Genomic DNA, 141,923 nt, shown 5'->3' with positions numbered 1-141,923 from the left:
GGACTCTTGCTGGGCATGCCCTCCTAGCCTCTCTGATTCTTCATTCTGTGCGGGAAGGACCAGTAGAAAAGGGCTAAGGTGACCTTTTGGAGTATTGAGGCCCCATGTCCTTGATTGCCTGGACTTCAGGGTGGTAGCAGTTAAGAATAAATCAGAAGCCAGGGTTACACAAAGAAACTGTGTCTCTAAAAACAAACAAAAAAAAAACCCAAACAGCTGGGGCAGTGGTGTCCTGCACATATCTTTAATCCCAGCAATTGGGAGGCAGAGACGGGTGGATCTTTGTGAATTGGAGCTCAGCCTGGTCTACAGAGCTAGTTCTAGGACAGCCAACAATATACAAAGAAACCCTGTCTCAAAACAAAAAAAAAAAAAAAAAAAGAATAAATCAGGGCTGGAGAGATGGCTCAGACTGCTCTTCCAGAAGACCCAGGTTCAATTCCCAATACCCACATGATGGCTCACAAGCATCTGCAATTCCAGTTACAGGAGCTGCAACTATCTCTCTTGAACTTGTGGCACCAGGCACACATGTAGTACACATACACATGAAGGCAAAACATCCACACACATACAAATTAATAAACCTAAAATTTTTGTTTAGAGAAGTCAACGGCAAGGCTGGAAAGGTGGCTCAGCAGTGGAGAGCTTGCACAGCTCTTGTGGAGGACCTGAGTTCAGTTCCCAGGACCCATGTCAGGAGGCTCACAACTTCCCTGTAGCTTCAGCCCCAGGCAATCTGATGCCCTCTCCCAGCCTCCATGAGTACCTGCGCTCACAGATGCACATGCCCACGCAAGGACACACATAAACACACACAGTTAAACAAATGAAAGGAAATAAGCTGGGCATGGTGCCCCACCCATTTCATGTCAACACGAAGGGTCTCCAGCCCCGTCACCATGGAACACATCTATAGAGTCTCCCGAAAAGCAGCCAATAAGCATCAGCTGTCCACTGTTCTGCACACATAACTCCAATTTGTATGAAGGCAGAGAGGAGAACTTATTGGGTAGGAGAACTAGGGTGTGGAAGGCTTCCTGGAGGAGAAACATCCATGTTGGATCTTTAGGGGTGAGTGAGAGAGGGTATTTTGGGAGACAAAGGAAATGCCCTGTTTGGGTGTGGTTGGCTGGGAGGAGCAAGTAGAAAATCAGCTGGAAGAGCCTTTGGGGTGCTTCAAGGACCATGTTGCCAGTGCTTGAACTGTGGATGCAGAGCAGGACTCTGGCTGTTTTAGAGAGACCCTGCTAACTGTGGTGTGGAGAGGGAACCGGAAGGGAGAGGCTGGAGGTCATGCTGGGGAGGAGATCTGAGCATACTCCCGCTGGGAGGCCCCCCTCACCTCTGGTTCAGCTCTGACCTCTCCTACTTCCTGCCTTTCCAAGTGTGTACTTGTTCCTCTGCCTGGAACATCTTTCTCCTCCCTTTGCCTGGCTCACTCCTCGCCCTTCAGGTCCCAGCAGCTGGTCCTCCTGGAATGCTGCTAGACACCGCCATCTAGGTTAGGTCCTCCGCACGCACTTATAGACCTGTGGCCTTCCTGACTGGACTCCGACCTAGGGCAAGGACTATGCCCTTGCCCTTTGTTGTATCCACAAGGTGTGCTGTGGCTCAGTGCCTGGCACCCAGAGTACCCTGTCTACGGTTCAAGAAATGAGCGGTTTGAGCCTGTTGGGACAGGTGTGATAGTGGGAGTGTACTTGAGGGGGTCAGCAGTGACAGTGAAAAGAGATGGGGTAGGATGGACAGGAGCAAGGGCTGAGGAGAGGCGAGCACAGTGAGGATAAGAGTGGATGATGACTCAGAGCTTTGGGTTGTCTCCGTAGTCCCGTAGTCTCCAGGCACACTCATTTGGATAAGCCCTGCCTTTAACCAAGATAGGAAGCATGAAGGAAGAGCTGGCAACAGGGAGAGGGAACAGAGGAGGTCAGGGAGGGAGGCTGGGGCCCTGGCATGTGCTCCCTCGAATGGAACCATGTCAGGACCTGTCACTCTATGAGAATGTCTTCCGCATTATGGATATAGTCAATTGGTGGCATGCTTCCCTAGCAAATGTGAAGCCCTGGATTTGATCCCCAGCACCTCATTAAATTGAGTGTAGTGGTGTACACCTATAATTCTGACACTTAAGAGATGGAAGCAGGAGGATGAGAAGTTGAAGGGCAGCCTCAGCTACATGTGCAGTTAAAGGCCAAAAGGGAACACACAGCACCAGTGGTTAAGAGCTGCCCTGTACTCTTCCAGAGGACTTGAGTGCAGTTCCTAGCACTCATATCATGCATCACCCAACTGAATGTAACTTCAGTTCCAGGGGAATCTGATATCTTTTTCTGTTCTCCCTGGGTACCTGCACAGGTGTGACCCCTCCCCACACACACACACACAAAATAAATTTAAGACAAGCAAACAAAAAACTTGCCAAGCCAGACATGGTGTTGTGCCCCTTTAGCCCCATTACTGAGGAGGCAGAGGCAGGTGGATCTGTGAGTTCAAGGCCAGCCTGGTCTATACCCCGTCTCAAATAAGTAAATAAAAGAAAAGAAAGCCATGACAGATGTGGTAGCATACACCTTTAATTCCAGTGTCTGGGAGGCAGAGGCAAGGCGGATGTCTGCATCTGAGGCAACCAGGCAGTAGTAGGCCAGCCAGGGCTACGTAGTGAGAATATGTCTAAATAAATTAACAGGTAGGAACACTTAGTGATCTTGCAAAGGTCCCAGTTCAGTTCCCAGCATACACTTCACAACTTATTCTATCTCTAGCTACAAGGGCTCTGATGCCCTCCACCCTCCTCTGGCCTCTGTGGGCACCTCTGTTCATGTGCTGCACATAAACTCACACAGACACACACACACACATAGATAAAGAATTTAAAAATGGGATGTGAGGAGATGGCTCAGTTGATAAAATGCTTGCCACACAAGGATCAACAGGAATCTATAATCCCAGGGGAACAAAGACAGGAGAACTGGTAAACTCCAGACTCTGAGAAACCCTGTGTCAAAAAATAAGGTGGTGTTAGCTTCAGCAGCACACTAAAAATTGGAATGATAAGGAGATTAGCATGGCCCCTGGGAAAGGTTGACACTCATGTTCTCTCGAAGCACCCCATAAGGGGGGAAAATGATAAGGTGGAGAGTGATTGAGAAAGACACTTAAAGATCAAGCTCTGGCCTCCACACATGTGGATGTATGCATGACTACACATATGATATGCATACACTCAAATACAGATCTGCCTCCTTAATGTTGGTCTCCTGACACAGGCTGACTTGTTATTTTCTTTTGTTCCGGGGAAGATCTCACTATATAACCCAGACTAGTCTTAAATTCATAATCCTTCTGCCCCAGCTTCCCAAATGTTGAGATTATAGGCTTGTGCCACCTTGCCTAAAGCTCTCTCTTTGGAGGGCCTGGGAGAGGAAGATTTCAAGACAGGGTGTCTCTGTGTAGCCTTGGCTGTCCTGGAACTTACTCTGTAGACCAGGCTGGCCTCAAACTCATGGGGATCGGCCTGGTAAAATGCTCTTGATTTGTATTTTATTTATAATTGATTTATTCTTTATTTTCATGAGCATTGGTGGTTTTGCTGTGTGTATGTCTAAGTGAGGGTGTTGGATCCTGGAGTTACAGACAGTTGTGAGCTGCCAGTGGGTGCTGGGGATTGAACCTGGGGTCCTTTGGAAGAGCTCTTAATCACCTAGCTATCTCTCCAGCCCTGTATTTTATTTATAATGTAACTTCCTCACAAGATTAGCAGGTTGCCTTCTTCCACGAAAGCAGAGAACTTGCTTGCCCCGTGACCTTGTACACCTGGCAGGCTCCAGACTGTTTGTTGGTGATTTGTAGCTCAGTTAATAGAGGCCCGCTGCCATGCACAAGCCCTGAATTCAGTCCCGGGAACGGCATAAACCAGGAGTGCTTGCGCACTAGACTCTAGGCACAGGGGAGGTGGAGGAAAGAGGATCAGCTCAGTATCATCATGGGATACTCTGGGACATGTGAGAGACCCTGCTTTTGAGAAAAAGAAAGAGGGGTTGGGGGAGGCACTGTACTCAGCCTCCAGGGTGTCAGGAGCCATGGAATGCTCTTAAGCAAGACAGTGTCAGGATTCAGCTCGTGTTTTAGAAAACTCACCCTGGTGGCTGTGTGTAAGATGGATTATGGATTGCGGAGGGGAGGCAGGCGACAAGAGGAGGGGGAACTGAGGAGCCACTGGGGGGGACAAAGACACAGCACCTGAGGCTGGGCCTGAATGCCCCCTGCCTGTGAAGCTCTGAACCCCCCTCCCAGTCCTCCCCTCAACCCTCCCCTCCACCCCCCAGGCCTGTTGTCTTGAGCAGCAGTGGGAAGGACAGGGCTGGCAAAACTGACACTCACTAATCACGGCCCTCACCCCAGAGCCGCACTGACTGTCTGGTCTCCATGGAGACACGGCAACCTCCGGCCACTTGTTAATGGCAACTCAACAAGGCTGCAGCAATGGGGACGGGCCTGACCAGTGTGCCCAGCTCCGCACCATTCATCCCAGCTTGGGCCTCTGCAGAAGACCCCAGGGGTGCCGGAGTTGGGGCACAGGAAGGAGGTCTGGTGTCTGGGAGATGCTGCACCCCTCTGCGGCCCCGCCTCCCTTGGCACTGCCAAGCAGCGAGGGCAGAGGCAGTCTCTGCCCTGGCTGACTCCTCCGCAGGGCTGCTGGGAAGCTGAGCTCATGCAGGTCACCCAGGCAAGGCCAAAGGGCTGGCGGGGGATGGTGAGGAGTCCGGAGGGGATCTGCCTGCATCCCACACACAGCAGAACGGAGGGGGATGAGCTTTTCCTGCACCAACAACCCTCTCTGCTCTGCTAGCCTGAGGCAGGGGCCCAATTGGGAACCATCTGTCCAGAGCCTCTTCCCAGAGCACTGTTGCTACAACGGAAATGCCACCATTAGCAATTCGTTCCATCAGGAGGCAGCATGGCTTAGCACACAAAACACTGGCTTTGCAGTCAGGCCAGCCCAGCCTGGGTATAAAACCCTGGCTCTGTCCCTACCATTGAACATTGATTTCTCCATCTGTAGGATGGGGACGATAATCTCAGGAAGTGCTACAGATATTCCCTGGAGACCAGGTCTCAATACCTGTGCCTTCTCTCTTCTTCTATGTTTTTGAGACAGGGTGTGTTGCCCAGGCCGATCCTGAACTAGCGAAGAATGACCTTGAACTCATATACTTTATTTCTTAAGTGCTGGGATTGCAGGCATGTGCTGCCACGTCTGGCAACTCCAGGCCTTTCTTTGCCACCACAGACCATCTGGGTCCTCTTCTACACTTCCCAGGACGATCCCACAGATGCTCCACCCTCCTGTAACTGTCCCACATTTGTGGTCCCCATAGACTGGGCTGGGTAGAGTGAGCATCAGGGACAAAACTGGTGAAATAAACAAGGCGGAGGGCTCTCTCTCTGTCTCTCTCTGGTTTTTGGTCTTCCTTTTTCCTGCTAAGCACTCCACGGAGGCCTCTTTTCCCTCTCCCCTTCATACTGCTGTCCATCTGTCTACCCATCCCGCCCACAAACAAGGACCAAACCCCTCCTCTATATGGGGGCCTCAAAGGGGCAGATACCACTTTAGCCTCAGATGATACAAGAGCCAGGTTCCCAGATACCAGGCATCCCACAGTGGGCGGCCGGGGGGGGGGGCTGGGTACAGCTATGTCCTTATTCCCTGGTTCTCCTTGCTCATTCCGAGATGAGAGTCCTGGGAACTCATCTAGTCCTATCTGTGGGAAGCCATGGAGATGATCCCACAGCAGCTCCATTCTGAAGCTGACAATGTGGGCCTGCTTGGGAGGTGACTTGTTTCGCTTTCCCAGTGGCAGCTGGAATGCCGGGGTGAGAGGCCTGTCTGACCTTTGCACCCTGACTCCCCAGGGCAGAACCAGGTGGTTCTGTTGGAGCCCAGGGTGAAGAGGTGGGCTAAGGGGGTGACTGTGAGTGAGGGCATGGGACAGCTGGAAGATAAGGGACACAGTGTTGATCCTGAAGACCGAGTCGGGCTCTGAGATCCTATCTCAGCTCTGCCGAGCGCTGGCAGGATAAACTTGGTTTTCCTCCCTTTTTTCTTTAAACCCCCTTTTAAAAAAAGATTTATATTATGTGTATAAGTTTTTCCTACATGTATGTCTGTGCACCATGTGCATGCCTTGTGCTCCCCCAGAGGTTAGGAGAGAGCATGGGGTGCCCAGGAACTGGAGTTATAGATGATTGTGAACTGCCATATCAGTGCCAGGAACTGAATGGCAGTCCCCTACAAGGACAGTGGGTACTCTCAACCTCTGAGTCATTTTTCTAGCACCCCTCTTTCGTTCTTATTTGAGATAGAATGGGTCTTAAACTCATGGCAATCCTCCTGCATCAGGCTCTCACGTCCTGGGGATTACAGGTATGAGTTACTGTGCCTGCTTGAACCTGTTTCTTCCTTCCTTCCTTTTTTTTTTTTTTTTTTTTTTTTTTTTTTGTTTTGTTTTTTGAGACAGGGTTTCTGTGTATTGCTTTGGAGCCTGTCCTGAAACTCACTCTGTAGACCAGAGTTTCTTTCTTTTTTCCTTCCTTCCTTTTTTGGTTTTTCCAGACAGGGGTTCTCTTTATAGCCCTGGCTGTCCTGGAACTAGCTTTGTAGACCAGACTGGTCTTGAACTCACAGAGATCCACCTGCCTTGGCCTCCCAAATGCTGGATTTAAAGGCATGTGCCACCACTGCCCAGCCTTGAACCTGTCTTCTTATTAATGAAATGGTATTACCAATGGAGGATGAAAAGGATTTGTCAATGGAGGCAGCCATATGAAGGTAAGGGATTTTTATTTGGGGGCTGAAAGAGCTGGAAGCCACAGAGTGAGCCTGTATCTCTATCCTGTGAGTTGCCTTTGCAGAATTGAAGACAAAGATTTGTCCAGTCCAGACTGTTCATTTGCTAAAGGAGGAAACGAGACCAGAGATGGGGAACAAGTTGCTCAAGGTCACACAGCCATTGTGGGACCAATGTGGGCCTAGAGCCCAAGCTGTGCACAAGGTTCCCTGCCCAGCTGCCTTGCTTGCTCATTCAGCCCCTTGGTTTTGTCTCCCCCAGTGAGTGGGCGCAAAATGGGCCCAGCTTCCTTCCTGCCGCCCTGCCCGCCGTCTGCCACGTTGGCAGCCGCCTGGAGCCTTCTCGCCCCTGCTGCTGCTGCTGCTGCTGCTGATGCGGCATCAGCCGAGACCAACCAGCCGAGAGTTTGCCCAGAGCAGCCAGGGCTGCCTGAGCCTGAGCTGGGGCAGGGCTGGCTGATTCTGCCAGATGGGAGGGAGCTAGGCAGCCAGTGGAGGGAGGGAACTAGAGCTGAGCCCTCTGCTCTCACCGGCCAAGGGAGGGAGGGAGGGAGGGAGAGAAAGACTGCGGTTGGGGACTAGGAGGCTGGAATATCTGACCAAGAGGTTCAGACAGCTGGGTCTGTCCCCTCCGGAGCATGTACACACACACACACACACACACACACACACACACACACACACACACACACACACACACACACACACCACATACACTCAGGCCTGAAAAAGCTGTGGGTGAATTTATTTGCTTCATGTGTGCAAATTCTGCTGCTGCGTGTACATTTGTGCTGCTCAGAGACCCACTGTGTGTTTGTATAAGCGCAAGAAAAAGTCTTGTGTGTCCTGCGTTTGAATTCAGGCTGCGTGCAAAGAAATGCTATGTGTAGCAGTGCATGCACCTCAAAACCAGTGCACAAGACGTCACTGACAAGGAACCCAGACGTACACAAAAGGGTCAGTACATGTGCCTGACTTTACGTATGCCATGTCAAGGTGTGTCAGGCGTTCCTATGAACTCGTTACAGTTGACAAGAGAATAATGAGGCAATTATGAACAAGACATAGTGGGGATGTGAGCCTTCAGAGATGCTGTGTGAGGCTGTGGTTTGGTAATCTGTGTCTGGGAAAATGCTGTGTAGCTGTGTGGGCTGGACCAAATGTCCAGGGGTAGGCATGCAGCATCTCTGTGGCTATTGATGGTGGCATAGGGGAACATTATGCGTCTGTGTATATTTGGTTGTGTGTATGAGAGATCGGGAGATAGGACAGTAGTGATGGCAGTGGTGGCAATGATGGCTGGTGGTTCTGTGCAGGCCAACACTACTCAGGTTTTTGCACTTGTTTCTTTGTATGGCAGGGCCCGTATGTGCCTATGTGTGTGACTCTCTCTGTACTGTGTGATGGAAACCACGTGGGTCTGGAGTGAGCTGAGCTTGGAAAGGGAGGGAGTCCATGCCTGGGTTTGTATTTGTCTGTGCGCCCCAGGTCAGATTCGCTCCTGCCTCCTGTGTGCACAGGTGGCTGCTGTGTCCAACCATGTCTTTGTGTGTTTCAGGTTGCCTGAATGTGCACAGAAGGGGGACATGGTGGGAGGACTTGAGTGTGTGCCTGTGCGGTCCCCTTTAACGTGGCAAGTCTAAGAAATGTCGGCCTTCTTGGCAAGCAGATCTGGGCTTGGTTCCACTGGGGGTGTCTGCAGAGAGGGGCTTAGAAGGGACGTGCTTGAGCGAGAGAGACAGGAAGGGAAGGGGGAGCAGCCCAGCTTGGGGTTTCCAGGAGGGAAAGCCAGACATTGGAACTTGTCAACGCTACCTCCTTCCCTGCCCCCACCTCTTTGCTGCTGCCTCCCCTCCTGGCGCCTGAAGGCTGTTGGCAGACGGACAGACAGACAGACAGTGCACACATAGACTGGCTCCATGGCACAGAGCCCAAACCCGAGCCCCTAAATACACAAGCCTGGATATGGAGGTCCAGGGAGAGCAGAGGAAGTGGCTAAATCTTGGAAGAGTACATATGTTTATGTGTATTGGGGAACAGGGGGTGCTGTTGGCCTGTGGTGCTTTAACCTAAACCAGCAGGCCTGGGGGGGGGGTGGCTGCTAGGGAAAGCCTCTGGGGAGGGGGCTTTTATGGCTCAAGCTCCCAGCCCTGCCCCCTGCTTATACAACTGCTGCAGTGTCTCAGAACACCAGAGCCTCAGGAATCAGTCTGGTACTGTCTGTTTTACTGAAGCAGAAGAGGACTAGGGAAGGTCAACAACTGATCTCAGGTCACATGACAGGAGCAGGATTGGCCCCGGGCCAGTCGTCTGGCTCGTCTCATGGTTCATTTAGTTCTTTCTCCTACTCAGGTCTTCAGGTTATGACAATGGCTTTGTTGTTGTTGTCTCAAGTGATGAGTCTGTTTATCTGCTGTAAGTCCATCGGCTGATTTCAGGGGCTCTAACACTCTGGAGCAGAGAGCTTGGGTTCTGTACCAAGGTTGGGGGGGGGTGTGGAATAAGGAGATGGAGTAATTCAAGGAGAGGGAGGAGGGTAGAATAGAGGAGCAGGGGCCTGACCTGAGCAGCAGGGTCTCCCACTCTGCCATCAGCCACCAGATCACACTGTATTTGCAAAGTATCCTGTTTGGTGAGGAGGGGTTGGTTCCCCTAGGCCCAATCCCTAAGTCCTAGGGGCTGAAGGTCTGGAATCTTAGGGCAGCACTCCAGGTATACACCTATGCAGTATGTTGACCACACTTGCCCTGAGAAAAGGGTAGGGCTGTGGTGGGCATGTGCTGATTAGGGGTGTGGCCTTTTGGAATCTGGTCGTAGGTATGTGAGGTGGTGACTTTGAAAGGACTCTGTGCTTGTGTGTGAGCATGTGACAAACAGGTTGGGATTGCAAAGGAGGGAGGAAGACTTTGGGAATGTCTGTGACAGGCAAGAAATTGCTGTGTGTGGAGGGTTGTGAATCTTTGTTTTCGAGCTGTACATTGTGTGTAGATGAGTAATTTGGAACGCTATCTACAAAGGTGTGTGCATGGCTGGGTCTACATGTCTTCTGAGTACATAGAGTACATGTGAAGTGTGCAGTTGTGCATGGTGGTGTACATGAGTCTGAGGTACATATGTGCTGTCTATGTGAGTCATTACATATTTTTCAAGTATGTTATTTATTATTGTGTGTGTTGGGGCTGTGCCTATGCCACTGCGTACCATATGGAGGTCAGAGGATAACTTTGGGAGCTGCTTCTCCCCTCCTTCCCTGGGATATGATGGTCCCACTCAGGTATTCAGACTTTTCAGAAGTGCTTTTACCCACTAGTCCTCTATAATTCCTGACTATGGCTTATGAATGTATCATACACATTTGTGGGGTACTGAATAGGAAGGTGTTGTTTACACACCTGGCTGTATATTTTGGAGGTCTGAGTCATATGTGACTATGTGGACCTTCCTTTCTTTTGGAGTTCTGTGGATTCACTATAGCACTATGGACATTCTAAGCAAGCACTCGATCACTGAGTCACTGAGTATACCATGGCAGGCTTTCTTTTATTAATGTAGCCAGGGCATGGTGGCCCACCCCTTTAATCCCAACACTCAGGAGGCAGAGGTAAGAGATCTGTGTGAGTCTGAGGCCAGCCTGGTCCACAAGAGCAAGTTCCAGGACAACCAGGGCTACCTGTCTGGGAAAGTAAAGTGAGTGTGTGTGTGGGTGTGTGTGTGCATGCTTGCATGCATGTGTGTGTGCATATGCTCTTGGACATCAGGGGAGGTCAGAGGACAATTTTGGGCGTCAGTTCTCTCCTTTCACTATGTGGGTTCTGGGAATCCGATTCAGTCATCAGACTTGGTGGTAAGAGCCTTTACCTGCTGAGTCATCTCACTAGCTCCCCAGCACTCTGTGGCTTTTATTTTGAGACAAGGTCTCACTAAATTGCCTAGGCTACTGGGGAGCACATTCTGTAGCCTAGGCAGGCCTTCAGCTTGCAATCTTCTTGCCTCAGGTTTCCAAGGAGCTGGGGTTACGGCTCTGAATTGCTAGGTCAGACATATGTATGGCTCTTTGTTTTTGTTCTCTGAGACAGGATTTCTCTGTGTAACAGTCTTGGCTGTCCTAGAACTCACTTTACAGACCAGGCTGGCCTCGAATTCACAGAGATCCACCTGCCTTTGCCTCCCAAGTGCTGGGATTAAAGGTGTGCACCACTACCGTCCACCTTATTTATTTATTTTTTATTGTCAACCTCCCACTATCTTGGACTCAGACTATGAGGACTGCAATTTTAATGTTTCACTCAGTCTCTTCAATGAATCTAATAAATAGAACCCAGTTCATAGTAGGCACTGAGGACATACTTCTTGAATGGATGATGATTGAGCACGTGCTTGGCTAGGCATGAGAAATAGATTCTCACTGTGTGTCTGGGTGTGTGAGTTGACACTTCATTGTATGTGTCCAGATATGTGAGGTTTCTGACATGTGTGATGTGTGAACCAAATCTGTGCTCAGATGCATGTGTGTGTGTGTGTGTGTGTGTGTGTGTGAAAATGGGACTGTATACCTGAGGCTGGGCCACGATGTGAGCATTGCTAGTGTTGGGGATGTGGCTGTGTGTGCACAGTTCTGTGTGCATGTGTGTGGGGGCGGGAACTCGCTGTCGGCTTCTCCCAGCCTTCAGCACTCACTCAGCTTCACCCCAGGTCGCCTGCTGCGAAATGTCAGTGGCAGAGAAGCTAAAAATATCCTCTCTCCTCCTTCTGCTCACTGCTTGGGCTGATGGGACTGTGGGGCCCCAGCCGGCCCCTTGGGCCCTGGGGGGGGGGGGAGGAACTGCTGGATGAGGGGTTGGGGCATGGAAGGAAAGGAGGTTCTTTTCAATACAATACTCATCCTTCCCTTCTCTTCCTAGGCTCCAAAGCCAGACCCCCAAGATTACTTCTTTCAGGAAGCCCTCCTGGGTCCCCAGTACTGATCATGTGTGTGTGGTGTGTGTGTGTGTGTGTGTGTGTGTGTGTGTGTGTGTGTGTGTGGTATCCCAAGCTATGCAGGAGGGAGATATGGTTCCATCAGACTCCAGGTTTCCGGGGCAGGACCTTGTCTTCTTTGTCAGTCCTGGGACTTCAGATGATAGGGTTGTGCCTCCTCATCCAGATAGGGGGTCCCCAAGGGAACTGATGACACTGTCTGCTCCCTGAGGCCAAGGATTAGGGGCCATGAGTTCATTCAGCCCTGTTCCTGGGACCAGAACCTTCTGCCTTTGAGGCAGATGTGCTGTTACAGAGAGCTAGGGACAAGGAGGGGCCTCAACTTTGTCCACACCACACCCTATGCTGGCACATGTTCGTGCCTTGAGTACTTGTGTGGGTGCAGGTGGGACATGTAAAGACCTGTGGTCCTTTGGGAACCATGTCTTTTCATATGTTGGGCCCCTGGGTGTGTCTTCCTGTGTCAGTGGTATCAGCCACTGTCTGTCTTGGGTACTGTGGACAATCAGTAAAAGTTTGGTGGGCTGTGTTTGCCTGGGTGCTAGTGTGTGCATGTGGGTGATCACATATACGGGCTTTTGTCTTTCATCACACAGGACCTGCAAACACTATGAGCTTTGTGCATGTGGAAGCTGCTGGTATTAGCATGAGATAGCTTCTATTTGTGTGTCCCTGGCTTTTGTGTGTCACCTGGATGGTCAGTGCCCATTATCTTTGGTGTCAAGATATCTGCAGGTGCCAGGTAGTGGTGATGGCGCATGCCTTTAATCCCAGCACTTGGGAGGCAGAGGCAGGCAGAGCTCTCTGAGTTCGAAGCCAACCTGGTCTACAATGCTAGTTCTAGGACAGCTAGGGGCTGATACATAGAGAAACCCTGTCAAAAAAAAAAAAAAAAAAAAAAAAAAGATATTTGCAGGCATATCTGTGTCCATGTCTCAATCACTTGATGTGTTCCTGTATTTGTGTGTTTGTCTTCATGCCTATGGGCATCTCTGTGAAGGGCTGTAATCCTCTGTTACTCTTTTTTCATTTTGTTTTGTGACAGGGTCTCATGTAGTTCAGGCTGGCCTTGAATCCTCATATAGCAAAGGCTGACCATGGACTCCTGATCTGACACCCTCCACCTCCTCAATGCCAGGATTTACAGGCATACAGCTCCTCTTGGCATATGCCTGTATCACTTTGGTTTGGAGAGGCTGTGACCAGGTGTCCCTGTGTATGTTGGTGTTCTCTGTGGCGCTGGCATGTGGCTTCCTTCTGTTTTTCTAAAGATACATGTTTTTAAATGTGTGTGTGTGTGTTTCCTGCTTGTGCGTATGTGCACCATGTGCATATCTGTACAGTGTGTGTACACTTGCATTTATTAGTTCTGTCACGAGAAAACATACCAGAAGAGGGCGTCAGATCTCCTGGAACCGAAATTACGGGCAGTAGTGAGCTACCGCGTGGGGTGCTGGCAACCATACCTCCTGGGTCCGCTGGGAGAGCACCACGTACTCTTTGCCACTGCTGCTAATACCTCAAGCCCCAGTCTGTTTTTCTTAGTCTCCTTGTTCTGGGTTGAAGGCTGCAGGGTTGTGAGTGTGCACTACCTCTGCCCTGTGCTTCCCGCCCTGAGATTTCTTCGGCTCTTTCTCTGTGTGTCTTGAGACCTGAGATGGGAGAGAAGCAAACAGGCAGGCAGCCATGGAGCCCACGACAGGCAGGGTTGGGGCCAGGCTGCCACGAGGGCCCTGCCTCAGCTTTGCTCCAAGTAAGCGCTAAGCCAGAGAGCCTCGGTTACATGTAAACACCAGCTGTGTCAAGACAGCACAGCTTCTTCTAGGTCAACAGACAGCTGTGTGGTTGCTAGGCAACCGCCTGGCTCCTCACCCCCCTCCACCCCCCAGCCCCAATCAGCCCCTCTCACTGCCTCTACCTGCAAACTCTTTGCTGGCACTCACCCCACAGCGCCTCTGGTCATCCCCAGAGCAGTTAACACGTGGTACAGAGAGTCAGGGACTGGAATCCAGCAGGAGGTGTGACTCCTTCCAGGTGCTTTCTACCTCAGCACACTTCAGTTCCCACCTCACCCTGTTAGGGCTTAGCAGGAGGGCCGGGAGGGCCAAGGAGCAGGTTCTGAGAGATGGAAGATCTACCTAGGTGTGGTGGTAACCAACTACCCCCAACCCCAAAGTCCTGTGTGACCTGGAGAGCAGCTAGAAGCAGGGGAAGGGTGTCACTATGTTTGTTGGCCTTTGACTAGGTCGCATGGGAAGACAGACTGCAGGGCCTGGGTCTCCCTTTCTTTTACCCTGTCCTGCCTTCCCTAAAGGTGGTCGCTTTATTTCCAAGGCCGACCTGCGCTTCCTCCTGTTGCAAAGTCTGCTTGGTGCCTACACCAGCCCAGGCAGGTAAACCTACAGGGCCAGCCGTAGCCCGTGGGCCTGGCTGGACTCAATGACGGAGAGATGAGGCGATAGTGGCTTGGGACCAAGGACTCAGGATCCGTGTGGAGCGCGTGGGCCGAGGGCCTGAGTGACAGCGGAAGCTGGAGGAAGGAGTGGGAGGAGAGAGCGGCCAGTGGGGGGGCAGCTGTGGGGGCCGTGCCCGCGGCCGCCCATTAGTATGCGGCCGCGCTCGGCGCGCCATGGCAACCGCTCCCCCCACCGCAGCCTGGGGCGCAGTGAGCACCTCTCCTCCCACAGGTGGTGGCGCGCACGGGCGCGCACTCACGCAGATGCACGGGCACGCACGCTCGGGTCGCCCGGCGCCTGGGGGCGCGCCGAGGGCGCCAGGTGCGCTTGGGCCCTTGTCACCCAGTCACCTATGGGCGTGTCCCCAAGTACTCCAAAGTGAGCCCTGAGGGAGGAGTGTGTAGCTGAGACTGTTCTGTCTGGGCCCCTCGTGGGTCCCTCTGTCTCTGATTGCCCTTGAGGGTTTATGCCTCTGTGATTTTCCCTCCTTATTCCTGAATGTGTGATTCTGAGTGTGTTGAGTGAACCCATGTGCCTCTATCTTCTCTATTTGTGTCTTTGTGTCTGTTTGTGTCCCTGTGCATGTCGGTGGCGCTGGGGTTTTCTGTCTGGATGAGGATTTGTCTGAGGATTTTTCACGAAGTATGTCTGTTCTGTGTGAGCCGTTGATGTCTGCATGTGACCCACTGTGTCTGGCATCCCTGTGTGCTTCGGGAAGTGACTGTTTAGTTTTGTACCTGTGTGCGTTCCTGTGAAAGTCCTCAGCAACCATCCTTGTACTTACAGGTCATTGTGTGTACCCCGTGAGCGCTCAGATTGTGTATCCTGGAGTGTGCTTGTGTCCAGGGGCTGCTGGCTCTCGGCCCTCCTGGGCTTCACTCCCTGCTGCCTGAGTGAGCCCACACCTGCTCTCTGAGTACTGGGCCCCTCCCCCCACCTGGCAAGGACAAGGAAGGACAGAGGCAGACGTGGAGGCAGAGACAGAGACATAGAGAGGGACACAGAGCCAAGTAGACTGGAGAGGTGGAGACCCAGGGTCACGTGGTCAGCCTCTTAGCCCAAGACCCAGAAGAGAAACAGATGCCAAGATCCTGACATTATAGAGAGGGACACCAGAGCCACACCAGAGACCCAGAGCACCAAGTCCAGAACTACTGAAACAGAACAAAGATCAAGGCTGTGGCTCCCCTCCTTCCCTCCCGTCCTCCCACTCTCCAGTTTCCAGCCCCGGCTATGCCTCCCCCGCATACCCAAAGCTTAGCTTTCCTGGTTCTCACTGGAACCCAGCCTCCTTACAGCTCACATCTCTCTCTCTCTCTGTGTGTGTGAGACCTGTGGTACTCTGGGCTGGTGCTTGCCTTGTGCATAGCCCTTTCCTATCACCACTCCTCCCTCTGCACTATCCACATTTTACAGGGTCCCGATTATATACACCTTCACCTTCACACACCAGGCACACACTATGAGAGTGCCTCTCTCTATCATATCTGTTGTTTGCTTTGTGACAGGGTCTTACTTTGTAGCATTGGGTGGCCTGGAGCTCGCTATATAGAACAGGTTGGCCTCCAACTCACAGAGATAGACCCACCTGCTTCTGTACAACATCCTGCTCTTCACATCTGTACAATAGGCCGGACACAGCCACAAGAGCATATCTCTCATGGGGTTCAAAACCCATCATTCATAGGAAGAGACAGCACCAAATATGATTCCATCAGATTGTATGTTTAAAGGGGAAAACTCCATTTGTCTCATTGGCTGTTGCACATTGAGTTCCCAAGTGCTGGCCTGGGCCAGCATCTGGGAACTCAAGAGTGAAGGATGCTCTGGACCACTGCAGTGTACACACAGGAAAGCACCGTAGATACACATAGGAATACATTTTAAGTATGGGTGTATGTGCACAGATGGATGGATGCTTGTGCAAATGTTAATACAATACCCAGATAAGAGGCTATCAACTCTGGCTGCACACTGAAAATACTGGAGGAGCTTATTTAAAAAAGAAAACCCATGCCCAGACCCCACCCTGGGCAAATAAATCGAGTGTCCTTAGTTTTGACCACCACCCACATTTTTTGTTATTTATTAAAAAAAAAAAAAAAAACAAGACATAAAATCAGGGTCTCACACACAGCCCAGGGCAGGCTTGAACTTGATATCATCCTGCCTTTGACTTCCTCAGTGCTAGTGTTACAAACCAGCCCCAACAGCAAGGAGCACAGGCATTAGCATTCTGATGTTCTCTAGGTGGCTGATCTGAGTGAGTAAACTGGAGAACTGTGGTACAGGCTCCAGAGGTCCGATTGGAGCAGTTTGGGGGCCTCTTCTTCAGTGCTGGAAACTGAACTCAGGGCCTGTTTATGTTAGGCAAGCACTCTTCTAATGAGTAAGACCCCAGCTTCTGGGTTTTCACTTTTAACAGTACAGTGAGTTGTAGACTCCTGAACCCCGGATTGCTCAATTCTGGTGTCTCCGTTTACTGGTTGGCCTTGGCAAACTACATCTCTGCACTTGAGGGTTTCTTGTATATGTAAGTTCTTTGCCAAGGTGTTAGAGGACAACTTGCAGGCGTCAGCTTTCCTTCCTCCATGTGCATCCTGGGGACCAAGCGTAGGCTGTCAGCCTTGGCGGCAGAAGCCTCTACACACAGCCATCTCCCTGGCTTGGGTTTGTTTTTTCCTTTCCATGACCACATTGCCTGGGCTGACCTCGAACTCCCTATGCAGCTAAGGATCATCTCGGGATCATTGCCTCAGCCTTCTGACTGCTGACATTTCAAGCTTGTGCCACCACACCTTGCTTATGTGGTGTTGGCAATTGTTCTAGGGCTCCGTTGTGCAAGTGAAGTACTATGCTGAGATACATGTTTAATCCTAACAGTAGTTCTCAAATGATAGTTATCAAACCCATGGCCTTGTGCAAGCCACTAGGCACTAGGCAAGTGCTCTATGGATCAAGTATACCCCACTCTGTATTTGAGTTTCCTGTAAGATGAATACTGTTACAGTGAAACTTTATGGCACTGTTGTGGAAACTGTGTATATGTGTAAAGTGCTTAGAAAAGCTGGTACACACATACACTTATTTTATCATTATTTTGTGATGGAGAATGAACCCAGGGCCTCGAGCTTGCTAGGCACACTTGCACATCACTGAGCTGTATCTCAGCCTAAAACCTTTTTACTATAGAATGAACTAATTTGTAGGTTTTATAAGTGGATCAACTCCTGACCCTGTCACATGCATGCTAGACGTTGTTTTCCTCCATGTCCCCTGAGCTAAACAGATTTGGTCTTTCATTAAGTCTGTAAAAAATAAATAAAAACAAACAAACAAACAACCCAAAAGGCTTTGAGTCAGTCTGCAGGCTGTCCATTTTCCATATGACCTTGGACAAGTCACTCTGAGAGCAAGTCACTGAGAACCTGTCTTGTCATCTATAAATGATGGATCTTTTCTCTACTACAGGTTCCCTTGAAAAATGGACACCCCAGAGAAGTGTTAGCAATGGTAGCCAAATCCAAACCACCACCTTTATCTTTTTATTTGGTGCTGGTTCCTGAATGCAGGCTGTCTTGCTAGGCACTCTATATATTATATCCCCAACCCTCTTCTAACTTTGTGTGTTTTTGTGGGCACACATTTGTGAATATGCTTCTAGAGGTCAGGTACCAACTTCAGGTCTTTCTCCTCAGGTGCTATCCATCTTGGTTTTTTGAGACAGGATCTCTCAATGGCCAACAAGTCCCAAGAATGTCCTTGTCTCCATCTCCCCAGTGCTAGGATAACAAGCATGTGCCCTTATTCCTAGCTTTCCCTCCCTCTCTAAAATGTGTTCTGGGGAAAAAACTTGGGTCTTCATGCTTATGCGGTAAACATTTTAGACTGAGTTACGTCCCCAGCTCCTATCTATATCATGGTGTGTCTGTGGAAGCCAGAGAACAACTTTTGGGAATAAGTCTCCTTTTACCACATGGGTTCCAGGGACAGAATTCAGTTGGTCACACTTACACCAAACACCTCTTTACCTGCAAAGTCATCTTGCCAGCACCCCACCACCTCCTTCCTTCCAGTATTGCTAAACTGTCCATTTAGCTTTGAATTCACTTTATAGCCTAGGTCTTGGACCTGAGATCCTACTGCCTCATTCTCCCAAGTAGTTGGGATTAAAGGTCTGCACCACTATGTCAAGCAGAAACCATGTGTTTTGATGCATTCTGGAATTGGGCGTGGTACCCTGGCTGTGGTGAAGCCCCGCCCGACCTCTAATAGAAAACAGGGTGACCTCCATCACTGCCTCACTTACCTGGCAGGGTCTCTTGCTGCCCTCTCCTCAGGGATTCTAGGGTCTGAAAAACTTCCCATCCCCAGAGCTACAAAGTCTGGTTTCCAACAACACACCTTGGAGTTGGCATCCCCTGCTATGCAGCGGGACCTACCCAGGCTAGTTATCTCCTTCTTCCTCCCAGACACTTCTTTTTGTTGTACTGGTGACCAGGGCTCATGCACGCCAGGTAAGAGTTCTAGCACTGAGCTACACCCTCAGCCTGACACCTCTTTCCCTCTTGGCATCTTGTCTTCTTTCATCTCTCATGGAGCACCAGGGTCTCACCAAGCCCTTTCCCAGTGCCCCCTTTCCCCAAGCCAAGGAGCCTCCTCTCTGCTCTAAATTCCCATTTCCTTCATGGGTCTCCCACTCCAGTTCCTTTTGTTACTGTATACACACCTTTCACTACCATTTCTTCCCTTGAGATCCAACTTGTGCTGAGCTACAACTCCTTCCACTGCGTAATCCCAACCAGCACCTCCCCTCTGAGCCCCCAGCAGGCCTTACCCTCTAACTGAACCCTGACTGCCAGAGATGCCAGTTCAGCCCAGCCCCCCTCACCTGCCAGCTCCACCTGGCCATTAAATACATGCATTCTCTCTTCAGGCAGCAAACAGGTTTCTTTGGTGTTGGTCTATCCCAGCAGTCCTGGGGTGACTTTATTTTTTTGTTTCGGAGTGGGGAATTGAGCCTGCTAGGCAAGCATTCTGTAACTGGATTTTCTGATGCCCAATACCTTTCTACCATTTTCCTCTCCACTGTAGAGTGACCTTGCCAGGAGCTCCACTGGACTCTCCCAAGCACATGTCCTAGCTACTGAAGTTATGTCTACCTGGGGCTCCTGCCCCCTGCCATCCTCTTCCACCTCTGGCCTTTGCTCATAGTTCTTGCTTCGGAAATCACTCATTTTTCTGTTAGCGCCCTAGGTGTGGCTTTTAAAAAGCTCTCTCCTTTGGAAAGCCCCTTCCCTGACCTGACCTCTCAGCATATCTTACTGCTCCCTGCCCCCACTTCCAGCTCCACAGGGGACTGTCAGCTTGAGAATAGTGTTGTCTCTCCACAGCAGGCAGGAAGGGTCGGCCAAGGTCTGCATCTTGAAGATGTGTGGAGGGGGCTGTGTAGCAGATGGCTTTTACATCCAGCAGAGGATGCAGTTTTCAGACACTGTGACCTGTGAATCCTCCTGCCTCTTCCAGGCATGAGTACCAGGAAGGTGGGGGCATGTTTGCCTCTCAGCAAGTTCCCTGACGACCCCAAGAGATGGGTCTTGCTGCTAGTGTCAGGGAGGCTAAGTCACCAGGAACTTGGCCTGGAATCACTCTGAGTATCACTGAGGAAGAGGGACAGGGAAGTCACACTCAGCAGAGTTTCACGGTCAAGTGGGTCATGGGAAAACATGCTCCTGAAAACCCTAAGGACCAGGCCAAAGTGGACATTGTGGAGTTAAGGAACTGGAGAGCCAGGGATGCCATTGTCAGGGAGGAAGAAGTAATCTGGTTAATAGCTCTGTTAACCAAAGCTGGGAGGAAATACATGGATAGCATTTAGAGTTTAGGATGGAAGAAAGAGGAACATGAAGGGACCTTAGGTAGGTCATAGGAAATGGAGTCAGGAATATGGGGAACTTAGGAACTGGGGTGGATAGAAGATACATAGCAGGGGCTACTCCAGTCATGCAAGAAAGTAACGTACTCTAGGCCTGCAGGGTTGTGGGCTCACTCTAGAGGGTTTTAAAGATTGATATTGCTGGGTAGGGTGGCACATGCCTGCAATCCCAGCCTGGTTCCAGGACAGCTGGGGCTACACAGAGACATTCTACTTCAATATTAGTATCTCGGAACCACCACAGAATCCTGAGGGCCAACAGCCTAGGAGACAGGACCAATGAACAGACTTGGGTACGGCCCTGGGACCTGAGGTGGTATGAGGGAATCTATAGAGGGGTTCCTCAGGGAGAGCAAACCAGGCTTTGGGACAGAAATAGGGGGATATTGAACAATGGATTGAAAGTTAAGAACACTTACTGTTCTTGCAGAGGACCTGGGTTTGAGTCCCAGCACCCACACAGGCAGGTTAGAATTGCCTGTAGCTCTGGATTCCATGCCCTTTTCTGACCTTCAAGGGCACCAAAGACACATGTTGTGCACATACATACATGCAGCCAAACACTCATATACATAAATAAAACAAAAACATCTTTAAAGTTTGGGGGGGGGGTTAGGATGAAGGTGCTTAAGAGGTAGGAGAGGCACAGAGTCCGGGTGGAGTGGGGTGAGCCACACCTAGATATCAGGCGAATGGGAGGACTCAGAGGTAGGAAACACAGGAACACACCTGGTATTTCAACTCCTCTGGGGACCAATGGCTGGAGACAAAGCCCAGCTGTGAACCGTGAACCTTTCCAGTCCATCCACCCTCACATACTGTGTTTTTACAAGACACAAGGTGTGTGTGTTTTTTTTTTTTTTTTTTTTTTGCTTTTTTTCATTTCTTTTTAATACAAACTTGGATCTTTGGGTGTGTCCTGCCAACAGAAAACAACAACAACAACAGAAGATAAAACCCAAAAAAGTGAAAAAGAAAAAAAAAAAAAAAAAAAAAAAAGAAAAAAAAAAAAAAAAAAAAAAAAAAGCTCCCAGAGGTTCTCCCTCCCCCCCATGCGAATTTGCACACCACGGGACCACAGCAGGTTTACAGAATGCAATATACAATCCACAATTTATAATAAAACAGTATATACAATAAATAGGATATTGTTCATTTGTCAAACGACCTGTAGATAAATTTCTCAGTGCACACTTGCAGGGTCTCTGGACACCTCGAAGCCCCTGCTCGCAACCTCTTGCACACGCGCTCTCTCTCTCTCTCTCTCTTTTTTTTGTCTTTTTCTAAAACTGTGTTTTGTTTTTAAGGTTTGTACATTTTAAAAAGTATTTACAATTGCTGGTTTTGTGCAGAAAGGGCTCACCTTCGGCTTCTGCGTGGAGGACATGGGCAGGGAGGGGTGGGAGGTGGGATATGGGGCTGCAGGGGGTGCAAAGGGCAGGTGGGAGGCAGAGGGGCAGGCGCTCCTGCCAGAGGACAATGTGGACGCTGGGAGGGGTCTTGGCATTGGTTTTCTGAAAGCTGTAAAGAAACACAAAAGAAGAGGCAGAAGTCAGCAGCAGACAGATACTGAACTAACTTCCAAGACTAGGGGGATAAAAAACAGGCTTGGCTCAGTTCCCACCAAAATTCTGGAGAAGCTAACATTGTTCCTTCTCCAGGCAGGACCCCATGTGACTTTGGGGCTCTTCTCCTGGCTCAGTTTCCTAATTTGGTGGTGCTCATGTAGTCTAGGTTAGCCTCAAACTCGCTTGTGTGCCAAGGCTAGCTTGAGCTCCTGATTCTGTCTTAGCCTCCTGAGGACTGTAATTACAGGTGCAGTTTGTCCATTTGTAAATGCCCAAGATCATACCAATAGTGAAAGATGGGCCAGAGAAGCAGGTAGATCTCTGTGAGTTCAAGGCTGGCCTGGTCTACAGAATGAGTTCCAGGATAGCCTGAGCTACAGAGGAAAACCTGCCCCCAAACCAAAAACCAAACAAAAAAAGCAAAAGCAAGAGCAAAGAAGGGAGGGAGGGAGAGGGGAAAGGGAAGAGAGAGAGAGAGAGAGAGAGAGAGAGAGAGACAGGCTAGAAGGGTCATCAGGGTCTCAAAGCTGGATTGGAGATAGCTGAGCTTGAATGCCAGTGCCACCATTTAAAAATTACATGACTTTGGGTAGGAGCTGAAGCCTGTTTACTCATTGGAAGGTCTTTGTGTGTGAGAGACAGGACCTCACCATAGAACTGTTGCTGGTCTTGAACTTAGTTCTTGCCTAACATCTATTGAAGCCCTGGGTTTGATTCCCATCATGGTATAAACCAGGTGTGGTTGTAGCCTGTCACCCTACTACTCATGAGGTAGAGGAAGGAGACAGAAGATCCTGTTTTAAAAACATAACAAACGAAAGTCAAAGGGGGGGTAACAGGCCCTGCCGTTCTAGGACTGTTGCTGGACCCAGTGTTTAAGACAGGGAAAGGCTAAACACAATGTGTAATACATTAAAATTAATAATCCCTTTTATTAAGTTCCTGGGCTCTCTAAACCTCAGTTTCCAAATGTTGCAATTATGGCATTGCTTGGTAATACTTTTAACCTCCATGGTTGGAAAGAGGGACCAGGGCAGAGTCTGGGCACAGCACCGCACAGGTGTGAAACACTGCTTCTATTTCCTTTGAATCCACCCCCCTTCACTGCCCCAGTCATCCCTTGTGCTCCTAGGAGAGATGAGGTGATGAGGAAGTCAGCCTCAATGAAGGAATGAAGAAATCACCCAGCACAATACCATCTGTGTTTGGTAGAAACACTGCCTTCCTGAAGCTCGGAAATTCCCAAGTCCCCACAGCCACTAAGGTACCTCCTTTTGCTAGACAGTTTTGATCTTGTGTGGGATCATGTGTGTGGAACTTATCTTCTCTATCCAGACCACCAGCCCACCCCCTCCATCTACAGCTCTGTTGCTGTAAGGGATGAGAGAACCGAGACAAGACAGGTTTGGCTTAGGCCATTCCCAGAACCTTGGGCTATTAGATTGCCTGCCTCTCAGAGGTCTGGGACTCTGGCTCCCCACCCCCAAGTGTGAGACTATTTCCTCCAGAATCAAGGGTGCTAAGCTGCCTCCTAGGTCTCCTCTGCCCAGAGCTACCTGTCCCCCCCCCCCAACAGCCACACGAGCCAGGAAGCCTTCCCTTGTACTTTCTTAGCTTTCCTCTCCAACAGGGCCACATTGGCATTCCACTCAGCCTCAGCTGCTGTCTACTGGGCAATCAGCCCCAGGGATGACTTTTGTCCTCTGGTTGGACTTGCCAGGACACCCTGGAGAGCCAGGGACACCAGGTGGGGTTCCTGCAGGGAAAGGGAAGCACCCACCTTGGTGATTAGGCCAGAAGCATGAGGGAGGGAGGGTGAGGGCTGAGGGAACAGAGCACCAGACCTGTACCACAGGTAAGGGGTACTGGGGGAAGGTAAGCTAGTGTGCTTGTGAGGTGACAGATGTGTCACAATAGGGGTAGTAAGCAGAAAAGGAGTGGGGTGCTGCAAGGAACAATGTCATCTTTCTACGGTTAGGGCGACAAGCAGGAGGACCAATGGCAGAGACGCAGGGAAAGGACTATGATGTGTGGGGTGCCAGCTTTAGCAAGCACTGGAGAAGCCTCAATCCAGAAGCTGGCTTCACTGCAGTTGAAGGACAGTTGCCAAGACGATGAATCTGCTGGGGAACTACTGGAGAGGGAGGGTGGGCTGCTGCAAACTACTTGGCACGCTGACAGTGATGAACCCCAGATTTGCCTGCTCCCCTCAAAGGCCCACAGCACAAATTCTGCATAAATCCCCTTCACTCCCACCCCTACCAGCCCCTAGCCACTGCCAGTGACCCTCTGCAAGCCAGGTCTCCATGGTGATCTCAGCCCAGCAGGCAGTTCCTGCCAGAACCTTCCCATGGTGCCTGAGGCCAGGCAGCAGGAAGGTTTCTCACCCTTGGCTAGGCTGCCCAGAGCACCTTACCCCACCCACCCCCCAGCTTCCGGGCCTTGGCCAGCCAGGGGCTCAGGAAGACTCTGGGGAGGGTGGTGGGTGGGGAAGAATCACAGGCTGGGGGTGTTCTTGGTGAAGGGAGAATGCTATGCTGAATAGAACACAGACCTAGCTAGGCTAAACTCTAGAAAACTGAACCAAATACTAAGGTGCCAGGCAGCCAGCCCAGTTCAGGGACTGGGAACAAGGCAGAGAACGTTTTATCTCTGGATCCGCTCTAAAAGCTTCCTGGAGTGGAGGGAGAGAGCAAGGCAGACAGACCCTAATCAGGCAATCTCCATACAGGTAGATGGTTGTGCCAAGGGAAGTCCTGTAAGGTTCTGGAAAAGGAGGAGCACTCAGTCCAATCTGGGGAGGAAGGCTGCTGCTCTAAATTTACCACTGAGTACAGAGCTCATCCTGTGGGGTTCTGGAAAAGGAGCACTCAGTCCAATCTGGGGAGGAAGGCTGCTGCTCTAAATTTACCACTGAGTACAGAGCTCATCATGCAGGGATGGAGCATGCATGTGGACTGATCTAAGGCTGGTCAGCATGCCAGGGTATCCAGCTCAGCTCTTTCTCTCACACCTCTAGGATGCCTCCTTAGAAGGCCCTGTTACCATAGCTACCTGTGTGCTTCCATTCTACACTATGCTCTTGTAGAGCAGACCTGTGTGTGGCACCTCCGAAGCCAGAGTCCCAGTACGCACCCAACAAAGACTGAACCTTTCGGTGGCTCCACGAGGACCCTCATGCTCCAACAGTTTTAGCAACTGAGCTGCCAGGGGCTTCAATGGTTTTTTGCCTGGGCAGAGATTCAAAGTGCTAGAGATTGTACAGACACCAGGCTGCCCAGAGAGAACCATTCTCCTCATAAACAGAGCATACACTCATGGCTCCACCTAAGCAACCATGTATCACACCCACTTCCTGCTAGGGTGTGTGCTCAGGCTTGACCTCTACTCCCTAGCCTGCCTCCAGCAGAGGATCTCAATGTCAGATAAAGGAGAAGACAGAGGTGGGGCCCTCCTCTCTCTAGGCTTCTTTCTGCAGAGTAAAGGGTTTGAACAGATGGCAAGAGAGCTCTTTAGGTGTCCCAGGTATGAGGGGTCAAAGGACAAATCAACTGCATGAAGACTGTTAGTTCTCTGGCATTTTCAGGTCATCAGGCCTATGAGGTAGGTGCCTCAATGTACAAGTTATTTCTGCGGGGCTTAAAATACACCCGATGGGCAGAAATACCACCAGGGGGTTCATTGAAGGGTCACAGGAAGTTCCCAATTGGGACCAAAGAGGCCAGTGGGACAGCTTCTCCACTTTTCTGGGAGCTTCCTCTGCTGCTGGACTCAGAGACCTATAATACTTGCTAGTGGGACCAGATGGGCTTACCTGCAAACACCCACCAATCTGCTCATACACATATTTGTACACTTTTACACACACACACACACAGCTCTCCACCCTGCAGGCAACGTCCTATGTAAGGACAGGCTTCACTGATGCTGTAGACATGCAACCAAAGTGGACGCCAAAGGCAGGGGTGACGGAGTTGGGTGTTCTGTCACTCCGTGTTTCTGTGGCTCCTGGGAGGAGGCCTCCCTCTGAAAGCCGCCTGCCTGGTCCCGAGAGTTGATAGTTCACTGACACACCCTTCTATGCACTGCTTTTAGGATTACTTCCTGAAGACTCGAGAACCTTCACTCCTCCTCCTGTTCTTTTGTAGACAAGGTTTCTCTAAGTACCCTTGGCTCATTTGGGACTCAGAGTCCACATGCTTCTCCCTCTAGCATACTCAGCTGACCTTTCCTCTCTTAGTTCTTCTAGCATATTATCCTGTTACACACCCACAGGCTGGGGGGGGGGGGAGGAGACGACAAGGTACGACGACCACCGCTAAACCCGATGGCTGAATTTGATTCCCAGAACCCACATGGTGAAAGAAGAGAAAGGATTCCTAATAACTGTCCTCTGACCTCCACACACACCTGAGATACCTGCAGAATGGTGAGACACTGGAGTGGAAGAGACAACGCAAAGATGAGTGACTAGCCTAGAGGAACCGATGGTATGCTGGAGACATTCCCGGAAGGGCTGTCAAGGCTGCATAAAGAGCTGGAGATTAATTGTGCCTGGGAAGGATCATGGAACACTTCTTGGAGGAGGTGATGCTTGAGTGAAAGACTGGCAGTGACAGGTGGGGGACCACAGTGGACAGGAGAGGGCAAAGCAAAGGACACATTCTGTGAGGACCTCTCTGATGCTCCCTCCTGACTCTGCCTGGTGAGGAAGGGTGTGTGTGTGAGAGAGAGAGAGAGAGAGAGATGGGGATGCCGGTGAGGAAGGGTGTGTGTGTTTGTGTGTGTGTGTGTGTGTGTGAGAGAGAGAGAGAAAGAGAGAGAGAGAGAGAGAGAGAGAGAGAGAGAGAGAGAGATGGGGATGCCGGTGAGGAAGGGTGTGTGTGTGTGTGTGTGTGTGTGTGTGTGTGTGTGTGTGTGTGTGTGTGTGAGAGAGAGAGAGAGAGAGAGAGAGAGAGAGAGAGATGGGGATGCCGGGACAGAAGCCGTAATATCTTCTGCACCATGCCGGGCAGTCAGGCTTGTATTCTGTAGACAAGAAGGCTGGAGAGGAAGGACACAATCAAAAGGTGTGAAGCAAGGACTTGTGAGAGCAGATGCACTTTAATCAATTCATCCAATAAATATTTTAGGGGCTCCAGACACCGTGCATCTAAAAATGCTGAACACCAAGCACTTTGGCGGCCACCACGGGCAGAATGGGCTGGGGGGGGGGTGTGGGTGAGCCAGAAACCCAGGTGGCTGAGTAGGGCTCGAGCTGCTGAAGTCTCTAATTTGTTAGGAATGTTTCCAGCTTCAGGAAGGCCCTGCTGCCCTCCTTATGTAGCTCAGAGAGGGCATCGAGGAGCCTCCCTCCTGCTGGAGGAGCTGTGGTACCTCCCCTAGACATGGTACTCAAGTAGATGTGCGAAACAAGCCCTTTGGGCCTGTGGGTCACTGGTGCCTTGGGCATGGGCTACAAGCCAGTGCAGAGCAGGCTGCTAGTTCACATGGACTGGACAGACTTCATCTATGTCCCCAGCCCCCATCACAGGCACTATGGCACCAAAGATGACAGTGACAAGGCAGACCGAGCTATCCAGGGAAAGTTACAACACACTATACAGTTACAAGGAAGGTTCCCTGGATGCTTTGTGTTTGGGGAGGAGACTGGATTGTGAGGACAGGGTTCTAGCTGACCCGGGTGATTTTCCAAAGTCCCTTGGAGTAGAGACTACTTCATCCTGTGTCCAACCCTCTCTGGGAGGACTTGGTCCAGTGGCTAACATAAAGAACACTGTGATTACCCTTTTCCTCATTCCCCCTAGGAATGGCGATAGAATCCAGGGTCTTGTGCACAGCACACAAGCACTCCACACTCTGCTACATCCCCAGCCCCAGAGAAACTTCAAGGTTTCCAAATGTTCCAGGTTCACTGCAGAATACAAGTCCCTTGTAGGAGGGCAGCAGGGAATGATGCAGGGGGGTTACCTTTGGTCAAGCAAAGGTCAGGAACAAGGGTTGGAGATGAGTGACTCACACAGCTTGAACTGGGGACCCAGAATTCAGACTGTGGGAAGGTATTCATCCTTCTGCCTACCAGCCACCAACTAGGTGCTTTTCTGAGGGCCAGGCCAGGGCTAAGGGCTTTACATGCCAGTCCCCTTCATTGGTACAAGACATAGAGACAAGGTGACTCACCAGGTTATGTGAATCACCAGATCACCTAGCTGCTAAGGGACGGAACCACCTCAGGAGCCCACGTGTGACCACAGACATGCACTCCTAGCCACTGCCTGCCAGTTTAGGTGCTCTGTGGGGTGCAGGGAGGAGGAACAGCAGAAGGTATGTTCATAGAGAGATGGAATTTTCAAGAAGCGGGGGCTCTGAACAAGAAGGCCTGGCCTAAATATGGCTACAGGGAAGGCAAGCAGAACTGGAGGACGACCTCAGAAAGGGAGACAACATGGAGCTCAGAGGAAGCAGGGCAGGACTGGCTGAGCCCTGACATGAGGCCTCTTGCTCAGAGCCAGAAGCAAGATCAAGTGACCTCTTCAGGATTCAAGACTCAGAGAGACAAAGCCCAGAGCAGCCGGGCCTGGCCCAGGCCAGGGCATGCCTGCTGACCCTGGCTGGTTGGCGGCCTTGGAAACTGTTCCCGTCAGGCCCCAGCTGGTGTAACCTGGTAGGACCTGTGACATTTCTCTTGGCCTCAGTTTTAGAGCCAAGAGCTAGTAGGGAGCGGGGAAGGATTAGAGATTCCTGAATATATGTGGGCCCTTCCACCTCTACTCCTGGGGTCTGGTGTGGTTGCTTTTTGGTTCAAGGGTCCCAATATGGAGCCAGTTTGTCTGGCTCTGCTTTCATTTAGGGGACCTGAGAAGATGCCTGTATGGGCCCAGGGTCCCCAGCCCTCCTCTGACCCATCCCTATCAGCTATAGCACTCAGGAGAGTAAGGACACACATCCCCGGCTGGCGCCTCTGACCGTGCATCTCCCAGCTCTCACTGGGATGAAGCCTGCCTTTGCCCTTGGTTCCCACTGCCCTTTGCCCCTCCCTGGCTCCACATCTTGTCTCTTTCTTCTTCAAGCCGAAGTGCAGCTTCTTACCGCAAAGCCACAAAATTCATTTAAAATGCTAGACCTTCTGGATCCAGAGGTACATGCCTGTAATTCCAGCACTCAGAGGACTGAGGTGGGAAGAGGCAAGTTCTAGGTCAGCGTGATCTATAGTGAGTTACTTCCAGGTTACCCAGGGGTATAACAGAGCAAGACCTGGTCTCACAAAAACAAACCCCTGAACAACCCTCCCCCCAAAACAAAACTCAGCCCCCATACCTAATGTGACCTATTATTTTGCAGCCAGGGAACCAGGGAGCGGAGGAGCCAAGGAGCCAAGGAGGTGGAGATGCAGTCGCATGGTAAGCTTTGAAAGTCAGGGATGGCTCCATGTTTTACAAACTACAGGTTGCTGGGAAGTCTTGGTTGGGCCTCTTTCCTTACCTCACCAATGAAAGTCAAGATGTTGCGAGGAGTCCCTGGAGCAGTGTCACATAAAGGGACAACACTATGTGCACAGAGGAGTGACTTCTGAACACAGCACCCACTGCCTGGTGTGCATTTTTTGTTCTTCCCTGCTTCTAGGCACCCACGGTTTCCTACCCAGAGCTTCCAGATTCTCTGTGTGATTGTTTTAACTTCCTGGGACACATGCTGATCTCCAGACAGTGGCCATGTCTGCTTTGTCTCCCCAGTCTGTCAGAGTTAGCCTGAAAGGCTTCAAGATGACAAGCTGAGCTACAGTTCTGCTTCCCCAGTGCCCAGCGTTAAAACTGCCCACTACCTGTTGGGTGAGTGTGCATCACTGTCTTCTCTGCTAAAGCCTTCAGTGGACAATGTGACTCTCCTCTCTGTACCCTCCAACCTTTTCTCACTCTAAACACAGGAGGGCTGTCCTACACAGAGGGGCTTGTATGCCATCCTAACTAAGGAAGGGAAACTACCCCAGACCACTTTAGTCCAAGTCACATCACTGCTGGCTAGTCTGGTCTCCTTCCTTTCAGCATTTGCCTGGTTTCAATGTGACTGTCTTCAGTGGCTCCCTGTGTATCTTGGGAAGCCTCGAATTCCTTGCAGTGTCTTACAGGGTCTGGCTCTGCCTGCCTGGCCCGTGCTTAGCTTTACTGCCTTCTCATCCATCAGTACTTCAGAACCAAATCCCTTCTCCTACTCTTCAAGATTGTATACACCACTTGCTGTTCATTCTTCCTCATTACCATCTAGCCCCTGCATCTTGCTGGTAGCAGCTGTAAGTTCTGGGTACCCTATTGCAGGCTCTCACAACCTCCTAGCTGGCCTTTCATCACCCTTCCCTGTGGCTCTAACCACCAAGTGCTCTGTGCTTAGTACCTTTCCCTCTGAACTGGAGGCCCTCTGAGGATCAAGCACCTTGTCTGCAGTGCTTCCAATGCCAGATACATTGGAAGGGCTGCACCGATGTCTCTGGAACTGCACGTGTCCCTGTGAGGACAGTGCTGCTGTCTCCCAGTGCTGGGTGGGGAACAGGCTAGAATGTGGGGCTGGATGGCATCCCAGCTCCTCCTGCCTTCGGGCTTCACTGGGTGGTTCCATTATACACTGCACTGAGCTGTGACCTGCCCAAACACCCAGCCCCCACACATTCATTTTCCATCCCAGAGTCTGGGAGGAACGGTTTTGGGATTATTTCACATTTCTGGATTATCCATGAGACATCTCCCCTCCGGTGAGAAGGATCAAGAGTTTGACATTTTAAACCCTAAGCAGCTTCTCTGTGGCCTGCTACAGATCTGCAGCCCTGTGGCTTGCAGGAAGACCATTTCAATCTTAGCCTGGCTTCATTAGGAAGGAAAAAACACTGTCCCCCACGCCCAAATCGAGCTATTGTCTCTGCCATACAGACCCGTGAAAGCCTAAGAGGTTATTGAAATCAAGTTTCTCAAAAAGATGGGGAACCAAGGTCAGAAAAGGGCAAAAGCTTACATACGTAGCAAACTGTTGGCCAACCAAGGACTGGTGTTCCCAGGGACCTCTTGGCTCTTTGCCACCCTCAGGTACCAGGGCAGCTGGGGTCTAGCAGTGGGGCCATAAGTTCCCACTGACTCTACTTTGGGACCCTGAGTCGCCCTGGGACTGGAACGGCCTCTCCAGAGCAGGGGCCTCTCCAGAGCAGGGACGACAGGCTTGTCCATGAGGAGGCAAAAGACCCAGGAGGCTTTGGGACGGTAAGATGAGTCAAGCTCTCAGCTACTCCACTGGTAATGGCCACATCTGGCCCATTCTGTGACAGACCTCTTGCCCCAAAGTGGGTCTAGTTGTGACTGTATTCAGGAAGATAATTCCTCTAACTCCACTATTCTCTTCAGTTACTGGGACCCTTTTCTTTCTGCCTTTTATTTTCCTGAAAAATATTAAAACAGACTTCAACCATGAAGGCACAGTATCTGAAAGAAATAATGGCAAAGTGCCTGCAAATATTTAGTTGAACTCTGGAAAAGCATTTGGCTTGAGGAAAGGGACTGTTTCCCTCCCTGGACAGACCTATTGGCTGCAGCTTCCTGGGGAAGAGATGGCACTGCTCCTCTTCACGTCTCTGTCTCTGCCCCACAGGGGCCTGACCAACACCAAGCCCAAGATGGTTTTAGAAAGCTTTGAGGGATTGGGCGTGGCGGCCGACACCTTTAATCCCAGCACTCAGGGGGCATGGCAGGTGGCTATCTGTGAGCGCAAGGTCAGTAGGTCCCTGTCTTGATTTTTAAAGAAGCCTTTGAGGACAAGAGCGAGAATCCTAGAGGCCATTTTGTAAAGTTCTTGCGAAGCAGTGCCAAGGCCAATTAGCTACACCAAAGAGGCCTATGGAGCGCTGAGTGGATGACTGGTCCACTCTTTTCTTCATCTGAAGGGAGGCAAATGCCCTCCTTCCTAATCGGTAAGTGGTATTTCTTACCCAGGCAAGTATGAGGGGAATGAATGCTTGGTCTTACACAATTTATGATTCTACCACTCATTGATCAGACCTCTGAATATTCTGTTGGGTTCCCCACAAAGCACCTCAGGCTCTACAATCCTGAGTCCTTCTTTCCTGCTGGCAAGCCCTACCATCCCACCCTCCTCTCCTCAAACAGCCCTCCCCAACCAAGAACCCTCACCCTCCCTCCCTAGCCCTCAGGTTTCCGCCCTTTGCACCCACACCCCCAGACTCACCCAGGAACAAAACCTCGTGGTCCAGTCGGCACTTCAGTTGGTACTACAGGGAGGTGACGGTGAATGTGTCCTCAGGGTGAGGTTCCGCCATGGGCCCCAGGAAGCCACTCTTAGGGCCCCCACCCAGGCCAGGATGTGCCTGTGGCATAAAGCCTGGATACCTGTAGGCAGTGTCCTGCAGGGGCAGCAGCGAGTCCCTTGGCACAGGGGACAGAGTTAAGTCACTAAGGAGTGGGCAGCCATAGCCAGCAGTGGCTGCAGCAGGGCCACGGGGTGGACCCGGCGGCCGGGCCATCTCCAGGGGCTCCTTGTCGGCCTTGGGGGTGGCTGGTGGGCTAGCCAGGTGAGGGGCACTGAGGCATACAGCCTCCGTCCTGCCCAGGAAGTCAGCCAGCAGCCCTGAACCCACCTTGCCTTCATAGGGTGGGCTACGAGCAGCTGAACCCGGTGGGTACCAATAGGCTGTACCCTTGCAACTAGGGGAATCATAATGAGGCTGGCCCAGCGGCAGGTCCCGGCAGCTCAGGTGAGCCTGGGCTGCAGCTGCATGGCTCAGGCTAGCCCCCTGAAGACCATGCTTGAGGGGCTCACAGGCAGTCAGCTTTGTAGGCGGTGGCCGCAGTTCTTCCTTGAAGCCGAGTGTAGGCGAACAGGTGGGTGAATATGCCTTCTGCAGGCCAGCATCGAACACTGTGGGTGGGTGGGCCAGTGGCGGGAAATGTTTGCCATCAAGCTCGGGAGCACCGAGGCTAGGAGAGTCACAGTGGAACCCTTGACCAAATGTGCCATCAGAAGGTGTAGATGGATTCATGGAGTAGGGTCCCATGAAGTCACAGGGGTCACGTTCTCCCACACCAAAGGCTCTTGACTGGGAGGGCAGTGGTGACATGCTGCTGTCCCCGCTATAGTAGTCTAGGCCAAGGTCTGGGCTGTCCTGGAACAGTGGATTAACTGGCTGTGGCTTGGGGATGAACTTGGCCTTAGCAGCTGTACCACCTCGCTCCTTCTTGGCTGAGCAGGCCCCACTACCCCGGCCACCCCGAGGCTGCCGGGGACCGGTGCTCCGTTTGGACGGGTAGCCGGAGGCAGTGGCCGAGGCAGATGTTGAAAAGCCCAGATGTGAGGCCTCAAACAGGTCCACCTTCTTCCGCCGTCCACGGCCAGGCTTGGAGCTACTCTGAAAGAGGACGCTCTGGTTCCAGTTGTAGCCGGGAGCAGATGATGCTTCATTCCAGTCCATCATGAGCTTCTCCAGGCTAGACAAGCTCGACTGGCCCTCACTGCTTGAGGCTTCACTGTTGGCACGACGAAAACCACCACCACCACCAACTGGCTGATTGAACTGGGTGCTGTCAGAGGATGACTCGGAGAAGGTCTCAGAAACGGCAGTCTGCTGCTTTACCTTCTGCGGCGTGTAGTTCGAGATGTCCAAGATCACGTTGGGCTCACTGACATGGCAGTCAAAATTGGGATTGTAGAGCTGACTAAAGGCCTCCGAGGCCCAGTCCAGGCCTCCATACCCCTGCCGGAAAGGCCACTGAGAAGCCCCCACAAACTGCCGACAGTTCTCGGGTGAGGGCTGAAAAGAGGAGGAAGAGGAGGAGGTGGCGGAGGCTGCAGAAGCTGTGGTGCCCTTGGGTACCATATAGCCACCAGGTGAGACAGTGCTGGCTCGACTGTCACAGCGTAAGGGTGTGGGAGCTGACCCAGAGAAGGGACCGCCCTCAGAGCTGTTGAAGAAGGATGTCTTGCTGGGTGGCAGGCAGGGACCCCCAGTAGGTGGTGGAGCATAGCCAGCACTGTGGGCGCTGCTGGGTGAGGCAGGAAGGCTGTTACCGCTGCCATAGGCAAAGCTGCAGTCCTTGCTGTTAGCACAGTCCTGGCCTGAAAAGGGCTTTGCTGGGGCAAAAACACTTTGTCCTGTCCCATAGCCACCATACTGAGGTGGGTAGGTGTTGGCAGGCGGGTGGGTTGTAGGTGAACGGGCCACAGCGGAAGGCGGGGGAGCCAGCTTCGGGAAGGTCTCAGCTGCCCGGCAGTCTGAAGTGGCGGCTGGGGTTATCCCATAGCTTGTTGCCCGTCCTGGTGGGAAGGTCTGACGGGAGGGCAGGACTGGCTGGAAGGAGGGGTCTGCCCCACCTCCACTGCCGCCCACCGCCACTGGGCTAGCCTTGGCTCCCCGGCTCGGGAAGGTGGTAAGCCCCCGCTGAGCAGGCAGCCCACTGGAGGGAGGCCCTGCATAGGTGCCTGATGCCTTCCGGGACTCTGGGCGAGAGGCTGAGAGGGCAAAGTCCAAGAGGTCAGAGGAGTCATCCGAGTCAAGCAGGGAGCGAAAGTAGCCAGTGAAGAGGTTTTGGCGCTCCTGGCTCAGCTCCGTCTGGCCTGAGGGTGCACCAGCATAGTAGCTGCCACGGCCTGAAGCCCCACTCTCCAGTCCAGTGGAAGCAAAAGCCCGGGCCTCAGTCCCTTGGAACCCACAGTTTCGGCCAGCTTGCCCTCCTGGATGCCCATGGTGAGGGGCCCAGCCACCACCCTTATCCCCAGCCCATTCAGCACCTGCCTCCCCAAAGCCTGGGCCACTGGGCACCTGCTCTGGGAACAGAGTCCCGTTCTTTCGGGACCGCCTCTTGCGCTTGGGCTTCCCAGTCACAGCATCTATCTCCCCCCGGCCCCTTTTGCGTGGGTGCCCCAACTCTGTGAGACCAGGACCCACAACCCCAGCAGCTGTCACTGCCACCACTTTCTTTTTCTTGCCAATGCCCTCAAAGAAGTCACTAAAGGAACAGCGGGCTGCCTTGGCTGCATGACCTCCACCCCTGCCTCCAAAGCCCCCTGTCTTGCCTCCTCGCCTCCGGAAGCCCTGTACACGATGCAGGAAGTGGGAGATGCTCTGGGTGTCTGGGGCCTGGTGCACTGACTCAGGCTCACTGGGTGTCCAGCAGCGGGGTGGGGAGCACCTCCCAGCACACTGGCTCTGGCGGTTCAAAAAGGCCAGCTTGGCAAGGACATCGGAGTACTCCGCCTTACTGTCATTGGCGTCTGCTGCGTACGATGGCTGAGGAGATGCCAGTTTTTGTTTTCGCCGCCTCCGTTTCTTTGCCTCGGGCATGGCCAAGGTAGCTGCTGCCACAGTGGCGGCCTCAGCGGCCACCACTGCTGGCTCTTTGGGCTTGCCAGGACCCAGCAACAGGTTCTTGGGAGGGCGGCCACGCTTACGCTTGAGAATAATAGGCATCTCACCTGGCGGGAAGACCACCACCACATTCCGGCCATTATTTTTCATCTTCAGCAATGGGGTGGGCTCTGCGGACACCCGCAAGCCCAGCTCCTTGCCTTCCACACTCAGACTGCTGCTCAAGGATGAAACTTTGTATGTGGTCTTATTCCTCCGCCCCAGTGACACAGGGATCTTGGCCATCTTCACCACCATGCGCCGAACACCCCTGCACTTGCCTTTGCGGGTGGGGACCACTGGGGTCTGAGAAGACTCTGGCTCCAGCTCAGAAACTGGCCCCGGGCCTGACAGAGCAGGAGATGGTGGAGGTGGTGGCAGCGGTGGGGGCTCAGCCAGGGCAGCTGCTAGCCCCGTAGGCATGGGCAGGGGAAGGAGGCGGCCTTCAGGTCCTGAGTCTGCCTTTCGTCCCCTTCCAGCTTTCCTCCGTCGACACAGGATCTTTGGCCTATCGGTACGCCTCAAGGCATACTTGGGGTGGCCCTCGGGCCCAGGGGGACCATGAGGTGAGCACAAGTCAAGGCGTAAGGGCTCAGCCAACTGGCAGTGCCCCAGGGGCTGCTGGGGCTCTAGACGTCGACCAGGGACATCCAGCAACTTGGGCAGGGGGTCGAGGGCTTGGGGGTCAAGGAGCTGGGACTCTAAGGAGTCAGGTAGGGTATCTAGGGCCTGCAGAGTCAGGCTCGGCAGCCCCAGAGGATCAGCAAGAGGCTGCAGGGGTGGTAGCTCCAAACCTTCACCTAAAGGCTCTAGTGCCTGTGGGTCTAGGAAGCGGGGCTGGGTGTCCAGGAGCTGTGGTTCAGGCTGTGGTGATGGCGGCTCAAGGGCCTGAGCCTCCAGGAGCTGGGCCTCAGGGCAAGTAAGGGAGGCCAGTTCACTGAGGATATCGGCATCTGCTAGCTCAGAGTAATCAGGCCCATCTGGCTCAGGCTCTGGGGGCAGACCAGTGGCCGTGGCTGCCGCTCCAGGACCATGGCCTTGGCCAGGCTGGGGACTATCCCTGGGCTCAGGCTCAGGTTCATAGAGGGGGTGGCTGGGCCGCTCTGACTTGGCGTGAGGTGTGACGCGCTCCTCAGGGCTTCGGATGCTGTTGGCCAGGCTAGGTGAGGAGAAGAAACTGTACTGCAAGTCACCGGGTGGTGGAGCGGGTGGGCGGCTCAGTCTCAGCCCACCACAGTCCAGATGCACACCGCTGTGCTGCAGATCCTGCGACAGCCTTGTCAGGTCCTTCATGATGTCAATCAGCTGCACCACTGGACGCAGATTCACACGGCCGTTGTCCCAATGATGGAGGGAATTGCTGTCTGGGGCCGGTGTGGGACAGTGGGCCTGGGAGACAGGCCGGGCTGCCCGAGGGGGTAGCAGGTCGTCTCCCTTGGCAAGGACTGGTGGACGCCGGGTGCTAGGGTCCCGGCGTGGGGGTGGGCGTGGATTCTCAGAGAAAGTGTGGGTAGAAAAGGCCTTGTCAGGTGGGCTGGCAGGAGGCCGGGTAGGAAGCAAGGGCCTGGGGGTTGGGGGACCACCGGGGTAGTACTTGGGCTCTCGGAGGTAGTCAGGAGAGCTGCACACGGCACTGGAAGTCACCACAAGGCCCTGGGGCTTCACACGCATCCTGACCTTGTCCTCCGAGGGCCGCCGGGCGGGGCCAGGGATGACATGAGGGTGCGAGAAGCCGGGACCAGAACCTGCCAGAGAAGGAGAGGTGGGAGGTCTTCAGTTTCTCATGTCCTAATGAGCCCGTGTACCTTTCTCTACGGTTCCACTGTTCCTGTGTTCCAGCCCCTGGCCCAAGCCCAGATTGCTTACAGGTCTTCAATCAGGTATATACAGTGAACCCCTCATCACCCACCCCCTCCTATAGTCTATAGAGGCCCAGAGGATAGCTTCACTGTCTTGGAGAAAGAGGCCCAGCAGCAGGACAAGATGACCACACCACATAAAACTGACTATTTGGCCAAAGCACCTTTCCTTCTCATCCCCATTCCCCAGGGTGCACTCACCCTCGGCTCTGCCGCCTGGGCTGTCACACTGGTTATCTCTGTGGGCAACAAGACATGTAACAGATCCAAACTCTCCACATGATTTAGGGTCCACACTCAACCCCAGCTACTCACCCGCACACAACCCCAGCCCTTTCCAGATGCCACCCCAGGCCCCTCAGTGCTCCCTCGTGCCTGACCTGGTAAACAGAGGGACCCCGTGCTTGGGGACTCTGCCAGTCGCTGGCTGTCAGCTGGGGGTGTTGTGGAGCAACTTCGGCCTGAGCCCAGGCCTTGCAATGCAGACAGCGCCTGGAAAGGACCACCGCAGCTCAGGTTTAGTGAGCACCTACTGCACGCCAGGCACTGGGCTGGAAGCTGTCCAGGCATTGCTTCATTTAATTCTTCATACCAGCCCTGTGAGGTAGGGGCTATTAATAACCCCATTTTGCAGATGAAGAAGTGGTGGCTCAGACATGAAGTAATATTCACCCATCCATCCATTCACATGTTCATTATTTATAAAACATCTACTTTGCACAAGGCCTGGGTGGTCAGACACTGAACAATCATAACTGACTTAGTAATTAGTGGACTAAGAGCTACAAAGAAAAGTGAAGAGAGAACCTAGCATCAAGAGCCCAGCCGCCTCCAGGAAGCTGACAACAAAGGCCTGTACTTTGGGGACACTTTCTCTATTACCAACACTAGGCTAAGCACTTTAATGGATTACCTCCTCTAACCTCCCTACCATACAGAAATCAATTATTATCCTGCCCATTTTTAAAGAAACCATTCAGTAAAGGTTCATCTCCTGACACATGAAGCTCTCCAAGACACAGTTCACAAGTATTACATTAAAAACAAAACAAAAACGTTATTTTTACTTTATATGTTTGTTTTGCCTGCACAGATGTGTGTGTATATACATAAAACATGTGTGTGCCCTGGTCCCCAGGTGAGAAGAGGGCATCAGACCACCAAACTGGAGTTATAGATGGTTGTGAGCCACCATGTGGGTATTGGACCCTGAACCAGGACCTTCTGCAAGCAGCCAATGCTCTTAACTGCTAAGCTATCTCTTCAGCTATTATTTTGTTACATTTTAAGTGTGTGTGAGCGCGCACGCATGTGCACGTACATGCTTGTATATGTATGGAGGTCAAAGGACAACTTGCAGAAGTCAGTTCTCTCCTTGTGGGTCCCATGAACTAAATTCACATTGTTAGGGCAAATGACAAGAGCTTTTAGACACTGAGCCATCTTAGCAGCCCTGTTTTTCAGGACAGAGCAGTGGACAGGGAGTATTACAGATGTGCATTACCATATCTGGCTCTCATGAAGTTTTTTTCTTATTCTTTTCTAAACCCAACAAAGATGCTGAAGGAAGATCAGTGGCAAGAAGGTAGAAAGTAGCCCGGCGGCGGGTGGCGCAAGCCTTTAATCTCAGTGCTTAGGAGGCAGAGGCAGGCAGTCTCTGAGTTCAAGGCTAGCTTGATCTACAGAGTGAGTTCCAGGTCAGCCAGGGCTACACAGAAAAACCCTGTCTTGACCCCCCCCCCAAAAAAGGTAGACCTTCAGAGAGTCTCTGAAGTTCTATGTCACGTGCAGCCTTCAGTCCAGTCCCTGTCTGTCTTCTTGGAGTCTATCTATTTCACCTTCATAGTACTTATCACAAGTGTAATCAACTACTTGTGTGACTGGCTATTTAGTGTGTCTCCCTTGAGACTGTGGGTTCTTTAGGGGCAGGGATCACACAGTCTTGTTTACTGCTGTATCCTCTGACCCCAGAGCCTGAGCTATGGATGCTACATAAATATTTACGGAGTGACTCTGAGCTGGTCAGGGCAGAGCTGGGACTTAGAGCTAGGCCTGTTTGAGTCCCAAAGGAGCCTGAAGACTCAGAGCTGAACAGGAAACAGGACCTCAGCCACATGAGCACTAACTGCTGAATGGTCTCAGAGAGTAGCCTCCGACCCCTGCCTAGTGTTTGGTCCTGGATCATCGGTTTATGCTCTAAGGACAGGTTGCCATATTGCCTAGTGCTGGCCCACAGGGAGAACGTAGGGCTGACTCAGGGAGAGGACACTGTAGGAAAAGACATTCTTGTGAGCCCCTGAGGTAGACAGTGCTATGTAATTCACTGACATTCTAAGTATCACCAGGGTAAGGCTCTCTGTTCCTCTCACTACATCTCTCCACATCTGGAAAGGAATGCAGCCCATAGGAGTAGTGGGCAGAAAGAACTTTGCAATCCATATACATGACCCACCAAGTCCTCACAGCAACCCAAGCGGCATGCATGGCTTATTATCCTGGAGCTACAGAGCAAACAGGCCCAGAGCCCTTGTGAAACTCGCCTGAAGCCTCACAGCTGTTCCGAGGCAGAGTTCCTGAAGCTCTTAAGGCCAAAGTCTCTCTCCCACTCTTAGCTCCTGCAACAACCCTTCAGCCACTTCTAGAAAGGCTCTTTCTCGAGCTGTGGTCTAATTTAAGGCTGGGAGGAACACTGAAATTATCTAAGCCATTGGCTTCCAAACCCTGAGCTGGGGGAGCGAAGGAGCTGTGTAACACTCCAGATACCCAGGCCCTAGTCCAGGAGGGCCTGACTCACACATCTGAGGGACATCTGGGAAGCTGTGTTATGATCTGCTCCCTCAGTGGGTATCCTGTGCGCCAGTGCCATTTTACCCAAGAGGAGACCCAAATGGGAAAAGCTTAGGAGACTTCGCTTGAGGCCACAAATGGGACATGAAGGACCCTTCTGTTGTTCATCCAGGTCAGTCTCCATTTCTGTCCACTGTCCAGGCCTCATCCTTCTGCCTTCCCCGTACCTGCTAACTCAAGGCTCTGATCTCTCCTAGCTATGGACCTGTAACCCCTTTAAGCTCAGGACTGCTTCTCTCTCTCTCACCTCCCCTCTCTCTACACATACCCTCTCACAATGTAACCTGGAACTCTCTATGTACATCACGCTGGCCTAACAGGCAGCTGTGCAACCAAGGAAAACCTCCTGACTCCACCTCCTTAATGAGATCACAGGGTACACCACCACACCCAGTTTCTGTGGGTGCTGGAGATTGAACCCAGGGCTCTGTGCATGGTAGGCAGATACTCTACCAACTTAGCTACATTTTCAAGCCCACCCCACCCCCTTTCTTTCTGGATTGACTTAGAGTCGTGGCTGGCCTAGAAATTACCAAGTAGACATAGCTGACCTCAGACTTGCAGCTACCCTCCTGCTCTGCCAGTGTTGAAAACACAAACGTGTACCACCATGCCCAGTGAGTTTAGCTAGTACTGCTGTTTTTGAAAAGAGAACATCACGCCTTTAGAGTATAGGAAAAGCATGGCAAAGGCACACTTTTAAATTCAGCTCTCAGGAGGCAGAGGCAGGCAGATCTCTGAGTTCAAAACCAGTTCTAGGACAGTTAGGGCTACAGAATAAGACCCTGCCTCAAAGTGTGGAAACAGCTCAGACTCTGTAATCATCAGGTCAATCTTCCATCAATAAGCTTGACCTGGCTTTCAGGGCTACCTACCAGCAGCCACCATTCCTCCCTTGCTGTGGGCAGGGCTCAGCAGCCCTTCCTGCTCTAGAGGCCTCCCACTTGGGGCCTGAGGGTGTGATCTTGGCAGAAGAGACAAACCTCCCCAGTGGTTGCTTCTGCTCCACCCACCCATGAAGACCTTTGGCCACATCCTCCTGACTGTCCACTGCTCTTCTGCAGCCTTCAGGATCTGAGGGAAGCCGTTGGCTCCGTTTCCCACCACACCCCAACAGGCAGCCACTCTCTTGGCCTGTTCTCAAAGGTACCACCTAGCCCAAGTCTGTGAATGAAAAGTCAAAAGGGCCCTCTGTCTGCTCTTCTGCTCCAGGGTCAGTGTCTGAGCTTGCCCACAGGGACACCAGCTGGCTAGAAGGGGGGGCCCCAACCTGCAGAGCACAGTGCCGGGAAGCACCAGCCCACATCCTTGATCCCCAGCCCCACCCTCCCCCGCTGTGGCCGTGACCACCCCACCCCTTCCCCAGCCCTCCTCCCCTCACCCACCCCTAACCTCCCCAGGGGAGCCAAGCTGCCAGCCCCAGCTCTTACTTCCGGCCTCATGACCCTCCCTGCAGCCTGCATGCACCCCCCCATCTCCCTCAGCTGGGAGGCCCAAGGATGGCCCAGGCCTCCTAGCAGTGGGAAACCCTGCTGTTCTGAAACCTTCCTCAGGACCTCTCTTCTCCACTGAGGCTTTACCTCCCAGGATCAGCCATGCTCCCTTCTCAAGAACTCCGTCTTCCCTTCCTTTTAGCATCCAGTCCCACCCAACATACAGATCTTCTAGCAAGCAGATTCCAGCCTCAGGTCACAGCAAAACAATGAACCAGTCACTTATTTTAGATTTAAATGTGAGCAGAGCGGCTTAGTCATACCATTAAGGACACACAGCCATGCCACTCAGTTTTGCTGTTATGTAAATTTGGTTTTGTTGGGAATTCTCTTGCTTCACCACTCAGAGGTTCAGCCTAGCTGGCTTCCCCTAACTATCTCAACTATCAGTTCTCTAACCTTTCTCCTAGCTTCTCACGGGTCATCAAGATGCACTACCTTCCCTAGCCACTAGGTGTCCCCTTGGAGCCACTGATGCCCCAAGGGGAGTTGGTCCTGCCCCGCCCCCGAGGCATCAGCTCCCCTGACCCCAGCACAGTCCAGCACTGCATAACCCACCTTACCCTATCCCCAGCCACACAGAGCTCCTTTGTGCAGCCCCCGCCCACCCTCTTCCTGTCCAGAGTGGGGCACCTGGCAAGCAGGTCTGTCCCTGTACCGCCCCTGCCATCCCCTTGCCCTGGGCACCAGGTGTAGGCACCACTGCCAGCTCTCACTGGACCTGAGGGTCACCCCACTGGCAGCCCTCCCTTCCTCCCTCCGAGGTCACCCAGGGACTGCGCTTCCCGCCCCACTCCACCCCCATCCCCTCCTGCCCTTGGCCCTTCCAGACTCCTGTCCTTGTCTTTCCTTCTGTCTCCCAGAGGACTCCCTCCTCCAGTACCACTAGCACCTCCTCCCACCTCTCTCCCGCCCCCGCCCACGTCCCTCCCCAGAGAAAGCCAGTCCTGCCCCGCCCCTTGCTGCCGACCAGGTCGGAAGAACTCCTCCCCCTGGAAAGTCACTGTAGGAAAGGAAGTGACTTCAGCAATTTGGCCACAAGGCTGGGCACTGCTGAGCCCAGATCAGCCTGCCTGGCCCAGCCCACCTCCAAAGTACGAAGGAAGCCATGTGCACAGGCCACCTTCCCTAGCACCGAAAACCCTAAGTACACACCAACCCACCTGAGAGCGTTTGAGTCTTGACCACACACACCTCTCCAGTAGCACCCTGTGTGGTAGAAACGACCTAGCACACCCACATCTGCACAGGCCACATATTCAGTTCAGTCCCCCCTACAGAGTGCCACATGTGAAGCTCTTACCTATCCTCCCAACCTAGGCCCACTTACATAATAACTCTTGTATACACAACCTTATGCACTAAGGACAGAGAGCCCTCCACACCTGCTTGCACACAAACCCAGTACCAGAACATTTACAGCCTCACATCCTCCCACAGCCCTGCCTCCCCACCCTTCCTATCCCTGGAGGCCCAACCCCCTTACAGACCTCAGGAATGCTCCTTTGGAAGCTGGGTGGGGTTCCCAGCAGGCTAAACTCTAAGGAGCTTCCTGGAGCCTGAGGCTTTCATGTGTCAGTTCAGGGAGTTGCCTCTATAGGGCAGGGCAGCCCCACCTGGCCTCTGTGGCTGGGAGCCTGGGTGGGCTAACCTGGGCCATGAGAAAGATGGAGCCTACTGCTCAGGCCCCTAGCCGGACGCAATCACACCTGGACTACCATACCCTCCCATCTTAGCCTCCAAGCTCTGTGCTTCCAAAGACTTCAGTAAAGAGGTGTCCTGGGGGGGGGGGGTCAGTTGCAACTATCAGGCACTCTTGGTTTCCACCTCTGCCCTGAATCCTGGTTACTGTCATAACCCATTTCTCCTCCCAGTTCTCTGAGGTCATCAAGGAACAGGGACAGTCCTCGGGCTAAGAGGCAGGACTCTAAAGGACTCACTGTCTATCCACAAGTCTCCATTCCCCTTTCTGGATAATGAGAAGGACCAATAAACAAAATGTTTCTTGGCTTAAAGGGTCTCTCTCTGCTAAGCTAAGAGAAGATCCCTGATATGCTGGCCTAGGCCTGGCTGGCTTCCTCAGTTACCTGAGCAGGCTTTGCAGAGGCCTGGCTCAGCAGGACAGGTCTGTCTCCACCAGCATCAGCTTCTCCAAGGTGGTTTCTGCAGAGTCCTGAGCGGTGCCCCTCACCTGGGACCCTCTGCACACACTCAGCTGGGTTGGCTCTGGAGTCCAGGCCGATGAGCAGACGATCAGGCAAGCTCCCATCTGTAGATGCAAACACAGCACACCAAAGATAAGCATGGAAGCAGGCTGAGGCAGGCAGAGGGCAGAGGCCAGCGAACCAGGAGGGAATGCTTCATGAATACCAGTCCAGCTCTGACTTTATCCCACTGCAGAAACGAGTACCTCCCCACCCTCTAATTCTTCAAAGATTTAATTATATTTTGTGTGTCTTGCATGCCTTGTGCCCACAGGTCCAAGAGTAAGCTGGATCCCCTGGAAGTGGAGTTACAGATGGCGGTGAACCACTATATAGGTACTGTGAATGGAACCCAGGTCTTGGCAAGAGCAACAAGTGCTCTTAACCTCTGAGCCATCTCTCCAGCACTGAGTCCCTGTCTCTTACTACCCTGGGCTCCTATCTGGAAGAGGTGTCTTCACATGTCTAGGTATCCAAATGTGTGCACAAACTGCAGACAGGAGAGGCAGAGGAGGGAACCGCGCCTTGGCAAAATTCCCTTATCCAGCATCCTTTATGGTTCTCCATTTTCTCATCCCTAGAATAGGGGTTACATCTTCTGAACCAGAGAGAAAGATAGCTCTAGGGAAGCTGAGGCCTGTTAGTTGTGCAGGTGTGAGATGCTGTTCTGAGTGGTAGGATGCCAGTCTTCATAAAGGTGCATATGCGGCCGGCACTTGCCCATCTCCAGCGTCAACTGGTTATACCTCTTGTTTTCCTTAATAACCATGGCCTTCCTCACCACTCCCCTGCTTCCTGCTTATTGGTTGGTCCCCTGAGGTCTGCACTGAAGCTGGGGAAGGGTGTGTGTGTGTATGTATGTTTGCATGTGTGTTTAAGAAACAAGCCTCAGGAAAGTTTATAGGTTCTGGTTGCCTGGGAATGTGCATATGAGACCCTGCCTGTATAAATGCACAACTATGCCTGTCAGTCCATGAGTACACACACACCTGTGAGAGGTTGCCGGGTTTTACTCTGTCTACCATGCCTCTCTGTATGCCAATGTTGGCACCAGCATGCTTAAGACTATGCATGTGAGAGGGTTCAGGTGTAGCCCAGAGGTAGAGCACTTGCCTAGCAAGACCTGGGTTCTACTCCCAGCACCACAGTAAAGTTCACACCTGGGATCATGTGTTAGATCAGTAATGGCTGGTGTATCAGCTGAGTCTATGTCTAGAGTCTAGAAGCTGAGTCTAGAAGAATCAACTGTCTTCAGTTATACTGGATATGTGCACCATCTAGATTTCTATTCCGTTCAGCTGTGTGTGTGTATTTAGCTGAGCCTGGGACAGGTGTGCCCAGCTGTGAGTGTGCCTGTGTATGTACACACTGTGCCTGGCTTGCTGAATCTCACTGTGTCAGGAGCCAGGCCAGCTCCTGTCTGTCTCAGAGCTCTTTGGGTATGTGTTTGGCAGCAGGGTGGGGGCGGGCGGCTGATCCTCTGCTGTCCCTGCAGGTTTCCAATCTCCAGGCCTGTGACTGCAGGCATTGGTGTCACTGCGGATCAGCAATGCCTACCTCCTACCTCTGCCTCTCCTTCCTGTGGGCTTTCAGGGTCATAGTGTGACAGCGTGACTGGTCACAGTGTCCCCGTGTGTTTGTTTTGCCATGGTCAGTGTGTGCTTGCGGGTGTATCTTCCCATGTGTGGATGTGTATGACCTTATCATTGTGAGTCTGTGCATATTTGTGTGTTGCTGGGTCCCTGTGTTACCCCACTATATATCTGTGCCAGTGCCATCACGTGTGAGAGGGTCTATGTGCCTCTCAGCACAATGGTGCCTCAGCGTTTGTGTGGTACCTTTGTGGGGCTCTGTGTGTGTTCACTGTTTGTTGTATGTGCTGGCTTGCCTCCCTTCTTCCCTATCTCCTGAGTGCCTGAGCCTCTCTCTCTCTCTCTCTCTCTCTCTCTCTCTCTCTCTCTCTCTCTCTCTGTAGGAGCCAGACAACTCCCCAAGCCTGGATTAGGGACAATTTATCCACAGGCAGAGAAGAATTCCAACCTGCCAGAGCCTCCCTCTGATCCGTCCCCCCTTCCTTGTGGTTGGGTGGGCATAGAAATGCAGCCTAGCAGTTCCGAGCCCTCAGGGAGCCCCAACCTCCACAGTTCCCCGGAGGCCCAGGAAGATGGAAATGTGGGACTCTGGGTGGCCTGAGCCCCCTGATCCCATCAACTAACTGGCCCCCACCCAGGCCCCCCCCCATAGCTCAGTTAATCTTGGCCCTCTTCTACATGTGGTGGGTGAGTGAGAGAAGTCTACATGGGGTCTGCTGGCCGAGGGCTGAGGAGACAAGGAGCAACAGTCCTCAAAGCCTCTATATCCTGATATTCCCTAGTTGACAAATGCCACCCCCCCAATAAATAACTAGGGAACACGCAACTGTGCCCATTCAGGCTGGGGGGCGGGTGTGGTGAGGGAATGTGGCAAGGGGGAGCAGGGTTGGGCTGGGACTAAGGCTCCCTTCACGGTGCTCCAGGCGCAAGGCAGAATCACATGTTTCCCATTAGCTGCTTTGGCCTCCTTGTTCGGGGGTGTTGGCTGGGGGAGATTTGTTCTGGTTGCAGACACCAGAAGAGACCACACAAGAGAGAGGAGGGGGGTTCTCTAGCAAGCACCAGAGGCAGCAAGGAAGAGAGGCAAGGACAGAAGACAGAGGCTGGTCATGAGAAAGGTGAACAGAGACAGTGGGGGACAGGGACAAAGAGGCAGGCTGGGCTAGGTCCCAGACAGATACTGAGTTCAGGCCAAGAAGGAGAGAGTCAGAGAGGAAGCAGCCCGAGAGGTGAGAGTGGAGAGACCAGGAGGGGATGGTGGGGTGGACAGAGCAGGAAGGTGAGGTGAGGGCCTCACAGGCAGGGAAGTGGATGCCCAGGCGGGTGGCGGGTGGGCGGGGGCGGCCAGTGCCTGAGCCTCCCGCCTGCTGACCCTCAAGCCTCGGAGATAACAGACCCGAATAGTGCTGACTTGCGGTTCAGAAATCCAATATCCTCCGCAGCGCACTAATCGACTACCTGAGCCCCAGCCCGCGTGAGCTGCCCCGATTAATCCTGCGGCTCCACAGCCTTAATTAGTTTAACAGTTTCAGGGGCAGAAGAGGCAGGCAACAGGGTCCCTAGGCCTATGGGGACACAGCCCTCATGCAAACCCTGTCTAGTGCTCCCTTCTCTGTCCCCAGAGGCCCCTCCCACACCATTTGGAAAACACTGGGTCCTTTCTCCTGGGGCACAGTCCCAAGGGCTGGCGCTTGGGTCAGAAGGTAGGTCATGTGACACAAAGACACCCACCTCATATTGTGCTTACTTAGTTCCTTTTGGGGGCCTTGTGGTCTACATGGGGAAGCCCCACAAACTGCCAGCCCCATGGCACGGGGCAGTATGTTGTCTCTTTAGGGTGAGAGATGAGCTCCTAACTCACCGACCATCCCAACAACATGAGATAATCATACACGCCACTCCCCAAGACAGCCAGAGAGGCAGGTGTACAGTCACCGACAACCTTCCCCACAGGAGCAACTAAGCACATAACCTGTTGCTTCCTTGAAAGTATGAGATGGTCATATCCGACACCCCCAGATGGTACAAGGAAGGTGTCCAGTTGTCACCCTGCACAACAGTGTAATTACCACCTACCTATCCAGGTATTTCTTACCCACTGACTGGATGTGCAATGTACAGAAAACCTATCGCATACCGTGCACCGAAACAGCCTCATCACAGGACACAACTTTGTCCTCTGAGGTCCCCCCTCTCCCCATCTAGATATGACGTACCACTTCTGCCTGCTTTAGACAGGTGACAGCCCACCCACATCCCTCCTCCAGCATTGTCGCCAGCCTGGGTGGTACTGTCTGTCCTCTGCCTGCAGAAGCGTCACAGCTCACAGGGCATGAATGTCACCCCAGCAATGCTAGATTCGGGCACAGCCACACGTTGCCCCAGTGACAAACGCTACTGGCCCCAGGAGGAGGTGGAAGCACACAGGGCTCTGGGTGTGACCTTGCTCCCTGGACAACAGGAGGGGAGGTACTGTGGCCTCCTGCCGGGGTAACCCAGCAGCCAGGCTGCAGGGAGAGGAGCACTGGGGAGGAAGTTGCCTGGGCACGTAGACAACTAGGAAATTTCACCTTCCCAAGCTCCCATTCCATTTCAAATGCACTCAAGGAGGGAGGATAGCAGCTTGAACTCCCTTTGCTATGAAGGTTGTCCCTCTTCCTTATAAAGGCCCCCTCTCCAAACTTCAGGCCACAGAACTAGGGATAGGGACAAGGAAGCCAAAGTCCAGGAGCATGACTCACTTGGGGAACAGGCCCAGCTTGCTGGCCAGAGTGGTGAGGGAGGCCAGAAGCCAAGAGGCCCAGGTTCAAGTCTACGCACCTCCCAAGCCAAGCTGTGTGACCTTGGAGCAGCAGCTCAGCCTTAGGCTTAAAGGAGAGAGAAGGGGCCAAGGAAGTACTGGGGCCAGAAACAGCTGTAGAGAAGGGGAGGGCAGTGGGCTCCTCTCTGCTGCTTCCTCAAGGACCCTCATCTTTGCATCTCACCCAACCCCCATAAAGCTGCCCTAAAAAGATCACATGGTATATGCAGAAGGGGAAGGGAGGGAAATAACTAAGGAGCTGGACACCCCCTAAAGACAGGCTAGACCAGTGTCAGCTGAACCCTGCCTCCATTGCCTGGTCTCCCGCAAGGACTGTTTCTTTAAGGCAACTTGGAGATGTGGGGTGGGAGTGTTGAGGTGTTATTGGATATAGGACAGGTTGCTTTAAGCAACACCAAGGAGTCAGATGTAAGTTTGTCCTACCTCTCACCTTTACCCTCAACTTCACTTGGACTACCTTAGAACCCCGGATTAGGGCAACAGCTCAAAGGAAGGAAGTGGAAAACACCCTATGGCCCTGCTGCCCCCATGACCCACAAGAGCACTTGCTGCACAGGATTAAGGGACCTAAGATGGCAGTGTCCAAGGACCCCTTACAGTACGGAAGTCCAGAGAGGGACAGACCTAGCCTGAGGTCACACAGCTGGACTGCAGCAAAGGCCAGAATTCTCTTCAGCAACATTCTCAGAGAAGAGTCCTTCTAGCCCCTGGGGGGTGGCTAGAGCTAGGGGGCTCTGGGGGACTTAGCAAAAAAAAAAAAAAAAAAAAAAAAACAAAAAAAACGTGGCGACAGATGGCCTGCCGAGGCAGCGGCGATCTGGGCGGCTGGCAGGCATGCTCGCTCCCGCGCAGGGAAGCAGCTAATTTTAGCTGAGGCCTCGATGCCAGCTTTGTTCCCCCACCCACCCACCAAGGGGGCACAGCATGTTTTGCGTGCAACCCGCCCCCCTGGCAAACCCCTACCTGACCCCCTTGGTGAGTAGTGTCCAGACCCAGGGTTCCAGAACTGTCTGCCTGATGAGGCCTCACCATACCAAGAGGCTGGCTCACCACCCTAGGGCCTATTTGCCCATGACTCAAAGCTCACCCCTTGAAGGAGGAGGACAGGAGGAAGGCCAGAGGCCATTGTCTAGACTGAGAGGGATGGACAACAGTGGCTGCCAGTCTTGAGGAGAGGTGGGCACTGCCCTCCACTTGGCACTGAAGGAGACAGGACCCTGATTCCACCAAGATTCTTGGTAAGGGCAGCAGTGCTCCTGGAGCCAGTGAGCAGGGCAGTTACTGGAGCTCTTGTCCCTCATAACCCTGACTTTGTCCCAGAACTCACAGTGCTTTGAAGAACCTGGAGAGTTATCAGGTTTGGAAACTGAGGCATAGCCTGAGATAGTCATCCTATCAGGGGGAAAGGATCAGTGAGGCCTAGGCAGGGCTTTTGTCAAGCTTAGCTCCTGGGAGTGCTCCTTCATACCACTTGGGCTGGCGGAAGGGTGACCAAATAGGGAATGTCCAGCCTCTCAAACTGCAAAGGAGGCCTCAAGTTCTTCATCTAGTGCCCTATTTTCTGAAGGCTCTTTACTTTTAGACTCTGCCCATTACAAGTTCAACCACACATGCCCAGTGGGGCTCTCAGAGCAGAGGACCTACTAGAAAGGGACATTTCTTTGGGGTGACTCTATAGGGCTACCCTCAGCTCCTTGGCCAGTGGTTATAAGGGAGATGGCCAAATAGGGAACAGAGGAGGAGTCTTGAAAGAAATCTGAATTTTAGAGAACCAGTGAGGACAGAAAGAGGAGGGAGAGATCAAGGTAGAGAAAGGAAGATCTTGGGTGCAAGAAAAACAGCCTAAGGAGAAAGGAAGGAGGGGATAGGAAACGGAGCTGGGGAGAGGTAGGGAGAACATGCCAGGAGAAACAGCAAGAAAAAGACTCAGGAAGAGTGTGAAGAGGAGGAAGAAGACAAAGAGAGAGAGAGAGAGAGAGAGAGAGAGAAGCAGGATGATGCACAGACAAAGACACACAGAGGGAGCGCGAGGGAGATGGAGGAGCTTGCCACAGACAGGCCTAGGCACAGCGACCCAGGCAGCAGGAGACAGGGACTGACACACCCAGAGACTAGAGGGTGAGATACACTCAGGGACGGGCGGAGAGAAGGGGGAGCCATTAAGTGATGGATAGAGTGTGGGGGAACAGCAGGAGCAGGCAGGGCTGGAGGGAGGGGCACAAGCAGGAGGGGAGATGTCGCCAGAACTGGGGGGGACGACAGAGGACAGAAACGGAATGTGGGTCTGGGCATGAGGCTCACAGATGCACCGGCTCTGGTTTCAGCTGGGGCAGTTGGCTGCTGGGGGGGGGGGCTTCGAAGGGGGGGCTTGTTGCCATGGCGGCGGGCACTGCAGGGGCATAGTCTGCTGGCACTTGGAGCTCTGGGCATGGTAGGGGGCTGCCTAAGGAGGGAGGGGGATGTGTGATGAAGAAGCTTCGCCCCTGCCCTCAGGGCTCTATCAGGAAGTTTCCAGAGAGCAAATGGAAGATGCTGGAGTGAAACAGGACTCTTGGGCTTCTCCCAACCCCAGGGAGGCACTCTTCCCCAGGTCACATGTGCCCTCCCAGGGTTCCACCTGTGTCTCAGGATGTCCCCTGGGGATTTTCCTCCTCTGCCCCCCTCAGTACCCCACATGCTGCTGCTGCTGCTGCTTCTACTTGCAGCGAAGCAAGATTGTGAATTCAGGATCTGTAATCCTAACGCAGAGCCCAGGCCTACCGGGCTCCAGTTGCCAAGGCGACGGTGGGTCAGAGGGCAGTGCAGGGCGCCCGTTCCTCCAAGTCAGAATCCCAATTGTTAAAGCCCAAGAATAAACAGCTGAAGCGGTTGTGGGGGGGCCCGAGGGGGGGGTGAGGTCTGCTTGGGCTCAGTGTGGTGTTGTCAAGCGAGATGTCACTAATTGTCTGAAGGAACGGGCTGAGGCAGCTCTTAACTGCTTGCGTGCCACCAGAGACACCTTGGCTGCTTGGCCTCATCCCTGGGGCTTCCCAGCATTCCACTAGGCCAGCCTGTGGGTGTGTGTAGGGGGAAGAGTGCTGGGCCAGCATAATCTCTGCCTCCCTTGCACTGAACCCCCACATACTTTGGCTCTCAACACTCCTCTTTGCCCAACTTGGAACCTCCCACCTGCAAGCTAAATCTTTATGTCCCCAGAACCAGTAACCCCCAATCACTGGGCTCACAATACTCCAAGAAGTCCAGAATTGCTTCCTGTGGCTAGTAAATGCCCTTAGCTTCCCCAATCATCTTTATTTCCCCTAAATCAGAGGGTCTAGTACAGATGTGTGGAAGGCAAAGAAAGATACACCTAGTGCTTTGTGTAGCGCGATGGGGCTTTACAGCCTCTCTGCTGAGGAAGGGGAAGGCCTCTAGCAATTCTCCTGTATCTCCCTTCCCAGTCACACCCAGAGCCAAAGGTGTGAGGGGAGCCAAAAGCCTGGCTTCTAGCTTTTCTGTTTTGTTTGCTATGTGGCTTCTGCAGTTTTCCTTCCATATAAGCTTGTCTCCTCCTCTGTCCCAACCTAAATATTTAGTGGTGCCTTTTCTGATTCCTGCCATGTCTGTAACCCTTGTTCAAGAGTTCCCAATCCTGTTGAATCACAAGGAAGGGGTCAGTGTCTAGTACACAGTCAACTGCTTCACAGATAGCTGGGGTTGTTAGTACCTTATTGTCTCTCCCTCTGTAAGCATAGCATTAAGAGTAAATGGGGAGGGGGTGCGTTTACTGGAGGTGAGGATCGATTGTGGGAAGGTTGTCTGCGGAAAGTCGTATCTGGCAAAATGTGGACAGGAACTGGAAAAAATAGAAGCCCCCAGAAGATGTCTTGTTCAGATTTCAAGGGAAGCCAGCCCATGGTCTCAGGATCCCTGTTCAGTCAGGTGAGGCCTTTGATGTCCCTCCACTCCCCCCCACACACAATGTCAGCTCAGCCTGCTCCTGCTGACTCCCCCACCAGCTTCAGAACTCAAGGAGCAGGCAAGGTTGCACCTAGAGTGACACCCAAGGGAGTTAGGGTGGGCACAACTTCAGTCCCTGCCTGAGCCTCTTTGCTGGACTTCAGTGCTAGTCTCCCCCTGCCCAGGAAGGGGGCTCAGAACATCTGCACCCTTTAGATGGATACCTGTGGGCAGAGACAAAGTCTGTGGGCTGGGATCTGGGCTCAGAAACAGGGGATCCCCCAGAGAGAGCCCGGCCCAGTTGGGGGCTGAAAGCAGACAAAAGGCTACTTGTTCTCAGGATGCCTGCGCCTTCTCAAACATACCTACAGCAGCAGTCTGGGGACAGTTACACCCACAGAGCCACACAAAGCCTGCTGGGGTGGAGTGTGGAGGGGGGGGATTGCAGCAGCTAGCCCCAGAGGTCAACAATAGGTGTAGTCCTAAATTAAACCAACCCTTGCCTCACACAGAACACCATTCACCTTGACATACTCTACCCAAGTCAGTTAAAGATAGCCCCACAGCCCAAGATGCCTGACTGAGGACCAGCCAGTCTCAAGCTCTCTCCTTAATACTGTTTAGAGCTTATCAACTTCCCTCTAGAGTTGGCTTGGCAGCTAGTGAGATTTGCTACCACCCTTTTTATTTATTTTTATTGTTGTTAGTGCTTGGACTTGAACCCAGGGCTTCAAGCATGTTGAGTAAGCGCCCTAATCCTGAGCTGCTAATACACCCCCAGCCCTGCTCACATTACTCTTTCCTGAGTACCTGCTCTGTCCTACTCTATAGACATGTAAACATGTTTAGGTTAAAGGCTTGCTTTAGTGTCAGGAGTCTTGATCTCAGCACTGAGACAGAGGCGAAGATCTGAACCAAAGCCAAGCTTGGTTTAAGAGGCCAAGTTCTTGCATGTGTTATCTCTGCTTGCCATCACACCATCTTACACCCCAGCACCCTACCACATATATGACCAGACAGCAGAGACATGTCTGAATGGAGGTATAATTCTCCGTCCCACATCTCAATGCCAGTCTAGCACCAAGCTGGCAATTCTAACTCATCAGTGTCTATGCTGTCCCTCAGATTACAGAGGGCCAGGGTTTGAGTGGGGCCTGAAGAGGTTATCTTTAACTTTTCCAGTAGGGCCACCTCTAATTCCCCTAACCCCAGGATGACAAAACACTCTACACTGGCTGGGGTGCCTGACCCCTTGGGCCCAGACCCTCCCCTAGCCCACAACTCCTGATGAGAACAAGTCTAAACAAACTCCTTCCTGGGGATGTCAAAGAACCTTTCCTAGGGGAGGTGGTGCTGTGATCCTCGAGCCTAGCTAGGGAGAAGGATCAGGTTACCCCCACCCCATCTGTGCCCTGGACGCCTTGGGGTTGACCTTTCACCTCATCCAGGCCTGGACCCAAAGGGGGAGCCCAGGCCTCACCTCCAGTTAACCCTCTGCATTCCTTATTTGATTCCTGGGTTTTTGCCAGGGCCTACTAGATCTGAAGGAGCCTAGCCAGGCATGTCAACCTTTCTCTAGCTTCCCATCCTATCTGGCTTTCCAAGGAGCTTTAAGGAAGGCACATCCCTGCCCCCTGCCCATGCTACCCTGCTGGGATCAGATGCCTTGGCCCAAGCAGCTGAAAATGACCAGGGCTATTTTCGCTACAGTATCATGTTGCAACTCCCCCTTGAGCTGGCTGCTTCCCACACCTCTCCAGACCTTCCTGCCTACCCTCACTCATCTCTCACCCATAATCACTGACTAACAGGACAGGAGGGCTCTTAACTGGCCTAAGCTCTTCATCACTGAGCCCGCGAGGAGCCGGTCATGGGCCTGGGCAGAGTACCAGGCTCCCTGAGTTCCCGCCCAGGTCTCGCTCTAACAGCCTGCTCTGTACCCTAGATGCCAGAGCCTCTGACCCAGCCAACCTCCCCCAAGAACCCGAGAGTCACATTGGAGGCTACCCACAAGCCCCTGGGCCACTCCACATGTCAGAAACTACCTCTGCCATGCTCTTCTCTTTGTTCAGAATTGCCATCAGGTGTGTACACCTATGGCACAGACACGTGGGCCCACCTGGAAGGTTTGCGGGTGTATACTGTGGAAAAGACTGAGCCCTGGAAAATGAGACTTGGATTCAGACAGTCCCAGCCCCTGTCCCAGCTTCTTGGTGGAGTGTCCCCCACCCCCATTCCCATCATCTCAACGCCCTCCAGACCTCTGCCCCTGCCCTCTTTCTGTGGTAAGCTTCAACCCCCCTGGGAAGGAATGTGACTGGTCAGGTCTCAGCTGACCATAAGTGGTTATAAGGTGGCCGACCCCCCCATAGTCTTATCCCCCCCTACCTAGGAGGAGCTCACATACTAAGGTGGGGGACAGTTTAACCCTTTACAGCCTGGTTTTCAAGAAGAAAAGATGGGTACTCTACTTCCTTTGGCCAATCCCATGTATATATATAATGGCTTCATGAAGGGCAGAATGTGTTCATGTACAACCTCCTTTCCCAATAGGATGGGATATCTGCCTGCCTGGCTAGTCTTTACTAAGAAATCCCTCGACACTCTAAATGTTTTATCTCATCTCCCATAACATGGGAAAACAGCCAAGAACTGGTTCGAGGGCAGAGAGGAGGCTTCATGAACCCCAACCTCAGGAGTCCCCAGTCTGATGGGAGAAATACAACCCTGCCCTGGGGAGTCTGGTGGGGGAGACCAGGCACAGAGGCTGGGACAAAGAGCTGAGAGCAACACTGGGCCCTGAGCTGTTACACAAGCAGGAGGAAGCCAGTGCAGAAGAGCAAGCCAGGTGGGGTCAGGCCAGGCAGGGTTCCCGGAGGCCCCTGGCCTTACTCCCCTCCCCCCAGGCTCTGGAATCTCGGGGGTCAGGGCTGAGGGACAGCTCCACCCCCTGCTCCCCTCAGGCTCAGGAATTCCACCAGCAAATGGGGGGGGGGGCTTCGGACTCTGTCCAAGTTGGCTCCCATTGGATTGGGAATTGCAGCTCCTCCTTGCCCCCACCCCCACCCAACCCCTAAGGCTGGCCCCCAGCCCTCTTCTCTCCCCCTGCCTGGGCTGGCATGGTGTGTGCCAGGCGCTGGCAGAAAACAAACCCGCCGGGGTGGGTTTGCAGGGAGCGGGGTAACCTTGACACAGTTGCAGCAGTCGCTAATGGCAGACACACACTCCGCCTGTTCTGGGGGGACTGTTGCCGTTGCTAGGAAACCGGCAGCCGCGTGAATGGAAATGGGTCAGTAAACCTGGGGAGAGATAGTGTGACACTCGAACCACTGCAGCTGCTCCAGCCCACACCGAAATCCCTCCTCTTCAATATTTATCACTCCCGCCTGGGCCCACAGCTCCTGCCAGACCCTGCACCAGCCTGGTCCTCAGGCCCCCCCAAGGCCTGATAAGGGTAGAGGGAGAAAAGGCGATGGATGGGGTTGCTTATCCACTCACTGTTGGGGTGGGAGGTGAGCCGGGATGGAACTGGTTCTGGAGGAGATTGAACAGGAAACAGAATCTAATCCCGTGGTGGGGAAGGGGTTAAAAGGTCAATTCACGCCTGTTCCTGATTTAGGCACCGTGGTAAAATTACCGTGAGTGAGTGGCCTAGCGGGCCCTCTGTTACCTGCACAAGCACTGTAACAGGCAAACTTCCCTCCTCTCTTCACCCAGCTTTGGAGGCTCCCTGTGTGTAGGGGCTAGAAGGGAAGCACCCAAAACATGACCAGTGTTGATTGGCAGCCTGAAAATACCAATCAATAGCTCCATACAGACAGCATCTCAAAACACCAGTAGCTGCCTACTACTACCTTCGGGCACACATCTCCAGTGGCACACCTTCCAGATACTCACTGTTCAGGAAACCTTGACAACGACCCCACCCCACACAGAAACCCTCACAATAGAACATAACAACCGCAATTCAGAACAGAATAGTGCCCTTCAGCTCAACTCCCATCACCAAGTGGACAAACCTAGGCACAGGTTAAGGTCTTCTGCCCTCTAGGCTTATCCTGCACTGACTCAAAGCCAGCTCCTCTAGCTTGTTTTTCCTCCTCCCCACAGCCAGCCTCTCTGTCTAGAGCACACCCCAGTCCACTGCTGGGCACACATCCCACAGTTAGTCCCATGCCCAGCACCCCATCCCCAGAGGCTGACTGGTCCCTGACACACACATTCCTTCCCTCTAGAAGCAGCCTCACAGCCCTGCCTGACACAAGCACTCATTCTTGAGCACAGGCCTCTCTTCAGATAACAGGAACCCTGGGAGTCAGCAACACTGCTCACTTGGGTGACATACCCCCTCCACCCACCAGGATTTTTGTCAGGATCCCTGAAGGGTGTGTTTCAGTAAGGAAGGCGCTCTGGCTTTCTGGGGGGTGGGGGATACCTTGACAGGGATCTCCCAGCCAACTTGATTCTCTGTGTGCTATCTCCTAGGAGACATCAGTCAACACGGGCTTGGAGCCTGTCAGAGCTAGAAGGTGCCTGAGGGAGTCACTAATCCAGCCTCCGTGTCAGGCAGAAGGGAACAGAGACTCAGAGGAGAAATCACCTGCTCGAAGTCACACAGCCTAAATGCTGGTTGCAGCCCCCCCTCCAAGTCCATTACTGTGAGCCCTCTACGGGTATGAGAGAAACTAGCCAGATATCTGTATGCTGCCTTCCAACGAGACCTGTTTTACAACCTTGCTGCTTACTCCTTAACATGGGCTGCAACACTTTCTGCTTCTGTAAAACAGGCTGCTCTGTGTGGTGGTTCAGAGTGGGCTGTGCTGGACTTAGTCTAGCCATCAGGCAACTTCCTGAACTCTGGTTCCGGGAACCCAAAGAAGCTGTCTCTATTCTGTATTCCCTACACCCAGCCTTCAAAGCAAATCCCTTTAGTGCCAGGCTGCCTCTAGGAAGATGCGTGAATACGTAGTGTTCAAGGTAGTCTTATATATCCATATACACTATCTGGTGGTGTTAGGGATTAAAATGCAAGGAAGGCCTTGGGCCTGATAGACCAGCATCTTACACATCCACTCCATCTCTAGCCCCTTCCTAAGTAGTTTATTTCAATTCCATTCTGCAGAAAGGCAAACTAGGGTTCACAGAGGTAGGCCTCAGTTTTACAGTAAAATGGGACTTTTTTTTTTTTTTTTTTTTTTTTTTTGCTGTTCTTAGTTTGAGACAGGGTCTCACTCTGTGTAGCCGAGGCTGGCTTCAAACTTACAGAGAGTCACCCGTCTCTGCCTCCCCAGCGCTAGGATTAAAGTCATACAACATCAAGGCCTACTGAAATGAATCCTCCAGCATACTAGTTTCCTCCCGTGCACAAGGAAGGCCAATCAAACAGAAAACAGAACTAGGGACAGCAGGGGTGGGGAGAGGGTGAGAACAACACAGGCCCAGGTGTACTTCCTGGGCTCAAGTGGAGCCTAGGGGAATTTGAATTTGAATCTGCGCATCTGGCAGCGGCACAGTGGAAAGTGATCGAGGAGCCCCAAAGGAAGAATCCTACTGACCTTAAGCCTGCCTGGGCCGCACACCTGGAGAGGCCAAGCTTTGTGCTCTGCCACCCCACCCCCCAGCGGAACAGTGGGAGCATCCGGAGGAGACCAGCCCCCTCCTAGGGCATCAGCTTCCAGTCCATACTTAGAGCAGGCCCGGGAGGAAGGACTTTAATTTTATGCATTGTGACCTGAGCTGGTTCCCAGCTCCTAGCATTTTAAAGGTCTCTTGCTCCAGTGCAGAGCGAGCTGAGACTAACAATGGCAAGCATGAGTTTAATGAATAAATGAACACTCAATAAAGCCAATGGCTTTCCCTTTCCAACTTTCCCAAGAGGCACTGCTTACCTTGGGAAGCCACATTTCACAGGTCCGGTGGAAGGTAGGATGGGATTAATGCTTTACTCTCCAGAATGGGACTGCATGCTACTCAGGTGTCCTATGGTAGGCATCACACTAACTGCTTTACAAAAGCAACTTTGAAGCTCCTCAAGGCCCAGGCCTGCTTACTATCATCTAGTTTTTCATAAAGGGGGAAGGAAAACTTAGGAGTAAAGAAACTTGTCCACGTTCTCGACAGGGAAGGGACCCAAGCAGGCCTACCACCACTGCTCTGGTTTAACGCGGAGAGCTCGGTGGGGGCGGGCATTATAACTGAACTGGGGCCTTTGGCTGGGAGTGGCCAAACGGTCCATCCGTCTCCATCTGCACGGCTCAACCAAACGGTGCTGGAATTGGGCAAAGTTGTGGGAAAGCGATCTCGGAACACTCCCACCCCCACCCAACAGCGCCAAGAGTGAGCCCTGAGAGGTCACTTACCGACTCCCCTGGATTTCAGAGATCCGAGAAAAGGGAGGCCCTCCCTCCCGGGTCCCGTTTCTGAAGACTCTTTGACCTGCAAGGTGCAGAGTCAGTCGCCCCAAAGCAAGCTGCCGCCGGAGTTGGGGAAATTATCCAGGATTTTTCTAGAGGTCTGCCGCCTGCTGGCTCGGTAGTTGCGAGAAGAGGGGGGCCTGGGTGAGGACTGGCTCGTCTCCCTCCTCCAGAGAAGCCCTTCGACGCCTCAGCTCGAGCAGGAGGCGAGCAGGTCTGCGGGGCCGAAGGAATCCGCTCCCGACTTTTCCCGCCGCCGCCGCCCCTCGAGCTACCTGGCCGCCCCGGTGCCTGCGCCTGCGCCCCCGCCCCCTCCCCAGGAGGCCGCAGGGCTTCTGACTCGCAGAGGTGACGGGCCGAGAGGGAAACCAGGCGGCTGGGGGAGGGGCGTTGCCTGCACCTGGCCCCTGTCCGCCGCCCAGGCCGGGAAGGGCGGGCCTGGACCCCCGCCAGCCCCGAAGGAGCGGCGGGGGAGGGGAGCCGCCCGCCTCGCCCGCCCGCCTCGCCCGCCCGCCCGGGGGAGGTCCGGGACCGGGCGGGGAAACCTCCCACCCCACCGGAGCGGCGGAGACGCGTCCGGGGGTCGGGCGGCTCGGTGCCCCTTCCCGAGCTGCGCTGGGCCGGCTCCCCCGGCCGGCTGCGCTCTCCAGCTGCAGGAAATTCCAGAAGCTCTCCATCATCCCGGCGCAGCGCGCAGCCCAGGCTGCCAAGGCTCCCCGAAGGAGAGCCACATGCCGGCCGGCCGGCCGACCGCGCGGCCCGCCCTCGCCCCCACCCTGTCCCACTCGACCGGGCGGCCACGTAGCCCGGGCCGCCAACCCTTCCCGCGCCCCGGGGGCCGGCGGAATGCGTGGCAGCCCCGGCCGGGGACTATTTTGAGCTAGAGGGGAGCGGCCCAGCCGCGGTGTTTGCAGCTTTTTCCTGGCCCCCGGCCCGCTAGCCCAGGCCCTCGACTGCCCCGCGGAGGAGGGACACGTGGAAGGGGAGGGAAGGACAGCCTCGATCCGGCTCCGGACTGGGGAGGGCCCGGGAGACAACCGGCCTGACTTGCTTGCTGTGCGGCCGAGCGACGGGATTTACTAATAGCGCCTAGCACGGGCGGTGTCTCCAGGGCGCCCGCTACCTGCACGCCCCTCCTCCGGTGAGCGCCGGCGGCCCGGGCACTCCCTCCCCAGCGGCGGACTCAGGCCTCACTGGATAGCGCCACCGAGCACCAGTGGCCAATCACCGGCCTCGATTTCCTTACCTGTAAGTTGGGATGAGCTACCTGGCTTTAATTGGAGAGTACCATATTCCCTTTGCTGTGCGCTTTTCCCTGGGCAAAACAATTATCACTTTTCTTGCGTGGGTGGGGGTGGGAGGCTTAGTTTTAACATTTATAAAGTGAGAGGGATCAAAAAGCCCCCTTTTCAGGGGAAGTTACCCACACCAAAACAATGTATTTTCATACAATACATTTGCATCTAGCGCCTACTCATGTTAGTGGCCAGAGGCATACATACTGGTTTTGCATTCTCAGGATGAATTAACTCCAGTGAGGTCCCAATAAAGATACAGTGTTTTTCCTTCGGAGGAAACTGAGGCTCAGTAGAGTTAAGTGACCTGCTAAAGTTCAGACAGTGGCTCAGCCCAAAGTCAGACAAACTGTCTTCAAAGTATGAGGTAATTTCTGACACAAGACAAACCCTGAAACAGAAGTGGAAACTTAAGGCCTAATGTGTCACTCAAAGTCGCCTTTGACTAGTGGAAGGGTAGGTACCCAAAACAATCTTCCAGCTCTTTAGCACCCTGATACAGCCCTCTGAATCTAGTCAACAACTGGTAAGGGACAGCTAGGGGGTCCTCAGGATAGTGTTTAAAAATGGGTACCAAACTGTCCAACAGCCCAAAGAATACACACTGCTCTCAAATGTGCATGTCAGACTACTAGACCCTCATAGTTGACTAATCTATCAAATTCTAGATTCAACCCAGCCTCAGAGGTAAGGGGTGTAGAGATGTGAAGGGAGATGATACAGGGGGTATCCTGTGGTAGAGTCTAGAGCTGCTTCCTGCTCCCTCCACACACACCCCCGGCAAGGGAACACAAAGGTTGGCAGTCACATAACCCCCCCCTCCGCCCCGGAAACCTGGCAGTTTATTTCTGTCTCCGGGTCCCCAGTTTCCATAGAGTCAGTCCAGGAAGGCTGGCAGCAGCTGGCTTGGAGGGGCAGAGCTTCTGCTCCAAGGGTCCAGCTGCCGCCCTGCCCTCCCCCACCTGCCAGGCCAGACCAGACTCCAGAGTCAGAGGTGACATTGGGATGAACTAAGAACGGTGCTCAGAGGTTGCCAAATGTCCTAAGAGGCCTGGAGCCCCAACAGAGGTTTCCACCTGGGGCCAGCTGGTCAGAATTCTGAGGGAGGGAACCCTTTCTTCTCAACCCACAGCCCAGGTGCTGTCTCCTGCTGGGCCAGTCTATACCAGTTCAAGTTGGTCAAGGGTGTAACCTAGCACTTCAACCCTATTTATTCCAGATTATTCTGGCTCATGACTCCTGGACCCTAGTCCCAAAGAAAAGGCTGCTTCTAAATCCATGCTGCCGTGTTAGCTGCTTGCCACATGTGGCTTCTGGGCATTGAGAACACTGTTAGTCTGAGTGGGAAATGTTAGTAAGTGTAAACACACAGCAGATACTTAAGTCTGACTAAAATAAAAGGGAAAATATCTCAGTAGTTTTATAATGATTATATACTGAGAGGATCCTATCTTTGATATGCTGAGTTAGATAAGATACGAATGCTATTAAATGGATTTTGCTGCTTTTTTTTCTTTGTTGAATGTACTAGCCCCAGCCTGTGGCACATGCCTGTAATTCTAGGATGGGGGAGTCTAAGAAAAGGTCTTGAGTTTGAGATGAGGCAAGCTTGGGCTACATAGTGAGTTCCAAGTCTCCTTTGCCTCAAAGACACCTTGTCTTCAAATAAACAAACAAACAAATAAATAAATAAAATGTGTGTATTAGGTTAGGCATGGTAGCACATGTCTTTAATCCTAACACCAGGGAGGCAGAGGCAGGGGGATCTCTGTTTGTTCCAGACCAACCAGAGCTGTGTAGTAAGACCCTGTCTCAAAATAAATAAAGTAGGTATTAGAAAAATCTTAATTACATACATTACTTCCATTGTGCCTTATTACACCATTCTGCTCCTGATCAGATGGTGCTCTGGCTTACGACCAAAACTCTGCCAACTCCAGATCAGTATCTGTGACTGTCCTCACCCACTTCCCCATATCCAGACCACACAGCTTTACACATGTGTCTAAATCTCAATGCCCCATACTCCCCCACCTCAGCTTTCTGTGAATTTAGGCAAAGCTGGAGACTTTTGTTGTATTTTGTTTTCATGACAGGGTTTTCTCTGTGTAGGCCTAGCTGCCTTGGAACTAGCTCTGTAGCCCAGGCTGGTGTGGAACTATGTAGCCTGGGTTGGCCTCAAACTCAGCATCCTCCTGCCTTGACTTCCCTGGTGCTGGGATGTGCTCACACTTGACTCTAGTCCTTTTTTATTTTTATTTATTATTTGGTGCTTTGAGACAGGGTTTCTCTGTAGCTTTGGAGCCTCTCCTGGCACTCTCTCTGTAGACCAGGCTGGCCTCAAATTCATGGAGATCCACCTGCATCTGCCTCCCAGGCGCTGGGATTAAAGGTGAATGACAGCACTGCCTGGTGGCTCTAGTCCATTTTATACTCACCAATTCCAAATGGTTAGATCACATTCTAAGTCAACCTGCCTAATATACCAAACTTATTTGCCTACAGATCACTAATATTAGTTTAAAATCTGCACACCCTTCAGAAAGAATAAGGCTTTTCACCAGGAGTTGTCAGATTCCAGCCCATGGGCCAAACAAATCCAGCCTGTTGTCTGTTTCATCATTGAAGACTGATTGGAACATAGTCAGGTTGTCTGTTTATGCATTATCTAAGACTACTTTCAAGGTATCACAGCAGAGAATGAAAGGCCTACAAAGCCTTAAAATTGTTTCTAGACAACCAAGTTCAATTTCTCATACATCTAGGTTTCAGCCTGAGCCAGTGGCCTCGTCCAATCCCTGTCACTTCTTGCTGTGCTTCTGGAGGGAACCTGATGAGAACCTAACATGGGTCTCAGGCAGCTTGGGTCCCAGATTCTACTGTAATCTCATCAGATGGAACCCAGGCCTCTTCTCTGGAATGGAAGGACTCTCCATTTTGGCATTCCCCTGGAGAGTTCAAGGCCCATTGGCCCTTCTCTGTGGCCTTGGGACAGGGAGGGAGGACAGATTCCAGTGACAGCTGAGTCAAAGGGTCAGAGATAAGCCCTTCTGTGCCAGGCACTAAACATAATCAGGTCATGAAGTTAGAGTAGCCTACACACCACCCTTTTCCGGCAGACTCCAGAGCAGGTCCATCAGATCCTATAAGGCAGATTCTGGAAGCCAGGCCAGGGAGCTCTAAATGAAATCCTCATTCTCTGCCCTCACCTTGGATTACCTGATGCCTTGCACACCTCAGGGCTAAGCAGGCCCTTTTCCCTATCTCTAGTTTCTACTTCTTCGTGGCTTTCTTTAAAAATCCTCCCAGGCCTGTCCCCTTGATCTTAGAATGCTGGGCTGGCCTTAAGGTCCCAGCTGACAAACAGCCTTTCAAGCTGTGACTCTGAGCCAGTCAGTCAGTCATTCTAGACCTCCTAGGTCTCCTCACCTGTAACACTGAACAAATACAATGGTATCCATTTCTTGATACTTTAGCAAGTATACTTGATGCTTTAGCAAGACTGTAGGATAGACCCCTTCATGCAGCACCTGGTCCAGAGTGAGCATTTAGTGCTAGTTACACTGGCCCTCCAGTGAATGGATTTTGTCAGCCTAACAAACTGTTAACCAAATCTTTTTTTTTTTTTTTTTGAGACAGGGTTTCTCTGTGTAGCTTTGGAGCCTGTCCTGGAACTCATTCTGTAGACCAGGCTGGCCTCGAACTCACCTGCTTCTGCCTCTCCAGTGCTGTGATCAAAGGTGTGTGTCACCACCGCCCAACTGACCAAATCATTCTTATATTTATCTGGAGAGAAGACCCTAGCTCTGTCATCTTCTCAGAATGGATCCTTAGCCCCAAAAGTTAAAAATCTAAATGAGAAAACAGAGGTACATAGAAGGAAAGAAGTGGCCAGCACTAGGAAGGACCCAAGGCCAATGTCCAAGAGTATCAAATCTCAGGTCTCGTTCCTTCTACCAATCTGCTTGCCTGGCCTGACCTCATCACTCCTCACGTGTGATCAGTTTCCTCAGCGGGCATCCCATCCCATCACCTTCAAGGAACCACCTCTACCTCATTCCAGATATCTTACTCAGATCCCATCAAGACCAGTGTCTCCAGGCTGACATTCAGTGGCCTTCACAGCCTGCTGGGCCCCACTGGTCACCCTTCCCTCTCATCTGGTCAGTGGGCTGATCTCTTCCTCTCCAACTGTCTGAATACCACCCACAGGCCCACTCAGTTCAGGACAGACAGATCCTGCCCTGCTGGCCTATCACCCAGTGCCTCTGGCCTAGCCGGTTGCCCCCATTCTGCCCTTGGGGTTAGTCCTGGGTCCAGCCACTCTCAAATCACCCTGAGCAGACCAGGCCGAGGCGTACTGACCACACTGTTGGCTCCAGGAAGTAGGCCACTGTCCTAACTATGCAGCTTGGCTCCAAGTCTGGATACTGGCTTACTTTAGATTTCACATGTCCTTTCCACTCACTCTCACTCTGTCCCCTTGCCACAGGAACTCTAAGGGAGTCAAGGGCACAGCACTACCCTAAAAGGCAGAACTAATTCTGTAAGTCTGCCTATTCCCTTTGAGCCAGTGTCTCCATCTGCACCTCACATGATCTTCATAAAGGCTAAATTGCTTGTAAACTCTGTGTGTGTGTGTGTGTGTGTATACTCTACTAAAATTTACAAACATTCCAAATAGTCACCACAGCCTCTATCTGTAGGTTTACTTCAAATTCTCACCCACACCAAGAGTGATGCTATTTACCTGGAATTCTGAGTACTCAAGAGGCTGAGTCGGGAGGGTGACCAGTAGTTCACAGCAGCCTGGCCAACACAGTAAGACCCTTGCTTGAAAAAACAAAAAACCTACATCCAGGGCACCCTTGCAATCTTGTACTCTCTAAGCCCCGCCCAGCTTCATTTTCCTACTTGGTACTTCTAATAACCATCTAAGAAACCACACACATACACATTTGTTCTCATTTATTTTAGAGACAAGATCACACTGTGTAGTAGCTCAGGTTGTACTTGAACTCATGACTCTCTTGCCTTAGCCTTTTTAGGATTACAGACATATGCCACCATGCCTAGCCAGCTAGTAAACCATACATTCTGACTTTGTGTGAATTATTTCACTTTGTATAGGTTTGCTTGGGAGTAGAGTTTTGTTTTTGTGTTTAATACCTTAGTTCTGTTCACTGTTTTGTGTCCTAGAACAGTCTAACACCAAATATGCGTTGTTAGTTGGAGTGAACGTGCGAGTCACATCTGGACTATGTTCCAGGCACAGTACTGCTCACAGGTCATCTCATCCTCCGGTCAGGTGCTTAAACCAGTGGGGAGGAAACAGCTTGGTTAGGCTGTGACTCCAGTGTCTACCCTGTTAATGACTGTGCTGTCCTTCCTTTCCTGTGATTAGCTAAGCCTCTTACTGTCACCCATCACATGCCCCTGAGGCTACCAGTCTCCCAACCCTTCTTCACTGGGCCACTTCCTTCCATTTCTCAGCACTACGTAAGCTATACTACTCATTCTTCCCTTGGGGCCAGTGCTCAGGCCTGCCTAGAATGTTCTGGGTCCCCATCTCTTCACAGCTCACCTATCTTTCAAGACCCATGTGTCATGGGAACATTCTTGTAAGACTCTACTTCCCTTTACCTGCAGCAGACTCAAATTTGACACCAGCCTGGACTACACAAGTCACTCTGTCTCTTTCCCTACTCCCCTTTTTCTCTTATGTGTTTGAGCATGAGCATGCCTGTGCTCTCATGTGTGTGCAGACGTATGCACACAGGCACACACACGCATGCATGCGCACATGCACGCCCACCTTACCCTCTTTTGTCCCTTCTTTGCTATCCCTGTCCCTCTCCTATCCAGGGCTTCCTCCTTCATCTGCTGGATCAACCCCCACCCCAGCCGACAACTAGTTTGAATCTTTTTGATTATGAAATGTAGCCCCACTGAGTGGGGGCAGCAGCATTGGCGCACGCCTTTAATCCCAGCACTCGGGAGGCAGAGGCAGGCAGATCTCTGAGTTTGAAGTCAGCTTGGTCTACAGAGCGAGTTCCAGGTTAGCCAGGACTGTTTCACAGAGAAACCCTGTCCCTGAGGGAGGGAGGAGGAAATGTAGCCCCAAGCCCAACATGGTGACACACACCTTTAATCGAAGCACTCAGGAGGCAGAAGACAAGCAGGTTTCTATGAGTTCAAGGCCAGCTTGGTCTACATAGTGAATTCCAGGACAGCCAGGGCTATGTAGAAAGACTTGTCTCAAAGAAAGGAAGGAAAGAAGGAAGGAAGGAAGGACAGCCCCATCCCTACTACCTATCATTCTCTTTTTCCATTTTTCTGTATCTGTGTGTGTGTGTGAGAGAGAGAGAGAGAGAGAGATTCTGACTAGCTGTTTCTTGGAGATGTCACTATACCTCTCGGAACCCATTTCTACCTATAAATGAGGATAATATATGCTCTGCCTTCTGAGCACAGTGGCTGACACTAAGCGCTCAGTGAATACCAGCCCACATTATGACATTTTATTGTGTTGCTCATCTCCATCGGAAGAGCCTCAGCCTGCTCAATTCTTCCTTTCTGAACAACCCCCCCTACACACACTTCTTTCCAGATTATGATGGAAAGACTGCTAAAACGTTCAGTCCCTTACTATCTGTAGTGGTTGGAAACTTGTCTGGTACCCAGCAGGCTCTCTGTTACTCATTAAATTAATTAACTAAATCCTCACCATACCCTATAAGATGGGGAGAGCTACTATCACGTCCATTTTACTGACAATCAAGGCCAGGCATCATGAATAGGATTTAACGATTTTGTTTTTATTTCTGTGTGTGTCCTATGTGTATGTGCCATATGTGTGGATGCCTTCAGAGGCCAGAAGGTGGTGTTGGATCCTCCGGATCTGGTGTTATAGATGACTGAGCTGCCCGACATGGGGACTGTGAACTGAATGTGGGTCCTCTGGAAGAGGACCCCTGAGCTATCTCTTTAGCCACATGAATGTGATTTAAAACCAGGTCTGCCAAAGCCCCATCCTCACTCCCCACACACAATCCCCTCACTATTCCCACCTACTGTGCTCTGGGGTGGGACTCCCCAGAGTTGGACCTGAACATCGGACACTCGATGACCTCTGTGCTTTGGAGCTCAAACCCTTTGTATTTGATCTCACTGAGCCAAATAAAACCCTAAAACATTGGTGCTGTAGTCACTTTCTCTTGACAAATGAGGAAACTGAGGCTCAAAGAGGAGCCAAGTAACTGAAGATACTGGATCCAAATCCAAAATCTCAATTACATCATAGCATTTGAGTTCTTAGTTTTTTTTTCCTCTTAAGGTGTGGCACAACCCTCGAGAACCATTCACACACATCACCTTTATTCCTCCAGGAGGCCCAGGAGCTTTCTACAGCCAACCAATTCTCCCATGGCCCCTTCCAGTAGCCATGCCTGCAGCAATGGAGCCAAGTCTACAAAGTATCCCTAGCCAGGGACACCTGGTGCTATCTAGACCTGCATCTGTCACTCCACCTCCCCCCCCCTTGATTTGTAGGCTTTCTCTGCCCTTTCAAACATTTGAGTTGGTGACCTAAACAGGAGGCTTCCCAAAGATACCTTTCCTCATGAATTCAGGGTGTCTATCCCCTAACTTAAAGCACCATGGGTTGGGGGTGGTGAGGGTGGACATAACACGCTTCACAAAGAGATTTTTGATCCCAGCATCACAAGTGCAAAAGTACTGGCTTTGTAGGACATCGGGCAATATCTGTAGTTCTCTACGCCCTGCTTCTGTGATATAGCAGCCCGATTATCTGGGAGGAAAGTTAACAAGACTTACTTGCCCAGGTGAATGCATGAGACTGTCAAACACCAACCCCTATAGATACTATGTTTTCAAGTTTAGTTTATCAATCTCTCACCCTAAGAGTTTAATAACAATATAGTGGAATGCTTACAATATAATAACTGTAACAAAGTACTTAAAACTTATGGATTGTTTATTTCTTATGGGATCTTCAGGTTAATAGTTTTGGACTCCAGATGACCACAATTAACTGAAAGAAGTAAAACAAGGGGTTAGAGAGATAGCTTATTGGTTAAGAGCCCTGGCTACTCTTCCAGAGAACATGGGGTTCAATTCCCAGTACCCACATAGCAGCTCACAACTGTCTATAACTCCAGTTCCAGAGGACCCAGCAGTCTTACAGACACACCTCTTATTCCAGCACTTGGAAGGCAGAGGCAGGCAGATCTCTGTGAGTATGAGGCCAGCCTGATCTATAGAGTGAGTTGCAGAACAGCCAGGGCTATACAGCTATACATGGAACAGCATGTGCCCAGTGTGCATGAGGATCTGGTTCAATTCTTAGCTCCAGATAAAAAGGAAAAGGACTAATGAAAGTAGGAGGGTTCCACCCTGCCATGGAAGGCAGTCAGCCACTGAGCATTTCAGTTCCAAATCTCCAAGTGAAGAGCTCAGGTAGCAGAAAACTTACCCTTGGGAGAGCCACTGTGACAGGGACCTACTCCCTAACCTCACATCCTCCCAAGCCAGTGGACCCCATTTCCTAGCCTCATCAGACATGTGGCCTAATACTCCCACTCTAGTCTCTGAGATTTCTCCAACTGTTAACCCTTTGCACCCAAGACGGGTCACTGCCTGAATCCAGTCCTTGCTTCTCTTAGTTGCTGTGTGACCTCAGGCAAGTCACAGCCTCTCAGAGGCCTCACCTTCTTAATACTGAGCAGTGGGTAATCCTATCCCCTACCAGAGACAACTGAGGTCATCCATGGATGTGTCACAGGTGCTCTGTCATGCTGGTAACTTAGAGGCCTGACCACACAAGTGCATCATCAGTGCAGGGCAGAGAGCTGGCAGTAAAAGCCCAACATCCTCCCATCTCAAACATCCTCCAACAGCCTGGAAGTACCATCCAAAACAAGTTCCCTCTCACAACCCCAGAACACTGAAACAGGCAGGGGTTCAAGTCAGGCTTTCAACGATTCAACCACTACAGCCAAAAGCCTGAAGCCAATCTGGGAGAGAAACAGGGTGGGAAGTTTTCCCCCAGGAAGAAGCAGGGACTGTGGAGGAAACCCTATGATGGGAAAGGTAAAGGGAGAGAGAGCTGCTCCCAGAGCCCTCCTTTTCTCCCACAGCTAACCCAGCATCACCTGGCCAGGCCTTCTACCCCTCTGAAAGGCAAGAGGAACGAGTGGCAGCAAAGTAGAATAAGAGATTAACTCTGTTAATTAATTAAAATAAACAGCAAATTAAATACAGCAAAATTAAAATAGCACAGGAAATTAATTCTCTACCAGCCCCACCTCACAGGTGAGCTACTTAAAGGGCCCCTCACATCCCGGATCCCAGGGCAGCTGAGGGAATGCATGCCAGATCACTTGCCTCCCACTACAACCCCAGGCCATCCTAAAGATCACAACAGAACATATCTCCATGAAGGAATTCACCTAGCTGATACCCCAATTGGCCTCCTGGCTCTTTACTCTCAGAGGAGTCCATGAACTGTATTCCTGAACCTTGCTCCTCCATCGATGGGAGGAAGGGCCCTGACACAGCCCAGGTCAGAGATTAGACACTGTGTCCTCCTGGGCACATGGCCCATATCCACTGCTACACAAGCTAGGGCAGGACGCAAGAGGGACATAGGCCCTCTCTTTTGGGTCCCTTCTAGGGCTTGGAGTCAGACTCTAGAAAGACTTTGTCTTTGGTGCTGGGCTCTGGCCCCTCTCTGGAGACCCTCACTTCATTTTCTCAGTACACCCAGGAAGAAAGCCCTACTCAACCCTAACATGATGCCAGAGTTTCCTCCCACACCAGATAACAGCTCATTTCACAGATGAGGAAACTTGAGGCCAGGACAAGCATGTTGCAGCGCTCAAAGCTGAATCTCAATGGCCACATTTCATGTTACCATCAAACATTCAGAGTTTGAGTAAAACCCAGCTCTACTCTGACCCCCACTCCCCCATAACCTCATGCTATAGCTCCATCACCTTGTGGCTGGCCTACCCAACAATGGATGAAGGACACCAGCTTCTTAGTCCCTGCTCTCCAGCTGCTGATGGCCTCCCCAGATTCTACCAGTTTACCCCTAGCTCCATAGGCCAAGCCAGGGTCCTGACACTTGCCTCCTTTAAGCAATCAGGATGCTCCACCTCCACCCCTGACAGAGCACTTTCCACTGTCTGACAATGTTATCCCATGGTACTGTCCCCTGAAGGCTGAGGCAGAACAGCAACTTCCCGAGCTACACAATGAAGTCTGGGGCTAGCCTGAACTACAGGGTGAGACCTTGTCTCAAAACAAAAAGGCCAAGTGTGGTGCCTCACACAGAGGCAAGAGGAGCTCTGTGAGCTCAAGGCCAGCCTGATCTACCTAGTGAGTTCCAGACCAGCCAGGACTATGCAGTAAGACCCTGTCTCAAAACAAACAACCCAAACTTTTCCAAATACTTGTTTCCATTCTAATGATCTAATCTAATCCAGATTCTGATGCTAAAGACTTGCTGTGTCAAGGCTGGAGTGGTTAAGAGCACTGGCTGTTCTTCAAGAGAACCTGGGTTCAATTCCCAACACTCACATGTTGGCTCACAATTGTCCTTAACTCCGGTTCCAGGGTATCTGGCACCTGCAAACCAGTGCTCATAAAATAAAAGTTAGTAAGTTATTTAAAAAAATAAAATAAGCTGGGCAATGGTGGCGCACGCCTTTAATCCCAGCACTCGGGAGGCAGAGGCAGTCAGATCTCTGTGAGTTCGAGACCAGCTCTGGTCTATAAGAGCTAGTTCCAGGATATCCTCCCACAGAGAAACCCTGTCTCAAAAACCCAAAAATAAATAAATAAATAAAATGAAATGAAATAAAAGACTTCCTGTTTCTTCCTGTGGCTCACTGGACAAAACTCACGTTCCTGAGCAGAGCAACCATTCTCTACCCCTGGCTTCTGCCCTCTTCCAAGTGCTCCTCTGCTCTTTGAACTGTGCTACAGTCTCTCAGCACATCAAATTTTGATTGCCTTCAGGCTTTGTACATGCTGTTCCCTCTGGCTAGAACACCCTTCCCACAGTGTCCCTATTATGACTTCACACACATCCCCTGATAGCCAAGATCAAGGCTTACCTTCCAATCTAGTAGAAAAGGAAAAGCAACAAATAGCCAGGTTGGTCACAAAACTTGGAATGAGAAAAGAGCCTATGCCTGTCTTTGTCATCAGTCTCCCTGGGGCTTCGCCCATAAACAACTGATACAAGTTAATGGAATGAGTGCTCTATCTACACTTGTTGACTAGACAAAAAAAAAAAAAAAAAAAAAAAAAAAAAGACAAAAGAATACAAGGTCACATATGCAGGGCCGGAGGTGGAGGAGAGACTGAGGCTGGGAAGGCCAAGGACATAATGAAATGACAAATGCCATGAGGACCAGATCCGCAGCAAGGCTCCACTCCTGGCAGCTGGAGTGTTTGTGAGAGGCAGAGGAAGGAAAGCGAAGGGAGGCTCAGGAAGTGTGTGTGTGCATGCATGCGTGTGTAAGAGGTGAGGACGCATGTGTGCTGCATTTGTGAATTAACCTGTGTGTGAGCGTGCAAGGAAGTTGTGGGGGATGACTCTTTGCAAGAAAGCCGTGAAGGCTGTGGGCCTGCACAGGCGTCTCGTGAAGAAGACTATGCATGTGTGCACACACACAGGGTACTGTCTATACCTGACTGAAGCTGCACATGTCTACTGAAAGGAGGGATGGCTGAGAAAGACAAGGGGAAGGGGCACATCGCGATTGTTGTAAGATGATTGCACAGGGGAAGATGGTCCCTGTGAGCGTGACCAACATAAAAGTTAAGAGGTGTCAGGGCTCTGCTGAGGGTGTGGCTGGGATGGCCTCTGCCACAGGCCTGGTGCCAGGTGGGGGCCAAGGGTTGATGCTCACGGAGCAGAAGATTCCTCAGAGCCTCTCAGGTATCAGATCACCATGTTCCCAAGCAGGGAGACTGAGAAGGAGGCCCAGATGTGCGTGTGCCTCCACATCTGTCCACAGCAAAACCTCTGGGCATTTATTCGTCTTTGTCTATGTCCGGGTGTGCACGCCTGTGCTTGTGTCAGCTCTGCCAGCCGTGTGTCTGCGCTTGTCTTTGTATGTATCCAGGGCCTTTGTCTGAGTATGGCTGTTAGGCTATGCCTGTCTGGGTGGCACTGTCTGGTTTTGTGTGTCTGAGTTTATCTGTGTCCATGGGGTACCATGTGTCCTTGACTCTGCATGTTGAAGGGGTGAATGCAGAGACCTCTAGGACGGCTTGTCTGCATCTGCAGACCTGGGTGGCAGACACACTATTCTGAAACTGTGGGTCTGAAGCCTTAGTATATCTGAGTGTGTGCTATGAGTGTGGCACTGTGTAAGCCATGCCATGGACTGTAGCACAGCAGTGCTTATCTGTGACACTGTGGATGCGTGTGTCTCTCTACCTCTGCGTGTGTGTGTGTGTCTGTGTGTGTTGGGTGTGAGGGGTTTGTCACAGACTGGTGAGCAAGTTAATCTCAGACTCCCTGACACGTGGAATAAAATCACGCTCCCATAATAGGATCATTCGTCTTCCTGTCCAAGGAGAGAACCAACTCTTCACCCTCCACCCTGGGGGAGCCAGTGGGGCCAGGGCCAGACTCCAGCCCCCACTCAGGCCCCTTCTGGCCCTTGGCACCTCTATCCCTCATCTGCTGCAACAGGCTCATTCGGCCTCCAGAGTGCCCTGGTGCCCACTGTGGACTGGGCAAGGCTCCAGGACATGTGACTGGGCCTTAGAGGCCTGTCCTGGGCCCCCAGCCCCACCCACTGCCAAGGAGGGCTCTGCCCCAGATGGAGGGGGTGCAGGAAGGAATCTTTGAGCCCCTCCTCCTCCCGGAGGGGAGGGATGAGCTGCAGGCCCAGCCGGGATTTTCCATCTCTCAGCAACAAGATTCCTGGTGAGCAGGCTGCGGGGTTTGGCTGGGTGCCTGCTGGAGACCCGCCCTCACCCGCCAGGACTCCTGAGTCCCCAAGGCCCAGCAGCAATGGGTTCCCTGGGGAGCTGGGAGGGCCCCAGCACTCCAGCCTACAGTTGCCTGGGCCTGTGGGAAAGCCAGACCCCTGCCTTCCAACCAAAGATGGCTCCCCAGCCCCCACCCCCCAGGCAAACCACCACCCTTCCTCTGGCCTCCTTGAAGCCTGCTTTCCCAGGCCAGCTACCAAGCACCGCCCTAGCCTGACCTCAGCACACACCCTGCCTTGGGCTCTAAGGCTCACCTCCAGGTCTCGGGGCTTGCAGGACAGGGTTGTGCTTCTCTTCTTAAAGCTTGGGGGGATTCTCAGACCAAGACTCTGAGTCTTGCATCTGTGAAATCCTCTTGGTCTCCGCTCTCCTTCTGGACTGAACTGAGCAGCCCTAGCTGGGGAAACTAAGGGAATGAAGCCCTCTGTTACCCATCACAAGTCCTCTGCCCACCCATCCAGAAGCCTCTTAGTTTTGCCCATCAGTGCTGCTGCAATGCCTCTCTTTCCCATGAAGTGCAATGTCAGAGGGGTGAGCCTCCATCAGAGGGAGAAGAGAATGGGCAGGTGGGCTCTCTCAACCTCCAGCAACATGGAGTGAGCAGCTGGAAAGCTGGTTTGGTGAGAGATTAAGGTTGAAGAGGAACCAGGACTCCAAGATTTATGAGCCTCATCCTTCTCCCTCAAATTCCCCTCCAAGTCCCCTAGTCCCAGCCTGGTCCCTCCAGGGTTATGCTGTGGCCCCAGGCCAATGTCAAGGCCCCAACCCATCCATCAGCTGTTGCCAGGGAGTTTCCGCCCAGCGGGTACCAGAGGGAGGGGCTTAACCGACAGTAGGGACTCAGAGGGATGGGAGGGGGTATGGCCCTAAAGAGTCAGCCAACAACCCTGCACCCTCTTAAGAGCTGGGGGTGCTCAAAACCTCCAGGGAAGAAACAAGGCTGCAGGGTGGGGCCCAAGAGGAGGTGCCTCCCAGTCCCATCACCATTCCAAGCCCCACCCTTTCAACAGGCCCAAAGACCTGGGATCCGGAGGGGCCCTACAGCTCACCAGGGTGTGTGACCTTGGGTGGCTTCTGCTCCTCTCTGGGCCCCACCACACTCTACAGGAAGTGGCTCTGATAGACCAGGTAGTCTCCATTCAGCTCAGCCTCTTCAACCCTAAACCCTGCTCTCTCTCCGGTGCAAGGGAGTCAACAGAAACTGGGCCACACGGGCTGAGGTGGCCCATGCAACTGAAAGCAACTGAAGTCACCCAAGTCAGAGCTAAAAACCCATCATTATTCTCCCTCCTATATCCACTTTGTGGATCAGTAAAACCAAGACTCCAAGAGAGAAAGTCAGTCAGGACAAAACTACAGGGACCTCAATTAAAGTATGGGCTGGACCACCAACAGGCTGTGTGAATTTCCATACCTTCTCTGTCTTGGACTTTGCATCTATAAAATGGGGTTGTAGCCCTCATAGGATTGTTGAATCCAGCAGAGTCAATGCAGGAAAACAGCTTGGCACAGTGCCTAATACACAGTGGCTGCTCTCCTCACTGCTTTATACTATATTAACATAAATCCAAGTGTTCAGAGGTGAAGGTGAGGAGGGATCCAGATGTGGCTGGAGGAGGAAACCAATCTCCTTGGGCCAGGTTGGGACCCCTAGAGCCTCAGACCAGGAGGCCCAGCCAAATTTCCTGGAAGCCCCCCAGCTGTCTTCCCTATTTGTTAAAGGCCTCTCATTAGTGAGCCTGGGCACCTGCCCCTCCATGCGTAATAAGCCTCATTAGTATCTTAGCCCCAAGCTCTGAGCCTAGTGTCTATACGTGTGCACATGCATGAAGGTGGGGGCCGCAACAGGCCACCAGCCAGGAGACGGCACCCTCGCCAACCACACCCCCTGCCTGTCATCCACAGAGCCCGTCACCACCCAGCTTGTCACCTGCCTGCCTCACACCCGCACCACCTGTCACCCACCCAGGCTTGTCACCCACCCAGCCCATCACCTGCACCACCTGTCACCCACCCAGCCTGTCACTGAAGCCGCCTGACAGGCATCTGGGTGGAGGACAGGAGATGGGAAGAGAAGCCCACAGAGGTGTAGAGCTGGGGGCCCCAGAGACCCTGTGGGACCCCCACTTCTGCTCGGCATCCTGCAGTATCGCCATGGCAACCTCTCAGCCGCAACCACTTTCCCAAACATCCCCCGCCTGCCCCCCCCCCAGGCCCTGCTCTTAGCTGAGCTGAGGCTGGGAAGAGCCTGAGTGACAGCAGAATGGGGCAGGAAGGAGGGGGTTCATCGGCGGGCTGGCCTTGACCATCCTTTCCGCCCTTGGACTCGGTTACTCCATCTGCAAAATGGAGGGGCCAGAAGGTGAGGCCTTAGAGCAGGCCAGCCTTCTCTGGTCTGGATTGGCTGAGCTGGCTGCCAGTTAGCCTGTGAAAGCGAGGAGGTGGGACAAAAGGACGGTGTGTGTGTGGGGGGGGGGGGTTCTGGGCTCTTCCATACTCCTCCTCGGCTAGGGTCCCAGCCCAGAGTGGCTAGGTCTCTGACTCAGGCTCACACAGCAGGAAAGAAGCAGGGTCGAAGGGAGAGGGGCTCTGCCACAGGTCTGCTAGCTAGAAGTACCACACTGTGTGACCCAAGGTGACTGGGGGCAGGCTTGGCCCCCACCACTGAGCTGCATTATTTATGAAACGCCGAGGTGAGCGCAGAGCAGCAGCTGTGACACTGGCCCTCTGGGGGCTCATGCCATAGTGGGAGGGCGAACACAAGGTGGTTCCTCGGGAAAGGGCTTGGAGTCCCTGGTTCCCTCCAGGGCTGGCTAGGGCAGGGTTCAGAGGGGCAACAGCCTGTCCTCCCTCCCAACCTCGCCCCCCCATTCCTCTCCACTCCCCCAGGCAGGCCGCGATAGGATTACTTCTGCATGACTGCCCGCTCCACAGGGTTCCGAGACCCTCCTGCCTGCAGCAATCTTTAAAATTCCTCCAGCCCAACCTCTCTCCCTTTCTCCCTGCAGTGAATGCTCTGGAGTCTACCGCAGTGTACCTACTGCTGTGCTACTGCCGCCACCAGCACCCCTACCAAGCAAGCAGGGGCCCAGGTCCCTTGTGCCCAAGGACAAAGATGAGCCCATCCTCATGGTGCAGTCCCGCAGCCCTCAGACCCTCTCGCTTTTGATGCTGACCCAGTCCCACAGTCCACAGTTGCAGCTAGGGTCAGACATACCAACAGTACAACTTGGATGGATGGGCACTATATACAAACACACCTGATGGCACTTGGAGTGCCTGCCCGTGTCTGGAGTGCCAGACCCTGGCTGCTCCATCCCTGTTATTATGACCCCCTTCCCTATCTCACCAACCCCTGCTACCCCCAGGGTGGGCAGACAGCTTGGTCAAGCTAGTGCCTGTGTGCTCCCAAGGGCACAAAGACAGGAGGTACATCCTCTGGACATCTTTAAAGGCCTAATGTAGCCTGCAACCTAGGACTTGCTAACCTGGGACCCAGGCAATGTTTTGGGGACCCCTTCCTCCCACAGCAATATACCTGCTTCCTCTTTTAGGACTCGAGGGTCAAGGGAGCCCTCTGTGAGCCTTCTCACCAGGGACCCTCAGGACAGAAATGAGTGGGGGGGGACTGTAATACCCCCCCACCCCATCTCTCCATCCCTAAAGCAGGCGGGATGGAGCAGCTCGGACTCTAAATCACTCCCCTCATACTGCCCTCTGAGGCGGATTCTGTGCATCTGTAATTAGGGGGTGGAACAGATGGTGGAGATCCCGTTTAAAATCATGCATCCAGTAAAGGAACTAACTCCCAGGGAGGCCAAGCCCCACAGCCTAGATCTGTGGGGGCTCATCAAGCCAGCACCCTCCCCATCTCTTTCCCAAAACCCTGTCCCTCTCAGGTATGGGGGGGAGGGGTCTGGCAGGGTTGGGATGTAGGAGTAACCCTCCCCTACCCCCAACAAGCATGCCAGAGCTCAGGCAAAGCTAGGTACTCAAAGAGTTCTTGGCTGAGAGTCCAGGGTGACCAGGTGCCAAGTGGCTCTGCCTATTCCCAAAAGGGACTCAATGCTCCCCGCCCCCCCCAAGCTTAGGCCAGAGTGTCCACAGCCCAGGATCTGGGGGGCTGCTTTGAACCAGATGTCCAGCTTCACTGTCCAAGAATGAAAGGCCTGGGGCAGTGAGGGGTGGAGATGGCTCCCCAGGCAGAGGAGGCTCTGGGAAGCGGAGGAGGCTTGGGCAGTAGACAGAGAGCAATCCGTGTGAAAAGGCGAAGCTGTCTGGGGGTAAGAAGCTGAGTGGGGGAGGGTTGCTGGAATGTGTGGCTGGTGGGAGTGAGGGCTACAGAAGAAACGGGGCTGAGGCGGGGTGTGTGACAGGGTGTCATGGGGTGCCGGGGAGGCTGAAAAGCTACATGTGAGCTCAAAGGGGCGAATGGGTCAGGGCGGTGACTAGGCAAGGCTGTGCATGTTATAGGCAAGCTGAGTGTTTGGAGAAAGGTGTAGGAGTGTCCTTGTGCTTTTCCAGAGTTGAGCCTAGAATCAGAGCTGGCTATGTCTGGGGAGCTGCTAGGGTGCAGGCAGGGTTGCCTATGGAAGTGTGGGACTCCGAGGAGTGTGAATGCATGCACATGCGTGCTGGGGAGGTAGGTATTGAAGCTATGAGGACCTTTGGAGATATGCTACAGCAAGCTTTGTGTGTGACTTTGAAATAAAGGTGGAAATAAGGAGCCTCAATTGTGTGTGCGTGCACACATGCATGTGTGTGTTTGGGTAGGGGCTTATTTGAAAAGGTGGGGGGGGTGCAGGCTGCCAGGCTCTAGCTGGGGGTAAATGCTTGTGTGAGATGTTGAATATGACATCTATGCATGTGGGAAGGTATGAGGGCTGTTGGGCTTGGAGAAGGCCCCAATGTACTTGGGAATGTGGTAGAAGCTCTGTGTGTGTGTGTGTGTGTGTGTGTGTGTGTGTGTGTGTGTGTGTGTATATGTGTTGGGGTATCTAGGAGTCATAGAAATCAGGGTCTGGTTAAGTGCTGGGACTGCACTGTGTTTGGAAAGAAGATGAGGCGATGTTTCTGGACAGGTTACAGTGAATTTAACTGGGAATGAATGCGGTGGTGCTGGGACTAAAGAGGGACTGTGAGTCTGAGAGCGTGGCAGGAGCTGTATTAGGACAGGGAGGCTGTATCTGCGGAGGTGCCAGAGGTCTGAGAACTAGGTGCTGAGAGGGCAAGTATGCGTCCTCGATATCAGAGATGCTGGGTTATAAAGCACATGTGTGGGAGGGTACCAGGATCATAAACCAGGGCTCTGGTGTTCGGGGAGGTGTTGCAGCTTACACGGGTAGCTGTGGGGTGTTTGTATTTGGGGGTGTGTGGCTATGTGCTTGTGAGACAGTTGGATATCAAGGAGGTGTTGGTGTTGGGTGGTTGTGTGTAGAAGTGTTGGGGCTGTGTGTAGGTATGTTTAGCGATTATTTGGAGTTGTTGGAGCTGTGAGCATATAAGCGGGCACTTGTATATTTTGGAGGTACTGGAGGAGTTAGGGGGCTTGGAGAGCTGTCACAGGGGGCTGTATGGGGAGAGGAAGGGGACAGACTTCTAGGAAGATGAAAGGCAGATTCCTAGCCTTTGCTCAGGGGCACACCTGGGGACTGCCCCCCCCCAAGCTCTCTGCTGTGGGGTACATGTACTGGGACCACACTGTTGAGATAGACAGGTCCATCTGTCTCCAGTTGTGCCTGGGCCCCAGGAGTAGAGCTACCTCCTCTGTCCCTGGGGAGCAACAGTGACTCTCAACCCACCCACCTGCCTTCAGATGGTCCAGGCAGAAGCTTCCGTGTTTGAAGAGGCTGGTTGGGGGTGGGGAGAAACAATCCTCACCGAGGCTCCTTTGAAAGCCACTGCCGCCAGGCAAGAAGAAGCAGAAGGACAGGGGCAGGCATGTCTGTCCTTGGGCTGTCTGTGTGGGTCAGTCCCCAGCTGCAAGGCCCCTGGTAGCCCTTGTCATGTGTTTATGCTGATGGTCCTATTCAGGCGGCAAGGCCTTGAAAAACACCCATCTAAGCCAGGACAACAGGTACAGCCTGGTACCTGGAGCTATGCTCACCTATACACACCCCCTAAATCCAGACAAACACCCACACACTTCCGCACACAAGGTGCACCCTCATACATGTGGCTAACCCCCCAAACACACACACACACACACACACACACACACACACACACATTGTATCTAGCTACTCATCTCTGTAAAACCCAGTATAGCCACCCACCATCTTCAAGGCAACCTAGAGTCAAGGTTTCTTTCTTTCTTTCTTCCTCTGGTAATACCAGAGCTTGAACCCGAGGTCTTGTAAATGTTTAGAAAGTGCTCCATCACTGAGCTATAGTCCCAGTCCCTCTTTATACACCCTTAACTTACAGACATGCATCCACACTGATACCTGCCAAGCAGTTCACTCTCTTTCTCTCTGTCTCTCTGCCTCTCTCTGGGCCCTCTCTCACACATACTCTTTTCTCCCTCTGACTCTCTGTCTCTCTCTTTCTCTCTGCCACATGCCCCATCTCACAGGTGCTCAGTCTTTCTCACATACTCCATGACAGACTCATGTATGTTCATGTCTGTATACACGCACACCCTTACCCCTTCTCAGTAGCCTTTTCCCACTATCTAATCATCCATAGCACCTTTGTGTCCAGGCCCTGCCTTGCCTTCCTTGGAGAGCTTCTACCCATTGAGGAGGTCCTCTACCAGCTGGGTCAGAACAGGGCCTTCTCTGCTCAGGTATGACTCTCACTGTATGATGTGTCAGAGTTTGAGTTTGTGACAACACATCTGAGACCTCACAGTAGGCCTGTGTGTCACCACCTAGATAGCTAAGGAAGCACAAGCATGTTATCTGTTACATGTAAGAAACTGAGCCAGGCCCTGGTGGCGCACGCCTTTAGTCCCGCCACTCAGGAGAAGGAGGCAGGCAGATCTCTGTGAGTTCAAGTTCAGCCTGGTCTACAGAGCGAGTTCCAGGACAGGCTCCAAAGCCACAGAGAAACCCTGTCTCAAAAAGGAAAAAAAAAAAAAACCTAATGGAGGGGATGGAGAGATGGTAGAGAGACAGCTCAGCGGTTAAAAGAACGGGCTGCTCTTCCAGAGGTCTTGGGTTCAGTTCCTAGCACCCATATAGCAGCTCACAACTGCCTGTAATCCCAGGATCCTGCACCCTCACACAGACATACACATAGGCAAAAACACCAATAAAATAAAAATAAATGAGTGAATAAAAAGCTAGAGGTTTAGAAAGGAAGGGAGGGAGGAAGGAATTGAAGGAAGGGTAAATGTGTGTACAGGTAAATGTGCGTATACAGGTGAATGTGTGTGTACTGGTAAATGTGTGTGTACAGGTGAATGTGTGTGTACAGGTGAATGTGTGTATACAGGTGAATGTGTGTGTACAGGTCAATGTGTGTGTACAGGTGAATGTGTGTATACAGGTAAATGTGTGTGTACAGGTCAATGTGTGTGTACAGGTCAATGTGTGTACAGATAAATGTGTATACTGGTAAATGTGTGTGTACTGGTGAATGTGTGTGTACAGGTGAATGTGTGTACTGGTAAATGTGTGTGTACAGGTGAATGTGTGTGTACAGGTGAATGTGTGTGTACAGGTGAATGTGTGTGTACAGGTAAATGTGTGTGTACAGGTGAATGTGTCTGTACAGGTGAATGTGTGTGTACAGGTGAATGTGTGTGTACAGGTGAATGTGTGTGTACAGGTGAATGTGTGTGTACAGGTGAATGTGTGTATACAGGTGAATGTGTGTACTGGTAAATGTGTGTGTACAGGTAAATGTGTGTGTACAGGTGAATGTGTCTGTACAGGTGAATGTGTCTGTACAGGTGAATGTGTGTGTACAGGTGAATGTGTGTGTACAGGTGAATGTCTGTACAGGTGAATGTGTGTGTACAGGTGAATGTGTGTGTACAGGTGAATGTGTGTACTGGTAAATGTGTGTGTACAGGTGAATGTGTGTACAGGTGAATGTGTGTGTACTGGTAAATGTGTGTGTACAGGTGAATGTGTGTGTACAGGTGAATGTGTGTGTACAGGTGAATGTGTGTGCAGGTGAATGTGTGTGCAGGTGAATGTGTGTGCAGGTGAATGTGTGTACAGGTGAATGTGAGTCAAGGGGCACATTTACACAGAGGAACCACCCTCCAGTGAGTGGGGAGCACCAAGGGACCTTTCCTGAGATGAGCAAGCCAAACATTTCTATGCTGGAGTATGGGCCAGAAGAGTCCTCTCAGCAGTCCCCCTTTCCAACAGAAGAGCAGAGAAGGGGCTCCGAAAGGCCTTGCTCTCCCTCCCTCCCTCCCTCTCTCTCTCCCTGACCTCTTTTAGCAGCTGGAAACTGAGCCGGGGGTGGAAGGAATGGAGACTTGGCTGGCTGGCCTGGGGGTTTGGGGAGGGACCAGGCAGAAAACACCTTCCAGATTCTCATCAAATTCCTGTTTGTGGTTTGTAGCCTCCAGTCAGTCAGTCAGTCAGTCAGTCAGTCAGTCACTCTCTCAGTGTTCCCCCCCCCCCGCCGGGTTTCCCCCTTTCTTTATCTCTTCCTGTTTCTCAGTCTCTCCCCATCTTTCTCTTCACTTACACGCCATGTCTCCTCAGCCTTTCCATTTTCCTGACTCCTCTCTCTGCCAGCACCTCTGTCTGTCCGTCTCTCCCCATCCCAGTCCATCTGTCCATCTCTCTTGGTCTGTCTGCGCGTGGGTGTCTCTGTCCATCTGTTCTACCACCCATCTGTCTGTGCTAGTCCTTCTAAAGGTAGCCCTACTCTCCTTTTAACCACCCTTAGGTCAGCAAAGGCCTCTCCTGCCTCAGGACAGGAGGGGGTCGGTCAAGACCTGCAGCTTCTGGCTTCAACAGCATCTGGGAGACTCTGGGAGTTGAGGCCAGCCAGCTGCAGAAGCAGCCCCTCCCCTAGGCTCCCAGGCCAAGGACCCCAGAGCAGGAAGCAAAGCTTTACCTACAAGCTGCCCTCATACATGGCTTAGCAGGGGGCTTACTTTATCCTTCCTGCCCTATTCTCTCCAAAAACAGGCCCTGTAGGAGAAGGCTCCTCAGTGCCCACCTTCCTTATGTCCTAGCCAACAGGAAGAGACACAGGGATCCTGGGAGAGGGAAAGGCTAGGCTTAAGGGAAGGAGGGGCTGGGAGCCTGGGCTTCCTGTCAGCTGGGCAGGAGGGGCTCTTTCCCTCCTGCTTTCCAGGCAGTCTCTGGGGACCCCTCCCAACTCCAGGCACTGGGGGCTATACTGGCAGGTCCAGTCAGCTCCAAGAGGCCATTTCTACCTCCTATCTACCCACAGGGATATTGGGGTGGGAGGAACACACCAGTATCTCACCCAGAAACAAACAGGATGGTTTGGACCTTGTGTGGACCTTGTCCAGTCAAGGCGTCCTGAGAGGCACAAAGGGACTTACCCACCACTCACCACTGCCAAGCCAGAAGCTACCCTACCACACACACATACAGACACAGTACCTTAGTATCACTGCCCAGTCCTACTGCAGTGGCACACACCCAGAGAGCTGCAGCCTACCTTGCATTCCCAGCAGGCTCCAACAGTTCCCCAGCACCCAGCCATCATCTTCCGACCGGCCGGCTGCACCTCCCAACATTCTTCCAGCCTGAAGTGTTCACTCCCTCCCCAATAGCTCAGAGTTCAAGTTCCACAACGGACAGAGAAAATGAGGCACAAGAGGGAAGGGATGGGAAGACACCAGCATCCTCTGGAGACCCAGGGGTCAGATCAGCAAAGAGACTGATGCAGAAGGGACACCATGAGGCTCCTTCCTAACCCACCCCGGGCGGGCAAAGTCCATATTGGCTGCACCCTGTGGTGCCACTGGGCTGGGGCAGGGGCCAGCTGCTTCCCTCTGCAACTCCCCTGGCCCCTGGCTGGGCGCTCTCCCTCTCCCCCTCCAGAGCAGCCCTCCCTGCCCTCTCCCTCCAAGCTCTGGCTCTCACATCCTCAGCTCTTGGAAGCCTGACTCACAGTTTCCCTCCCTCCCTCCCTCCCTCCCCTGGCAGCCTTGCCTCCCCCTCCCCGGAGGGGGCTCTGGCCACAAGGGTGCCTGCTTGCTCTTCTCCCCAGGCCCCAGGCCCCCTCTGTGCTGAGGAGGCCCCCCTGCAGCTCATCTAGTTCTCCAGCTACAGTGATGTAGTGCACAAAGCACCGGGGTTGCCACAGTGTCTGTGGCCCTGGGCTCCCTCTCTGGATGTGGATTCCTTCTGTCAAGTGGGAAAAGGACAGGAGCCCAATGAATGATGACACACACCTTAGGGGTGCTAAGGTCCCCCCCACTTTTATAACATGGGTGTCTCCTAGCCCAGGGTACCTGCCAACCTGTGGAGTGTTCCACTGAGCCCAGGCCCCACCCGCAGGTCCCAAGAACTTAGCCTGGTTCCCAGATACCTGAGAAGAACAGAGAAGAAAAGCTGTTCTGGCTGGAAGCATTAGTCAAGAACCCTGCAGTCCCCCTCTCTGGCTCATCCTGTGGCTTCTTCCCTCCTCTTTTCCCCACCTGTCCTCTCCACTTCCCGAGACAGCGTGCTTGTCTTTCCACCAAAAAAAATAAATAAATCAAAAATCAAAAATCAAAAAACAATGCTAGCACTCAGTCATGACAGCAAAGCCCTCAGTGCCTCCTTGAGTTTGGCTACATCTAGGCGGTGGGACGTGCCTAGGCCCTCTGAGGTTCCCGGGGCCCACCTCTGAGCCCCAAGATCCTGGCATTCCTTGGCGGTTTTCTCTCTCACTCTCTTCAATGGCTATGGCCCCTATCTTTCCCTCTCTTCAGCAGCATGTGGCTGTCTGGGTCTCCTCCTCCACTCCACTCTCTCCCTGGGGGGGCCCATCTGCTGGCATTAGCAACAACATTACCCTCCCTTCAACTAGCGGTCCCCAGCTCCACCACACCTAAGCTTTGCCCCTTCTCTGGGTCCCAAGAGATCCCAGCCACCAGAGACAGAGCTTGGCTCCATCCCATAATAGTGCATCTGCTTGACCTCACCCAGCCAGACCAGAAGGGCCAGGGCATCTGGTACACAGGCATGGCACCCCCTGGTCTTGGGAGCCTGGCAGAAGACACGGGGCTTGCTTAAGCTCCCTACCCCCCTTCTCTCACACACATGCATACACACACACACACACACACACACGCACGCGCACACACGCACACGCACGCGCACACACATTTGCACACAAGCACAGGCACACAAATAGACCTGGGGGTGATATAGAGCAAGGAGGGGAAATAACCAAAATCAAGGTTTGCTAGAAGGACAGCCCTGTCCAATGGGGAACAGAGGCATGCATGCTTCAGGGTGGCATTCCCCTAGGGTTCTACCAGTGCACCCACCCCACCAACAGTCTGCCCCAAACTCACAATGAGGTAGAACCCCTACCCCTTAATGTCTTTCAGAATCCAAGCCTAACCCTCCTACTGTATACTTCTAGTAAACTCAGCAAGCAGCACATCTCCTGCCAATATCCAAGCACATGGCAGTGGGGGGGGGCAGCCCCCATCACCAAAGGCCCCATCAGTTGAGCTGGGAACAATATAATATAATCTGGTATGCCTCACACATTAAAACTGAGAAGCTAAACTGTTTGCCCACCTGGGGGGGGGGGTCAGGGGCTCCCTGACCCCACAATCTTGTTGCAGACCCCCCCAATCCAACAACTATAATAAACAGCAAACTCTCTTTCTCTCTGACAACAGATTTCTCCAAGCCCAACAGCTCTTTCCATCACTACCTCAGCCATAGATCACATTAAAAACTCACAGAGGGCAACTTAAACACATCACATTTGTTTCTCTCTATATTATTTCAAAAGTAACGGCATTAAAAATGGATTTTAGTACAGAAAATAAATATCAGCACGTGGGCCTGGAGCCCAGGCAGAGAAGAAAGCCCACCAGGGGAATGTCCCTGAGGGCTTAGGCACAACTCAGGCTCTGGGCAGGCAGGTGACTGAATGGCCAAACTCACCCTGGGGATGCCTAGGGAGGGGGCAGGGGCTGCCCTACCTGGGCACCTGCTCCAGTGCCAGACCAAGTGGGAGATGAGTCACTGGTTTGGGCTGATGCCCACAGACTCCCAAAGCTTACACCCTCACTAGTCACTACCACCCCTGAAGGGTGGGAGCTCTGGGGCCATAAGTTCATCAGTCTCTGGGGTTACTCCGACTATTGATACACAGGGGGAAATGAATCCAACTTACTATCCGGTTTGATTTTCCATTACTATAAAAATAAATACACATCTGCTCAGAGGGCGGCAATTACAAGTGGCATGCATGTGCCCTCGAGGGTCCCTCCACAGCTGACCACCACAACCGAGCCTGCCTGCTCCTCCCGCACTGGGAGCAGGGTGGACAGGCTGGTAATCTTTCACTTACAGCCCTGGCTCACACAGCCATACACACCGGGCCACGCTGAACAGGAACAAGTCAACAATAGAAACACCCCAAATGCCCCTGGCAGGACTCTGCCCAGGCCTGGGCTCATGCCCCTGCCCTGCCAGCGGCAACAGCAAGAGCGGACAGAATGTGGCCACCCTGACCCGGAGGCAAAGCTTGTCCTCACACCCTGAGCTCAGCCCAGGGAGCTGGGGCCAAGTCCCGCCTGACACCAACTGGTCCAGCGGGAAACGCCTGCCCAGCCAGACAGGCACAGGCCCCCCAAGGGTCCCTCCTTGTGCTCAGGGACCAGGCTGGTGCAGCCCAGCCCTGCCTCCCAGGGTGACGCCTGGGCCCAAATTCAGCTGGCCCTGCCAGTCAGGCACTGGTGCAGAACCGAGGGCACCAGGCTCAGCCCCTCCCAGCCCAGCCCCAGGGCCCCCAAGCTGGAAGGGAGGGGAGACTCCCCACCCCTCCACATCTGGCCCTGGCCCCTAGGGTCTGCGGTAGAGAATTCCCGCCCCCGCTGCTCTCCCTCCTCCTGCTCTGTGCGATCTGTGCCCGCTGCCCGCCTCAGGGACAGCCCCAGCTCCCGCCTCCGGCCAGCAAGGCCCACATCCTTCCTCCCTCAGCTGGCCCCTTTGCCTGGCAGGAGGCTGGGGGGTCAGGCTGCTGGGGAACCCTCCCCCCAGCTCCCATCAGTTCTCATCCCCAGCCCCCAAACTCTGGGTTGCTGTCCCTTTTCCTGTAGAACAGGAAACAAGGTTATTTCCTAGTCTCAGAGCCAGCCCCCTGCCCCTCTGGCTCTGCCCGAGGACCCAGACCCAGCCGGGAAAGGAGCCCTCAGCCAGAAAGCAGAGATTCAGCAGCTCACCCCAGCTCCCGACCTAGGGGGCTGACAGCTGTCACTCAGCACCCCACCCCCTGGGGAAGAGGGGGCCCATACAATCAGAGCCCTAGAGGAAACGTATTGATAGGCGATTATTTATTTATTTATGCAAAAGTGAGCCGACTTTGTTCGCCAGGTAACCGGGCACGCGGCCCAACCCCTCTGGTCAGGCAGCCCCCAAATCCCTCCTCCACCCCACACCCCCTCCAGGTCATTAGGTCCCCGCCCCTCAACTCCCAGAGCGCCAGCGGAACCTTGGGATTTGGGGGCTGGAGGGGAGGGGCTCCTCCCTCCGCAGTCTCCCCTTTTCCCAGCGCCTATCCTAAAATCCAGCCTTGTTCTCCGCTCCCACGGTCCCCCTACATCCCACCCCCCCACATTCTCAGCAAGCTGGAGAGCAAATTGCAGTTTTAAATCCAAAGGCGGAGGGAGGGGGAAGGAGGAGGGGGTGCGCGGCAGCGCTGGGCGCGCACCTCGCCCCCGAGCCGGGGGAGCCGCGGGGCGGCCAGGAAACCCGAGAACCCCCCCTCCCCGCCCCCCCTCCCCGTCCACCTCCCCCTCCCCCTTCCCGGCGCTGCCTGCCAGGCTTCGAGCCGAGCCCAGCCGAGCCGCGGGCCCCGGTGGAAACAAAGACCGATCGCACCGCGGGCACCGCAGCCACGGGGTCCGGCGGACCGGACTGGGGGCGCTGGGCCCCCCCTCAGTGCGCTGCACAAAAGAGCCTGACCGGCCGGTCCCCAGCGGCGTCTAGAGCTGGGCAGGAGGCGCTACTTACCGGAGTGCTGGGCTGCCGGCTCCGTGGGTCCGAGCCAGGCGAGGGGTTTCAGGGGGCGTCTATCTTCTGCCAGCGGCAGCGACGCGGGCGCCCGGCTGCTGGGAAGAGGAGTCGTAGAGGAGCCCTGAGTCGCCTGCCGTCGCTGACAGCATGGCTCGCGCCTCGGCTCACATTCTCCGCCGCTAACTCTGCTGGACACGGCCCCCCGCTCCCGCGGCGCCCCCCCACCACGATCACTCCTTCGCTATCTGAGCCCCACTCGCTCCCCCAGCCGCGCACACACTCTCACAGCCCTGGACACCCCCGCCCCCAACCCCCCCAATTGCAAACCTGGGAGGGAAGGCGCCCCGCGTAGTCCTCCTGCTCCTCCTCCGCCGCCCTCCTCCCTCCCGCTCTGTCTGTCTGTCTGTTTGTCTGCCTGTCTCTATTTCTCGCTCTCTCTGCCTTTCTCTGCTCTCCGAGCTGGGTGGGAAAAGGAAATGAGGACAGAAAGCAGACGCTGGCTTTGGGTGGTGGTAGCTGGATTCCCTCTCTCCCTCCCTCCTCCCTCCTCCCCTCCCTCCTCCTGCCTTCTGCTCTCTCCGCTGCGAGCGGGGCTGAGCGCAGCCTGGCGGGTGGCTCGCTCTGCCCGCCCGCCCGCCTGTCTGTCTGTCTGGTCTGCCTCGCTCGCTCGCTCCCTCCCTCCGTCTCTCGCCCTCGCCCTGCCTGCCTGCCTGCCTGCCTGCTTCTCTCCGTCTCCACCGCCGCCGCCGCTGCCTCTGCGAGCTCGCCTTACCTTCGCTGCTCACCATCCGGAACCCCAGGGGGGAGCGCGCGCAGGGCACGCCGGGACTTGTAGTCTTCACTCGGCCGCTCCGCGCACTGGGCGGGCGGGGTCGCTCCCGCTGCTCCGACGGGGCGGCCCAAAGCGGACCCTGTGCCTGAGTCTCCCTGGCTGGGATGAGTCCCGGTTTGTCTAGAACTGTTGATCCTCCTCCAGGGTTAGGAACATTCCCGGCGTTCCGAGGCCTCTACCCCGGGCTCTGGCTGCGCTGAGGTTGCGGGTGGTAGCGCAGGGGCGGGGTCTGAGAATGGAATGAGTGGAATAGGGCATCAGAGGATGAGCCAAGAGAGCTGCGACTTTCTGGGGTGTCCCAAAGGCGTTGAGAGGGGCCATGGAGAGAAGTGAGCACCGACACTCTCAATTTGGGGACGTTTTTCCTTTCAGAAGAGGCTTCTGGCGAGAAAGCCGCTCTGGAAACGTCAAAGCCTCCTCCGCACTTGGTGTCCCTTCCCCTCAAACTCAGCCCTGAATTTAATTCCTCCAGAGCCTACTTTTTGTTGTTCAAGGGCGGCGAGGGCGCAAAATTCCTGGACAATTCATAGATACCATGCCTCTTCCCGAATTTGAACAATTGTCTGTAAGCCGAATTCAACAGTTCTCTAGCTCCTGCTGCGGCGTGGGGGCTGGGCTCAGCACTTTCACCTACCTCCTCATCAGGTCACATCTGTTCTCCAGCCCTTGGCTCTGGGCCCCCTGCCTTGTCTACCCCACAGATGGGAATGTGCGCCGCTGAGGAAGGCTTTGTTACCCCAGGGAAGTGGCTGGACAGCCCTGAAAGGAAAATGGCCTCGGCTGCCACTTACTGAGCACCCAAGCACCACGGAGCCCTTGAGCATCCATCTCAACAACCCTAGAAGACCTTATTTCAATTATAGATACAGGAATTCTGAGGCCCAGGTGTCCCTATTAGAAAGTGGTGGGTCCAGGGTCTGGCTAATTCCAAAGCTCACTTACTTAACCCTTGGGCAGTGACAGAGAGGGGTGATCCCCACTATCCCCCTTTCTGGATGACCTTTCCGTGTGTCTGTGTGTCCTCCCTTGGCACTTCAGTGAACAAGTGTTAGCTGAGATTTGCAGAAGGAGCAGATGAATAATGCACAATCACCGCTCTCTATATGTCTAGTGACTGCTCCTGAGCCCATCCCAACTTCAATCTGTGTCTGACCTTCCTTTGCCCAGTGGCTGCTAGCTTAAGTCCATCTTGCCCCATGTCAGGATCTTCTCTGGCAATGTCCTTACTCCGTAGTCCCCCTGCTTCTGAGCCTTCTTTGGTTTTTCGAGGTCATGGCTAGTCAACATGTGTCAAATGTAGGTGGTGACATTATGCTGACCAAGCACATTCTCATCGCCCTCCCCATACCTCTACTGCCAAACCCTCCTATAGAGCAACTGGAACTTTCCTAGAAGACAAGTAATACGAGAGGTGAAAGGCTCTTTAGAGTATACCCACTTTTAAAGTATACCCATTATGTGGCATCATGTGACCTGTTGGGGAGGCCTCAATCTAGGGGCAGCTTCCCTTACAAAGTAACCCTGGGAATTGATTATAATAAGGTCAGGTATTAATAAAAGCAGTAGGTACTTTTGGAGGCCCTTTTGTAGCTTCAAATCCCAACTCTGAGGTTATCACAAATAAATGACATTTTTGGTGTCTTGTCATAGTTCCCCCCACCCCACCCCACCCAGTGCAAATACCATGCAGACTTTAACACTGCTTCAAGAGTAAGAGAAGCCCAGGGGTGGAGTGATACAGAAGGTAGAGAACACGGCAAAGATGGGACTAATTGGAGTTCAGGTGAGCATGGAAGGAGAGAGAAAGAAGGCTAGTTGGGTGGTCAAAGGGAAACAGAATTTTCCAAGTATGCCCTCTCCACTCCAAGCTGCTTCAGGTGTGTCCCTCTGACATAGTGGTATCCCCAAAGTGTTGCAGATTACTGGGAATAAAGCACAACAGAGTCTTCCTGGAATTTGGGAACATTTTTTATTTATTTATTTTTTTAATGGAACCACTCCAAAGTATGTTGGGGGTTCCCCAAACGCCACACTTGAAATATTTTGTGGGATGCTGCTGCCACCTAGTGTCCAATCTACATATCTGTGTCAGTAACAAGCTGAAAAGAACTGAGTTTCTGAGAGTCTCCATCTCTTTCTGGTCTCAGCTTCCTTCAACCACTTCTGTTTCAGTGGAAGAAAACCTGCTATATTAAGTCTCCAGGAAATACTGCTGAAATTCCAGATAAAGCTATGGGGATCAAAGGTTTTAAAGGCCCTGTACACTGGGGCCCAGGCACACCTGATCTTGCTTGTATTTATTGTGGGTTCTTGTAGGAGGCTTGGGTTCCCCCATGAATAAAATAGAGTCACGTTGAGATGGACTTAACATAGAGGCCTAAGTAATTTGCAAACTACACTTGGAGCCGTAGTGTATGCCTATAATCCCAGCACACGGACCGTGGAAGAAGGAAGATCAGAAGTTCAAGGTCATCTTCAGCTGTAGATAGACAAGGTTGACCTTGTCCCCAGACCCTCTCTTGAAAATAAAGTGCTTTGAAAACACAAGGTACAGGAGAGTCCTAAAAAGCATGATAATAACTGACAAGTCCTTGGGATTCATTCAAAGGGAAAAAGAGGTGGGTGTCCCCACATAAATACAGAGGTTCTGAAACTTCTTCAGGAGAGGTCTGGATTGCAAGAGAATAATTCAGCCTAGTCCATACAAGAAGAAACTTGGACCTAACAAGCTTCCCTGAACTTTCCAGAGCCACTGAGCTGCAGATCCAAGAACAAGAAGCCTATTGGACCAGAGCCATTAGGTCTCCCCTTTACTCCTCCTTCGGATGGAACAGCCAGAACTGGAGCCCAGGAGATCAGGAAAGCAGGAAGCCCCCCTCACAGTGGAGACTCAGCCCCCCCAAGCTCCCCATTAGCCCTCCTTCTGAGCCCAGCCCCTCTCCCCTCCCCTGTTCAAGTCCTCCCACATTCCTCCAGGCAACAGGAAACCCCAGCTGCAGCCCAGACTTCAAACAGCTCCTCCCTCTGGGGCAGGGGGTGTGGGAGGAGAGGCCAGAGGCCACAGGGCAAAGGTCAGCTTTGTTCCTGCCAGAGGTGGTGAGGGACCTGGAGAAGACAGAGGGGGCAGGGTAGAGCCCTTGACAACTACACTGAACAGTGTAAATTCCTGTGCCCGTCAGGGTGTATGAGGTCCTGCACCTAGGGGTCAATGTGTATACTTGGTTTGTTTTCAGTTATCTCTCTGACTGTAGGTCAGCTCGTTGTTGTCAGTCCTTCAGTACTTAGCCTAGGACATCACTGATAAATCTGTAGGTGTTATCAAGTACATCAATGTGCCGGGTTCACAGCCTGTTCAAAGCTGCACGTCCTATGAGTGTGCCCTAGCATCACGCTGTGCATTCAGAAAGCATGTCCTCTTGCCTCTTCTGTCAGCTTTCCTCCTCACTGGCCACCAGGGATTTTCTTCTGAAAAACGGACTTAGCCTTGTTTATTCCCATGCTCAAAATTCTACAGTGGCTCCATAGAGTGGTTCATGCCTGTACCCCTGCACTCAGGAGGGTGGAGGTGGATTTGAGGCTAACCTGGACTTATACACTTCCAAACCAACCTGACCTATAGTGTGAGACTGTTTCAAAAGCAAAACAAAACAGGGGGCTGGAGGGATGGCTCACAGGTTTATGGCTGCTCTTCTAAAGACCAGAGTTCGATTCCCAGCACCCACCTCAGGCAGTTCGCCACCACCTGCAACTGCAGCTTCAGGGGGTGTCCTGCCTGTGCCTTTGGCATTCTCAAGCACTCGGTGTATGTGTACACACCCATACGTGTGCATGTGTGCACTCAAGCGCACACACACACACCACCAACCACCAACAACTCACAAAACCCTACTTTGGCTCCCTGTTGTCCAAGGGTTAGAACCCCAGCCAAGTGTACGGCTGACTAGAGCCCTATCTCACCATCTTCATTTTTAGGTACTAACCCCATGGAAAGTGCAGCCCCTCCTGTCAACCTAATGTAGGTAATGTACTTCCCAGCAGTTTCATTTCCTGCCTCTGGGTTCACTTAATCCTGTCTCTTGCTCCTTTAAAAAAGAAAGGAAAAATGTTTTGAAGTGGGTTACTGTGATACAGGGTTTCAGATAGTCCAGGCTGGCCCAGAACTCACTGTGTAGCTGAGGCTCATCTTGGATGCTCAATTCCCCTGCCTCCACCTCCCAAGTGCTGGAACCACAAGCTTGCTGCAGCAGACTGCCCCTCCCCCTCCTTTCCTTCTCTCATCTCTTTCTTCTTTGAGACAAAGTCTCTTGTTCACCTCAGATTCACACTAGAATGCCTCACCTTGCCTAGTCATCTCCCCTTTTACCTGCATTTCAAAAACTTTATGTATAGGAGTGTTTGCCTGTATACATGTGCCCCGTGTGCATGCCTGGTGTCCTGGAAGTCAGAACGGGGCACTGGGTCCCCTGGAACTGGAATAACACATGCTTGTGGACTCCATGTGGAGTCTAGGAGTCCAGCCCCCGTCCTCTGGAAGAGCGCCTTAACTGCTGAGCCGCCTCTCCAGCCCCTGTCCTTTGTCTTTGGTTTCTGTTTTCTTGGTGTTTTTAGACAGTCTAACTATGTGGTTTATGTGGTTCCAGGTTAGCCTGGAACTCACAGAGAGCAGCTTGCCTCTGTGTCACAGCGCTAGACTTAGTACACTCCACCCAGCTGGTTTTGTACTCTTGTCTTCTCTGGAAAGTTCCTGCCCAAGCCTACCATGGTGGCACCTTTAATTCCAGCAAGGCAGGTGGATGTCTGTGGCTTCCAGGCCAGCCTGGTCTACAGAGTGAGTTCTGGGACAGTCCTCGTGAAAGCCTGTCTTGGAAAAAGAGAGGAAAATTCCTACCCAATTGAGTATGACTCCTCCCCTGTTCTCCAACACACCCTAGACTGTCATTTTCTTTGTCTGGCCTTTGAACCCTGTTGCCATTAAACTTTGTGTGTCTTGGGAATGGGACCTGACACTCCACCATCCCACCCAGGAAAAAAAAAAAAATTCCTTCATTTTTTCAGTGTAGTTCTCAGAGCTTCCACTAGGTGGAGGACAAGCATCACTGCAGGGCCATCCTGGCCATGTGCGTGGGGTGGGTGGGACAGAGAGAAGGAAGATTCCTAACTATACCAGGAAAGCACCTTTGGGAGTGGACAGAGGAGTCACCCAGCTCTTGGGGCACGGGTACTCGGGAAAGCCTCCTCTAATGTGCCTTGGACTCCCAGATGATTTCTTTCTTACATTCAGGAGCCATGACCCTTGATTTCCTGCTTCTTCTGACCTGCTGTCCTCTGCCCGCTGCATCTACACCCTCAGCCATCTCATATGTGTTATTTGGGTTTGCCTGAATGAGTCTCCCTCTGCCATACTTCTGGGCCTTTGCACATGTTATTCTTCCAGCCAGGATTACCTCATTGTCCTATTATTTCATCAGGCCAATTTATTTCACATACTCCAAGAAATCTCCCTGGACATTTACACTGGCCTTGCTGCCATGTGTTGAAATGGTTTGCTGTCATGCCTCCTGGACAAGACCAGCCTAATGGAGAACACACGAAATGAATGCAAAATAGCCAAACAGGGTGGCAGATGCCTGTAAGCCCAGCACTTGAGAAACAGCAACAGGAGGATTCAAGGCCAGCCCGGACTACCCAGACCATGTCAACCTCAAAATACCAATAACAAAGAGAGAACCAAACCCATCAAAAGCTACACACAAAACAACACAAAGACAGGTTATATAAAATTAACAAATGGCTAGGTTGTAGAGTTTATTTTTTTACTTGGGTGTATACATGTACACCTGCATGAGTTAATGTACACTTATGTGTATACATGTACACCTGCATGAGTTAATGTACACATGTTAGTGCAGGTGCCAGAGTGCAGGGTATTGAATCCCCTGAAACTGGAGCTCCAGCCAGTTGTGAGACTCCAGATGTAGGTGCTGGGACCTGAACCCAGGCCCTCCACAGAGCAGCCAGCATTGGCAACCACTCAGCCCTTTCTGTAGTCCCAGGTGAGTGTGTACGGAGATGCTCTGGGTCCATATATATCAATACTCATTACCTCCCTGGGCCAGTATTAGATTTGCCATGAAGCTCTACTAAAGGGATGTGACAGTGGGATGTGTGAGTATTAGAGTTCAAACCCGGGCTCCATCAGCTCACTGTATGACCTTGGGTGAGGGTCGGGGCCTTCATTTCCTTTATTTTTGTAACCGGTTATAATCTCACATTGCTGCAGAGCCTCGTGTCGAGGATCAAATTAGACCATGCAAGTGAAACACGCTGCATCAGTCAATTAGGTGCCCTCCCCCAGCATGAACTTGGAAATAAAATTGCCCTCCTAGTCTCAAGCCAGTAAAATCCACACATCACCAAGGAGGAGAAGAGCCAGGTGGGGGAGTGAATGAGGCGAGAGATGGTTTTGTAAATGACTGGAGAGTTTTGTGAACGGTGCAAGCTGCAATCAAGGTGACCCGCCTGTAATCTTAGGGAGGCAGGGCGAGAGGATGTGATTGAAATGGAGAGAGCAATGGTCTAATCAATTGCATTGTGCTCTATCTGGAGGGAACAGAAGGCGGTACTAAAATGGGGGTGCCGAGGAGGTTCATCCAGCTGCTCTGGAGGGAGCGATGGGGAACCTGTAGACACAGGGATGCTCTGGTCTGTTGAAGAGCAGCTAGGGGCCTGGAGAACTCCAGATGGTTCGCTGCACTGCTGGGCCTTTACTGAAACCACATGGGCAGCAGGCAGCAGGCAGAGCCCCAGGAGGCAGACAAGAATATCCTGGTTCCAGGAAAAGGCTGTGGAGGCTGAGCACTGAATCTGGGGCCAGAGACTTGGTCTCAGCCCCTGATCTATGGCTTATGTGCTGGACATCTTCAAAAAATTTGACTTAGGCAGGGCATGACAGTATATGCCTATCATCCCAGCACTAGGAAATCTGAGCAATATAGAGAAAGCCTATCTCAAAATCGGGTGCAGGGTATGGTTTCCCTTACAGTGCCTCAGTTTATCAGAACAGGCTTCTGTTTTCCCAGGGTATGGGAGGTTGAAATGGCAGCAAACCCTTAGCAGGACACCTGGCATGCAGTCGACATTGTGTAAATGGCAGTGATGGACATTGTATTAAACATTTTAAACATTTTATGATTTAACAAAATTAAAAACTTGCATAGAACCCCACAGCCAGAGAGTGGTAGAGACAGGCGTCACAACAGGAACATCTCCAGAGCTGTGCTCTTAACTGTTTTTGTTTTTAAATTTATCTATCCTTATTTTATATGCATTGGAGTTTTGCCTGCATATATGTCTGTGTGAGGGTGCCAGGTCCTCTGGAACTAGAGTTACAAATAGTTATGAGTTGCCATGTGGGGATTGAACCTGGGTCCTCTGGAAGAACAGCCAGTGCTCTTAACCACTGAGCCATCTCTCCAGATCCACTCTTAACTGTTTACTTCTGGCTTGTATGTCAGGTTCCTGTGCAATCCATTGGTTAGGAGACTGTCGCCCCAAGAAGCCCCGGTGCCTGAGAGTTTGTCTGCAGAGTTAAGGCTACCATCCAGTGACAATGTCTCTGAGCGGCCATTTGGATTCCATTCAACAACCCCCATCACAGGGAACCTCTCAGTAGATGCCCCCTTTAGACTCCTCAGTTGACTGAGGTTTCTAGGGACACTTTCTGCCAATAACTGGAGAACACACATACACAATACACACCCTTTCAAAAGCCCAGTGGTAACACAGTCTGGTGAAGGGACCATGGGTTTTGTGTAAGATCAGCTCTGCAGTATGCGGGCATATCATGTAACCCTGGGACCTCCGTTTTCTTATCCAGGGGAACTAATCTTAGCAAACAGTCTCAGCATTAGATTGTAGGGGGGGGGTTAGAGCCAGCACATCTGCTATTCAGCATGCACCAAGTCAGTTTAATAGGTTAAACTGGGCATGGTGGTGCACATCTGTGATCCCAGCATTTGGAAGGTGGAAGCAGGAAGCCAGGAGTTCAAGTTCACTGTTGGCTATGTGGAGAGTTTGAGGCCAGCCTGGGGTACATGAGACCATAGCTTTTTTTTTTTTTTTTTTTTTTTTTTCTTTGCGTGAAAGGTAAGTTATTTATTTATTTATTTCTTCAGCCTGAGGGAGCTCCAGGATAGGGATAGATCTTTCTCATTTTTATGTGCCCTGGGTCCTGCTCAGTGAAGGTCCATCAGAGTCAACTCTTAGTAATTGCCTAGTGCAGCAGTGGCTCCCAGCTTCTGGACTCTTTCCTTTTCCACCCCACTCATAAGTCAGAATCAATAAACATTGCCTGATAGGAGAGCTGGGAGCCCATATTTCCTGCTTTCTCACTTTCCAGACAGAGGCATGCCAGCTACCAGGTTCTCCAGGAGGACCTAGGGGGTGGGACCATTCTTTGCTATTGCAGAAGTGCATTAAAGATTGTGGCCTGGTGGTGGTGGCACACTGCTAACCCCAGCACTTGGGAGGCAGAGGCAGGTGGATCTCTGAGTTCAAGGCCAGCCTGGTCTACAGAGTTCCAGGACAGCCAGGGCTACACAGTGAAGCCTGTTTTTACTCCATCCAAATCCATTTACTCCATCTGAAACCTTGTCTCAAGGAAAAAAAAAAAAGCTGGGCATTGGTGGCGCACACCTTCAGTCCCAACATTCAGGAGGCAAAGGCAGGTAAATCTCTGTGAGTTGAAGCCTAGCCTGGTAGCCTGGTCTAGGAAGTGAGTTTTAGGACAGTCTCTAAAGCTACACAGAGAAACCTTGTCTCCCAGTGAGTCCTCTCCCCTCTTCCCATGCCCTGTTTTGCAGAACCTAATAGCTACAGAGGGTCTATTGTATTCTTCTCCATGCTCTGCTGTGGGAGGCCTAAGACTGTCTATGGTAGTTTGAAGGTCTCCATAATCTCACAGGGAGTGGCACTATTAGTAGGTGTGGCTTTGCTAGAGTAGGGATGGCCTTGTTGGAGGAAGTGTGACACTGTGGGGGCTTTGAGGTTTCTTATGCTCAGATACTGCCCAGTGTCTCAGTCGACTTCCTGTTGCCTGCAAGATGTAGAACTCTCAGCTTTCTCCAGTACCATGTCTGCCTGCAAGCTGTCATACTCCCTTCCATGACAATGATGGACTGAACCTCTGAAACTGTAAGTGAGCCAATCCAATTAAATATTTTCATTTATAAGAGTTGCTGTGGTCAGCCTGGCAGTGGTGGCGCACACCTTTAATCCCAGCACTCAGGAGGCAGAGGCAGGTGGATCTCTGTGAGTTCGAGGCCAGCATGGTCTACAGAGTGAGTGCCAGGATAGGCTCTAAAGCTACACAGAGAACAACAATAACAACAACAACAAAGAGTTGCTGTGGTCATGGTGTCTTTTCACAGCAATAAAAACCCTAACTGAGACACTGTCCCAGTGTGCCTGTGATGGTAGGAAATGGCTGACATGAATTAAGGAATTAACTGTACACAGATTCAAAGCCACATTCATCTATTTCCGATCACTGGTTTTCTGTGTTTCTCAACTCATGGTAAACTGACATGTGAATGATCAGTGGGACTCTGGGGTGTTCTGAAACTCCATGCACTGGGTACCTTGAACTTAGTAGACAAGAGGGAATTCCTCACTGGCCTCCAAATCTATCCTGCTCACTTCCTGTAGACTACCATTCATTTCCAAAGATGGCTCAGGGAATGTTCACAGCTCGATGTTCACATCATCATTGCTCTTCCTTACATAATGAATAACACACACACATTATGTTCAGAGAGGTGGTGAGCCTTTCACAGCTCTCTCCCTCAGACCTGGGCCTGGACCAGGCAGCCGGTCTGCAGGAAGGGAATCAAGCAAAGGCGTTCCCTGCCATTGTAACTTGGAGAAATCCAAGAGAACTGAGAACAGTAATTAAATTCTTAGGGCCTGGACTGGAGCAGGTTGCCAGGAGGTAGGAGAGCAGGAATAAGAGATAAGGGAAGGAAGGGAAATATAATTTTATAAATAACTAGACAAAGTGTGAGTATTTTTAGGCGATGGAAGAAAGAGGCTAACATATAGGAGCCTAGTAGGACAGGAAAAATGGTGTCTGGGGTCAGAGTATGAGAGATGAGTTCTGAACATCCATTTACTCCATCTGTAACATGAGTGGATGCCCTAGATTTTTGGAAGGGAAGAGAGAGTGTTTGGGGTCAGAGAAGGTAAGAGATGATATTCTAGCATCCATTTGCCCCACCTATAAAATGGCTTCAGAGTTCCAAGTCTGGGGCACTGGGATCAGAGAGCCCTGGGGGTTGGCAAGGGCAAGTAGACACTCCCAGAAGGTCATTGATGCCGGGCCAGGTTATGTCTGGTCTCCAGGTTGGTACTGTGGTTCTGTGGAGGTAAAATAGTCTTCCAGGAAAGACTGTAGGTACTCAAAGGTGGGCCTCTCCTCTGGGTCCAGACGCCAGGTCTGTTCCATAACTTCATACAGGGACGTTGGGCAGCCTGGAGGGCATGGCATGTGGTAGCCATGTTCTACCTGTTCCAGAACTTCTCGGTTGTTCATGCCTGAAGGGGGGAGCTCTGTCAGCCAGTGCAAGGAACAGGGGTGGAGAAGGCCCTCCTCCATGACCACACCCCACCCCCAGCTCACCTGGGTAAGGAACTCGGCCCTTGGTGATCAGTTCAGTGAGCAGAATCCCAAAGGACCACACATCTGATTTGACAGTGAATCTGCCAAAGAGGGCGGCTTCCGGAGCTGTCCACTTGATGGGGAACTTGGTCCCTAGAGAGATTGGGGAAGGCAAGGTTAGCAAGGGGGAGTTCATGGAAACTGCTAGATTAAGAGAATGAGGACTTTAGGATTAGGCCTCTTGGAGACCCTGGGCATAGCAGAAAAAAAACAAAACAAAACAAAACTGCTATGTAGTCAGCACCTACTGTGTGTCTAGTACGGTACCGGCCACACGCAGTCACACTTCTTGTGACAGGGTGTTAGGATATCTCTAGCCTTTCCTCAGTTTTGTGTGCCTTTGTTTGGGTTCTGTGGTGCTGGAAGAAAATTCAGCCCCACTTCCACTAAGCAAGCATTCTCCCACTGAATTATACTCCCCCACCCCTTCGGCCCAGGTATTGTTTTAGGCAATATGCCTGCATGGTTAACACATTGAGTCCTCACTATCATTGACCTCATCTTACTAGTGAGGAAAAGAAGATGCCAAATAAGTTCTTTCCCCAGTTCACACAACCAGCAAGTGTCTGAGAGCCACACGAGGCGCTGTTACACTCTATTGTCTTCTGTTTAAGACTTATAGCCATGCCTGGTACTTAGTCAGTAGCTGGTAAATACGTATTGACTTGCTGTTGCCTAAGTATGTTCATTTTATCAAAAATGGCAAACCACAGAATTTAGGTTACTGAAGATGTGTGGTAGGTAGCAAACTCGGAATTACATTTGATTTATAATAGGCTGGGGCTGTCCAGTATCAGCAGGGGTGGTAAAGGGTGACTATGTGGGGTACATGGCAACCCCTTTGATTTTGATCTCTAGGGAGGGAGGGTGAGGTTGGTCACCTTGGCGGGGGTTGTACTCGTTATCCTCAATGAGTCGTGCCAGCCCAAAGTCAGCGATCTTGCATATTAGCTGTTCCCCCACCAGGATGTTGGCTGCTCTCAAGTCTCGGTGGATGTAGTTCATACGTTCCATGTAGGCCATGCCCTCAGCTACCTACGAAGGAGGAAAGGAAGTGACAGGCAGGAGCTAATACGGACTCACCATAATTGGACCTCAGGGGTGTGTGGGAGTCCACTCTCCTGATGGGACCCCTCCCCCATCCCACCACAGCTCGGTACACATGGGGAGATTCGACAGCATTCCCCTGCCTTAGGTCTCAGAGCTCACAAGGTGGGCTAGGCTGCAGTTTTAGGTGTATGAAGGCGCATGGGGTTTATGAAAGGATAAAAGGATAGAGTTCTGGGAGATGAGGCCTGCTGGCCCAGTTTACCTGGGCGGCCATGTCCACTAGATGGGGCAGCCTCAAGTTCTGGCATCCTCGATCCTTTAGGAAATCCAGCAAGCTACCTAGGGAGAAGCAGCCAGAAATCAGCAGCAGGCCCCTACTCCCAACATGCCTTCTCTGCATTGGTCTTGCCCCTATCCTGCTGACCTAGCCTCACTCTGCCTCCCATCCTGCTTTCTCTCCTACATCAATCCTCCAGTTCTGTTTCCAACTCCGAACCCTGGACATGCCCCTCTTAGGCTCCTCCCCAGGCCCGCCCGCGGCCCTGATCCTGCTCTGGTTTGCTCAAACGAATCCACTAGTTGGCTAACCACTTTCTGGCAAGAGGAGGCTCCGCCCCCGCCACAGGCCCCGCCTCTCGCTGGAAATAGACCTACTAGGACCTTCACAGGTGGCAGCTCGGGCCCCACCCACCCACGCCCCGCCTCCTACTTGCTCCTCACCGTGGCACATAAACTCTGTCACAATATAAATGGGTTCCTCTGACACCACGGCGTACAGCTGCACCAGCTTATCATGCCTCAGCAGCTTCATGATCTGTGCCTCCTCCAGGAAGGCCTTTGGGGACATGGTGCCCGGCTTCAGCGTCTTCACGGCCACCTTTGTGCTGCAGTTCCATGTGCCTGCTCGGAGGCCGCATTTCATCAAGACTGGCTCTCTGCCAGCCCTGCCCCTTGCGCCACCCCCCAGCCCCTGAGACCTTCCTACCCAGCCACACGTCTCCAAAGCAGCCAGTGCCCAGCCTGCGTTCAAGCGCTATGGAGCTACGATCGATCTCCCAGGCGTCCTTGGCCAGACCCAGCGTCTGGGGTTTCATGGTGGTACAGGGCACCGTGAGCAGGTAGCACAGACCATCATTCACTTCTGGAGGAAGGGGCAGATGGAAGGGGTCACAGACGGAGGCTGTGACAACTCCCCCCGACATCCTAACACAACCCAGCTTCAGACCTCAAACCTGGCTATAAATAACGGGGCCCTAGTGGAACATGGGGGTTCGCGTCTGTAATTCCAGCACTCAGTAGGTTGAGGAAGGAGGCCTGGCTGATGGTGCACACCTTTAATCCTAGCATTCAGGAGGCAGAGGCAGGTGGATCTCTGTGAGTTTGAGCCTAGCCTGGTCTACAGAGCTAGTTCCAGGTCAGGCTCCCAAACAATATAGAGAAACCCTATCTTGAAGGAAAAACAAAACAAAACAAAACAAAAAAGTTCCCACCAGCTTAGATCTGGAAGCAAGAAATTAGCCGATTCCCTATTGAAACATTAGAAGGCAACTGCTTTGTGCCTGCCACTTGGGGCCTCAGTCCCCTCAGAATCCACACAGAGCAGGATCCTGGCCTGGAGACATGCACATTTGGCCCAGTCAGTACTGCTTTAGGAGATCACTTCATTCTCTAGGCGCCAGTCTCTCCATCATGACAACACATGCCCGCGTTGAGCAGCTCACCCATGTAGTGCCGCACCAGGTCTTGCACGGATTCGAACTGGGCCCGTGTGGTGATGTAGTAGCCACCCATGTCCAGCTTTCGGATCTTATAATGCTTTATGTGATCGCCTCTGTTCTGGTCCCAGTCACGGATGGACAGGGAGTAGGCACCTGTGTGGGAAGGGTCACTTATTTCTCCTGTCCCTCAGACTAAGAACAGGAAGAGGCCCCAAAGGCAATTCCCAGGCCCACTTTACCTCCACCCCTTAGTACTGACCCCAAGCAACGCCCCCCCCCCCCGACCTTAGTGGCAGAAGGCATGGGTTTTCAATGCACCTTTGGTTGTCTCACTCTCGCGAATGAGAAAGGCTCCCTGAGAGTTGCCCGCTGAGAGAAGCTGCCTCTCTGCATCCTTCCTGCTGATCTTTCCAAAGTACCACCTGTGAGGGGAGGCAGGCAGAGTCAGGCACATTCTCCTCAAACCCCAGTCTGTCTTCCTGGGAAGTCACCTCACAAGCCTCAGTTTCCTGACCTGAGAAATGGGCTGTTACAGTCTGTGTGATGGTGTAAGGATCTCAGAGAAGGGAGATGGAAAAGTGTCTGTCACATGTAGTAAGTAGGTGCCTTGAAAGACCAGGGTCCTCCTTTCTACCCACTGGTGTCTCTTGAATTAAAATTAAAACAGCAAGTTCTAGTCAGTCAGGGCTACATAGTGAGACCCTACCTTAAAAACAAACAGACAAGTAAATAAATAGTGTGTAATCCCAGGACTTGAGAGGCACAGGCAGACAGGCCGATGCTCCAAACCAGTCAAGGCTGCACAGTGAGACCCTGTCTCAAGCAACCAAACTGTAGAACCTGGTCACCAATGACCTCGTGGTCATTGCCACAGGGCCCTTAACTCATCCCACTAGAAATCTCCACAACCCATTTTACAGAGGAGGAACTCAAGGCTCCAAAGGGAACTGACTTAGCCACCAGGACAGCTGACATGGATGAACTGTAGCCCCAACCCAACTGTGCAAGTACATGGGGGTGGGGGGCTGAAGTGACCCCACATGCGGTAGAAGATTCCGGTGTCATCTCATCTGGTGGTTAAAGCGATTGTGCCACATGGGCTCAGAGGAAGGAACACAGCTTTCAAATGAAGGGAGATGGAAACATCTGGGAACTCTGGCATGGTCAGTTTGTACCTGGCTACTAGGCAAATCTGGGAGACAGGAAGAGCCCTTGGCAAATGGTGTGCCTAGCAGCAAGGAGAAGCATCCAAAGGACTCTGTAGCAGATTCACTGATGGAGTTTTCCAAAAGCCCCTTCTCCCCCAGCCATGATGTCAGTAACTTCCTTAAGGGTCAACAAAGTAAGTCCACACTCAGGAGGATGAGATCCTGAGTGTGAGGCAGCCTGAGCTACATAGCAAGACCTGCTCCAAAATAAAAACCAAACCTTAATAGGCTGGGCACTCTTTCTGTGATGGACATGGGTCCAGTACATACATGTACTCCCTAATAACGTTCAGAGGGAGGTGCCACGTTCCAACTCATAAGACAGAGAAGGAAATTGAACTAACTACTTAGTGGTTAAGCAACTTGCCGGAGGCCATTCTGTGACTCCAGAACAGGAACCCAATTGTCTACTCTCCATCTTGACACGGTGCCGAGCACTTTAGATGTCAGCATGCACCCCAGCCCCCTTGTCCTTGGCATCGTTACCCTATTGCCCCTCCTTCATGCTTCCTGCCACTCTCTTCACAACATGGCCTTATCCCACTTATGTGCTGGACTTGCCCATGTCCCTCTGCTCAAGAAACCCCACCTCACCCCATGAACAACCCCTGAAACTGTCCATCCATCAAATTCTAAACACATAGGCCTTCTTCCTTGCTAGAGGGAAGTTCTGATGCTACATTGTTGCTGTGTTTTAAATATTTGTTTATTTTTAATTACTGCATGTGCACATGTGTGTTGGTGCAAGTGTCCATGGAGGCCAGAAGGAAGCATCAGAATCCCTAGAATTGGAGTTAATGAGGGTTGCCACCCTGTGGGTGCTAGGAATCTAACCCCGGAATCTAACCCCGGCGCTCTGGAAGAGTAACTGCTGAGCCATCTCTCCAGCCTCCTACTTTCTCTCTCTCGCTCTCTCTTTTTCTTTCTTTTAACAAACACTTATTGCATTTTATGTATTTATTTTGTGTGTGCGCACACATGTATTCATGCTATAACAAAGGAGTGAAGGTCAGAGGAAAATCTGCGCATGTTGGCTTTCTCTTTTCACCACATGGGTTTTCTGGAGATCAAACTCAGGTTGTCAGGCTTGACAGCAAGGGCCTTTTCCTGCTAAGCCGCATGTTTGGCCCTGACTTCTCACCTTGCCTTTGCTTAGACCATATTTCCCCTCTTGGGTCAATTTTCTCCCTCTCCCTCCTTCCTGGACTCTGCTGTCTGGCTTGCTTTTACCTCCCATGAGACAAGATTCCTTATGAAGGTCACCCTGTCCCCAAGGACGAGGGCAGTCTCATACAGCCCTTTTTTCAGGCCTTGTCTGAGCCCCTTGCTTCTCCAGGGACTCTTTCTTCTCCATGTCGTCACTGCCAGAGCCAGACCCTAGGACTACTCTGTCTGTCTGTCTGCCTGCCTGCCCGCCCCCCCCCCCCTTTATCCTACTGAGCACATAATTGTCATCTCTATCCAGGTGAGTCCCAGTTCCAACCAGCACAGGTGTGCCGTTTGCCATGGCTACAGGGAACAAGTGACAGTCTCATGACAATGAGGAACAGGTGTCCCTTGCTCTGAGATAATGTGGCAGCATGGCATCGCATGCTCAGCACAGCCCGGTCTAGCTTCTAGCAGCTTCCTTCACCTGGGTGTTGCTCTCTACAAACCTCAGAACAACAGTTCCCCCGTGGAGCCCACCTGTACCTCCACCTGCTCTGGTGTCCCCCATTTTAGTAACTGGCGCCACACTTAGCTTGCTTCTTCAAAAGATACTGGATCATCCCCAATTCCTCTCGCTCCCCAGTCCAACTACAAACCAATCGCCAAGTCCTTAGGACTCCCATTCTGGTTTTGTTTTGGATCTTTTGGAGACAGAGTCTTAAGTAGCCCAGGCTATCCCTCAAATTCAGTACAAATGCTGGGATTACAGGCATGGGCCACCATGCCCAGCCCAGTTCTTCAAGGCCTCTTTCGTCATTTCCCCCCCACAAATGTATGGGACACATTGTAAGGATAGCTTTTTTTTTTTTTTTTTTTTTTTTTTTTTAGGTGGGTGGGGAGAGAGTACTAAAGATGGAATCTAGGGCCTTGTATATGTTACAGTACACTCCAGCCCCTCTCTGTCTACTTAGTAAAATTATCTTTAAGAATTGTTCCCTTGCAAGCTTTCTTCATACTAAATACATACTGTGCCACTGAACTATACCCCCAGTTCTACCAGCTTTTTTCTTAATTTAATTTTATGTGTGTGTTTTGCCTGCATGTATGTCCATGGGCCACATTCATGCCTGGTGCCTGTAGAGGCCAGAAGAGGCTGTCAGATCCCCTGGCACTGAAGTTATAGCTGTAAGTCACCATTAGGATGCTGGAAATTAAATCTGGGTCCAGTGCACTTAACTGCTGAGCCATTTCTCAGATCCTGTTTTGCTTTTGTTTTTGTGAGTTATTTGTTTTGTTTGAGACAGGAACTCATTTCTTACAGGCTGGCCTCAAACTTACTACATCAAGGATGACCTTGAACTTCTGATTCTCCTGCCTTTGCTTCCCAAAGTCTGGGATTACAGACAAATGCCATCATGGTTGATTCTGTATGGGAAATATGGGAAATCAGATCCAGCGCCTCATGCCTGCTAGACACTGTACCAAAGGCACATTGCCAGTACCCAGTCCCACTTTTTAGGTTTATTTATTGTATGTATGTACATCTGTGTGAGCATTTACTGCACCAGTGTGTGTGTGTGTGTGTGTGCAAAAGCAGAAGACAATGTCAGATGCCCTAGAGTTGAAGTTATCAGTGGTTGTAAGCTGCCTGCCCTGGATGCTGGGAACCAAACTCCAGACCCTGGAAGGACAGCAAGCACTGTGTACCACTGGGCCATCTCTCTAGTTCCTACCCCTTACAGCGTTGAAAGCTCATGGGTAGGCATCCCTGGGCATCCCTCCTACTCTCTGAAATTCTTTGACACGTTTCCTTTAAATCTACATACTCTCTGCTAAGATAGATATCTAGATAGCTAAGCAGACAGATAAATTCTGACATAATGCTACTGTTACAAATAGGTGAGGTATATACTGGCTTGAACATAGTGTATGTTTAGCTAGGTTCACACACCAGCTCCACATCTTAACAGTTATGAAAATTTGGATAGGATATTCATTGTCTCTGTCCCTCAGCTTCCTCTTTTTCTCAATTAAAAAAAAAAAAAAAAGTCTCATTACGGCCTGGAACTCACCTTATAGACTAGGTGAACCTCAAACTCAGGCCCACCTGCCTCTCCCTCCCACATGGTAGGATTAAAGATGTGCACCTCCACACCTGGCTAGGTTCCTCATTTGTAAAATAAACAATAGTTTCTACACTTGATAACACAGAAACTCCACAGTTACAGAACACAGCACCTGCTATATGGCATTATCTAAGGTTACCATCATCATCATCATCCACGTCTTTTTTTCAATATGGGCAGTGGGGGGCACGGTTGGGGTGTTTCTCTATGTAGCCTTGACTGTTCTGGAATTCACTCTGTAGACCAGGTTGGTCTCCATCTCAGAGATCCTCCTGCCTTTGCTGCCCAAGTGCTGGGATTAAAGGCATGTGTTACCCCAGCCGGCTGGCTGCCATCTGCTTTTAGCTCTACAATAACCTTATAACATTGTAGATGAGAAGGCAGGCTGAGAGTGAGGCAGCCATTTCCTAAGAGCTGGCCTTGGACTTAGATACTAGGCTTTCCTCCACAGGGCTGGCCCCAGCCCCACTCACTCTTCAGCCTGGATGGAATCCACAGGAGCCACATAGTTGCTGGGAATGTAGCCAGTGTGTCCCGAGCTCAGGGACCGAGCCTCCCACCAGTCACCTTCGCTGTAAACACAGAACACAGGGGTAGTAAGCCGCACACCGGGTCCAGGCAGGGACACATTAGCTGGAGAGCGGCCCTGCCAATCCTCACCTTTGACCCTCCCTGCTCAGAGAGTTTTAGTCAGCTTATCTTCCAGGCACTGCAGCTGCCCTAGCTGTTTTCACGGGGGTAGGGGTGGGGAGTGGGGGTGGGGTGGGGAGTGGGGAAGGGTGGGGAGTGGGGGGGATGTGGGGAATGTAGGGGGGTGAGGACTGTTTGCCCATTCCTAGGTTCTTCCCTGAGTTCTTCCTTTGAGCAGGTACAATGGATGCTAACCAGGATGCTCCCCACTGGGAACTCCCCATGGCTACAGATTTCCTTCTGGATAAAATTCAGGCATCATCATCCAGCTTTAAAGGCTTATGGATCCTGACTTGCCTGTGTCTCCAACTTCTGCTTTCTATTCTAAATTGTATTTCTCCTCCTCCCCCTCTCCCTCCTCTACTTCACTGGGAATCAAACCCAAAGCCTTGCTCTGTAGTCGGGAACACGGTCAAAGGGATGACACATGGTGAACAATGCCTTGGGGAACTGTGAGAGCGGCTCCAGGAAAAAAAAAGGCAGAGGACCTTTTGCCTCAAGAGCATTTTGTTCCCTGGATTGTTCTTGGCCATGATTTCGTGCCTCCTTGGACAAACATTCATAGGTTCCTACATTCTATCACTGAGCCACTCTTGCAGCCCTACTGTTCGCCCTCCTCCCATCCCTCCCTCCCTCCCTTTCTTTTTTTCTTCTAGCATCCTAGAACTTGCTTTGTAGCCCAGGCTGGCCTGGAACTCAGAGTTCTGCGTGACTCTGCTTTCCTAGTGCTGGGATTAAAGGTGTGCACCACGCTGCTCAGCAACTTTTTCTTTTTCTTTTTTTTTAATTTTAGTATTTACATGTATTTAGTGTATGTGGAGGCCAATTATATGAGCCAATTTTCTCCTTCCACCATGTGGGAGTCTAGGGGTCAAACTCACCACGTGGTCAGGCTTGGTGGCAGGCAACCCTTACCAGCTGAGTCATCTGCCCAGCCCTGCACCTCATCTATGATAATTTACCCACACACACCTCTTGGGACTTTCTAAAAATAATTGTCTAGTCTTATTCTCTCTTTTCTCACCTCTCCCTTCATTGTCTACCCATTTTTTCTAGTCCTACTTAAAAATCTCTAGGAAGCCTGCCTCAATCACCACTACCCTGGGGACCAAGTTTAGCATTCTGCTTGTATCCCAAGTCCTTTGACTTCCCTCTCCCTGCATGGCAGGCAGCAATCACTTAGTGCTTCCTTGTTATTGTCATTTGTTTGCAGTCATTTAGATAGAACTCAGGGCTCACATGCTAGGCAAGTCCTCTACTGTGAGTTATACTCGCAGCCCTCATCCGGGACTTTTATCAGTATGCCTATGTGTCCCCTCCCAAGCGGGAGCTTTCTAGACACCGGTCAGAGTTTATTCCTCTAGAAAACTTGCATCCAGCCCAGGCCCACCCTCCCCTAGGCAGCCCAGTCACTTACGTATTGTTCAGGATGTGGAACTTCTCGCCTTTGGTGAAGGATAAGTCATCCCTTGTCCTGGCCTCATAGTCATACAGGGCGATGAACATGGTCACTCCAGGCCCTGCAGAATCGGAGCTGCTCAGCAGAGCACCACATAGAGTGGGGGACTAAGGAGGCCAAGGAGGTGCCACTCTTGCATCCTAGGTCCCCCACCATCACAAAGTCTAGGTTCCCAAAGGAGTTCAGGAACCAGTGGGGCTTCACAGTTTGCCCCACGAGGTCCAGGACAAATAACCTCATGTCCTTCTCACCCTGGAAAGTTCCTAAGTTGCTCCTTCCTCTTCCTCACTAAGAACATGTCTCACCTTATGAAGCAGCACTTAAGAGGATAGAAGTGTGTGTGTGTGTGTGTGTGTGTGTGTGTGTGTGTTGCTTTTGAGATGGAGCCCCTGAAACTCATGATGCTCCTGCCTCTGTCTTCCAAATGGAAGGGTTCTCTTTGCTACTTGAAATTAACACTGGGGTCCCTCTGTGATGGGAACAGAAAAACACCCAAACTGGATTCCTAGGGTACATTTATACATTTACACACACTGACTTAGCTGTTGTGAGCTTAGAGAATAGGGGCTTCTAAGGACGAGTCTGAGTCTTTCTGTAGTTTTTCTTAGAACCCAGGCAGCATCTGTCTCCGGCCCCAGAGACCCACCTGAGATGCTCCTGGTGGTGCCAGCAGCATTAAGAAAAGCTGGGCTGGTAGGCTGAAGAGAGAAGGTCTTCGACCGGCCTTGGCCTTGAGTTGGGTCAGGATAATATCGTTCTTCAGGCGCTTGGCTCCTGAAGTCCCCTTCCATGCCAACATCCTCCTTGGATGCAGGCTCCAACTTCTTGCAGAACACACAGCCCATTCCAGGTGCTCTGCTGCAGAATGGGGGCAGGCTTAATTCAGAATGACCTGGCTGGTGTACCACCCACAGCACACAGGTGTTGCATGTATGCTCCTTCCCACAAATTGAGGTCTTCCTAAGTAAGGGCCACCTTTGGTCTGCCTCCTAGCTCCTTTCTTCTCTCTCTCTCTCTCTCTCTCTCTCTCTCTCTCTCTCTCTCTTTCTTAAGTTTATTTCTTTTTACTTTATGTGATTTGGTGTTTTGCCTGTGTGTATGTCTGTGTGAGGGTGTCAGATCTTGGAGTCACAGACAGTTGTGAGCTGCCATGTGGGTGCTGGGAATTGAACCTGGGTCCTGTGGAAGAGCAGCCAATGCTCTTAACCCCTCTCCAGTCTTGGGAAGAGCTCAGTTTATGCACTTTTGACTCCTGTTGCTTTGACACATTATGTTTCTGTGACTCCTTTATGGTGTTTCTTTTTCCCTATGTGTCTTTGTGGGTCTCTAAACAAAAGTGTCATGCATGTATGCAGGTCTTGGGGAATGTCTCTGTGTCTAGAAGAATGTGCTGATCTTGGGACATAGCTCAGTTGGTAGAGTGCTTGCCTAGCATGTATGAAGCCTTGGATTTGATCCCCAGTGCTGCATAGACTCAGCCTGGCAATTTGCTCCTATGTGTGGAAGTATATGTGCTTCTCTCTCTCTCTCTCTCTCTCTCTCTCTCTCTCTCTCTCTCTCTCTCTCTCTGTGTGTGTGTGTGTGTGTGTGTGTGTGTGTATACAGGCAGGCCTGTATGTAAGTATATGTGCCCCTCTCGGTGTGTGTGTGTGCGCGCGCGCGTGCACGCCTGCATGTGTATGCTTTGTAATTCACATCTGTAAAGCTGCCCTTGTTTGTGAACGCGCAAGGGCAGTGTGCCTGCACCTGGAGATTCCCTGCAGAGGGGGATCAAGGCCATTTCCTGTCATGAGTCCAGCCTCCAGCCTCTCAAGCTGCCTCATTCTGGCTCCTCTATCGGTTTCCTAGCAACAGGGCCCTTGTAGGAGGAAGGGGCTGCGAGGCAGGCTTTGTGGGGCCCAGGAAAGCGACCCCACCCTGTTCCCTGACCCTGAAAGCTTCAGCACACTTCACACCCTACTCACCCCACAGGCCCGTACTCCTGGGTCAGTAAGACTGATGCATGGTCCCTGGAAGATGCAGGAAACCTGGGGGTGAGACAGAAGAACGTGGAAGATGAAGAAGGCCTTGCCAGTATTTCTGCCAGCCTGCTGCCCAGATCCTACCCTTTTCAGGAAGCCAGAAGGCCTGTGTTCTGTCCCATCATGACTGCTACCTTTGTTTTCTCTCCCACCACTCCTGGAACACAAGCATATCCATCTCCACATAGGACACACCACCTGTGCCAACTCCTGCACACTCAGCCCACCTAAGCCATGGCAAAAAGACACATACAGGCACAGCCATACATCATCACAGCATATGCTTGAGGGTCCTTGCCAACATCACTGCACACCCTCACTCTCAAATGAGAGCTGGTGCTCAATAACACACATCTGTACCTACACATATGTGTATTATTATTATTATTATTATTATTTGCTTTTTGAAATAGGGTCTCTCTGTGTAGCTCCAGTTGTCCTGGAACTTGCTCTGTAGACCAGGCTGGCCTTGAATTCATGGAGATACACCTACCTCTACCTCCTAAGTGTTGGGACTAAAGGTATTCGCCACCACCGCCTGTCCCACATGCGTGTATATGGGCACACACATATATGAACATGTAGGTTAGCAGACTTATATAATCATAGGAGGTGTACCCAGACTCATCTTTCAAACTCGAGCACTGTCAAATCAATTGTTCTTGGCTCACAGGACCTCTGTTATGCTCGCCTAAAAATGAGTCTTTCCCAAGAACCCTATCTCTTCCCTCAACCTGGGCAAGTCCCAGCAGACTGTCATTCTGGTGCCAGAACAAAAATGACAGTTACCTGTAGACCAGGATCAGGGAGAGGTCCCAGTCTGAAGCTGGGACCACAATAGTCTCTTGAAGAGCTTGGAACAGGCCAAACTTTCCCCAGCCACTAAGTCCTCTGAGAAACTCCACAGGAAGGTCATTGAGCAAGGGGTCGCCACCCCACCCCCTGCTGAAAAACTCCACTGTTGCAACAGTCACAGAGGAAGTGCCCGGGGAGAATGCTGGTTCCCTAAGAAGAGCGCTTGTTGGGAGGGGGGAGGGGGCAGCCTGGGGCCTGCCAGTGTCCTCCACTGAGGACAAAAAAGATTGAAGCTCCCATTCAGGGTTCCCCGTGGTGGCAGCTCCTGCTGTTTTTATCAGAACACTCACCTCTTCCAGGAAGCCTTCCTTCCTGGATCTAATAGGTCTGGTTGCTGGTGTCTGGTTCAGTCACCTGAGAGTCCCAAACTACATCGTGGTTCCTCTGCACCCTTCACCAAAACCATTATATGCGAGTTGAGGTGAAGGGGTAACAATATGTGGTAAGCTGCTGAGGCAAGCTACGGCAATAGGCCTGCCCCAAAACAGCTTCTATTCACTTAGCTTTACTGAGATCTTCACCACAGGGTGCCCCAACGCCAGAGAGTGAAGGACTAGAATGTCTGAAAAGGCCTAGCATTCCAGGCTGGTTCAGGATGGAGATGGGGGGGGGGATAGATGTGGAGGGCTGCCTCCCCTCCCCCAGCCAAACTGAAGGGGTTTCAAGAAGAGGGAAGGAGAGAGAACAGATGGGGTGATAGGAAAGCGAAGCCAACAGGTGAGGATGAAGCCCCCCTCACAGAAACAGACACGACACAAACCTGTACCGAGCCAGGTAAGATTTATAACACAGCCTCGGACATACATATCTTCTGAGAAACACGCAGGTCATCCAGACTCCAAGTCCATCTATACTCGTTTCCAGACACACACATCTGTGATTGTATCATATTCACAAACAACACCCTACAGCCCTCATCCATTGTGCATGTGTTCATGTGTGCTCACACATTACATGTGCGCATACACATACCATGTACCCTCTTCACAAGAGAACAAAACATTTCTAGTCCTTACTGTGTGCCTACCACTGCCTTAAACACTTTGCCTGTACCACTTCCTTTTATTCTTACTAAAAACCCAGTTTTAAATATTATGATTATTGATGAAGTAACTGAGGCATGAAGCTGCTTAGCTATTTGCCTAAGGTCACACACATGAGAAATCCCATCATTTGAGACAACATGTGAGCCATTTCCCTGCATTGCTTGTCATGAAGAAAGACTTGTAGCCCTTCCTGAAATCATATGCAAATGCGTTGCCTGGGTAGGACTGGCATGTACACGGCACTCCCCCAGAGACTCAGCCCTACTCAGAAGGCTCCTCTACGAGATACAAACTTACACAGCCCAGGGGCCCTCAGTTGGGACAATGTTGCCACTTGCAATATACCCAAGTGCCTATCCCTAGGGCATATCCCCCCACCATGGACCTCTTAAAATCTGCCTGCCTGTGAGGAAGATTCAAATAGAATCTCTACCGGCTGAGTGTGAATCCTGGCAGGGTTGACAGTGTAGCCGGCGGGCAGAATTGGACAGCCCTCAGGGTTCTGTCACCCCCAGATTTTGAGGGGACTGTGGTCCTAGTGGACCTGGCTTTCTGACATGAGTACACTGAAGGGCTCAGGGATGATGACACAAGGCATATTCAAGGCCAGGCAAAGGGAAGAACCACATTGAATGTAATGGTATGACAGTGTGCATCAGAGGAAAGTGGGTAGGAAGATGTCTCTCAGGGAGAGGCAGAGACTGAGAGAAACAGAGAGACAGTGAAAGACACTGGCAACTAGGGAGGTGTGAAGATGAAAAGACAAAGACAGCGTGGTGATTTTGGGGGAGGGGGAACAACAACAAACCCCAAACCTGGATTTGTAGCATTTGCTAATTTCCATGGTGTAAATATTCCCACTGTGACTGATTTAAAGCTCCTGGAGCAACTACCTGATGGCTTGGCCTGAGAAGGGATGCAGAGAATGAGTTCCCCTGAGTCAGTGTTAGTGAGCCAACACATTGCTGCCAGAGAGAACCGAGACAGAGACAAAGAGACAGAAATTCCAGATAAAAGAGTACCAGAAGACCAGTGTAGTAGTGTACCCCCATAATACTAGCTACTCAAGAGGATGGGGCAGGAAGATAGCAAGATGGAAGCTGGTGTAGGCTAATTAGCAGGGCTTGGTGCCTCCAAATCAAGAGCTAAGGATATAGAGTGCTTGCCTAGCATGCACACGGTCCTAGGTTCCAGAATTTAATCTCTAGTAGCAGAGAGAGAGAGAGAGAGAGAGAGAGAGAGAGAGAGCGCACTGAGGTTATAGTTTAACGATTCAGCATTCACCTAGCATGCCTGAGGCCATAAACTCAAGCCCCTACACTGAAGGGCAGGGGTGGAGGAGTTGGGGGGTGGGAGGGATAGAAAGACTGGGGAAGATAAGGGAGATAGTTCTATCAGTAAAGTGATAGCCACACAAGCATTGAGGATTTGATCCCTAGCACCCATGTAAAGCCTTGTAGTGTGGGCAAGTGAGATGATCCCTGGGACTCAATGGCTAGTTACTCTACCGCTAGGTTCAGTGGGAAAAGAAGGGCTGGAGAGATGGTCAAGAGGTTAAGCTGCTCTTCCAGAGGTCCTTAGTTCAATTCCTAGCAACCACATGATGGCACACAAGTGTCTATGATGAGATCTAGTATCTGGCGCCCTCTTGTGGTGTGCAGTCATACATACTGACAGAATACTGTACACATAACAAATAAGTAACAAAAATAAAATAAAATAAAAAGAGCACCACATGTGACTCATAATATTTGCAACCCCAGTTCCAGGGGTCCGACATCTTCTGGCTTCCGTTGGTACCAGACATGCATAGGTTGTACAAACATCCATACAAGGTAACATACCCATACACATACTCTAATTGTTTTTACCACTTTAGAAAATGATTTATTTATTTAATTTCAGTTGTGCATTGGTGTTTTGCCTGCATGTATCTCTGTGTGCCAGATCACCTGGAACTGGAGTTACAGACAGTTGTGAGCTGCCATATGGATGGTGGGAATTGAAGCCAGGTCCTCTAGAAAAACAGTGCTCTTAACCAATAAGCCATTAAGCCATCTCTCCAGTCCCATACACTATAAATTTTTCTAAATTAAAAAATTTTAAGTCAGGCAATGGTGACCCATGCCTTTAATCCCAACACTTGGGAGGCAGAGGCAGGCGGATCTCTGTGAGTTTGAATCCAGCCTGGTCTACAGAGTGAGCTCAAGGACAGTCAGGGCTACACAGAGAAACTCTGTCTCAAAAAACCAAAACGAACCAACACATTTAAACAAAAACTGGGGAGCAATTTAAGAAGACATGAACATCACCCCCTGGCCTTCACATTCATATACAGACACACCCACACATGACATGTACATACATGCATATCCCCTCCAACAAAAAGAGAGAAGAAGAGAAAGAAAGTGACAGAGGACAGAGAGAGAGAGAATGGCAGAGGTGAAGAGAGTCAGAGACAGGAAGAGGGAGTGGCTCTGTCCTCTCAGGCACTGGCATGAAACAGCCAGAGCCGGCTAGCCTCTTCTCCTTTGCTTTCACACCAAGTGCTGTCTCTTTAGGGAGCCATTGGTCTCTCCAGAAGTCTAGGCAGTAGTTAACTATTAGGGGAAATGTGCTAATTTATCAAACATTTACCCAGCGACGGGCACCTTTCCACACATGCTCCCTTTAGTGACCTCCTGAGGCAGGTTTTAGTTTTAACCCTTATTGGATTAGGACACTGAGGCACAGCGACGTTAAGTAACTTGGGAAGTGAAACAATACCAGCCAGTTTGGTCACCTTCTGTACTTTGCAATCTTTGGAGGAGCATGGACACAGACTTCTCTGAATGCCCACTGTGTGCCAGCCCTTATAACACAGCGTGGAGCGGAAGTGATCTGTCCTCTCTCCCTTTTCTTCTTTGCATACTTGCTTTTTTAGTGGTGTGTGTGTGGTGTGTGTATGTGTGTGTATGTGTGTGTGTGGTGTGTGTATATGTGTGTGTGGTGTATGTGTGTAGTGTGTGTATGTGTGTATATGTGTGTGTGGTGTGTGTATGTATATGTATGTATATGTGTGTGTGGTATGTGTGTGTACATGTGTGTGCTGTGGTGTGTGTGTGTATGTATGTGTGTGTGTGGTGTGTGTGTGTGGTGTGTGTGTGGTGTGTTATGTGTGTATATGGTGTGTGTGTGTGGTGTGTGTATGTATATGTGTGTGTGGTATGTGTGTGTGTGTGGTGTGTGAATGTATGTGTGTGTGTTGTGTGTGGTGTGTACGTGTGTGTGTACATGTGTGTGGTGTGGTGTGTGTGTATGTATGTATATGGGTGTGTGTGTGGTGTGTGTATATGGTGTGTGTGTGTGGTGTGTGTATATGTGTGTGTGTGGTGTGTGTGTGTGTGGTGTGTGTGTGTGGTGTGTGTACGTGTGTGTATGTGTGTGTGTATATGGTGTGTGTGTGTGGTGTGTGTATGTATATGTGTGTGTGGTATGTGTGTGTGTGGTGTGTGAATGTATGTGTGTGTGTTGTGTGTGGTGTGTGTGTGTGGTGTGTACGTGTGTGTGTACATGTGTGTGGTGTGTGTGTGTGGTGTGTGTATATGGTGTGTGTGTGTGGTGTGTGTATATGGTGTGTGTGTGTGGTGTGTGTATATGTGTGTGTGGTGTGTGTACGTGTGTGTGGTGTGTGTACGTGTGTGTGGTGTGTGTACGTGTGTGTGGTGTGTGTACGTGTGTGTGGTGTGTGTGTGTGGTGTGTGTGTATATGGGTGTGTGTGGGTATGTGTGGTGTGTGTATATGGTGTGTGTGTGGTGTGTGTGTATATGGTGTATGTGTGTGTGGTGTGTGTGTATATGGTGTGTGTGTGTGGTGTGTGTGGTGTGTGTGTGGTGTGTGTGTATATGGGTGTGTGTGGGTATGTGTGGTGTGTGTATATGGTGTGTGTGTGTGTGGTGTGTGTGGTGTGTGTGTGTGTGGTGTGTGTGTGTGGTGTGTGTGTGTGGTGTGTGTGTGTGATGTGTGTGTGTGTGTCTGTAAATCAGAGAACAACTTGTAGAAATCTGTTCCCTCCTTTCGCCATGAGTGCCATGGATCAAACTCAGATTTATCAGGCCTGTCAGCATTAACTTCTCAGACATCTTGTGTGAAAGACAACACATCTCCCTGGCTCTCCTGTCTCTTTGTGAACTTTGGCTGCTTGTTAACATCAGAAAAAGAACAGCACAAGAAGTGACCACCAGCATTCCGGGCAAGTCAGGGGCTTCGGTTTGTTTATGTATAAGGGTGTTAGTTCTGTTCTGGTGCTAGGGTTTGAACCCAGGACTTTGTACGCACGTCAGTTGCACACCACTAGGTTGAACTCCAACCCCAAGTTTAGTCAGGTTGAAAGGAATCAATTAATTCACGAGCTCTATCAAGGTTGGAATCAGGTTATGGGTATCACAACTAAAGTCTAACCCTGAACCACAATGCTGCCTACTTCCCTGTGTGGTGAGCGACTTCTTTCCCTCCCTCTCCTGCCTCCTCATTCTTCCCTCCCTCCCTGGCTTCCTCCCTGGAAGACATACAGGATCTCTCTGTGTAACCCTCCCCTTGAACCTGTGATCTTTCTGCCACAGGGCTAGGATTGAGCGCTCAGCCTCCAGCTCTGTGTTTTTCAGCAGGCTGCAGCCTTGGATGGAAAACAACACGTCTGAGCATCCGTTTTCTCACCTGCACCCTCTGTGCAGAGCAGCTGTGAGGATTTTATGAGATGAGGGCTCTAGCTCAGTATACAGTGGCCAAGCCAGGCTGAGAACAGCAGCAGAGAGGCTGCAGGGCACTTGGTCTACCTGCCTCTCGCATATACCAGAAAATCGACTTTCTTGAGGTCACACAGGCCAACTGGAGATTCAAATGACTGTGAAAGCCAGTCCATAGTTCTATTCTATTCCTGGCATTGCGGCTGGGCTCTCCAAAGCACCGGCAGGATCGTGCTGTCCCTGACTGGTAAATGTCATTCTTTCCACACTGCCAATGGCCAACTAAATCTGTCTAAACACTCAACAGCAAGTCTGCCTCCCACACATTTGTATCTCTGGACACAAGAACCCCAAGCTTCTCATCCTTTCCCAAGAGTCCTATTTCTCAAAGCATGTCAAGATGATGATGTAGACTTGGGAATCTACAACCTCCTCTTGTATGAAGGAGAACCAGAGATGGGTCTAGGTTCAAATTCTGTCCCTGTGCAACAACTGGCTTGAGGCACCGGGCAAGTCAGTTCATCTCCCTGAGGCTGAAGGAGACAGAGATCTCCCTGACGCTCTGGCTCATCAAATGCAGCCAAGTCCCCGGGGCATCTGCCACAAAGCGGATAGGTGCCCAGTGAACTTTCATTTCCTTCCCTCTCTTTGCAAAGGTCTCTCTGAGGCTGGGGGAGGTAGACCGAGCTGCAGGGCTGGCCAGGGCTGAGAAGAAAGAGAAGTTCCCAGAGAAGGGGGGGAGGGCCAAGCAAGGGCAGTAAACCCTGAGGACTTCACCAAAAAGGAACCAAGACTCTGGGCAGTGGCAGGAAACCACCATCCTGCAAGAGTTCCGGTTTCTTCTCAGAGCTTAGGGTAATTACAGACTGGGCTGGAGGGGCAAATACGCGTTTGCGATGTGCAGGCGTTGCCATCCCTCACCGGCCTCGGAGCCCTCCCACTAAGCACTGATACCCTACTAGGACCTCATCTTTTCACTAACTTCCCATCGTTTCCTGAGACCTACATCGGTCCAGTCCTGACAGTCAGATTCTAGACATGCCACCACCTCTACACTGTCCTAGCTCTTCCCCTCACATGGATCTTAGGACATCAACTGAGTTTTCCCCACTTGTTGGTAAAAGTGGTTCTATCTGGCTGGGCATAGCAGTAGGAACCTTTAATCTCAGCACTCAGGAGGCAGAGACCAGGTGGATCTTTGTGAGTTCGAGACCATCCTCGACTATATAATGAGTTCCAGGCTAGCCAGAGTTACATAGTGAGACCCTGTCTTAAAAAGGAACAGAGAGGGTAAGAGGGCTGATGTGACAGCCCAAACATTTCATCTCGGCACTCAGGAGGCAGAGGCAGGTGGGCCTCTGTGAGTTCAAGGCCACATAGTGGGAAAAAAAAATAGAAAAGATAGTTCCATATGTCTCAGAAAATTACCCATCAGCCTCTAAAACAAGAGTCGATGGGTTATCTAGCCTGGGACTTGGGGTTTCCAGCCATGAGTAGGAGCTGGAGACTGAGTGTGAATTCCAGTGATGGGAAGTACCCTTTAGTCCTGTGCGGGTGGCTGGGGGCAGCCTGCCCTCTTTCACCATGGGCCAGCCTAGTGTGCCCTGTGGAAGGGACCTTGGCTCCTTGTCACTTCAGCCTCAGGGGACTGCAAGAATACCCACAAATAAGCACCCAAGCTTGAATACATTCATCCACTTCAAGCCCACAGGGCCCTGGGGTGCAGGAGCTGACCGTGCAGCCACGAGCCACACTCCATTCTCTCTCTCTCTCTCTCTCTCTCTCTCTCTCTCTCTCTCTCTCTCTGATCCACATAAACTTAACTAAGAATGATGGTAGACTCAGCCCTTCAGCTTGGCTACCTCCTCTGCCTTTCCAGATGCTCTGGACTTCTGCCCACTCCTGCTAACCTAATCCATCCACTTCCCCACCACAGATGGAAGGGTGCACACAGCATCAAGTTCTAGACTATAGCATGCTTGTAGAGTGGACACCTGGTGTGGAGAGTAGGGTACAGATCTGAGCCCTATGGCTCTCCTCAGAATGGGCTCGCCTCAGATTCAGAGACATTTAGTAGATGCTAACCCAAAGAAAAACCCAAAAGCTTTTTTGTCTTCTGTGTTTTTTGTTTGTTTGTTTTTGGGTATTTTGTTGTTTTGGTTTGGTTTTTTGTTTTGTTTTGGTTTCTTGAGACAGGATTTCTCTGTGTAGCCTTAACTGTCCTAGAACTCACTCTGTAGACCGGGTTGGCCTCGAACTCACAGACAGCCATTTGCCTCTGCCCTGGAGTGCTGGGATTAGAAGCATGCATCGCCCCCTTGTTTTGAGAAGGCAAAGAACTCACTCTGTAGATCAGGCTGGCCTGGTTCTCATAGAGATTAATCTGCCTCCGCTTCTAGTCTCTCCCCTCCCCTCCCCTCTTCTCTCCTTTCCGTTCCCCTCCCCTTTCTTCTCCCTCCTCCCCTTTCTTATCCTCTCCATTTACACCCCCCCCCCCATGTAGCTCAAGTTGGCCTCAAACTAGTGACAATCCTACCTGGTTTTCTGAGTGCTGGGATTATTATAGGCATGTGCCACTAGGCATGGCTTTGGCTTGAGGGAGAGCTAGTTTCTCCCCAAAGTTCCAATGAGGAAAACAAGAATCCAGAGATGCCTCCTAACTCTCCTGAGTTCTACATGGCAATTAAGAGCCCAGTCTTCTCAAAGGCCCAGGTCTCTGAGACAGCAAATCCCTGAACACCAAGCAGCACCCTCTCATTCCGTTGTGCAAGACACCCGGACCAAGGACTAAAAAAAAAAAAAAAAAAAAAATGGGGACGAAGGCAGGGACCAAAGGTGGCTGCCAGCCATGCATGAGTCCGCAGGGGCCCAGGGCCAAAATGCCTGCCGGCCCTTTGTTACCATAGAAACAGCCCCTGCGGGCCTTGGCGGTCAAAAGCAGGATTTCCGTCGGGGCTGCCAGCAATTCCCGGATCCCGACATGGACTCAGACCGCCACCGCGGATAGGGAGAGGCACCCAGGGAGGTCTGTCGGTGCCCAGGGTGAGGACTTCCCCAGGACATAAGGACACCAGGACCCATGCCTCCGCACCTAGAAGGAATCCCCAGGGCGTCCGGAACCCGGCCCCCTCCCCAGTGATGCAGCAAGTGGGTCTGGGGGCTGCAGACACCCCACTTCCCCTCACCTCTGCGGTATCCGAGACCCCAGAACTGTACTCTGGACTCCGCGTTCTGGGAAATCACTCTGACTCCACGGGAACTGGAACACCAGATTCCCTCAGTATCCCCTCCTGATCCTCACAGTATCCCCACCTACAACGACCCCCTTTCAAACCCCTCAGCTTCTCCCCTTTTTCTCACCCTCAGAGCCTCTGACTGCTCTCCCTAGACCCTTTTGGGGGTGCACACAGCACCTTCCCGCGACTCTTTCAGCCCTCTTCTCAAATTCTATCAATTTCGCTCCATAAGTTCCCTCCATTTCCCGTTTTAGGCTTTTTGGGGGAACTTCTGGCCTGCCTTCTCCACACTCCCTCAGGTTTTATCAGTCTTTCCCAAGCTCCTTTAGTTTTTCTCCTTAATTCTTTTTTGGATGCCCCCTCCCTCCCCACCCTGCTCTCAACTTGCTCTGCTCTGAAAGTTCAGGTTTACCTCCAAGTCTTCCCTCCTCCAGGGTGAGGGCGGGCGGGGGCGGGGAAACACCTGCCCTGCTCGCTGCCACCAGGTTTGGCGCCTACCTGGTCCCAGGGGAGTCAGCTGCCAGTGACCCGATCTTGGGCGAGCCAACCCTAGCTCACAGCAGCCAGGAAAGACGAGGTAGAGTATGCTGCCCGCTACTGTCCCTACCACCTACTCTGGGTAGGGAGGAGGAAGCCGGTTCGGACTTCTCTTATTTTGGTGGCTGCGGAGGAGGCGGCGGCAGGAGAATTCACAGTCCCGCCTCAGCCAAGTCAGCTGCCCAAAGCCAGGAGGGACCCTCAGATCCCAGGTCGGCTTGCTAGCTTTTCAAGGTTACTGCGGATGGGCTTACACCGCCATGTCAGTGCACCACAAAGGTCCCTCGGAAGGGACAGGCTCCTCATCACCAGAGGCACCTGCTCCTTCAGAGTCACTAGAGTGGGATACAGGGAGATTTGGGCCATCGCTGAGGCTCCCACTGCCCACTCATCTCCTAGGTGGAAAAACTCAACCAAGCCAGGCCAGCCTGGCCCAAGTTCACAGAATCTGTTACCCTTACACTGCTGCCACCACATCTGTCGTGGATCTTGTCACCTGTCACCATACTCTGCTACTCCACCTTTAGGGATTGGGTGGTGGCGATAGGGACCTTACCTTTGGGTAACTGCTTTTCAGGGAATGAGTACCCATCAGGAGACAGCCACACAGCAAGTTTTAGAAAAAGCAAGGAGTCCTTAATCACAGTGTCTCTTAGGGGTCCCTCCCTGAACCCACCCCAACTTGATGTCTCTCACCCTGGTATTACCTCTTCAGTCATAAGCCAAAGTGCAGGGAAACCCAGGAAACCTCCCTGTCTGGGGAGAGAGAGAGATGGTATCGAGGGCTGGAGACCTACATGGAGGATGTTCAGATGGATGTGGGGCCTTGCTGATTGGAAGCAATGAGATGATGACCAGTTTTAAAATCAACCATTCGGACACACTACACATCAGGTGTGTTTCTATGTATAGGCAGGGGTGTGTGAGCAAGCAATGCTGGAGTGCCCCTGGAACCGGTGACAGCAAGTGATAGCCAGATAAGAATGCTTCTCTCGATGGGCTCTGGTGGCGGTGTGCTCGGTGAATCTCTGAATTCAAGGCCGACCTGGTCTACAACAGGGTGAGGGGGAAGAAAGGAACGAAGAAAGGAGAGCTAGTGGAGATTCAGGGACTTTGGGAGGGTGGCTTCATCCTGCCTGGGTAGCTTTATTACCTCTGTGTTGGCCTTGACCATTGGTCCAAGTGTTCAATTAACAAATAAATGTTTATCATGGTCCATGGGATGCCAGCCCTAGGGAGCCCAGACACAGAAGGGATGGTCACACCATCTGCACTCCAGACTACTCAGGAGAATCATTGGAGCCCTATGGGCAATGTAGTGATTCTCTACCTCAGAAGGGGGTGAAAAGTAAGGCAGGGAGGAGTGGGGGCGGGGAGGCAGGGGAGACAGGACAGGAGACACAGGATAGGGAAGAAAGGAAGAGAAGAAGACAGGCGAGGAGGAGGGGAGAAAAAGACAAGAGGGAAGACTGGGAAAGGAAATAAGAAGGAAGAGGAGAGAGACAGGGAAGGAAAAGACAGGAGAGAAGAAAGGGAGAGAGGAGGGACTAAGGGGAAGACAGAAGGGCACACACTGAACTTGGGGGAATCTTCCAACCATCAGGATTATTTCAGCTGAGTGGTGGTGGCACATGGCTTTAATCCCAGCACTCAGGAGGCAGAGGCAGGCAGATCTCTGTGAGTTTGAGACCAGCCTGGTCTACAGAATGAGTTCCAGAACAGTCAGAGCTACACAGAAAAATCCTGTCTTGAAAAACAAAAAACAAAAGAAACAAACAAAAAAAGATTTCTTTAATTCTTCCAAATCCAGCTCCTGGTTTTCTCCTTAGCAGCCTTCCCTGATGTTCACCCCTTCCCAGAAGAGCACTCATAACTCCTGCCTGGAGCACTCTGCCAGTCTGGAATCGGCTCCTTCCGGTTGGTTACTGTGCATGATCCCTTCTCAGAGAAGCCTTCCTGATCACAGACTTCCCGCCCACCCTTATCTGGTAGATGGACTCTACCTCTTCCACGATCTGTTTCCCTTGGACAAGGTGTTGTACTTGCTTCCTGCGCCTCAGTTCCTCATCTGTAAAACAAGAGCCGTGGTAGACCCCACCTCACAGAATCCTTGGGGGAAGTCCAGTAGCTGTCACACCAAGTGCTCACCACATGGTAAATACTTTTGCCTTCAGTCAAACTTCAACTTTTGCCTTCAGTCAAACTCAAGCGTTGCCGCTTTGCTCTGGGCTGGGCACTGGGGCTCTGGTAGGGATTCTACCACAGTATGGCCACACAGAGCAAAACAAGAAGCCACAGGATGAGTCTGCTGAGACTGCTAATTCTCCCGTGGAGGCTGAGTCCCTCACTGCCCTGGGTTTATGTTCCTTTAAAACAATTCCAAAAACTGATACCAAAAGCAAAAGTCAAAGCCAGCCTGTGCTCCATCTCCTGTCACCACTTCTGTTTTCAGCCAGCTTGGGTTCTCCTGTCCTTGGTCCTGTAGTCGTCTTGGCAAAGTCCCAAAGATCCAGTGCTTGTCTTGGAGCCCTGCCTACAAGGATCCAAGCACCCACCTTCCCTGAGGAGGAGGGTGAAGCCACAGACTACTCCACCAGGGCTAAGACCACATGACTCCAGAAAGAAGCGCCCTGCGCCTGGCCAGAGAGAGACTGTCAAGCAGATTCTCACTCTGCTTAACTTTCTGGGGTCTCCGATCTTCTGCGATTCCTTCTCCTGCACCAACCATCTCTCCCTGTCACACTTATCTTCTCAGACTAGAATCTGCTTCCAAAAAGGAACCTAAAGTCATACTCATTTGTTTATACCTATATGTATATTTGCACTTTGCACAAATGGGTGTGTGTGTGTTTACATGTGTGTATGTGTATATCTGTGTATGTGTGTTTACATGTGTGTATGTTTTATGTGTACATGTGTGTACGTGTGTTTACATGTGTATACATGTGTGTGCACGTGTGTGTGTGGAGGTCAGAGGGCAGCTTAAGAGAGTCATTTCTCTATTTCTACCCTGTGAGTTCCAGAGATTGGATTTAGATTCTTGGGCTTGGCCTTTACCTGTTGAGCTGCCTCTTGAACCCCTGCTTACCTATTGGTGGCAGAGGAGGGTGTGTGAGTATGGAGGTCAGAGGACAACTTTTTCTGTTGTTTGTTTGTTTGCTTTCAAGACAGGGTTTTTCACTGTGTAGTCCTGACTGTCCTGGAACTCACTCTGTAGACCAGGCTGGCCTCAAACTCCCATAGATCCTGCCAAATGCTGGGATTAATGTCTGGCTATATATTCTGGATACAAGCCCCCCCCCTTTTTTTTTCCTGGTTTCTTGAGACAAGGTTTCCTTGTGTAGCCCTGGCTGTCTGGGAACTGGGCTCTGTAGACCAGGCTGGCCTTGAAATCAGAGATCTGCCTGCCTCTGTCTCCCTAGTGCTGGTATTAAAGGCGTGCACAACCTCCCAGCAGAGGGAAACATTTAAGAGTTGGTTCTTCTAGCATGGGGCTCCCCGAGATGGGACCCAGACTGTCAAACCTGGCAGCAAGGGGCATACTACAGAGTCATCTCACTGGCCCATATTCTGACTTTTTACATCTTATTTTATTGAGGAACCATGATCCACTTTTTTATAATATATTATTTTTTTATTTTGTTGTGCATTGGTGTTTTGCCTGCATATATGTTTGTGTGTAGATGTTGGATCCTGGAGTTACAGACAGTTGTAAGCTGCCATGTGGGTGCTGGGAATTGAAACCAGGTCCTTTGGAAGAACAGTCAGTGCTCTTAACCACTGAGCTGTCTCTCCAGCCCCCATGGTCCATTTTTTATGGATGAGGAAAAGTTCTTTGGAGAAAAATTCCAGCTAAGTGTGAGCCCAGCCCAGGCCAGGCAGTGGGCTGTCAATAGGCCAAAAGAAGAGGCTGTAGCATGAACCATACCCTGAGACTCCATATCTGGGGACTGCTCAGTCTCCAGAATGTTTTTGTTGTTTATGAAAAAATAGAAAAGAGAAGAATAAAAGAGTCAGGCGGTGGTGGTGTAGGCCTTTAATCCCAGCACTTGGGAGACAGAGGCAGGCGGATCTCCATGAGTTCGAGGTCAGCCTGGTCTACAGAGCTAGTTCCAGGACGGCCAGGGATACACAGAGAAACCCTGTCTAATCCCCCCCCCCAAAGAATAAGCTCCATTTTGCAACCCCAATTGTACATCTGACTTAGAGATAAGATGTAGAAAGTGGTGGAACATTTGCCTAACATAAATGAGGTGAGGCAGGGGGATTTGAGTCTCAGCACTGGCAGTCACTCATATAAAGAGCTGTCCTCAGGCTGGGCATGGTGGCACAAGCCCGTCATCCTAGAAGGCAGGAAGATCTGGGATCAGAAATCAAGGATCAGGAGTTCAACGACAGCCTTGGCTTCCTAGCAAGTTAGACACCAGCCTACATAAGACTCTCTATCAAAACAAACAAAAAGAACTGTTACCAGGCATATTGACTCCTATTTGTAATTCTAGCTTTTGGGAGGTGAAATTGCGATGAATGTGAGTCTATGCCTGGTCCTTTCTCAAAAACTAGTAACAACAAACAAACAAACAAATAAAAAATAGGGCTGGTGAGATGGCTCAGTGGATAAAGGTGACTGTCACCAAGCCTGATGACCTAAATTCAATCCCCAGAACCCACATAATGGAAGGAGAAAACTAACTTCAGCAGCTTGTACACACATGGATGCACACAGACACACACACAGACACATACACACAGATATACACACACACTTCAAACTTTTAAAAAATAATATTTAAAAAACAACAAAGAACAAAGCCTTGCAATAGTAATGTACACTTTTAATCCTAGCACTCAGGAAGCAGAGACAGTAGGATCTCTGAGTTCAAAGCCAGCCTGGTCTACAGAGCAAGTTCTAGGGCAAAACAGTGAAACCCTGTCTCAAAATAAGAAGTAAGTAAATAAATAAGGCAAAGAACAAATAAACATACAAAAAGAATTGCCAATGATGCTATCTTACTCATTTTGGACTGTAACAAAACCTCATAACTACATACCTTAAGCAACATACAAGAGCTTTCTTACAGTTCTGGAGTCTTCGAGTCTCAGATCAAGGCTCAGCGGGGGTGGTTTCTGGTGAGGGCATGATGCTTGAATCGCACATAGCTGCCTTCTACTCTACTTACCTCACATGGTAAGGTGTAGTTTTGCCTGGTAAATGCCCTAATCCTTAGTCCTTTAGGTTAAGGTGGTATCTGATGACTTCATTCAAGCTTTAACTGTTCTGGGGAGGTCCACTTTGAAATATTGTCACACAGAGGAGGGAGGAAGGTGCTAAAACCACCAAGGGTGATGGTGGTAAAGTTTAAAGAGCAGCCTGTTCACACAGTGTGAGGGCGACTGTGGACACTATGGTATTGGCCAAGAGTGAGCTTCTCTTTCCACTGTGGATCCGGATGCCTGGGGTGCTGAACTGGTCTGGTGGTCAGCAGTTGCTCATGACAGTAAAGGAGATATGTCACTGTGAAGCATTCTGTCTTTATTTTTTGTCTTTTTGAGGAGACAGGGTTTCTCTGTGTAGTCTTGGCTGTCTTATCTTTCCACCAGGCAGCTTCAAACTCACAGAGATCTGCCTGCCTCTGCCTCATGAGTGCAGGAATCAAAGGTGTGCACCACTACAGTCCATCCAGACTGAAATCATTCTTTATCTCCAAGGATGCTTGGCAAAAATCCAATCACCTGATCAAGCCAACCATGGCCCTCCACCTGGTTCTGTGTAGCCAGTGAGCTAAGAAAAGGAAGAGACAGCCAGGTTGTTTTTATATTGCTCAGACTGGCTTTAAATCCCTGGGTTCAAAGATTCTCCTACTTCAGCTCCCTGAACACTGGACCTGCAGGTACAGTCCACCACTTCCAGCTTTAGGAATATATTTTAAGTTTCTCATTACATTAATTAATTCATTAATTAGTTTGGGGGTGCGTGAGGTCAGAGGACAGTTTGAGGGAGCCAGTGCTCTTCTTTAACCCTGCAGGTCTAAGACATAGAACCCAGGTCCTGAGCGCTGACAGCAAGTGCCTTTACCTGCTGAGCCATCTCAGTGGCTCCTTATCAAAGGTTTTTACATTTTTAAATGACTTTGGAAAAAAAAAGACAAAAAAAAAAAAAAAAAAAAAAAAAAAAGAGAATAATATTTCAGGGGATTTGAAAATTAAGTTAAAACCAATTTGCACTGTGCACAAACAAAGTTGGGAACACAGCCAGGCTCCATTTATGTATCCTGAGCGCGGCAGCTTTCATGTTACCATGACAGAGCTGAGTAGCTGCAACCGAGACCGGATGGCCAGCAAAACCAAAAATATTTATACTCTGGTCCTTTACAGAAACAGTTGGCCAAGCTCTGCTCCACACCACTTCCAATTTCAAGAGAGGACTGGGGTAACCACCAGCACAAGCGAGCTCCCTGGCCAGTCTGCAGTGTGGAGACCAATGGCCAGCACACTTTAAGAAGTAGTGGTCACTCCTCAGCTACATAGCGAGTTTAGTAAGGTCAGCCTGATTCCAGGTGGTGGTGGCACAGGCCTTTAATCCCAGCACTTGGGAGGCAGACACAGGAGGATCTCTGAGTTCGAGGCCAACTTGGCCTCAGAGCTAGTTCCAGGACAGCCAGGACTACACAGAGAAACCCTGTCTTGAAGAAAAAACAAACAAACAAACAAAAGGACCAGCCTGGAATATATGAGAGCATGTCTCAAAAACAAAAGATAGTGATGGAGTCTGGGGCAATGATTCAGTGGTTAAATGGCTGCTGTACAAATTTGAAGACATAAGTTCAAGTCCCTGGAATCCACATTAACTCTGGGCAGGCAACTTGTCTGTAATCTCAGCATTGCTACAGTGAGGTAGAGGATGGGGATGGGAATCCCTAGAAACTCGAGAGCCAACTAGCCTGGTGTACATGGCAAGAGCAGCAGGAGACTCTGTCTTAGACAAGGTGGGAAGTGAAGCTGTCACCCAACCCCTACAAATGCACTGTAGCATGTATGCACCCATATTCCCAAACACCAAGGTGAACACACACAGATTTTAAAACAGGAAGAAAAAAGTAGTTGTCAAAAGGAAGCAGTCAAGGGGTGACAGCTTTGTATCATAAGGAGTCATATGTTACCACATGCAACATATGAATTGAGTTCTTTTGGAAAAAAGAGCCAGTGAGGACAGGAATGGCAGTGAATGTGCGTAATCCCAGCATGTGAGAAATGGAGGCAGGAGGATCTCTGTGAGTTCAAGACCAACCTGATCTACATAGTGAGATCTAGGTCAGCCAGAACCACATAGTGGGGAGAAAACACATCAAAAAACAAAACACCAACACCACAAACAAACTAACAAAAACTAGCACTTGGGACACAGAGGCAAGCCGGTCTCTGTAGGTTTGAAGCCAATCTAGTAGACCTAGCAAGCTACACAGTGAGATCCTGTCTCAAATCAAACCAAAGCTAACCAACACACATACATATATACACCCAGCACACGTATACATGTGTATACACATACAACACATGTACATACACATGTTACCCTGTTTGCTGTGATTTCCTCTTTCCTTCCCAGACTCTAAGCTCCACTTTCACTTAGGTCTTATGAGAGGCTGATATCCACTAGATGCTGGCTGGAAACAGGGATGAAGAAGGAACACATTTTTGGTGGGCTGGTGTAGGGGCATGCATTCCCAGCAGAGCCATCTTCAAGTTGATTCCCTTTTTTTTTTTTTTTTTATTTCTTTTGGTTTTTTGAGACAGGATTTCTCTGTATTATTTGGGAGCCTGTCTTGGAACTTGCTCTGTAGACCAGGCTGGAGCTCACCCCCAGAACCTTAGCATACTATCCCTGAGCTACATCCCCACCCTCTAGGTGACTCATGGGGGATCTTTCTCTCAGGGGCTATAATGCCAGCGATGACACTGAGCTCCAGACAGCAAAGCTCTGACCAGATACAGCGGTTTGAACAGGCCAGCTTTCATCTTGGGAGCAAATCAGCAGTTCGTCACAACAGCTTAGCAGCAGGGTGGTTGGTGTCAGGAGGAGACAGGGCGAGCCAACATAGGGGCTGCCCCCATAGATGGGAAGAAGATGGGTCTCCATGGTGATCCTACCGCCAAGCCTTTACCCACCTGCTGGGCTCTGGCCTTTTGTGCCCCAGGCTCAGCAATTCTAGGCAGGCAGTATTTTGTTCCTTTTCTAACACCCTCCTTTTTTTTTTTTTTTTTTTTTTTTTTTTTTCCTTTTTCTGAGACGGGGTCTTGCTATGCAGTCCATGCTGGCCTTACAGCCTCTTGAATGCCAGAGTTATAGGCTGAGCCACCAGATCTGTGAACACTTCTTGCCTGTACCAACAGGGACACATTGGCTTGCTGTGATATTTTTGGAAAGGTGCACAGGGGTTTTTCTGTTTTGTTTATCTATTTGTTTTTGGTTTCTTTGAGACAAGGGAGAGAATGGCTCAGCAGTTGAGAGTATTGGCTGCTCTTCAGAGGACTCTGGTTCAATTCTCAGCAACCACATGGCAGTTCACCACTGCCTGTAACTCCAGAGCCAGGGGATCTGATTCCCTCACAAAGACATACATGCAGGCCAAACACCAATGCATAAAAAACAAAACAAAAATCTCTGGCTAACCTCAAAGAGATCTGCTTGCCTCTGCCTCCCGAGTGCTGGGATTAAAGGCGTTTTGGTTTTTACAGACAGGGTCTTACTCTGTAGCCTAGGGTGGCCTAGCATTGTGTAACCTAGGTTGTCCCCAAACTCGTGACTATCCCACTGCCCCAGCCTCCTAAGTGCTAGGATTGCGAACATGAGCCAGCACATCTGGTTTCTAGTTGCCTTATCAACAGACTCATGCATGCTATCTTAAAGCCACGCGATAAGGAACCCGGGCCAGTGTTGGGATGGTATCTATGGCGCTGACCCAGCTCATATAGCTCATGACATGTTGTCATGCAGGTCAAAAGCAAGCAGCCCCTTATATCATATTTCTGTTCCCTGGGGCTTTTGGCATGGGAACAGGGACTCTGTGTATCTTTTGCCCAGCTTCCTCCCACCAATATGTTTACTGTCTCAATGCCATGTGCAGGAGGCCAGGAGGACTGGTACTATCAGGGACACTCTGGTGAGGCTAGTATTTAACAGAGAGGAGTATGCTGTTAGGGCTGGAGGCTGTCAGAGATGACTGATTGTCATACAGCTGGGTCTAAAGAATTCCTCAGACTGGGTCGGCGAGATGGCTGCTGGAAGGGTAAAAAGGCACCTCCCACCAAGCCTCACGCGGGAGAAGGGAGCCTACTGCTGAAAGTTGCCCTCCTTCTAACTTCTCCATGCATGCAGTGACGAGCGGATGAGCACCCACCTGCGCCCAATAAATGTGTGTAATGCGTTTCGGAAAAAAGAATTCCTCTGAGACTGAGTTATCAAAGAAGGTTCTAGAATATTTGGAGAAGACCAAGAGGACCTAAGAGGACAAAAAAGGTTGACTCCCTCCAGGGGAACCTGAACCTCTTCAGAAGGGAAAGGGGTGTTTTGGTGGGCAGTGCAAACTTCTATGGGGAAGGGTGGGATTTTGAGGTGTGAGAGTGGGAGTGGGCGTTGTGTGTGGCCTTGGAGACTGCAGCCAAAGGGTCCCTCCTTCACCCCTGAGCTTGCAAAGATCGGAAGACTGGGCAGGGGCAGGGGCAGGTGTCTTTGGGAGGCCAATAGTGTGTTTTATCTTGTCTCCCGGGATAGGGAGAGGTCAGGACTACTCCAGCCATAGCAGTCCTTCAGCATAGACAATAGGGAAGAGCTGTGACCACAGCCTTGGGGACCAGAGCTGCTGTTACTATCCAAGTCCCAGGGAGGAAAGAGAAGAGAGGTAAAGAGACACAGAGACAGAGAGAGGACAGAAGAGAAGAGGGGGACAGGAAAAGTCCTGTCTGCCCCAGGGGAACAGCAGGAGAGAGTGAGTGCAAAGAGAGTAAAAGTGGGCTTGGGGGGGGGTCTGTCTGTCTGTCTGTCTCTTAAAGGGTCCTTTGCACCTGCGTGCAGACTATGCAACTCTGCTCCAGTGCATTCTGCCAGGAAACAGAGGCAGGCCAGCAAAATGCCTGAATCCTTACATACCACCACACCCAGCTAGTTCTCGTGTTAATGGAGTTGGTGCCATTCTTGAATCATGGAGCCCTGTTGAACTGAGGTTGCCTATTTGTTTCCACTGCCCCTGAGACGTTCTACATCCTGTGAGATCTGCTGCCAGGAGTACTGGATCTGTGCTAGCAAAGATGTCAGTGGTGTTGGACCCCCTTTGGCAAGTGCCTGTTAAAATGTGCCAAGTCCTGCAGCTGCTGTCTGCTGAACTACTGCATTTCCCTGATGAGGGGGACAGAGTCCCTGCCCACCTCCTCAGCCCACCAGCCTCAGTTTCCATGGGCCCTGAGATTCGGCAGCCCTGAGATTGCAGAGCCATGGAAGCTTGCTCACGATCACAGCTAGCAACTGTGTGAGACAGGGAGTGAGGCTGCTCGTCTTTCATACCCTGAAGTAGGCCTACGAACACACCCTCACTCTTCCTCCTGTCAGTGTGAGCATGAACAAGTCAAACAGAGCGTGTAAGCCTCCGCTTCCTCATCTGTGGAGTGCACATGCTAACAATGCTAAACTACATAATGAAATGAGATGACGCCTGTGAGGGGCCAGGTAAGGCACAGCGACCATCAGATAACACCAAAGCTTGGAACTGGCACTTTAGGTGTTTTACTATGGCTGTCAGGTCCCCTGTAACTGGAATTACAAACAGTTGTGAGCTGTCATGTGGAGGCTGAAAATTGAACCTGGGTCCTTTGGAAGAGTAGACAGGGTTCTTAACCTCTGAGCCATCTCTCCAGCCCCCATACAATTACAATGATTTTTTTTTTTTCCTGAGACAGGGTTTCTATGTGTAATTAGCTGTCCTGGAACAGCTCTGTAGATTATCAGGCTGGCCTTGAACTCACAGAGATCTGTCTGGGAATTGGCACTTTAGAGGTTCAGCCCCACTCCCATTTTAAGCCTTGGCTTATGAACCTGTAGTCTTGGGGTGGGGAGAGGGCTCAGCCTGGCTGCACAAGGGTGAAGACCTGTGTTCCACATCCCTAGAACCCAAATAAGAAGCTGTGTAGTGGTGCATGATTGGAATCCTAGCACTGCGGAGGTGGAGGCAGGAAGATCCTGATTCTCTGGCCAGTCAATCTAGCCTAACTGGTGAGCTCCAGGCTGAAGGGAAACATGTCCCAAAGACCAGACATTCCTGAGGATGACACCAATGACTCTCCTCTGCCCTTTACACATGCTCGCACACATACATGTACACACGTATATATTGTTCTTATCTCCATGTTAAAGACAGAAAGCCAGACTTGGAGGAGAGAAAGCTGTGTGCTACACACAGAGGCAGTGCTTTTCTTGTGGTCTATTTTGATTTAATGCAGGGGTGAAAACAGTAGATAGCTCTTTTGGCTCTGCCTGAGTTCTCAGATCGGAGGCTCTACAGGGAGGGGGTCACTTCCCAGCCCCTGACAGCCAACAACATTTGACACATGAAAAACCCCTGGCCCACTTGCTCTGAGAAGCCCTCAGGAAACAAAGAGGAAATTAATTCTTCATGGTTGCAGAAGTGATTCCAGTTAGATGGCAGAAGGGACTTACTGACAAGAGAGGAACTAGGCGGCAGGGGAATTCCTCAGCAGAGTCAGGAAATGACAGAATGGTCCCTGCAGACAGCTCCTTAGGCAGAGCTCTGGGAAAGGAGGGAGCCAGAGAGGTGCAGGCACAGTTCCCACAGTTCCTGCACAGGGGAGCCATTGTCTCCTGGAGGAGACATGTCACACCCTTAGGTCAACAGCCAAATGTGAAGGTCACTTGGAAAGGAGAGAGGAGAGCTGGGAGGGAGAAAGGGGGTGGTCCCAGAGAAGGAGCCTGTGTGGTCATGTGAGAGGCATTCCTGGACAAACAGGGGTGAGGAGAGGGTGACAGCATCCCAGGGGAATCCCATTTACAGGAACATCTACTGTGGGCCTGCACTGTGATGAGTGCTTTGCAGATGGTGTCTTGGCTCCTCAGTTTAGATATTTACCGCGTGAGGTTCTGCTGTGAACAGGGCTCCTCCCCTTCTGGACCATCGCTGTGGGAGGAGACAATGGACAGATAACACACTGTCGGGGGAGGTGCAGGCTTTGAAGAAGAAAGGAAAGCAGGGCTGGGGCTGGAAATTGTCAGCAAACACTGTTTTTTGGAAAACAAACTCTTAGGTGAATGGAAGCCTCCCTGTAGAGATTCAGCAGTGTTCAAATGGGGGGGGGGGGGAGGCAGTGCAAAGACCCTGGAGTGAGGCATGCCTAGGAGAGAGTTGGGAAAGGCAGGTAATGAGCTAACAGCTGTTGAGGGAGATATCTGGAGGAATGCTGGGGCTATGAAGGTGATAGGCAGCCACCCGGGAGCGTCTAAGGCTATAATGAGATCTGTGATTTTGTTTTGACCTTGAACTCAATGTCTAGGTCAACGATGATGACCTTGAGCTTCTATTCATCCTACCACTACTCCTGAGCATTGGGCTTATAGGGGTATGCCACTGCCCCCGGTTTTATGTGGAGCTGAGAACAGAATCCAAGGTTTTGTCCATGCTAGGCAAGCTCTCTACCAACTAAACTTCATCCACAGCCCTCTCGGGACATATGGGTCTCGTTCACTTTATTTATTTATTTATTATGTTTGGCTTGAACCCAGCGCCTTGCACATTCCAAGCAAATGTTCTATCACTTAGCTCCATCCTAGGCAACCTCCTCTTTTGAGGGCAAGGGGAAATTTCTCTCTTCGTAGCTCAGGCTGTTGCAGCATCTCAAATTGTGGAATGACATACATATGTTGCCATGCCCATCTTCCTCATTCTGTTTTTTTTTTTTTTTTTTTTTTTTTTTTTGAGGCAGGGTTTCTCTGTGTAACAGCCCTGGCTGTCCTGGGACTCACTCTGTAGACCAAGCTGTCCTTTGAACTCGAAGAGATCCACCTGCCTCTGCCTCCCAAGGACTGGGATTAAAGGTGTGCACCACTATCACTGGCCATCTTCCTCATTCTTTTTGGTTACTTCATAATATTCCATTGCCTGGGAAGTCTGTGATCCGTGAACCCCACCCTCTTACACACAGACATGTGGGCTGTTTCTAGTCTCTTCTCATTCCCTTTGCAGATAGTATGGTGGAGAGCAATTTCCTACCTATGTCACTTCTCACTCCCTCAAGAAAATCTGAAGGATAAACATTCCCAGAAATAGGGATATTTGGACATTTTTGCAAATTTGATGGATTCTTCCTAAGTGTCCTGTTGAAGCCTTTGCCAGTTTATGTACACACGAATGACAGGATTTTTGTCTCTTCTTAACAAAAATTAGTCTGTTTTTTAACAGGCATGAGTACTGCCTGCAAGCACGTACAAGTGCCCTGTGTTCCATGCCCACAGAGACCAAAAGCGGTTGTTGGAGCCCTTGGAACTGCAGTTACAGATAGTTGGTAGTGAGCTTCCGGTAGGTGCCAGTCTGTTAACCCCAATACCTGCCTTTCTCATGTAACCCAGGCTGGTCTTAAACTCACTATGTAGTTCAGGGGTGTGACCACTTTGTCCTGTTTACCTGGTGCTGGGGATTGAACCCAGGGCTTTGCGGCTGCCAGGCAAGTGCTGTTTCCATGTCTAAAGCTGCTTGTGTTTGTGCTTCTAGAAACCGGCAGGTTGCAGACTGTACCTGGGTCTCTGCTAGGCTGTTGGTCATTCCCATTAGTCTCTAAGAACTCATTATAAGTTAGAAAAACAGCCTTTGGTGATCTGAGCTGTCAATACCACCCTCCCCTCTCCATTTGTCGTTCATCTTATGACTTGATTTATAGAGTTTCCCCATGCAGGAGTTTGGGGTTTTCATGTGTTGCCTTTATCAATCTTCTTTTTTTATTGCGTTTTCAGTCATCATTAGACTTTTTCCACTATGAGATTATAAAGCCTCCAGAGTTTTCCCCTGCGCTTTTATGGTTTTCTTTTGGACTTTTCTAGTACTTGAATCTTTGATCCTTTGGGGCGCATCCTGGTGTTACCTGAGAGCACAGATCTGTTCCGTCCCCCAGCTGGCCACCTGGCTATCCCAACCTGATGTTAAAGACACCCTGTCCACTTGGACAGGCCACCTTTATCAACTTCTGGATTCCCGTGTGCCCCACAGTCTATTTCTAGACTTTCTATTTCTGTCCATTTGTCTGTTGCTCTCTTCCTGGACCCTAACTAGCTTGTTCCAATTGCTGAGGCTTGCTGGGTGGTGGTGGTGAACCCCTTTAATCCCAGCACTCAGGAGGCAGAAGCTGGTGGATCTATGTGACTTCTAGGCTAGCCTGGTCTACACAGTGAGTGCCAGAACAGGCTCCAAAGCTACACAGAGAAACCCTGTCTGGGAAAAAGGAAAACCAAAACAAAACCAAGTGTTGAGGCTTTTTGTTTGTGGTACTTGGGATTGAACCCTGGGCCTCATCCACAAGTTCCTTACTAATGAACTACTTGAGTGGGAGGCTTAAAATACAATCATCTAGTAGTCATTAGTGTTAGTCAGGTGGTGATGACCCACACCTTTAACCCCAGCACTCAAGAGGCAGTGGCAGGCAGATCTCTATGAGCCTGATCTACAGAATGAGTTCCAGGATAGCCAGGGCTACACAGAGAAACCCTGTCTCAAAAGAAAATTAAAAAAACAAAAAGGTTGGTGTTGACTTCTCCTACTAACTTTCTCCTCCTCCTCCTCCTCCTTCTTGAGGTGTGGAGGTAGGGATCAGGCTCTTGCTAGTTCAGACATCCTAGTAGCAACAGCCTTCCCCAGCCTCCAGAGAACAGGGATTATATAGGCCATGCCTAGTTTGCCACCTACCCCACCCCCACCCCACAGACAGGGTTCACATAGCCTAGGCTGGAGGATAGCCAATGTCAGACACCCGACCACTTGTCTTCAGTCCTAAAGTGTTGGGATTACAGACATCACACCCAGATCATCCACTTTCCCTCCCTCCCTTCCCTCCTCCCCACTCCCTTTCTTTTTCCTCTACTTCCCTTCCTTCTTTTCCATAATTCATATTCTCTTCCCCTCCACCCCCCCCCCTCCCTCCTGAACTCTCCTGGGTCTTACAGTCCAGTAGGCGAACAGAGAACAAACAAGTAATTGCATGCCATTTGGTTGCTCTGCAGAGAAGCGATAATAGAGCAGGTGAAGGGGCTGGGAGGCTGAGGAGGAGCCAGAGGCTTTTGGGGACAGCTCTCAGACAGCCAGGGGAAGCATGGAAGTGGGAAGAAGGCCCTGTGGTTCCCTGGAGGGCAGAAGCAGAAGCCCGAGGCAGCAGCTTGCTTGTAACCAGCAGCTTTGGCTTGGAGAGGGGGCTTGTGCTGCCTAGGGATGGAGGACAATGAGGTGGTGGCAGAAGCTTATAGGTCACAGCAAGGACACTGGCTTCTCTTCTGACACCTGGAGCCAGAAGGACAGTTGGTTGAATGGCATTAGCTACAAATTCTGACCTCTCTCTCTGCAGGATGGCTCTAGCTGCTGCCCAGAGTGGTGGCAACTGAGAGGGCGATAGGCAGGGTTCTCAGTGAGCTCAGTCTCTGTGCTGGGCACTCATCGGGCGCTGGGAGCCCAGGGCACAGAGGGGGCATGGAGGAGGAGGAAAGGGAAGCTGGGAAATGGATGAGGCACAAGCAGAGTGGTTGGAGGATGCCTCTCCAAAAGCTATAGGAAGCAAAGGGGGCAAAACCCAAGAGAGTCTCTTCTGTACCAGGGTTCCATATGTCCCAGCCAACTTAAAAGCTGTGGCTGCCTTCAGGATCTGAATCTGTTCATACTTGCAACTTAGGAAGCTAAGACAGGAGGGTGATGAGTTTGGGGCCAGCCTGGGTTACATAGTATGATCCTATTTGTACACACACCAAAAGTAACAAACAGGCCTGGGGACGTAGTTCAGATGGTAGAGGGCCTCTCTAGCATGCATGAAGCTCTGGGTTTGGCCCCCAGTGCCACATAAAACCATTGTGGTGGCACATGCCTGCCATCCCAGCAGGAGGGGAAAGCACAGCACATCAGAAATCTAAGGTCAGAAAGCTGGTTTGGTGGCTTCTCTGTGACCCTGGTGTTGCAGGAGCAGAGACAAGCGTGTCCCTGGGGATCTTATTAGCTAGCTTGTCTAGCCTGAATGGTGAGCTCCAGGTTCAGTGAAGGAGCCTGTCTCAAAAATGCTAAGGTGGAGAGTGGCAGAGGAGACACTTGACGTTGACCTCTGGTCTATGAGGGAGTGCAAACACATACATAAACACATACAAATGTGTACACATACATAAACACACACACACACACACACACACACACAATTTAAGAAAAGAGGGCCAGCAAAATGGCTTCCTTTGAACCTCAGCTCCAGGGAATCTCTTGGCCCTGGCTGGGGTGGACAGGAATTAGAGACCTTCTCACTGGCGAATGGGAGTGAGCTGCTTCAGAAGTAGTGGGCTTAGGGCTGGAGAAGGGGCTCAGTAGTTAGGAGCCTGAACTGCACTGCTTTTTAAGGGACCTGAGTTCCACACTCCAAACTCATGTAAGGCGATTCCACCTCCAGAGGGTCCAAAGCCTCTGGCCTGCAATAATATACACATAGTTTAAAAAAGAATAAAAATAAGAAGGGTCGTGGTATTGGTGCACGGGGGCAGGCAGAATGATCTCTGTGGGTTTAAGACCAGCCTGGTCCACACAGTCAATCCCAGGCCAGCCAAGGCTACATAGTGAAACCCTGCCTCAAAAACAACTTTGAGAATAAAAATAAGTTAATTTCCCCCCCCCCCCCAAATAGTGGGCTCGCTGACCTGCAGAAATATCAGGTAGAACTCACCCATTCATTCAATAAATTCTTATTGAGAACTAACTTTGGGTCAGATCCTATCCCAATAATTATCACAGGAGGGTAGGGCAACAGGGCACCCTTAGCTTCCTGTAACCTATATTTGAATAAGAAAGAAACCGGCTAAAGGTTGCCAAGAAAGTTCGAGTAGGGGCTCATACAATCTCAGGACTCCAGAGATAGAGGAAGAATGATAATTACAAACATCAGGGCATTCTAGTCTACATGGTGAGTTTCAGACCAGGCTAGTTAGAAAGGAAATCTGTCTTAAGAAGAGGGAAGGCTGAGTCACTTCCTAGCCCTCAGCTGACCAGGGACCTATACCCCCTCCTACATGCTCAAGGGTAAAGGCTTAGCCTGCAGAAAGGTAAAGAGGTAAAGGGGTGAAGCAAGGAAGATTGTCCCAGAAGAGGGGAGCCAATGTACAGCAAGGCTAGACAGAGAAACAAACAAACAAAAATCCCAGGGAGAGGGAAAAGCTGAGGAACTCACTTTGGCTAGAGCCTGGTAGAGAGAGACAGACAGAGAGACAGAGACAGAGGCACACAGAGATGGAGAGACAGAGAGGGAGAGAGGGAGGATGGGAGAGAGGGAGAGGGAAAGGGTGGGGCATGGCTAGAAATAGACACCCAGGGCACAGCCTTATGGGTCTTGCTGAGTGACTCGGGAAGTGAGTGCCCATAGGGAGCCATATGGGATTTTTATATAGAGGAATGAGCCACTCTCAGTTGCAACATAGAAAAACATGCCCTAGGATGTTCTTGAAGGTCCCTAGTACCTCAAAGAACCTCCGAGAAGGGATTAGGGAGGGCCAGATTCAGTCCCCAGTGTTCTCTCCAAACAAACCAAAACATTGCACTGTGGCCATCACACGTGGTCATCATCACACAGAGGTCATCACAGAGGTCATCATCACACAGAAGTCATCATCACACAGAGGTCATCACAGAGGTCATCATCACACAGAAGTCATCATCACACATTGATCATCATCACACAGAGGTCATCATCACACAGAAGTCATCATCACACATTGATCATCATCACACAGAGGTCATCATCACACAGAGGTCATCATCACACAGAGGTCATCATCACACATTGATCATCATCACATGTGATCATCATCACACAGAGGTCATCATCACACAGAGGTCATCATCACACATTGATCATCATCACACAGAAATCATCATCACAGAGGTCATCATCAACAGAGGTCATCATCACACAGTATCATCATCACACAGAGGTCATTATCACACAAAGGTCATCATCACACAGAGGTCATCACAGAGGTCATCATCACACATTGATCATCATCACACATGATCATCACATATACAGTGGCCATCATCACACACTGGTCACCGCTCTCTGGTTGTCATCACACACACAGAGGCCATCACAAAATGCCCTTGGGGAGCCCAGCCCTCTTTCATACCAAGGCTTTAGTGTCATCACAGGAAGATTAGGAAACTCCTTTGTCAGAGGAACCACAGGGAAATCAAGTGACAGGCCAAAGGGGTAGAGATGGGGTTTGGGGAGCTTGTGGAGAAGGAAGAGTGAGGGTCCTGAAGGGAGTGAGTCTGTGGTTCCCACCCCAGACCGCACCCAGACACAGCTCAGGGAGTCCTTGCTGGCTCAATGACTCATGAAGTCTCACTCACTGAACCTGGGCATCTTCTCATCCTACAGCAGTGGGCGGTCCATGGAGCTGAAGTGAAACTGCTCTGCCACGGGCAAATCTGTGGTGTGATCAAGTTCAGGGGGGAAAGTAGTGTATCTATGAAGGGGTCGCTTTCTTTCTTCCTTCCTTCCTCCCTCCCTCCTCCCCCCCTTTCTTTCTTATGTAGCCCTGGATGGTTTTGAACTTCTGATCCTCCTGACTGCACCTTTGGAGTGCTGGAGTCCGAGATTACAGTTGGGCATCAGTACACGGAATTTTATGCATTGCTGGGGGATCCAACCCAGGCAGGGTCTCATGTTGTAACTGAGCTACACCCCTAGTCCTAATTTTTGTTTGTTTCGTTTTCATTTTTGTCTTTCAGATAGAATCTTTCTGTGTAGGTCAGACTCTCCTGCCTTTCAAGTGTTGGGATTCTGGGAGCTTCATGCATCCTGCCAATCAGCCAGGTACAGACAAGCAAACAGGTCCGGAAGGCAGGACTCTTGCTCAGAGTGACAAAGTAAGGGCGACCCGGCGGCCTGTGATCTCCTGCTCCGGCAGCAACTTTAACTCCAAGTTTGGGGTGGGGGGAGAGGAGACACATGTAAAAGGAGAGGAGGGGATAGGTGTGGCTGCCTCTGGGACTTTCCTTACTGAGATCAGCCTCCCCGAAATAGCTGCCCTGAGTGAGCACAGGCGTTGGTCATACCCTCTTGCCCCGCCTGCTGCAGGGAGCGGTCCCACCACAGCATTTGTCCCCTCAGCTGTCACTTCCCCTGCAGTAACTATCTGAGCCTGTGCCTTGGAGATACTAGGGCGTTCGTGGGAGGCCTCTGCTGTGGCTGGTCCACTGCCCCTGGCGCGAGCTTCGCGAAGCTGTCCCCCCAATCAAGAAGCAAAGGTTCGTTCTGGCCACGCCCCTGACCTGATGTGACTCGGTAGTCCCTGAAGCCATACCTTGCCTAAGGAGGGCACTTGTGGGACAATGGCTGTGGGCTTCCAAAGGGTGAAAATTCCCATGTGTATCATGCACATCATCATAATTGCCCTGGGCTGGAGAGATGACTCAAGCCTTAAAAGCATTCACTTTTGCAGAGGTCCGGAGTTGGATTCCCATCACCCACAACATGCATATACTTACAAACATACACATAGTTAAGAACAATGAACAAGCATGTGCATAGCTAAGGATAACACAGCCAGGTGGTGGCACACACATTTAATCCCAGCACTTGCGAGGCAAAGGCAGGAAGATCTATGTGAGTTTGAGGCCAGCCTGGTCTACAGAGCGAGTTCCAGCACAGCCAAGGCTGTCTTGAAAAACAAAATAAAAACCCAGAAACAAAAACAAAACAAAACAAAACAAAAAAAGAAGTAAAAAAGGAGTAATATAAAAGGTGACTGGAGAGATGGTTCAATGAGTTCGGAAGGATCCAGGCTTGATTCCCAGCACAAACATGTTATCCCACAACTATCTTGGGGTCTGGTGCTCTCTCCTGGCACCTGATACCTAAGGGTACCAGACACACATGTGGGGCATATACACACAGGCAAAACACCCATATATAAAAAAATAAATAGAATAACAAAATAGAATAGAATAACAAAAACAAATTTAAAACAGTAACCGCCTGATGTCAGCTATGGTGGCACACGCCTTTAATCTGAGCACTTGGGAGGCAGAGGCAGGCGGATCTCTGTGTTCAAAGCCAGATTTGGATATATAGGGAGCTCCAGGCCATCCAGAGCTAAGTAGTGAGACCCTGTCTCAAAAATAAAATAAAATAAGGGGTTGAAGACATGGCTCAGTGATTAAGAGCACGGGCTGCTCTTCCAGAGAACCTGGGGTCAGTTCCCAGCACCCACATGGCAGCTCACAGATGTCTATAACTCCAGTTCCAGGAAACCTGACTCTTCCATACCAGTGTACACAAAATAAATTATTTTAAAAAATCTCATGAAAAAGAACTGCCCTAAGAAATATAAGCAAAGCAAATAGATTCCTGGTTTTATTTCTTCAGAGCATAAGAGGTTGAGTCCAGGGCCCTGCACATATAAATGCTCAACTTCTGAGTTGTACCTCCAGTTGTCTTTTTGCTTTATTTTGTTTTTGTTTAAGAGAGGGTCTCAATCTAAAGCTCCCAGTAGACTTGAACTTGTGATCTTCTTGCTTCAGCCTCCAAGTTACTGGGATTACTGGCCTCAATCACCAGACCCAGCTCTGTGTGTATGTGAGTGTCTATGTGCATAAGGAAGCCAGAAGGTGACATTGGGTGTCCTCCTCAAACACTCACCACTTTAATTTTTGCCACAGGGTCTCTCACTGAGCCTGGCTAGCCCAGTTGGTCATCCAGCCCCAGGGGTTCTGTGTGTGCCTCCCTAGTCCTGGGATTATAGGTATACCAGGTCACATGGGGTTCTGGGAAATCGAGCTCACATTCTCATCTCTGTGTGGCAAGTACTTTGCTGGCTGAGTCATCTACCCAGCTCCTGGCTTTTATGTGTAGCGTGGTCTGGCTTTAAACTCTGAACCGTACTCTTAGGATCATTAGTGCTGAAGTTGCAGAGGTGTGCCACTACATCCCATCCAGATCTTTCTACCAAGAGTGGACACTGGGAACCTATTAGGAGGACCTTTCAAACATTTCCCATGCTGGAGGGTAGCAAGTTATATAACAGGAAAACATGGGTGGAGAGATGTGAATGGATTTGTAAAAATACTAGGACTCAGGTTAACTGTGGTAGCAGGCATGTCTAGCACACACAAAACTCTGGCTTTCATCTCCTGCACTACAAAATAACAACAACAATGTATGACTAGAAGACACAGTCTACAAGCTGAATGGTGGATGGGTTGATGAGGAGGTGGGTAAGTCAGAGGGAAGTTACTATTGCCAGGTACTGGCCATGACTTATAACACCCTTCAGTCACAAAGAGCTGTTCTAGGCAGGCCCTCTGAGATCACAAGCTGCTTAGGAAAATGTGCTGCTTAGGAGAGTTAGTCCCCTCTCTACACTTCCATGTCCTCACCTGTGAACTGGGACTCTTAAAAATATCCCAGACCATTGCTGTAACACAGTGGTCCTCAACCTTCCTAATGTTACGGCCCTTTAATG

General features: G+C 51.3%; 2 protein-coding genes across 4 annotated transcripts; both read right to left on the bottom strand.

The window, feature by feature from the left end:
- Positions 1–21,303: 21,303 nt before the first annotated feature.
- Positions 21,304–87,565, bottom strand: Ahdc1 (AT-hook DNA binding motif containing 1). 2 transcript variants are annotated; one of them, XM_051189014.1, is made up of 7 exons: positions 87,140–87,565; positions 86,810–86,904; positions 43,466–43,647; positions 37,419–37,530; positions 37,240–37,277; positions 32,008–36,924; positions 21,304–21,739 (listed from the first exon to the last, which is right to left on the bottom strand). In XM_051189014.1, exon 6 carries the CDS (start codon positions 36,848–36,850, stop codon positions 32,051–32,053), a length of 4,800 nt encoding a protein of 1,599 aa, XP_051044971.1. In that variant the 5' UTR covers positions 36,851–36,924; positions 37,240–37,277; positions 37,419–37,530; positions 43,466–43,647; positions 86,810–86,904; positions 87,140–87,565; the 3' UTR covers positions 21,304–21,739; positions 32,008–32,050. The 2 variants fall into 2 exon arrangements, with proteins under 2 accessions (XP_051044971.1, XP_051044972.1); XM_051189015.1 differs by lacking the exons at positions 86,810–86,904; positions 87,140–87,565 and adding an exon at positions 58,294–58,472.
- A 10,098-nt stretch (positions 87,566–97,663) lies between these two features.
- Positions 97,664–120,239, bottom strand: Fgr (FGR proto-oncogene, Src family tyrosine kinase). 2 transcript variants are annotated; one of them, XM_051189012.1, is made up of 13 exons: positions 120,140–120,239; positions 109,723–109,785; positions 108,405–108,616; positions 107,717–107,819; positions 106,083–106,181; positions 101,445–101,548; positions 101,130–101,279; positions 100,394–100,549; positions 100,129–100,308; positions 99,671–99,747; positions 99,240–99,393; positions 98,320–98,451; positions 97,664–98,234 (listed from the first exon to the last, which is right to left on the bottom strand). In XM_051189012.1, the coding sequence occupies exons 3-13, from the start codon at positions 108,601–108,603 to the stop codon at positions 98,026–98,028; spliced, it is 1,563 nt and encodes a 520-aa protein (XP_051044969.1). In that variant the 5' UTR covers positions 108,604–108,616; positions 109,723–109,785; positions 120,140–120,239; the 3' UTR covers positions 97,664–98,025. The 2 variants fall into 2 exon arrangements, with proteins under 2 accessions (XP_051044969.1, XP_051044970.1); XM_051189013.1 differs by lacking the exon at positions 120,140–120,239 and adding an exon at positions 120,054–120,090.
- Positions 120,240–141,923: the final 21,684 nt, after the last annotated feature.

The sequence above is a fragment of the Phodopus roborovskii genome, unplaced genomic scaffold, assembly GCF_943737965.1.
Source record: "Phodopus roborovskii unplaced genomic scaffold, PHOROB, whole genome shotgun sequence".
Classification (NCBI taxonomy): domain Eukaryota; kingdom Metazoa; phylum Chordata; class Mammalia; order Rodentia; family Cricetidae; genus Phodopus; species Phodopus roborovskii.
The sequence above is the reverse complement of the archived record's forward strand: the minus strand, read 5'-3'. Positions and strand labels throughout refer to the sequence as shown.

Coding starts and splice junctions, on each gene's coding strand:
- Fgr (XM_051189012.1), bottom strand. CDS start 108,603: ATGGGCTGTGTGTTCTGCAAGAAGTTGGAGCCTGCATCCAAGGAGGAT. Junction 101,549..106,082: donor GATTCCATCCAGGCTGAAGA/GTGAGTGGGGCT, acceptor CTCCCCTCACAG/GTGGTACTTTGGAAAGATCA. Junction 99,394..99,670: donor TAGTGGACATGGCCGCCCAG/GTAAACTGGGCC, acceptor CCTCCTTCGTAG/GTAGCTGAGGGCATGGCCTA.
- Ahdc1 (XM_051189014.1), bottom strand. CDS start 36,850: ATGCGTGTGAAGCCCCAGGGCCTTGTGGTGACTTCCAGTGCCGTGTGC.